The following is a 144,179-nucleotide window of genomic DNA, read 5'->3' as shown; positions in this document are numbered from 1 at the left end:
CTCATGATGCCATCTATTTTGTGAAGTGCACCAGTCCTTCCTGCAGCAAAGCACCCCCACAACATGATGCTGCCGCCCTCGTGCTTCACATTTGGGATGGTGTTCTTCAGCTTGCAAGCCTCCCCCTTTTTCCTCCAAACATAACAATGGTCATTATGGCCAAACAGTTCTTTTTTTATTTCATCATACCAGAGGACATTTCTCTAAAAAGTACAATCTTTGTCCCCATGTGCAGTTGCAAACCATAGTCTGCCTTTTTTTTGGCGGTTTTGGAGCAGTGGCTTCTTCCTTGCTGAGCGGCCTTTCAGGTTATGTTGATATAGGACTTGTTTTACTGTGGATATAGATACTTTTGTACCTTTTTCCTCCAGCATCTTCACAAGGTCCTTTGCTGTTGTTCTGGGATTGAATTGCACTTTTCGCACCAAAGTACATTCGTCTCTAGATGACAGAACTCGTCTACTTCCTGAGCGGTATGACGGCTGCGTGGTCCCATGGTGTTTATACTTGAATGATATTGTTTGTACAGATGAACGTGGTACCTTCAGGCATTTGGAAATTGCTCCCAAGGATGAACGAGACTTGTGGAGGTCTACAAAAATGTTTCTGAGGTCTTGGCTGATTTCTTTTGATTTTCCCATGATGTCAAGCAAAGAGGCACTGAGTTTGAAGGTAGGCCTTGAAATACATCCACAGGTAGGTACACCTCCAATTGACACAAATTATGTAATTTAGCCTATCAGAAGCTTCTAATGCCATGGCATCATTTTCTTGAATTTTCCAAGCTGTTTAACGGCACAGTCAACTTAGTGTATGTAACTTGTGATACAATTAATTATAAGTGAAAAAATCTGTCTGTAAATAATTGTTGGAAAAATTACTTGTGCCATGCACAAAGTAGATGTCCTAACCGACTTACGAAAACTATAGTTTGTTAACATGAAATTTGTGGTTGAAAAACTAATTTTAATGACTCCAACCTAAGTGTATGCAAACTTCCAACTTCAACTGTATGTATTTAATCCGGTTTCAGATCCTGCAAAAAATATGCACACTCAGGGATATGGAGCACTGAGGTATAAAAATAACACATTCTTATTTACAGCCTACCAAGGAACAGGGTGTTAACTACCTTGTTCAGAGAAACAGACTTTCACATTGTCAGCTCAGGGATTTGATCCAGTAATCTTGCAGTTACTGGCCCAATGCTCTAACCACTAGGCTATCTGCCAACCCTATATCACAGAATATAAAATGTTATTATCTTCGGCTGTGAGTGGTAAAAAAATATCTGCCCCAGCGATAATTATTTGCATAATTTTAATGGATGTTTTGTGTTCAGTCGATGACTAAATTGTCTTATTAGAAAAGTTCAATTCTGATTTCTCTGTGTGGCTGTGTATGGAAATTGTCTTTCTGGGCTGGGAGTCAGTTAAACTGCAGTACCGAAGCAAAACTGTTGGAGCTGTTGAAACCGTGCTTCTAGACCGGAACCCTGGACCCTCAGAAATAAAAGATCATGTCATGGATTAGGAACCACTCCCTAAAAAGTCTGCAGTATGCCACAGCCACAATGCAGTAGAGGCTTCTGATTGGCTAAGTAGGTGGGGCGGGGGGCGAGTGCAGGTGGATTTTTCCAAATTCAACAGACCTGCACTGCATTTTAACCAGCCTGATAATAGCTCATTTCCAATTTTGTACATTTCTCTCACTCTGAATAGAATAGCAATGCAGTTATAAGCCAACACAGGCTCATTATAGGCAGACTATCACATTCAACCTACAGTATACCGTAGTAGACCATATAGCCAATCTATTTAATTTTTAAAAGGACTGAAGACATTAACAGATTATTTGGTTCCATTTCAACATACTTGTTAGTGAAACCAGTGGTGTAACATATATACATTTAAATCAAATAGCCTAGTACACACACCAACACTTTTAACACTTTCAAATCATAAGTCTATTGCACAGAAAAACGTGGACAGTCGGGTGCATCGCATATTCAGAACCGCTGGACAGCAACAAACTTACTTACTCTGACTGATCATTGGGAACGAGTTCAGAATGACTGTGAAGGCTTGATCCGTAAATTAAATAAATAGCCTATAAAACTAAAACAATCCATATGTTCAAATCAAAAGGCCTTTTTTACATGACATCAATAATGCAGCAACATCCTGAGTCCTCGGTGCCACACATTCAGAAATCAAAAGGTGGTTTAGTATTTCGTTTAAAAGCTAATTTTGCACGCCCAATTTTTCAGTTTTTGATTTGTTAAAAAAGTTTGAAATATCCAATAAATGTCGTTCCACTTCATGATTGTGTCCCACTTGTTGTTGATTCTTCACAAAAGAATACAGTTTTATATCTTTATGTTTGAAGCCTGAAATGTGGCAAAAGTTTGCAAATTTCAAGGGGGTCGAATACTTTCGCAAGGCACTGTATATTCCCTCTGTTCCCCCCATGTCTTTGTGTGGAATTATTTTTGTTACGCGTTTTCTGTGATGCGCCAGGCTGGTTTTTCTCCGGGTACCATGTTCAACCCATAGTATGTTTAATTGTTAAACATTTTGCATCTTGGTGACTTTGTTGCGCTTTTGCTGGAGGTTTGTTTGATACAGTTGCGTCCGTCTGTTGTTTGCTTCTGCCAAATAAAGTATGCGCCTGATCACAACTCTCTGCTCTCCTGCACCTGACTTCTACACCAGTAGCGCACAACCTGACAATTACAGGGGAAAGTCTGCTTCTGTTTGTGGGTCAAATGACCCTGACCCCCTTTAGAGTAAAGTGAGCATTGCATTTCATGTCATTCAGGGCCAGACTCCAAGGTGCTCAGCGATAGAAACAATTCCCCACAGTTCTGTATGATCACTGGAAATCAGCTAGCCCTTTTCATATCTCAACCCTACCCTAATCTTAGTTTCATGTCCGCACCGGCTCAACCATAAACTTGGAGGTCTGCAAACTGTGATGAAATATTTAGGCTGTCATTGTAATAAGAATTTGTTCTTAACTGACTTGCCTAGTTAAATAAAGGTTACATTTAAAAAACATTTTTTTTAATGAAGCAAGGGAGTGACAGATTGAGATAACAAAATGTAAGGGACATAACAAAACACAAACACAATAAAAGAACATTCATCCTCCTCCTGTTATACAATCACTTCTGACAAAGATCTCAGTCTGAACTTAATTTTTTTTTAAATACATTTATTAGAATATAAAAAATTGGATCCCTGTTGACGGATATAAAATCCCAAACATGCACATTTTTGTGTTCTAATGAACATACATTCAGACCTGCAGCTGGAATCAGTGTCAGATCTTTATCATAATAAATACTACTTTTTTCTCCACCATTTTAGTGTTAAGGTTCTCTGAGTGAAGTATCAGTTGAAACCAACTCCAGATTTCATCCTTTTTCGCTAGATCTTGTGGAGTCCAAAGAAGTTGGCATGATGAGTGTGGCTGAGCATGGCTGGGTGGGAGACGTTCACATAGACCCAGTCCTGCTTCTCCAACTGCAATGTGGAGCCCAGGTAACTCCCAGAGGTCCAGACACGCCCATTAGAGCCCGAGCTGCAGTAGCCCTCCCTGTGCGCCTCTATCAAGGTGAGAGGCTTGGAGCTCCAGGGCCTCCTCACAAACACAGAGTGAACCAAGGCATCTGTAGGGGTGCAGTGATTGGCCTCAAACTGCACCCGGGAATAAATGTGGTAGAGCCCAGTCTCGTTGACCTGCAGACCACCATCCCGATAGACCACGCCTCCCTCAGTGAAGGCCCGCCCTGCCTTGGGCTCCCAACGCAAGGTATTCTGGGAAACATCCTTCTCGATCCGGCCTGAAGGAGATACGGAGACAGCAGGGAGAGTGGGGTTAGATATGAGACTTCACTGGATTTTACAGTCCCTACTCTACATCAGGGGTGCACAACTGATTCAGTTAATCATGGTCCTGATTAGCAGCCGATTACTAGAATCAGGTGTTTGAAAAGGGCTGGAGCAAAAGCCTGCACACCCCATTACTTACCTATGACGTGTGCTGCAGGTCTGCTGGCCTTCTTCCCTGTGTCTGGATCAGACTCTGGAAGGTCACCCACTAGCTTCTCAGGCGCACAACCTTGGCTCTCAATGTTAACCTGTGAAATAATAAGAAAAAAAGACATCAATGTCACATCACGTTAACATGCACACAGGTTATTTTAAATTACATTTTGGGGTTAAGGGTTATAGAGAAATGTTGCGCTAATGTGCGCTGAACATCAGCTCCTTTCTGAACGTGTTCTTTGATATGAGTCAAGGATATCCTGTAGCAGCGCTGGACTGGTGACCACAATTCTGAACAGATTCCGGTCTTTAAATGTCACTGCTACTTAATAGTCTGAGATGCAGAGGCACCAATAAAACCTGCACGAAAGTCAAAGACAAACCTTTTTTCATCTACCCTTTACCTGAGTCTGTTTGTACCACCTACCTCTTACCAGTCTCCCACTCAATTTCCATTGGTCACAATCATCTCTTTTTAGGTTCAGAATTTTCAACCGTTGTTGCACGTTGTATTGCATTTTAAGGGGAGGGGGGGGGACAGACTACAGAGCTCGCCAGCTTGTAGTACTAAAAGCCAGAAGTGAATAATGGAATAATGTCTGTTTCGTCCAGCTATTCCTATGGGGGAAATGAATGTTGCCCCTAAGGGGGAAATTAAAAATAGGGTTTGGGATAAATGCCAAAAATGAGATCTGAGGTTATCACAGTCTTAGGGGATATTATGCATTTTGTTCTAGATAATATCAGTCAGTTAACATGACCTTTACGAATTATGAAGCCTTTTTTGTGCTCGTTTTCAGCACATAAATGCTTAAACTCAAAAAGCGACGTTAGCTGATGAAGATGATAAAAAAAAAACATAAGATCTCCTAAGCATGTGTTTACCACAGACTATTTTCAGCGTTCATCCAAAACCCCTATTAATTTCCCCATAGGAACATTTTTGCCCAGCGAGCCATGGTGGAGTTAGTGCCTACAAAAGGTCGCCATTTCTATTGCTCTCTATATGCCCGTTTTCCTCATCAGTAAATTAATATGTTCCCAATAACAAAACAATGAAATGCAACAAGATGCTAAATATGAACTACCACAGATTCCTCCCTGCATCCATTTCATTGATATTTTTTTTGCAGAAGAGCAGTGCAGTGTCATTGCAAAGAGAGATGCTCTTATAATATCCTACAGAAAGAGCATTATGAGACAGAAGTGATGAGATACATTGATACAAATAGAAATCAGAGAGCAGACTTGCTCCAGGAGAACCCCACTCAAACACTGAGCAAAACCCCTCACCTGTTGTATCCCATCCAGTTGAGTCTGTAGCTTGTGTATCTGGTAGGCTCCCAGCCCCAGAGCCCCAAACACCAGCAGCAGCAGAAACAGCACAGCCACAACCAGGCTCCAGGAGCCAACCCCCCTGCAGCCTCTGGCCCTGCCCTGCTCCCTTACCCTCTCCTGGGCAGGAGGGAAGGACCAGCAAGGTACCAGGCCTGGAGGTTGGACTGATGGCTGTGAACCTCCACTGTAGTCCACTAGAAACATCTGGGGGTATGTATAGCCCTGGGTACCGCTCATGGTGCAGTGTGTGTGAGAGGAGTGTGTGTTGCCTCTGTGTGCAGGAGGTGTGTGGTTCTATATCTGAGCCATGGTCTTAAAAAAAATATATTCAAAAAATGTATCAAGGCGACTGGAACCCACAGCTTCCACCCCCACGCTGGGTGGGTGTGTGACAAGCTCACACCACCTCACACTCACTCTCGCCATCCTCTCCTCTGTCAAAATGAAACTTAGACAGGTGACTGGTGCTGTTGCAGGGCAGGTAGATTATGACCTCAGAGTAGAGAAACTAATTTACACTTTTCGCACAGACTTTCATACATGCATGTGTACATGCGCTCACAGACTTAGAAAATGGAAGTTAAACACGCAGTGATCATTTATTACAGTGTCATTAAACACTGAAAAAGTGTCTCTTTAATATGCTCTCCAAACCACCTCTCCTTAGTGGGGTCTTTGCACAGTGCAAAGCTACAGAGAGAGGACGTGGGGTGTTTAGCTGACCTCCGCCCTTCTAACCACTTTATTCCTCTCATCGTGGGGCCAGACAAAGAGGACAACCTAGAAAGACTTCTTGAGAAAACCCCTCACTTGTACTCACAGCCCCACAGAACTACATGTGACCTATGAGGAAAGTTTGAGCTTTTGGGTAGAGTAGGGGGACTGCTGCACCTATATAATTAAAAATGAAAGTTAGAGAGGATTGTGCATGTATATTTTTTTATTTGTAAATAGTGATGCAGCAGAAAATGATAGTTTCAGAAGCACACCCACTTCTCAGTGGGAAGTAGGAACTGCCACATGAAAAATCTTACAGCTACTCAGCCTGCTTTCATCAAGAGTCTGCTGCGCTTCGTGAGAACTGAGAACGGTGTTATAGTGTGTATGGTGTTTGTGCGGTCTAACCAGGCGAAGGAAGAACTCCCTAACGTTAACTAACCTGGGTTTACAGGAAAGTGACACTCTTGCACCTCCCCTCTGCACTCAAAGAATGGTATCCAGCAGTGTCTATTGTCCCTTAGCTCTGGACAGCCTTTTGGAGGCCCTTAGCAAGATAAGGTTGGGGGTTAGAAAGAAAATGCAATTCTACAAATGTTTTAACAACTAATGCCATGTTAATTTGATATGAGTGAGAATGACTAACAACGTTTTTAAATCAAGTTTAGATGGCTGGCTAAACTAACTACCCATCTTAAAATGGTTAACTGACATGGCTAATTGAGTGACTGTCAGTGACTGACAGAAAAACTGCTGATGCACAACCAAGTTTCGAAATGTAGCTGGTGTATTCTACTATTCTTACTCTCAATAGTAAGTTGAGTGAGTTCCTAATATACACAGTGCACAAAACATTAAGAACACCTTCCTAATATTGAGTTGCACCCTTTTGCCCTCAGAACAGGTTCAATTGTTGGGGCGTGGACTCTACAAGGTGTTGAAAGCGTTCCAGAGATGCTGGCCCATGTTGACTGCAACACTTCCCACAGTTGTGTCAAGTTGGCTGGTTGTCCTTTGTGTGATTGACCATTCTTTATATTTTGCACACACACACACACACACACACACACACACACACACACACACACACACACACACACACACACACACACACACACACACACACACACACACACACACACACACACACACACACACACACACACACACACACACACACAAAATATAAATGCAACAATGAATCCTTTAGGCAACAATCTACAGATTTTACATGACTGGGAATATAGATAGGCATCTGTTGGTCACAGATAGGGGTGTGGATCAGAAAAACACTCAGTATCCCCTTCTGTAGCTGCGGAGGTTTCAATCAAACGCTTCTGACATTTTCTGCACAAAGCAACTTTACTGAAAATCTAAAGGGGAAAAGTATTGATATAATATACCGTATGTCAACATTTCGGAACATACAGTTGAAGTCGGAAGTTTACATACACCTTTGCCAAATCCATTTAAACTCAGTTTTTCACAATTCCTGACATTTAATCAGAGTAAAAATTCCCTGTTTTAGGTCAGTTAGGATCACCACTTTATTTTAAGAATGTGAAATGTTATAATAGTAGAGAGAATGATTTATTTCAGCTTTTATTTCTTTCATCACATTCCCAGTGGGTCAGAAGTTTACATACACTCAATTAGTATTTGCTAGCTGTTAGAGCCGATTTGGACATATTTGTATAAAAGTCCGAACATATGGAGCTCCATGTATATTTGTGTAAATATATTAAATATTAATGTAAATGATGAAATATTAGGTACGTACCTTTATGATTCATATTTACCTGATTGAGATATATTCATTTGTTGTTAGTGTAACTCAGCCATTTGGCCCCCCCTCTTGCCTGTTCATTGTATTGTGGTAAGTGTGTTAGGATAAAGGCAGGAAGTTGGGCCTTCGGGAGAGGAGTCCTTGCTAGATGCGGGAGCGGTATAGTTTTTTGACCATACAGACATACAGACATACAGACAGGTCATAATATGTATTTTCCATATAAAGTATTCTATGCTTTAAGTTGATTGAAGAATCATTTATTTGTTAGATATAAGAAGAATAAACATTTTTGTTGCACCATATCCCTGGATGTCATTGAATGTTTGGCCGTTTGGAAACCTTGAGTGTGGACTGTATGCGTACCAAACAACCCCGCTTCAGGCTTGGGCAGTGGCTATGGTAAAGACGAAAGGAAGCCACTACACTAGCATTGCCCTTTAAATTGTTTCACTGGGTTGAATGTTTCAGGTAGCCTTCCACAAGCTTCGCACAATAAGTTAGGTGAATTTTGGCCAATTCTTCCTGACAGAACTGGTGTAACTGAGTCAGGTTTGTAGGTCTCCTTGCTCGCACACACTTTTTCAGTTCTGCCCACACATTTTCTATGGGATTGAGGTCAGGGCTTTGTGATGGCCACTCCAATACCTTGACTGCTGTCCTTAAGCCATTTTGCCACAACTATGGAAGTATGCTTGGGGTCATTGTCTGTTTGAAAGATCTGCGACCAAGCTTTAACTTCCTGACTGATGTCTTGAGATGCTGCTTCAATATATCCACATAATTTTCCTGCCTCATGATGCCATCTATTTTGTGAAGTGCACCAGTCCCTCCTGCAGCAAAGCACCCCCACAACATGATGCTGCCACCCCTGTGCTTCACGGTTGGGATGGTGTTCTTCGACTTGCAAGCCTCCCCCTTTTTCCTTGAAACATAATTATGGTCATTATGGCCAAACAGTTCTATTTTTGTTTCATCAGACCAGAGAACATTTCTCCAAAAAGTATGATCTTTGTCCCCATGTGCAGTTGCAAACCGTAGTCTGGCTTTTATATGGCGGTTTTGGAGCAGTGGCTTCTTCCTTGCTGAATGGCCTTTCAGGTTATGTCGATATAAGACTTGTTTTACTGTGGATATAGATACTTTAGTACCTTTTTCCTCCAGCATCTTCACAGGGTCCTTTGCTGTTGTTTTGGGATTGATTTACACTTTTTGCACCAGAGTACGTTCATCTCTATGAGACAGAACGCGTCTCCTTCCTGAGCGGTGTCGTGTCTTTACTATCATTAAATGAAGACTTTCAGTTTTTATCAAAGATTCTCTGTAATTAATATTATGTGATTAAACTGATTAATCATGTAACTGTAATTAACTAGGAAGTTGGGGCAGCAAGGAAAATATTCAGATTACAGTTAGTTATAATTTTCCTAATATAACTTTTCAGATATTTTCACATCTGATCAATAGTCTTCTGAATTAATGAATGATTTATTTTACCTCACGTTAGACTCATTCCAAACATTGTAAATTGTTGGTTATCTGCACAAACCCAGTCTTCACTATGAGCCATCCATACATCAATTCTCTTAAATAATGTATTTATTAACTTTTAATGGCTGCAGGGGCAGTTTTGAGTAGCTTGTAAATGGCCAGCTCCTCAGTCTCAGTTGCAAATATATGCATATCATTATAGTATTGGATAGAAAACACTCTCAAGTTTCTAAAACTGTTTGAATTATGTCTGTGAGTATAACAGAACTCATATTGCAGGAAATAATACTGAGAAATTCCACTTCCTGTTTGTATTTTTTCTGGGGGTGGCAGATTTTCAACAAAGCTCTCATTGAAATTACAGCGAGATATGGATGGGTTTTCACTTCCTACGGCTTCCACTAATGTCAACAGTCAATAGAACTTTTTCTGATGACACTAATGTGAAGGGGGGGGGTCGAATGAGACAGGAAATAGTCACCACTGCCACCAGTTGACCATGCTTTCAACATGCACGTTCACAGGGGATGGACCTGCGCTCCACTGGTCATCTGAAGTCATTCTAATTCTCCGGTTGGAATGTTATTCAAGATATATGTAAACAACATTCTAAAGATTGATTCAGTACATCGTTTGACATGTTTCTACTGACTGTTGCGGAACTTTTGGACATTTCGTCACTTTATAGTGGACGCGCTTTGTGACTTTGGAATTGTTTATCAAACGCGCTAACCAAAGTAGCTAATTGGACATAAATAACGGACATTTTCGACCAAATCAAGCATTTATTGTGGACCTGGGATTCCAGGACTGCATTCTGATGAAGTTCATCAAAGGTAAGGAAACATTTATCATGTATTTTCTGGTTTCTGTTGACTCCAACATGGAGGCTAATTTGGCTACTGTTCTGAGCTCCGTCTCAGATTATTGCATGGGTTGCTTTTTCCGTAAACCTTTTTTGAAATCTGACACAGCGGTTGCATTAAGGAGAGGTATATCTATAATTCCATGTGTATAACTTGTATTATTATCTACATTTATGATGAGTATTTCTGTTGAAACGATGTGGCTATGCAAAATCACTTGATGTTTTTGAAACTAGTGGATCTAATACATCAATGTAAACTCAATATTTTTTATATAAATATGAAATGTATCAAACAAAACATGCATGTATTGTGTAACATGAAGTCCTATGAGTGTCATCTGATGAAGATAATTCAAGGTTAGTGATTCATTTTCTCTATTTCTGCTTTTTGTCAATGCTACATTTCGCTGGAAAATGGCTGTGGTTTGGTGGAGACCTAACATAATCGTTTGTAGTGCTTTTGCTGAAAAGGATATTTGAAATCGGACACTTTGGTGGGATTAACAACAAGATTAACTTTAAAATGATATAAAACACATGTATGTTTTAGTAATTGTAATTATGAGATTTCTGTGAATTTGGCGCCCTCTATTTTCACTAGTAGTTGTCATATCGATCCCATTTGCAGGATTGCAGCCATAACAAGTTAACTAACTAAACAATCACAGAAGTGCACAAACAAACAAGGTAAATATGGTTACAAGAAATGATAGGGGAATGTGCCCTAGTTGGCTAAACCGGCATGGCGGCTTGTTAGACAAAAGGGAAGTGGGGGTCTCTGTTGAAAAGTTTGTTTCTGTTGGAGAGTTTGTTAGAATGCATAGTTCAGAGTGACATTCATTCATGTCGTTATGGAGCGATGTTTCTTCCCGTTCAATGATACTGAATTCCTAGCTGCAGACTAGTAATTAATATCAAAGACTTGTTCTTATTCTGTCGGTATTGTTTGTCTAAGAGTTTAACCATGTGGTATGGTTAAAAGATTCAGCCATCTACTCAAACCTTGGCCCTCTCGTTATCGAGGTAAGCTGGTCTGCAACCTTTGTCCTCTCGTAATTGAGGGAAACATGGTCTGTTGAGAAATTCTCAAAGTGGGGGTTTTATTCGGGAGTTGCAGAAAAGGGCCTGTCCCAAGATGCCCGACCCTGACTGGGCTCATGGGCGGTCCTCTGATTTAGTTAAACTCAAAAGGAAATTGGAGTTTCCTTCATTAAACAGTTCAAAATCACATTACACAATTTTACAAACATTATCATCCTCACTCATTCATCTTATACAACAATTAGACGTAAACCTCATATCTGAGGCTATTATATAAACAGCGATATGGTAATGTGGTCATCTTGTCTCCCATGAGTGTCACAAAATGGTACTAAACGGACCAGTTCGTAGCTGGATTCTTCACCGATATTTCATACCTTCTCCAGAACATATAGTGCTTTGCGAAAGTATTCGGGCCGAATACTTTCGCAAGGCACCGTAAATGTTGTTCATACCTCAAGTTCTGTGAGGTGGAAGAAATGCCTTTGATCTCTATGACAATTCACTGTCTCTATACTATGGCCATGAGGAGATAATCTCCTCCAGGAATTTACGACCTCTCTCTGACCACAGCAGCCTGGGTGTAGAAGAGAGGGAGAGGGGGATGGGGCTTGCTGTACCCAAAGAGGGCAACGTTGTGATAGCGGTATGACGGCTGCATGGTTCCATGGTGTTTATACTTGTGTACTATTGTTTGTACAGATGAACCTTCAGAAGTTTGGAAATTTCTCCCAAGGATGAACCAGACTTGTGGAGGTCTACAGTTGTTTACTGAGGTCTAGGCTGATTTCTTTTGATTTTCCCATGATGTCAAGCAAAGAGGCACTGAGTTTGAAGGTAGGCCTTGAAATACATCCACAGGTACACCTCCAACTGACTCAAATGATGTCAATTAGACTTTCAGAAGCTTCTAAAGCCATGACATCATTTTCTGGAATTTTCCAAGCTGTTTTCCAAGGCACAGTCAACTTAGTGTATGTAAACGTCTGACCCACTGGAATTGTGATACAGTGAAATAATCTGTCTGTAAACAATTGTTGGAAAAATTAGTTGTGTCATGCACAAAGTAGATGTCCTAACCGACTTGCCAAAACTATAGTTTGTTAACAAGAAATTGGTGGAGTGGTTGAAAAATGAGTTTTCATGACTCCAACCTAAGTGTATGTAAACTTCGGGCTCTGCGCAATACATTTATTTGTAAGTATTAGACATAAAAATTGATAATGGTTCTTTATGTAATAAAATCCTCCCCTCATCTCTACTCTGCGATTCCTGCCATCAAACGATTATCTGACATGTTCTGCATCAAGCAAGTTTACTGAAAATGTAAAAAAATATATATAAATTTAGCATATGAAGCTAAGTTAAGTTACTTATTCCTTTCAGTAACTTTCATTTAAATGGTCTTTCTCCAGTTCCCCTTCACGGCACATGGAATTGGTTTATAGCACACATGTTTGTGATGGTACTCAAAACAACATCCATAGTATAAATCTAGATCATTATAACTTCTGGAAAAAAACATTTCCTAATCTCTTCTCTACTGTGGTTCTGGAGGTTTTCATGAGACTGCATGTCAGTGCTCAGGGAGGGTCTGAACATCAATGTCAGATCTCAAGGAGGGCCTGATTCCAGTGAAGGAATGAGTAATAGTGGTTACACTGAAACAGTCAGGCAGTGGTTAAACTGAAAGGGCATACATACATATACATACACACACGATGCCTTCAGAAAGTATTCACACCCCTTGACTTTTTCCATATTTAGTTGTTACAGCCTGAATTGTAAATGGATTAAATTATGTTTTTTTTTTGTTGTCAAATGCCTACACACAATACCCCATAACGTAAAAGTGGAATTATTAATACAATTTAAGAAAATTTAAAAAATATTAAATTAATAAAAAATGAAAAGCTAAAATGTATTGAGTCAATAAGTAATCAACCCCTTTGTTATGGCAAGCCTAAATAAATTCAGGAGTAAAGATGTGCTCAACAAGTTGCATGGACTGTGTGCATAACAGTGTTTAACATGATTTTGAATGCCTACCTCATCTCTGTACCCAGTGACTAAGGTCACTCATTCGAACAGTAAATTTCAAACACAGGGAGATTTTCCAATGCCTCGCAAAGGGCACCTATTGGTAGATGGGTAAACATAAAAAAAAGTAGACATTGAATATCCCTTTGAGCATGGTGAAGTTATTAATTACACATAGTGTATCAGTACACCGATTCACTACAAATGTACAGGCGTCCTTAACTGTTGCCGGAGAGGAAGGAAACCACTCTGGTATTTCACCATGAGGCCAATGGTGACTTTAATAAAACAGTTCATTTAATGGCTGTGACAGGAGAAAACTGATTATGGCCCAACAACATTGTAGTTAAATGTTGGAAGCTTGTACAGAATAAATATATTCCAAAACAAAAATTGTGGCAAAGCAAGAATACAGGACAAAAGTGTTATGTTTGGGGCAAATCCAATATAACACATTTCTGAGTACTACTCACCATATTTTCTAGCATAGTAGTGGCTGCATCATGTTTTGGGTATGTTTGTAATCTTTAAGGACTGGGATGAAAAATAACTGGGATGGCGCTAAGCACAGGCAAATCCTAGAGGGAAACCTGGTTCAGTCTACTTTTGACCAGACACTGGGAGATTAATTCACCTTTCAGCAGGACAATAACCTAAAACACAGGGCCAAATCTACACTGGAGTTGCTAAACAGGAAGACCGTGACTATTCCCGAGTGGCCGAGTTACAGTTGACTTAAATCTATGGCAAGACCTGAAAATGGATGTTCAGCAATGACCGGCAACCAATTTGACAGAGGTTGGAGAATTTTGAAAATAATAATGTGTAGACATTTTGAATTCACGTTGTAACATAAAATGTGGAATAAATGTGGCACTGTAGATTAAGTAACATGGCAACATTGTATTGACTGTGATAATGTGAATGTATACACTGTGTATTGCAATACAAAGAAAATCTCAGTATAAAACAGGCAATACAGTATGTCTCATTTCTCCCAGTAACCAAACCAACGTTTTGCTCACTGACACTTACTAAACCAACAACTAGCCTGCTAATATTTTTGCAATCGCTAAGTCTAGGGGTCTTAGGTCTAGTTAACTGGTCTGTAACCTGATTTGATGTGTGAATTAATATTATAAGCAAGTGTATGTACCCATGAGATAGAAACCTTACCTTGGTCCATGGTCGGCCAGCAGAAATGGATTACTGTTGTTCAGTTGGTGGTGATGGAAATAAATATATTCAAAAAAGAAACCACACACAGGCACGCCCAAACATGGTCAGCAAACAAACCAACAGCCTCATGGCTCGCCATGCTGAACCGTAATCGACAGCACCTGATGTGCTTATCAAGGCTTCCTGGCAGAGCACAGCCTTTGACCCGGTTGGTGTTGCCACCTCAGGGACGGAGTGTGGAAGTGTATTCTGGTAGTGTTGCCTAACTACCTAACTAACTGACTACAGAAAACCTTAACTCTGAGATAGACATTCTAGAAAACCAGACAAACCATAAAATTCACTGCTCTACACAGGAAATTTCTTCCTGCCAAATAGTCTAACTTGAACAAACAAAGGAACCAGCTGTGAACCATCTGGTTCTAAATTGAGAGACCAACTTCCTTCACTAGGCCCATGGTCACAAGCAACAAGCTCCATCTGATATGTAGCCAGCGTTAAAAGACTTGGAGCAAACACCACCAGGGAAAAGTGAACATCGACCACAACTTCAGCCAACTCACACCATCCATCTTCGCAAACAGCCCTTTTCTCCAGCCCCGAGCACTCACTGGAGGGGAACTGTTTTTTCCCTCATATCCTCCTCACTCATCAGACAACCTACTGAGAGTGACAATACTGGTGGATCTGGCTTTTCCATCAAACTCAATTCTTCAAGCTCCTGATTCTCGACGCTAGACAGCCATGTCACCCTGCAAAACACAGACTGCGTCTTCCAGAAAATCCTCACAACATGACTGGAAAGTATCTCCTTTCCACAGCTCAGTAAGAAACGTGTCAGCTAAATCAATACCTGACACCCAAACAACCTCATGGTCAGCAATGATCAACAACCAATCTCCTCTACCATGGCAAAGAACGTGTCCCCAAATTGACACCTGAATCAACCTCATCCTCAACCTGCAGAGGGCACACTACATCATAACCCTGCCCAGGTCTCAGCTAGAGACACACAATTAATCACCTTCCTCACAAGGGAGAACCATTTCCTAGGAACCACTGTCTAGTTTGGCCAAGGAATGTTTCCTCCAAGTCCCCACACAAATCCTCCTCCTTCCTCATCTGGTTTGCCATCAGCACTTTTCTGAACGTGAGTAATTTCACAAACTGGGGATACCTCACCTCAAAACTCTCCTTGAGACTCCGGGCCCTGAATACACCTGACGTTTCACAAACCAGATCATTTGAGGAAACTAGCTCATCACTGATCACTGGCGGGAAACTGGTTTAGTGACAAGACTGTCTGACCGACTGGCAACACAACATCTCTGTCCTCTATGCAGTCTTTAATTATTCTGCTGTTTCAGCAGTGCCATCTCCTGTTCTAGCCACACCATTTCCAACAAGACTTCTTCCTCCTGACTGCTATACACCAGAACCGGCGGCAAGAACTCACTCCACTTCTCCCAAAACATCACTGCAACATCTACCTTGTTAAACTCCTCTGCTATTTCAACCTCCAGCATTTCTGTCACCTGACATAACGATCCCTCATTAGCTTGAGAAAAAACCCAACTATCTCTACAAAACACACTGCTGGCTCAAATGCCCCATAGTCAAAATCAGTAGGCCAAACAGAACCAATAAATCGACTGGCAAAAGTTAGTTAGCCACTAGCTCACAGCTACCTAACCAATACCTGCACATGCTCAAAGCCCAAGAGATAACTCTAAACAGGTGAAAACCAAACCAGTACACCATGCACAAATGCTATAAACCATAGCCACAGTTAGCTACTACGAATATAATTATTTCTTCAACTTCACTAATTTCTTCCACTTTTCTCACTGCCTCCGGATAGGAGACATGCTGGACATTCCTACCACCTCCGTCTCCTTCACCTTATTAGGACCATTCAGAAATTTGGGTGCTTTTGATACCATCGATCACCACATTCTTTTTGAGAGATTGGAAACCCAAATTGGTCTACAAGTTCTGGCCTGGTTTAGATCTTATCTGTCGGATAGATATCAGTTTGTCTCTGTGAATGGTTTGTCCTCTGACAAATCAACTGTAAATTTCAGTGTTCCTCAAGGTTCCGTTTTAGGACCACTATTGTTTTCACTATATATTTTAACTCTTGGGGATGTCATTCGAAAACATAATGTTAACTTTCACTGCTATGCGGATGACACACAGCTATACATTTCAATGAAACATGGTGAAGCCCCAAAGGACGAGGATGGCTGCAAACGTTCTTTTAAACACGTACTTTTAAACACGGACATAACAGAGATGCTTGTTCTAGGTACCAATAAACAAAGAGATCTTCTGTTGAATCTGACAATTAATCTTAATGGTTGTACAGTCGTCTCAAATAAAACTGTAAAGGACCATGGCGTTACTCTGGACCCTGATCTCTCTTTTGACGAACATATCAAGACTGTTTCAAGGACAGCTTTTTTCCATCTATGTAATGTTGCAAAAATCAGAAACTTTCTGTCCAAAAAAGATGCAGAAAAATGAATCAATGCTTTTGTTACTTCTAGGTTAGACTACTGCAGTGCTCTACTTTCCGGCTACCTGGATAAAGCACTAAATAAACTTCAGGTAGTGCTAAATACGGCTGCTAGAATCCTGACTAGAACCAAAAAATGTGATCATATTATTCCAGTGCTAGCCTCCATACACTGGCTTCCTGTTAAAGCAAGGGCTGATTTCAAGGTTTTACTGCTAACCTACAAAGCATTACATGGGCTTGTTCCTACCCATCTCTCTGATTTGGTCCTGCCGTACATACCTACAGGTACGCTACGGTCACAAGACGCAGGCCTCCTAACTGTCCCTAGAATTTCCAAGCAAACAGCTGGATGCAGAGCTTTTTCCTATAGAGCTCCATTTTTATTGAATGGTCTGCCTACCCATGTGAGAGACGCAGACTCGGTCTCAACCTTTAAGTCTTTACTGAAGACTCATCTCTTCAGTGGGTCATATAATTGAGTGTAGTTTGGCCCAGGAGTGTGAAGGTGAACGGAAAGGCTCTGGAGCAACGAACCACCCTTGCTGTCTCTGCCTGGCCGGTTCCCCTCTTTCCACTGGGAGTCTCTGCCTCTAACCCTATTACAGGGGCTGAGTCACTGGCTTACTGGTGCTCTTTCATAACGTCCCTAGGAGGGGTGAGTCACTTGAGTGGGTTGAGTCACTGATGTGGTCATCCTGTCTGGGTTGGCGCCCCCCCTTGGGATGAGCCGTGGCGGAGATCTTTGTGGGCTAAACTCGGCCTTGTCTCAGGATGGTAAGTTGGTGGTTGAAGATATCCCTCTAGTGGTGTGGGGGCTGTGCTTTGGCAAAGTGGGTGGGGTTATATCCTTCCTGTTTGGCCCTGTCTGGGGGTGTCCTCGGATGGGGCCACAGTGTCTCCTGACCCCTCCTGTCTCAGCCTCCAGTATTTATGCTGCAGTAGTTTATGTGTCGGGGGGCTAGGGTCAGTTTGTTATATCTGGAGTACTTCTGTCCTATTCGGTGTCCTGTGTGAATTTAAGCCCTAGGACCATGCCTCAGGACTACCTGACATGATGACTCCTTGCTGTCCCCAGTCCACCTGGCCGTGCTGCTGCTCCAGTTGCAACTGTTCTGCCTTATTATTATTCGACCATGCTGGTCATTTATGAACATTTGAACATCTTGGCCATGTTCTCTTATAAATCTCCACCTGGCACAGCCAGAAGAGGACTGGCCACCCCACACAGCCTGGTTCCTCTCTAGGTTTATTCCTACGTTTTAGCCTCTGTGCTTCTACACCTGCATTGCTTGCTGTTTGGGGTTTTAGGCTGGGTTTCTGGACAGCACTTTGAGATATCAGCTGATGTACGAAGGGCTATATAAATAAATTTGATTTGAACAATACCAATAATGTTATCAATTGAATTTTTGCTTTCAAAAGCAGCTCAAACAAAACATGTAAAAATGTACTATAGCCATTGAATTCTACAGTGCAAATATACAGTGCCCTTCAAGCCAATCAGAAAGGAGTATTCAACAATGTCATGGTAAAAATATATTTATAGAAAGAGTGGGTCTAATCCAGAACGCTGACTGGTTAAAAACACATTCTAGACGGTGTCTATTCCACAAGTTACCACTGGCTAAATCTATGAAGTTAAAATGCCTATCTGACTGTGCAATCCAGTGTCTCATCAGCCCAGCCAAGCAATTTATAAACTTGATCTCCACTATAAAAAGCATCTAGACATTATCTCACCTTTCTTTTAGACTAACATTTAGTTTTCAACAGTGGAGATTTGTATAAACCTTGCTGTCTGTCTTGGGCATTTGCAACATTATTTCAATATTTACATTCGATCTCCAGCGGTCCCATAGTAATGAACGTGTCAGGAGTCAGGAGTCAGGACAAGACAGACAGGCAGGCGGCATTTCTCAGCCAGTCTAAATCATGAATCAGCTGGCATAATTTTTATGGCGATACAATGCATTCAGAATGTATTCCGACTCCATGACCTTTTCCACATTTTGTTACATTACAGCCTTATTCTAAAATGGATTAAATATATATATTTTTTCATCAATCAACACACAATACCTCATAGTGACAAAGCAAAATCAGTTAAAAAAACATTTTTGCAAATGTATAAACAAATGTCCAGTCTAAGGTCCTGAGCGCTCTGGAGCAGGTTTTAATCAAGGATCTCTCTGTACTTTGCCCCATTCATCTTTCCCTCGATCCTGACTAGTGTCCCAGTCCCTGCCTCTGAAAAACCTCCCCACAGCATGATGCTGCCACCACGATGCTTCAACGTAGGGATGGTGCTCGGGTCTCCTCCAGACGTGATGCTTGGCATTCAGGACAATTGAAAAAAGGTCAAACGAAACGTGAAGATAGTTTGCAGTCTTTCCAGCTTTAGTTTGAAGTGATTGTGTTAGCTGTGTTGATGGATAGCTCCTCTGAACAACAGTGCCCTAATGAGTGAGCAAATGATCTATGCCAGGTGAAATTGCACCTCATTAGCTCATTGTTATGGATGTATCCAAATAAATGTAACTAGAAAAGAGCTTTAAAAAATGAAAATGCGTCTACTTTGCTGTTAATTTGGCTGCACTTTTTGACGTGACAATAAGTTAGCAAGCTAGCAAGCAACGGATAAGAACATTGCCGGTCAGTATGGCAATGGAACATATATTTGTAACTAGTTTATAATAGCAATAAGGCACCTCAGGGGTTTGTGGTATATGGCCAATATACATGTGTCCAGGCACTCCAGGCAACATGCACTAGAACAGCCCTTAGCCTGTGGTATAGTGGCCATATATCACACACCATCGTGCCTTAATGCTCAGCTCGGGTGGTTGTTGTCATTGATGATATTTTTGGCCTTCCTGTGACATCGGGTGGTGTAGGTGTCCTGGAGGGCGCACCGGGAGACCCAGGGTCTCGAGCTTGATGACGAGTTTGGAAGGTACTATGGTGTTAAATGCTGAGCTGTAATTGATGAACAGCATTCTTACGTAGGTATTCCTCTTGTCCAGATGGGTTAGGGCACTGTGCAGTGTGATTGCGTCGTCTGTGGACCTATTGGGGCGGTAAGCAAATTGGAGTGGGTCTAGGGTGTCAGGTAGGGTGGAGGTGATATGATCCTTGACTAGTCTCTCAAAGCACTTCATGATGACGGAAGTGAGTGCTACGGGCGATAGTCGTTTAGCTCAGTTACCTTAGCTTTCTTGGGAACAGGATCGATGGTGGCCCATGTGGGAACAGCAGACTGGGATAAGGATTGATTGAATATGTCTGTAAACACACCAGCCAGCTGGTATGCATGCTCTGAGGACGCGGCTAAGGATGCCGTCTGGGCCGGCAGCCTTGCGAGGGTTAACACATTTAAATGTTTTACTCACGTTGGCTGCGGTGAAGGAGAGCCCGCAGGTTTTGGTAGCAGGCCTTGTCACTGGCACAGTATTGGGGGGGGGATTTATCGGTGGTGACCGTGTTACCTAGCCTCAGTGCAGTGGGCAGCTGGGAGGAGGTGCTCTTGTTCTCCATGGACTTGACAGTGTCCCAGACCTTTTTGGAGTTAGAGCTACAGGATGCAAATTCCTGCTTGAAAAAGTTGGCCTTTGCTTTCCTGACTGACTGAGTGTATTGGTTCCTGACTTCCCTGAACAGTTGCATATCGCGGGGACTATTCGATGCTATTGCAGTCCGCCACAGAATGTTTCTGTGATGGGCGAGGGCAGTCAGGTCTGGGGTGAACCAGGGGCTATATCTGTTCTTAGTTCTGCATTTTTTGAACGGAGCATGCTTATCGAAGATGGTGAGGAAGTTACTTTTAAAGAATGACCAGGCATCCTCAACTGACGGGATGAGGTCAATATCCTTCCAGCCATCACTAACATTGAGTGGCTGCTGCCAACATATTGACTCAAATCTCTAGCCACTTTAATAATTACAAATTGGATGTAATAAATGTATCACTCGTCACTTTAAACAATGCCACTTTATATCATGTTTACATACCCTACACTACTCGTCTCATATGTATACACTGTACTCTATACCATCTACTGCATCTTCCCTATGCTGCACGGCCATCACTCATCCATATATTTATATGTACATATTCCTATTCATTCCTTTACACTTGTGTGTATACGGTAGTTGTTGTGAAATTTTTAGATTACTTGTTAGATATTACTGCACGGTTGGAACTACAAGCACAGGCATTTCGCTACACTCGCATTAACATCTGCTAACCATGTGTGACCAATAACATTTGATTTTAAATATACAATAACAGTCAAAAGTTTGTTAACACCTCCTCATTCAAGGGTTTTTCTTTCTTTCTTTTTTACTATTTTCTACATTGTAGAATAATAGTGAAGACATCAAAACTATGAAATACCACATATGGAATCATGTAGTAACCAATAAAGTGTTAAACAAATCAAAATATATTTTAGATTCTTCAAAGTAGCCACTCTTTGCCTTGATGACAGCTTTGCATAAATCATGAGCTGAAGTAAAAGATCCCAGAAATGTCTCTCAAATATTGTGCACAAATTTGTTTACACCCCATTAGAGAGCATTTCTCCTTTGCCAAGATAATCCATCCACTTGACAGGTGTGGAATATCAAGAATCTGATTAACCTCTTGCTCCTACCTGGCATGCAGGCGTCCCATCTAGAGCTCTGGAAATGCAAACGCGCTACGCTAAATGCTAATAGTATTAGTTAAAACTCAAACGTTCATTAAAATACACATGCAGGGTATTGAATTAAAGCTACACTCGTTGTGAATCCAGGCAACAAGTCAGATTTTTTAAATGCTTTTCGGCGAAAGCATGAGAAGCTATTATCTGATAGCATGTAACACCCCAAAAGACCCGCAGGGGACGTAAACAAAATGATTAGCATAGTCGTCGCTACACAAACCGCACAAATAAAATATAAAACATTCATTACCTTTTGACCATCTTCTTTGTTGGCACTCCTAGATGTCCCATAATCACTATTGGGTGTTTTTTTTCGATTAAATCGGTCCATATATAGCCTAGATATTGATCTATGAAGACTGTGTGATAAACGGGAAAAAAATAGCGTTTCATAACGTAACGTCATTTTTTAAAATTCAAAAAGTCGACGATAAACGTTCACAAAACACTTCGAAATACTTTTGTAATGCAACTTTAGGTATTAGTACACGTTAATAAGCGATAAAATTAATCAGGAGGCGATATAAATTCTATAGCTGTCCGTCTCGAAAAAATGTCTGGAGAGAGCTCGACCAAAACATCCGGTCGGAGACCGGAGGGAATCGGTTCCCTTGATTTGGTTTGACCAAGAATCAAAGCCGAATCAAATGACAAGACTCTAGACATTGTGTGGAAGCTGTAGGCACTGCAACCTCGGCCTCATGTAATTCGGTTCACTTTGAACAATTCCTGGAAGTAGCGCACGTTCTGTTATAGTCACAGCCGTGATTTAACCAGTTTTATAAACGTCTGAGTGTTTTCTATCCACACATACTAATCATATGCATTTACTATATTCCTGGCCTGAGTAGCAGGGCGCTGAAATGTTGCGCGATTTTTAACAGAATGTTCGAAAAAGTAGAGGGTCGACTGAAGAGGTTAAACAGCATGATCATTACACAGGTGCATCTTGTGCTGGGGACAATAAAAGGCCACTAAATTGTGCAGTTTTGTCACACAACACAACGCCACAGATGTCTCAAGTTGAGTGAGCGTGTACTTGGCATGCTGACTGCAGGAATGTCCACCAGAGCTGCTACCAGATAATTTAATGTTCAATTCTCTACCATAAACTGCCTCCAACGTCATCGAGAATTTGGATGTATACCCAACCAGCCTCACAACCACAGACCATGTGTAACCACGCCAGCCCAGGACCTCCACATCCGGCTTCTTCACCTGCAGGATCATCTGGGACCGGCCAAGTGGGTGGGCCTATGCCCTACCAGGCCTGTCCCCTTGCCCCGTCAAATGAAATCCATAGATTAGGGCCTAATTTGTTTATTTCAATTGACTGACTTCCCTATATGAACTGTAACTCAGTAAAATCATTGCATTTATATTTTGTTCAGTATACATTTTTGCAGTGCTTGACTTGGACTGACATTGGTTCTGGTACTCATTTTGGGTGCCGGTATGTTTATATTGAAGTGCAGGAACTCCCGAGCTAATATTCTACAGGAGGTGCAGGAACTAAAGCAGAAGAACATTTTATGAGCCGGTAATCATTTCCAGTTAGCTCCTAACGAAATCAAGTACTGTGCTTAGGTAAAATTACAAATGTCCCGTTTGGGTGGGCCTGGCTCCCCAGTGGGTGGGACTTCATCCACCCACCCAGGCCCATCTGTGCCTACGCCCCTGGCTCTGATTGTGAGATGACTCTGGTTGTACTGGACCTCTGGGTCAAGCTAGAGCCACTGCCAGACGTGTATGATTAAAGGTCAGAGGCTGGTCCTGATCCAGATTGGTGGACTGAGACTGCTAGGCTGGGATTGGTCAGCTCAACTGGAAATGAGCTGAAGGTCCCTGGTTGGTGAAGGTGTCCATAGTTCTCAGAGGCTGAGGTTGCATCGCTTCCTGTTCTTTCAACAACCCACTCTCTACTCTACCCACCGGACTGCTCAGATCACATGACTGGAGACTGCGTGTTTATTTGGATACAGACGAGAGATACAGTACACGTCATAAGTGAGAAACTCCCCTGACATAAGACTGAAACCAAGAATTGTATATTTGCCCTTTCTCTAGACCTGGGTTTCACAAAATGTTAGTCATGCCTGATATATTTGGAGTCAAGGCTAAAGACAGGAACCTGGCTGTAATATTGGTTTAGTTTTGTGGGCCACAATACATTTAGGTTGGTTATGACTATGGTCATATTATAAAACTAATTGGGAACCTCTCTTCTTAATAGAAGACAACACATATAACATATGACAGCTGATTGTTTATGTTAGAGGTAAGACACCAAAACTGGTTGGAACTAGACAACAGAGCCAAACCCTGTTAAACTGGCTGGTATTGGAGGAGACTGATTATGCAACAGAGACAGAGCTGCAACCTGAGAGTGCCAGCTAATGTTACCCTGAAATATAGACATCCTATTCTCATCATCGCCTTAGCAGGTCATCTGTTACACTTGTTTCATGTTCATCAAACTATCAGAATGGAGTGAATGTCTGTCCCACTAATTATTATTGGTTCTTATATTACTTCTAAAGTAGAATTCAGCACCACAATTTCAGAAGGGTCTGTCTGTCGGGTCACATTTGTTTTCTCAAGAAAAAGAAAAGCCCTTGAAGTATATTGTATCATTTCCCTTTTTATTGTGTATTTACATAATGTACAATAGGAAAAGAAAGAACCTGTGGTTCACAACAGCTGATTGGAGTTCAGGGCAAACTGGACAAGTACTGAAGCATGGGATGTCCATGAATGGCAGATTGAGTTCTGAGTAGTGATCAGGGATCCAGTGTTAATAACAAAGCCATGTCATGTGTCGGCTTCATCGTCTGAGGATGAGTAGCAGCCTAGTCCCAGTACATGCCCTGTGCTCTTTTCATCATTAACGGTGCTATGGGCTCCTCCTGCCCCTGTGCTGTCTCGTCTCTCTCCCCCTGTATTGTCTCTGTCCTGTGCAGCAATGGCCCTTCCCAGTGGGGAGCTGTGGAGGTTGGGTAGCCCAGAGAGCAGCACCCTGGCCAGGCTCTGAGTGTGAGACGACCCTGGTTGTAATGGGCCTCTGGACCCAGCTAGAACCACCGCCAGACGGGTGCGATCAAAGTTCAGGGGCTGGTCCTGATCTGGATTGGTGGACTCTGGGTTGGGATTAGTCAGGTCAACTGGAAATGTGCTGAGGAAAGTCCCTGATTGGTGGAAGTGTACCTTGTTCTCAGAGGCTGAGGTTGCATCACTTCCTGTTCTTTTAACGACCCAGTTACTCTGTGCTCCACCCACCGGCCTGCTCAGATCACATGACTGGAGACCGCGTGGTTTCTTGGCTACAGATGAGAGAAACCAGGAATTACCTTAAATGGGCCACAATGTATTTTACGTTGGTTATGACTATGGTCATATTAAAAAACTAATTGGGAACCTCTCTTCTTAATAGAAGACAACACATATAACATATGAAAGATGATTGTTTATGTTAGAGGTAAGACACCAAAACTGGTCAGAACTAGACAACAGAGCCAAACCCTGTTAAACTGACCGGTGTTGGGGGAGATGTGTGTGTCTGCACTCCTCTTGGTGTATGCTCTAGGTGACCAGGGCTGGTGTTTACAGGTCGGGTCCAGGGCTTGCAGTTTACAGATGAAGCGTTTATACTCTTTCTCCAGCCCCTGGATGCTCAGCTGGAACTCCACTATCTTCCTCTCAGGGTAGTGAGACAACTGGGACTGCTGAGAGAGAGGAGAAAAAAATAAAGTGTGCCATACTCACTTCCACATGAAACTTCAGTGTGGGTATCCTTTCTTCACACCCATAAACACACACAAGTCAATAAACAACAGCATTATTACTGTCTCTCATCACTTCACAAGCCTACCTGCAGATAATACTCGATTTCATTCTTGATGCTTGGGATCCACTTTTTAATGGATGAGGCTGAATTGAGTGTTGACTGTGGAAGAAAAAAACATATCAGATCGTAAGTGCAAGTCATATTTATCCCCAATAAAGCATGTGTGAATTACTGTCAATTAGATTAAATGTGTAGAACTCACCAGTTTGGGTCTAGGTTCATGAACATCTTTGATACGGCCCTCTGTTTCAGGGCACAGAGAAGGAATTACATTTAGCTACACATTACAGTAATGTTCAACACAGGCTTTTTATTCAAGCCCTGCATAACACACTGGATTCAACTGATCACCCAGATCTGAATAAGTTGAAAGGTGTTGGGTTCTAGCTTTAAATATACTTATTCATGTTACCATACTAGAACTTATCGATTACTTTACATGTATAAGGAAGGTATAGGTTGGGGTCAATGAAGGATGTATAGGAACGTGGTGTATGGAAAGTCACATTCTGTCAAACATGTTATTGCTGAAGATCAAGGCTCCTAAAAAAAGGGAGGTACAAGAAGAACTGTCTGGTTTCAGTCACTGATAAGGTAGGACAGTGGCGGATTAGGGAGGAGAGAGGAATTCGGCCCGAGGTCAGGTCAGATGAAGTGAGAAGAAACAGTCCAATTTCATACGCATACACTTCCAAAGGTTCTAGCATCAGGCAGGGCCATGACTACACCAGTGAAAATAACAAATTAAGTTTCTGCCTAACAACAGAGATGTATTGGCTGTCTAGATGTATAAGGAGTTGACCCCGAAAAGTAGGAGTTAATAAATATATGTGCTTGTGTAATCATGCTTAGTCTTTCCAGCAGTATGACCCAGTGGGGTGAACAAACTTGGTTTGAGCTTTTTCTAGTTGTCCGTGAGTTTTTACTCTGTTTGTTCAGAACCTAAGAGCTGTAACAAAAGTCTCTCCACCCAAGATCGATCTGTAGCTAGCTCTGGTCCAAGGCGTTACTTGCAGCTTAAGCCTTCTTCAACGCCCTGCTGCATCTTCACATGTAACTCTTCATATAGCTGACTAAACTCCATGGTGAAGGAAGTGTCTGATGAACTCAACCAATGGAGTTGAGCAGGGACCAGGCTTTGTGGAATTCAGTTCCGACGACATCGATTCGCTCAACGTCAAATATACACTGCTCAAAAAAATAAAGGGAACACTTAAACAACACAATGTAACTCCCAAGTCAATCACACGTCTGTGAAATCAAACTGTCCATTTAGGAAGCAACACTGATTGACAATAAATTTCACATGCTGTTGTGCAAATGGAATAGACAACAGGTGGAAATTATAGGCAATTAGCAAGACACCCCCAATAAAGGAGTGGTTCTGCAGGTGGAGACCACAGACCAATTCTCAGTTCCTACGATTCCTGGCTGATGTTTTGATCACTTTTGAATGCTGGCGGTGCTTTCACTCCAGTGGTAGCATGAGACGGAGTCTACAACCCACACAAGTGGCTCAGGTAGTGCAGTTCATCCAGGATGGCACATCAATGCGAGCGGTTTGCTGTGTCTGTCAGCGTAGTGTCCAGAGCATGGAGGCCCAACAGGAGACAGGCCAGTACATCAGGAGATGTGGAGGAGGCCGTAGGAGGGCAACAACCCAACAGCAGGACCGCTACCTCCGCCTTTGTGCAAGGAGGAGCACTGCCAGAGCCCTGCAAAATGACCTCCAGCAGGCCACAAATGTGCATGTGTCTGCTCAAACGGTCAGAAACAGACTCCATGAGGGTCGTATGAGGGCCCGACGTCCACAGGTGGGGGTTGTGCTTACAGCCCAACACCGTGCAGGACGTTTGGCATTTGCCAGAGAACACCAAGATTGGAAAATTCACCACTGGTGCCCTGTGCTCTTCACAGATAAAAGCAGGTTCACACTGAGCACATGTGACAGTCTGGAGACGCTGTGGAGAACGTTCTGCTGCCTGCAACATCCTCCAGCATGACCGGTTTGGCGGTGGGTGAGTCATGGTGTGGGTTGGCATTTCTTTGGGGGGCCGCACAGCCCTCCATGTGCTCGCCAGAGGTAGCCTGACTGCCTGTTAGGTACCGAGATGAGATCCTCAGACCCCTTGTGAGACCATATGCTGGTGCGGTTGGCCCTGGGTTCCTCCTAATGCAAGACAATGCTGGACCTCATGTGGCTGGAGTGTGTCAGTAGTTTCTGCAAGAGGAAGGCATTGATGCTATGGACCGCTCATTCCCCAGACGTGAATCCAATTGAGCACATCTGGAACATCATGTCTCGCTCCATCCACCAACGCCACGTTGCACCACAGACTGTCCAGGAGTTGGTAGATGCTCTAGTCCAGGTCTGGGAGGAGATCCCTCAGGAGACCATCTGCCACCTCATCAGGAGCATGCACAGGCGTTGTAGGGAGGTCATACAGGCACATGGAGGCCACACACACTACGGAGCCTCATTTTGACTTGTTTTAAGGACATTACATCAAAGTTGGATCAGCCTGTAGTGTGGTTTTCCACTTAAATTTTGAGTCTGACTCCAAATCCAGACCTCCATGGGTTGATAAATTTGATTTCCATTGATAATTTGTGTGATTGTGTTGTCAGCATATTCAACTATGTAAAGAAAAAAGTATTTAATAAGAATATTTCATTAATTCAGATCTAGGATGTGTTATTTTAGTATTCCCTTTATTTTTTTGAGCAGTGTATATTTTTAGATACATATTTTATTATTATTATATAATTTTCATTATTTCAGGTCAACATTGTGGACAGATTATACATAGTAGCAGTCAAAAGTTTGGACACCCCGTCATTCAAGAGTTTCTTTATTTTTACTATTTTCTAGATTGTAGAATAATAGTAAAGACATCAAAACTATGAAACAACACAAATGGAATCATGTTATAAGCAAAAAAAGTGTTATTATTCAAAGTAGCCACCCTTTGCCTTGATGACAGCTTTGTATACTCTTGGCATTCTCAACAAGCTTCATGAAGAAAGCTTTTCCAACAGTTTGGAAGGAGTTCCCACATATGCTGAGCACTTGTTGGCTGCTTTTCCTTCACTCTGCAGTCCAACTCATCCCAAACTATCTCAATTGGGTTGAGGTTGGGTGATTGTGGAGGCCAAGTCATCTTAATTTTTATTTTATTTCACCTTTATTTAACCAGGTAGGCTAGTTGAGAACAAGTTCTCATTTGCAAATGCGACCTGGCCAAGATAAAGCATAGCAGTGTGAACAGACACCACAGATGCAGCTCTCCACTCTCCTTGGTCAAATAGCCCTTACACAGCCTGGAAGTGTGTTTTGGGTCATTGTCCTGTTGAAAAACAAATGATAGTCCCACTAACGGCAAACCAGATGGGATGGTGTATCGCTGCAGAATGCTGTGGTAGCCATGCTGGTTAAGTGTGCCTTGAATTCTTAATAAATCACTGACAGGGTCACCAGAAAGCACCCCAACACCATCACATCTCCTCCTCTATGAGTCATGGTGGGAACCACACATGCAGAGATCATCCATTCACCTACTCTGCATCTCAGAAAGACATGGCGGTTGGAACCAAAAATCTCTAATTTGGACTCATCAGACCAAAGGACAGATTTCCACCAGTCTAATGTCTATTGCTCGTGTTTATTGGTCCAAGCAGGTCTCTTCTTATTGGTGTCCTTTAGTAGTGGTTTCTTTGCAGCAATTTGAACATGAAGGCCTGATTCACGCAGTCTCCTTTGAACAGTTGATGTTGAGATATGTCTGTTACTCTCTGAAGCATTTATTTGTGCTGAAATCTAAGGTGCAGTTAACTCCACTGACCTTATCTTCTGCAGCAGAGGTAACTCTGGGTCTTCCTTTCCTGTGGAGATCCTCATGAGAACCGGCTTCACCATAGCGCTTGATGGTTGTTGCGACTGCAATTGAAACTTTCAAAGTTCTTTAAATGTTCCATATTGACTGACCTTCATGTCTTAAAGTAATGATGTACTGTTGTTTCTCTTCGCTTATTTGAGCTGTTCTTGCCATAATATGGACTTGGTTCTTTACCAAATCTTTACCAACTTCTGTATACCACCCCTGCCTTGTCACAACACAACTGATTAGCTCAAAAGCATTAAGGAAAGAAATTCCACAAATGAACTTTTAACAAGGCACACCTGTTAATTGAAATGCATTCCAGGTGACTACCTCATGGAGTTGGTTGAGAGAATGCCAAGAGTGTGCAAAGCTGTCATCAAAGGGTGACTACTTTGAAGAATCTCACTTGGTTACTACATGATTCCATGTGTTATTTAATAGTTTTGATGTCTTCACCATTATTCTATAAATGTAGAAAATAGTCAAACTAAAGAGAAACCCTGGAATGAGTAGGTGTGTCCAAACTTTTGACTGTACATATATTTGAATTCCAAAATGAAACAAGGTAACATAAAACATTGCATAACCAACATACACCAAAACAAAAGCATACAAAAACAATAGAATTATACATTCCCTTTCAGTTCCCTGCTCTTAATTTTTCATTTCTCATATTAATAATTTTCCTTACATGCCTTAATTCATTTGACTGTCGCAAAATGTGAGGCTGTAGCGACAAAATAATTATTCTATACAAGAACGCGACCAGCGTCAAGTTGACACACATTCATATAATTGTTATATTGACACTTGATGTGATGGCAAAAGGGGGTCTCATATTGTATAGACATCTCATTACTTGTTCCTGAATATAGCACTCATTCTCTCCAGTGTTAACACATTAAAGACCTCACAATACCACAGGTTTATTTTTGTTGGCTGGTCTTTTACCCAGTGAAGGAGAATGCATTTGCGGGCCACAAAGTGAATTTTTCACTAAGATTGAGCTGTGCTCAATTAAAGTAAGTGACGGCCTGTTCCCGACGACACTGAGTACAAATAGCCATGGGGTCCATTCTTATAGGACATACATGGCATTTGGAAAGTAGCCAGACCCCTTGACTTTTTCCACATTTTGTTAGGTTACAGCCTCATTCTAAAATGGATTAAATTACACATTTTCCTCAATCTACACGCAATACCCCATAATGACAAAAATAAAACTTTTTGACATTTGTGCAAATATATATATATATAAAAATACTGAAATATTACATTTACATAAGTATTCAGATCCTTTACTCAGTACTTTACTGAAGCACCTTCGGCAGCGATTATAGCCTCCCGTCTTCTTGGGTATGACGCTACAATCTTGGCACACCTGTATTTGGGGAGTTTCTACCATTCTTCTCTGCAGATACTCTCAAGCTCTGCCAGGTTGAATGGGTAGCGTTGCTGCACAGCTATTTCCAGGTCTCTCCAGAGATCGGGTTAAAGTCCGTGCTCTGGCTGGGCCACTCATGGACATTCAGAGACTTGTCCCAAAGCAACTCCTGCTACTCCGCTATGGAGCAGGTTTTCATCAAGGATTTCTGTGTACTTTGCTCCGTTCATCTTTCCCTCGATCCTGACTAGTGTCCCAGTTCCTGCCGCTGAAAAACATCCCCACAGCATGATGCTGCCACCACCATGCTTCACCGTAGGGATTGTGCCAGCTTTCTTCCAGACGTAATGCTTAGCATTCAGGCCGAAGAGTTCAATCTTGCTTTCATTAGACAAGATTATTTTGTTTCTCATGGTTTGAGAGCCCTTTAGGTGCCTTTTGGCAAACTCCAAGAGTGGCTTCCGGCTGGCCACTAAACCATAAAGGCATGATTGGTTAAGTGCTGCAGAGATGGATGTCCTTCTGGAAGGTTCTCCCATGTCCATAGAGGACCTCTGGAACTCTGTCAGAGTGCATAGTGACCACCTGGTTTTGGTCACCACCCTGACAAAGGCCCTTCTCCCCCAATTACTCAGTTTGGCTGGGCGGTGGTTCCAAACTTCTTCCATTTAAGAATGATGGAGGCCACTGTGTGCTTGGGGACCTTCAATGCTGCAGAAATGATTTGGTACCCTTCCCCAGACATCGCGGAGCTCTACAATTCCTTCACCTCATGGCTTGCTTTTTGCTCTGACATGCACTGTCAACTGTGGGACCGTACATAGACAGTGTGCCTTTCAAAATCATGTCCAATCAATTGAATTTACCACAGGTGGAATCCCATCAAGTTTTTTTTTTTAAACCTTTATTTAACTAGGCAAGTCAGTTAAGAACAAATTCTTATTTTCAATGACGGCCTAGGAACAGTGTGTTAACAGATTTATACATTGTCAGCTCGGGGGTTTGAACTTGCAACCTTCCGGTTACGAGTCCAACGCTCTAACCACTAGGCTACCCTGCCACCCCAAGTTGTTAAAACATCAAGGATGATCAACGGAAACAGGATGCACCTGAGCTCAATTTCATGTCTCAAAGCAAAGCGCCTGGATACTTCTGTAAATAAGGTATGTTAAAAATAAATAAAAACTTAACACATTTGCGAGAAGAAAAAAAACTGTTTTCGCTCCGTCATTATGGTATATTGTCTGTAGATTGGTGAGTATTTAAAAAAAAAACATTTAATACTTGTTTAAATAAGTCTGTAATGTCACAAAATGTGGAAAATGGAAGGGGGCCTGAATACTTTCCAAATGCAAAGGGGCCATCTGGAGAGGATAAAAAAGTCTGGTGAAAAATATTCCTTTTAAATCAGATTCATTCTAACGGCAGGTACATCTATCTAGGTCTTCCTACCCCACCCCCCATTTTTATGATGCTGCTACTTTCTATTTTCCATGTATAGTCACTTTATCTCTACCTACATGTACATATTACCTCAATTACCTAGACTAACCGGTGACCCCGCACAATGACTCTGTACCGGTACCCCCTGTATATAGCCTCTCTACTGTCATTTTATGGTTTGCTCCTTAATTATTTGTTGTTTTTTTTATATATTTTTTTTCTTCAGTTTATTTTAGTAAATACTTTAACACTTTTTTCTTAAAACTGCATTGTTGGTTAAGGGCTTGTAAGTAAGCATTTCACTGTAAGGTGAACCTGTTGTAGTCAGCACAGATTTTGTTTTTACTGTGAAGGACGAGTAAGTGCATGCCTAGCTAGCTTCTCCCGGTTTGATGTAGTCAAGACAGGTATTAGGTAATCTTATTGGACGATACATAAGCAAGCTATGGCAGCTATTAGTCTACTATAACGCGAGTCAGCTTGGTTGGTTTCTGTCTCTCCCTCCCTCCTCCCTGTTGCCAGTGTCACTCGCTCAAACTCACAGTAGCCTACAGACACAACCCGAAAGCTGTTAGAGCGCCACTTCTGTCTACTTCACTCTTAAAAGTAGCTAAAAATTAGATTTTTCTGCTGCTTCTCTCACTCTGCGCCGACCAGGTCTATATGGAATGAGTCTGTCTAGTTGTCCTGGGGTCAGTTCGGAACAAGTCTCTATATTATTATTCATGCATATCAGGTACGGATGGGAAAGCCACAGATCCATTTCCGAACAGGTCCAACGTTTTGGTGGTAAAAATGTGTGTCATGGTGCTTTTAAAACAACTGCAAACTCTGGAAATAATGAGGTCAAATCATAACGTTGGTGATCTTCAGGTCGCAAAGTCAGAGTTCTAGAAAGATGCCTGAGTTTCTGACTTGGAATTCTGATTTGGATGACCATTTAAAATGGTGACCGACCGCCTTGATTCGGTCTTATGTATCAAATTTTGAAATTGTGTGTTTTACATTGGATAAAAGCAGAGAGACAGATCTACAAAATTGTATATTGTATACTGCATTTGAGGAACAATGGAAAAGCAATTCTGCTAACCTCACTTTTCAGAAAATGCCCTTTGAATGGTTTGGTACCTACTGGAGAGCTCCTCTTTGTCTGCACCCATTCAGCATTGTTCACACCCTCTTAAGCTTTAGCCCCACCCATCTCTTTATGGGTTGACCTGAGGGTTATGTTCTAACAACGGCATTCAAGTACCCAAGCTAACTGGCTAGCTACTTCCAAGACACATATGAGAGAACAGCTCACTGACCATTTTACTCATCCAAGCAGAGCTGGTTAGGCTGTTTTTATGTTATCCGGAGTGTTGGTGACTGCAACTCCAGAGCGTTGGAAACAATTTACGCTTTTCTGCCAATGTTTACTGACACCGGCCATATTCAACGGGTGTTGAGCATTCGTAAATTCCTCATTTGTTCTGCGCTCTGGCACAGACGAGAGTGCTCTGAAATCAGGGTAGATAGCCAGACAGAATTTACCAGCTACGTCTGGCAAGTTGTCGCAGTGACATTCTTGAAATGGATACTTACATAGTGGAGTCTTTTGTTAAGACACGTAGGTAGCTAGCTAGCTAAACAATGAACCATAATCCCAACTCATGACTTTACTACCATGCATGAATCTAGTAGCTAACCAATCAGGTTCAATGTTAGCTAGCTAACATTAGGCTATAACTAGCAAAGCAAATGGCTCTGAGATACAAATAATAAGATCATACACGTAACATTAGCTAGCGAGCCAGCTAGCTAATGTTAGCTAGCTAACAGTACACTTCAACTTGAAATTAAAACGACTTTGTCAAAATTATAAAAGTGTCATATTTGAAAATGTTGCTAGCTAGACTACTTTACCTGTATAAATCATGGATGGACCCTTCTCCCTGTCACGGATGCCCATACTCTAATTCCACTTATTTCCCTACATATGTAATTTTTAAACCGTCCCCTCGCCCAAACCCGGGCGCGAACCAGGGACCTTCTGCACACATCAACAACAGTCACCCACGAAGCATCGTTACCCATCGCTCCACAAAAGCCGCAGCCCTTGCAGAGCAAGGGGAACTACTACTTCAAGGTCTCAGAGCAAGTGATGTAACCGATTGAAACGCTATTTAGCGCACACCGCTAACTAAGCTAGCCGTTTCACATCCGTTACACATACATGTTAGAATTTTTTAACTAGATAAAACGTTTTTAGCAAAAGCAATCACTTTTGATTGGGAAAACACAGACTCCTACTAATTACCGCTCATGCTTAATTACGTCACATGGCTCATACCCGGAGTCAGTCTGGTTCTAAATCGAATGTAATCAACTTTCAGACACTAACAAGGCCAGGCAAGATAATGCCACGTTCTTGTGCTAGAACTAGGAAACTCATACATTTCCAATTTGCTCATTGTTGAACGCAGCACGTGATTACCTACAACCAATTAGCAAGTTGGAAATGTCCGAGTTTCGTAGTTCCTACTAGCAAACTCCCTCAATCTGTCAAGTTATGACGTGGGGGGGGCATTCCTGCAGTTTCCCAAAGGCAGGAATGCTCGAATTGCGGGCTGCAGTGGCACACTATTGATCAAATCGGTGGGAATATAATTTTTGGAGCGATTAATGGACAGCTGCATGGCGTTGAAAAAGACTCAAATCGAACATATCATCGTGGACCAGATATATAATGTAACTAGCTAGCTCGCTGATAGCTAAGGCAGTGGGTGTTTCTAGCTATAGGCTAGTAGCAAGCTTGCCAGAGCGAAACTAGCTAGCTAGATAATACTAGCAATGTTTGCTAGCACTGCAAAGAGCCATACTTAACGTGTAGCTAAAAATACAAACGGAATACTTAATCTACTGAAAGACAATTGATTGCCACTTGCCATCTCTTTCTTTTTGAAGCCATAATCGGTTCAATTTCCCCAGTTGTTTCTCCTCGTTTCTAGCCATTTGGGAGGGACACGCTAATTTACCAGCGACATTCTTCTTCTTTGGGTATATTGGCGAACTAACGTTACACACAAAAAAGTGTATTGTCGTCACCAATTGGGTGGGGGTTAAACAATGAACTAAAGGAAAGTAAATTACACTACAGGGAACATAAACTACTAAATAGATAAGTATATATTCCCACTCCTCTGTCATTCGAAACCTTACCAGCAAGACATCAACAAAATGTCACATAATTGTCTAGCCAAGTCATGTGACACGATGGACGGACTCGTTCCAGGTTGTCTTGTGTTCTAGCCGCACTGTGCATCTCAGATGTTAAAAATGAACAACCACGAACCAGAGTACTCCCTAGTGGGAGCGGCCATTCTTATTGACTTTGTATTTTATTGTATTGTCGTTTAAATAAAACAAATGTAACTATATATATATATATGTTTATATATTAGTAAAAAAATCGGGGAGGCAGCAGTAATAGTAAACTTCATATTCATATTCAACGTCGTTGCACGTTAAGGAATACAGTACTGTAAACGTTAGATGAATCATAGGCTATGAAACCCACCTTGTTATTGAACAATCCACATTTGTCTCTCATAGTGTCTGTGAAATTGAAAAACAAAATATATGGCTGCTATGCATACTTATAGACGACACTATGCTACAGTTTGTGACCATCCTGATAACTGTTATAAGCTTCATAAGCATCAGAAATTTCATCCTTTTTAAACAACCTTTTGTGGCCAATTAATAAAACTCATCTTTGCAAGGGTTAAATTAGAAGTTTAATAAATGATTGGCCTATTCTTAAATGACTAACTTTTATCAATTTAATTCTGCTTAACATTGTATAATTTCACCATGTATTTGGCTCCCGAGTGGCACAGCGGTCTAAGGCACTGCATCTCAGTGCTAGAGGCGTCCAGGCTGTATCACAACCGGCCGTGATTGGGAGTCGCACAATTGGCCTAGCATCGTCTGGGTTAGGGTTTGGCCGGTGTAGGCCGTCATTGTTAATGAGAATTTGTTCTTAACTGGCTTGCTTGGTTAAATAAAGGTTATGTTTTTAGTTATTTGCCTTTGAACAAACAAACAACCTGCTTGGAAGACAACGTGCAGTGAACGCTCATTCAAGTGCAACCCAGGATGCTTTGGTCTGTCCCGCGCCATGATTAGAGAGTGATCTCCACTTCCAGTGAAACACACATACTTCCTATGAAGATGGGATGAAACTGGTTCTCCAATAGAAATACCCGATAACGCCTATAGGCGATGTCATGGCGACTTGACATGGCTATCTAAACTAATGCTCAGAAACACGTCATCGGGTCTAACGTTCGTCTTGCGCCAAACTGCGCATGTGCCTGTCGTTCAAATCAAAGCCACTCCATCAATATAACTTTTTTTTTACAAGAATGAAAACGTGTCAGTTTGTCACTTTCACGAGGTTGGAGTAATATCATGTTCAACTACTTAAGACATTGGCTCGGATATTGGTTGTGTCTTTCGATTTCGAGAAAATTAACAACTAAGGAAGAATTGTTCAATTCTCTCACTGACATCTCAACCCCGGCCTGGTCTGCTTTTGTCTGTTTCGCAAGCTTTCCCAGAACTGGCACGATGTTGCGCATCTGGGTTTAGAAACTCTTGGGTTTAACATTTTTCGACTTGCTAACTAGATGAACGCAGCACGTGTATATCTACAACAATTTAGCAAATCTGAAATGTACGAGTTTCCTAGTTCTGACTAGGACTTGAACGCGGCATGTGTGCTTATCTGACGGGGTGACGTAGGTCTTCCGACCGTACTCTGTCATATCATACGGGGTGCGTTCGTAAATTCCCTCTGGCTATCTAATCCGATTTAAGAGCACTCGTCTGAGTTTGCCAGAGCATAGAATAACTGATTAATTTATGAACAGGCAACACCCGTTGAATGTGAGCACATCGGCAAAAAAACGTAATTCAGTTGTTGCCAACAGCACAGTGACAAGCACCATCGCGCTAGATAACATTAAAAGAGCCAAACCAACTCTGCTATGGGAGTAAAATGGTCCGAATGAGATGTAAACTAAAGCTAGCCAACTTTAGCCAGTTAGCTAGGGTGCTTGACTGCTGTTGTGAGGTCAGAACGCTCAGATCAACCCTACTCCCATGCCAGAGCGTCCAGTGTGCTCTGAGAGCTACAATTTGAAAATGCTCTGAAATTACGAAAGCCCATAGTGCAGTCTGGCACTCCAGGGTGAATTTACAAACACACCCATGGTCAGGTAAGTTCCCCATGTGTTCCAATATGACGTCATATTTTGCCAAGTCAGGGTAATCAAATTGGAGCAGACTGATAAAAATCAGTTTGAGTCTCTGACCCACTCGAATATTGTGTCAAATATTATGTCTGTTTATCTGATTTAAAATACAGGCTCAATGTTCTTCCATAAGACTGTTATTAGTTGTACTTTCTCAATTAGGTCTTATAAGTAGCCTACAGAATAAAACCTGAACAGTAATAATAATTTCTGTATCGCTTTTCATAACAATCTCAAAGCGCTTCAAAAGCAAATAATAAACAAGCAATACTCATCATCATGAGTAGCCTAGCTATAGTTAGATCAACCAATAGAGGCCAAGTCTTTGAGTGCATGCATTTTCCTAAGATGGAGAGGTACAGTTCATGGCTTTATCATAGGAAGGTGGTCAGGGAGATGGTTGATGAAGAGTCTGGTGACGATCATGTAGTGGCCTGAGTCGTGCACCTACTGGACCTCCTTAACAATATGACACCCACTTGAGTGATGCCTCAGCAGCTTTGGGCGCCATAAAGGACACCACACACAGTCCAGACTAGTAGTCAGTCATCCTCTCTATGAGCCCTCTCTCTTAGTACTGCATCTCCCATAGAGCCCCACAGTGGAGGTGTCATAATACCCATAAACCTAGCGGTCAAACAGGGACATGGTTCCAATCGTTTTTCCACCATTTATTTTTCCCATAGGGAATTTTAGAAACACTTAAAATAAGAGCTGTGTTTCTTGTGTGTTTATCCTGGCGTGATGTTTTGATAACAATGTAAATATCTCTTGGACAAAGTTACTTTTATCAATATATTTGGCTCTACTTTCTCTCTGATTCGAAAATGCTAATTTCCATCAAACTAGACATCATGCAAAACTACAAATCCTTGCAAGCTCCTGCACGTCATCTCTAGCTGACACCTTTGCTAACAGATATTGTGTCAATATGATATGATTTCAAAAGATCAGGAGCTAGCAGCCAGGTGAAACAAAAAAGCTGGTATAGTATCCAGATCCATCATTTGAACAAAAACAATTAGCCAGCTACATAGACAAAAGAGTTGATCTGCCAGTCCATCTGCAAATCTGTGGGTGAAAACCACCAGAAATATGCAATAAACTCAATGTCATCAAAAACAAAACAGCTGATAAAAAAACTAAATTACAAACACTTACACATTTTTGTACATTTACATGTTACATATTTAAAGGAGCCCTCTGGTTAGGCTGCCTATGTATTTTTTTTCATGAGATTTTAAATCTTAGTTTGACCTACTTTGTAGTTTGTATATTTGTAGTACATTGTGTAGATATTACATCTTCTAGATACTTCTAGATATTCTTGTTTTTAATTATAGGGAACATTTATTTGTGTAGTGAACAACTACTTGTTTCTTGAACATCAGAATATTTTCCTCTATGAGTACTGTTGTAATATAAACATGATTTTCTTTGTTCTGTATTGTCCTAAACATGGTCTTCATCAGTAAACCTACAGCCTTGGCACTGGAGAAAATACCCAGATTTTTAAAACTGTGCTCATCTCATCGGCAATGTCGCCCTCTTGTGAATATTTCAGAGTCCTACAGGAAATCACAGACTTTCTGCTCATACAGTATATATGTATGTTTTCTTTACTGTTTCTGTATTAGCAGGTGCTCATCTGCCATCTAGCTGGATAGTTATTATTAAAACGTTATGATTATGCTCTTATTTATTACAATTGTATGACTTTGCCCAGTGCCCACCCTTCAATATAACATGTCTAGATACAATGTAACCATAGGCCTATACTCAAATGTTTTGTTTGTAAATATGTTTGTTTACATTAGTTACCACCATGTTTCTTCCTGTCGCTTATCCCTCTGGTGTTATTGTTGTTTACAGTGATCCTGCTTGAGATGCTGCGTGAGCAACCCTATAGTTAAGAATTTGTTCTTATCTGACTTGCCTAGTAAAATAAAGGTAAAATAAATAGTCATGTTGACCAGGGCAACAGGAAGTTATGTTTAGGATACAATATAGGGACAGAACATGTCACCACTAGACACAATTCAGCTGTGCTATGAATTTACTAAACACTTTGGCTGCAATGCATTAAAAATAACTTTAGAAATGATTGAAAACGTATTATGATTGAGTAATTGAAGTTATAATCATGATTTATTTTATAGGTCCCTCAACCATAGTAGTGTGTCAGAAGCATTTGCCCTGGAGGCCTGTGAATGTAGACCACTTCACAACATACAGAGTATCTGTGTTCCTTAAACCTTGTTAGATGGTGAGACTCAAGTGGAGCTGAGGTGTTAGGTGGTCCACTCATGTTGCACTCGAATCTACACTAGAGATAGAAGGGTCATTGACTGAAACTCAATCACTAACCTCAGGATCAATAAGGCATTCCTGGCCTACATCCCTGCTGTAGAGGTTGAACCTATAACCACAGGTCTAGGACCAGATTACTCAGTCCCACAGCAATGTCTAACTAGTGTGCTGTAGAGAGATAAAAGGGTCATTGACTGTGAAACATCACTAACCTCAGGATCAATAAGGCATTCATGGTACAGATAACTTGCTGCTCTCATAACATGTTGCAACATGTTTCAGTGTTCACACCCTTTCACAACACACACAGAGGCATTGTATTCAGTTCACATATGTTTTATTACATTTCTTAAATATTGATTTGTTTCTGAAGTGCTCAGAAAATGAACATACAAAATTATATTGTTTCTTATTACAAATTGTACTCCAAGTCGATCTTATATACAACTAATAACAATGAGTGGAACCCCATTAAACAACTTCAGAAAAAAACAAGTAACTAAGCTTTTTTCTAACTTAATTCAATACAATTAAGAATAAACAATACATTGTAACTCAAAAGTTAGGCAGCTTTTGTTAAACGATTTCATCTGTTTAGACTAGGCTACAGGCCTCCTTAAAGCGCAGGAAGTTTTCAAATCTACTGTCTTTGTTTTTTATAATACTGAATCATCACGAAGGTCCATTCATAAAAGCACAGCTTGGTCAACGCCAACAAATGGCCAGTCAATAAAAACAACACGAAACAAAACATCCGTTTGTCCTGTTTGTTGCTGTTTCTTTTCCTTCACACGCTCTGCTCTGTCCGGAGCCCCAACTCCTGTGCGCAACGGTGGCGCGCAAAGCACCCGGTTAGAGGCAGCCAGCCAGTCACGGTTCCCTCCCACCATTCTCGTGCTGTTACTTCGCATTCTACCTGTCACAATGCCACGGAGCCACAGAACAGCCATCCAGTCACTTATAAACGATCTGTCCTTTTCGTTCAAACTCTTTCTCTATTCTTCCCCAAGTGTCCTGTCCTCTTCAGAAGGTCTGGAGCTGCTGCGTCAGCATGAGTTGACAGCCGCTGTTAACATGGTTCATCACCTTCAGTTTGAGCTGGGCTACCTGTTCCCTCAGCATGTTGGCTGTGGAAGCCAGGTCGGAGTTCTGAGTCTTCAGGTTCTTCACCTTGTCCTCCAACCGGGAGATGCGCTCTAGCTTCCGCTTCCTGCACTTGGAAGCGGCGACGCGGTTCCTCATGCGCTTCCTCTCGGCTTTGATTCTCTCCTGATTCTCCATGTCGATGGGAGAGAGTGGAGGGGTCTCCCCGAGCATCTCAGGTACCGTCTGGGGCTCCTCTTTCAGGGCTGTGAGCCTGGGGTGGGGATGAGACTGCTGCCCATAGATGGGGAGCTGAGGCGGGGCAGAGGGGAAGCTCATAGCCGGCACTGAGGTGGTGTAACTGGGGGCTGAGTTGGTGGTGACAGCCGGGGTGAAAGTGTTCAAGTTTTCGTAGACAGGTGACTCAGAGTGCATGGCTACGTTGTTATAAACAGTGCTCCCAGCCACGGAGCAAACAGGTGGGAGTGTGGTCGAGTTGTTGATTCTTGTCTGCCCGGTGGAGGTGACTGGGACCCCAGGTGCGTTGGGTAAGACGTGTTGATGATGGAGCTCCGCCAGAGCTCTAACGAACCCCTCGGCAAAGCCCTCCTGCTCATCAGTCACGTTCCTCGGACAGAGGAACTGCGTCGGGGTAGGTGTGGTGGTGATCAGGCCGTTGCTGGACTGAATGATGAGCCGCTCCAACTCTGGGGAGGCAAGTTTGAGGAGCTGCACATCCGGAGAGGTGAGAATATCGCTGGCTTTAGCCTGTAGGTGAGGTTTGAGTGTGATGGTTGGGTCAGCCAGGTTCAGTGTCATGCTGTGTTTCAGAGCTTTGGGGTTGTATCCGTAGCCCGCGTTCTGATGCTGGGAGAAAGCGTTATGCGAGTCGTCGTAGAAAGTAGTTTCCATCTTGGTAGACATAGAATATAAACCAAACACTCAGTTTGAAATGTCTCTAGTAGGCTACTCAGACAGAAGATATGTGTGTTTCGGTTACCTCTCTCTCGTTCTTTCCGTTGTAAAACTCGGAGAAAAGTGTCATACTGTGTCAGACAATGCTTTCAACCTCCGAAGCCGAGCCAAGAGTCTGGAATAAAATCGTGTCCCGTACACACAATTCTAACTTGTAAGCGCACTCCTTGTCCCGAGAAAAAGTATTCTGTTCAGCTTCACTGATAGTCTGACTCAGAACGCTGTATAAATTATTCAAACTCGTTCTTTCGCGTCTGTCAGTTCTTTGACAGTCTTCGAATGAGACGCGGTAAGTGCTATAAGTTCTTATAGTTCAACAGCATTCCTGCTCAAAGCAAGCCTTTCTAGCTCTCTGTGTGTATACTGACTCTTCCAGCGTGGAGGCAAAGCTTATCTGCAGCCACTGCCTCTCTAACAATATGCATGATGTCACCTCTGGAGTCTTCCATTGGCTGCAGGCGTTTGCGGGGCGTTCCTTGTTGCCAGATAAGGCGCGTTGCCTAGACGACCACCCAGAAGATTCTCGGTCTCCCGTTGGCTGATGGGATGAGGTAATGCAAGTGAAGGGGCGCGGTGCATTGTGGAATGACGTGTGGTTTTTGAATATCTGGTTACCCGCGGCTTAGCGCTCACAGAGAGTAGTAGCGGGATAGACAGTGTGTATTTGGAAAATTCCCTTGATATGTACAGTTCATAGATGTATGTTATCCAATATATAGGTCTATGCTGCATTATGTATTATTCCACAGAAAATATACTCCCCATACGTTTTTATAGAGATTCAAATTATTTTCTGCCAGACAGACTTCCTCTGCCTCCAGAAACTTTGCATGATAAGCCTTGAGGTAATGTGTTACTGTTTTATTATCCATGATGCAAATAATAATGTGTTTGAATAATTGTCTTGATGAATGTCGTTGTTTGATTGAATGAATAATAGACTAATATTTGCTTATGAAGTTATACAGGACATCAGTTATTAGACGTTGTATCTGTATCTGTGTGTCTGTTTGAGGACATTGAGAGAAATTATATCCATTCACTACTGTGTTTATGTATTGGCCCAAGGCAGGTCTTTATTTAACCAGGATAGTCCATTCAGCAATAAGCACCACTGTTTTTTAGGAGTCCTGGGATCCATGAAAACATTAACTTGCAGATGACATGATACGGTCGAAGTTGGAAGTTTACATACACTTAGGTTGGAGTCATTAAAACTTGTCTTTCAACCACTCCACAAATGTAATGTTAACAAGCTATAGTTTTGGCAAGTCGGTTAGGACATCTACTTTGTGCATGACACAAGTCATTTTTCCAACAGTTGTTTACAGACAGAGTATTTCACTTATAATTCACTGTATCACAATTCCAGTGTGTCAGAAGTTTACATACACTAAGTTGACTGTGTCTTTAAACAGCTTGAAAATTATGTCATGGCTTTAGAAGCTTCTGGTAGGCTAATTGGAGGTGTACCTGTGGATGTATTTCAAGGCCTACCTTCAAACTCAGTGCCTCTTTGCTTGATATCATGGGGAGGGGGGAATGGTAGACCTCCACAAGTCTGGTTCATCCTTGGGAGCAATTTACAAATGCCTGAAGGTACCATGTTCATTTGTAAAAACAATAGTATGCAAGTATAAACACCATGGGACCACGCAGCCGTCGTACCGCTCAGGAAGGAGACACGTTCTGTCTCCTAGAGAGTAACTTAATTTGGTGCGAAAAGTGCAAATCAATCCCAGAACAACAGCGAAGGACCTTGTGAAGATACTGGAGGAAACAGGTACAAAAGTATCTACAGTGAGGGAAAAATATTTTGGGGAAAAAGTATTTGATCCCCTGCTGATTTTGTATGTTTGCCCACTGACAAAGAAATGATCAGTCTATAATTTTAATGGTAGGTTTATTTGAACAGTGAGAGACAGAATAACAACAAATAAATCCAGAAAAACGCATGTTAAAAAAGTTATAAATCGATTTGCATTTTAATGAGCGAAATATGTATTTGACCCCTCTGCAAAACATGACTTAGTACTTGGTGGCAAAACCCTTGTTGGCAATCACAGAGGTCAGACGTTTCTTGTAGTTGGACACAAACACAGACTTTTATTCACCTGGACACCCAGTAAAACACTGATTATATTAGCCTGTGGTTCCCAAACAATTTAACTATACCGTATGGCCCACCTAAAGATTTAGGAGTTTTCTCAGGACCCACCAAGTGGCGACGACCAGGGTCTTTAGCCTGACTAAAGTAGGCAGCCCAAAATAATTAGTCACGACCCACCTGCCATAGATGCCCATGGTAGAAGAGCTCAAACACTACATCTGGGTGGTCTTCTCTTCAATGGTGCCGCACACAGAGGACAGTGTTGTGGTCTTACTGTGTATCTGGGGCACTGGGACACTTGGCTATGTCTATATTTACATTAAACTGATGAATGATGAACAGCTTTGATTTCTTATTCCTGATTTGGGTTCAAATGTTTACATATTCACAATAAACAGCACCACCCTTTCAGACCAAATAGTTAGTGTATTTTAAAATAACTGTCTGTAACCCATCCCACTCAACTATACTGCAACAATAAAACTAGAGTCTATCTATTCTCATAAAATCCTTTTGTATGCCCAGTGTCATTGCATTAAACATGACATAGAATGTATTTTATCCCTATAACTATACCATCTTGTACTGCTATCTCTCATAAAGTCCCAATGTACCTCTAGCTCTGTATGTCAGTGTGTGTGTGTGTGTGTCAGTGTGTGTGTGTGTGTGTGTGTCAGTGTGTGTGTGTGTGTGTGTGTGTGTGTGTGTTTGTGTGCATGTAAGTAATTAGTGGAGTTTAGACCACATCTTCCCCTAACCTCTGGACAGAAATCACTGCTGCTTTAATGACGTAGCTCCTTGATGACCAATCACACACACACACACACACACACACACACACACACACACACACACACACACACACACACACACACACACACACACACACACACACACACACACACACACACACACACACACACACACACACACACACACACACACACACACACACACACACATACACACACACACACACTTCTCTCACTGCCTGGGTCACTATCTACCCCACCATCTTTACTACCTACTGTCTCCAGCGTGCCAAGCCTAAATCAGTCCCTGGCGCCAAAAGTAAATCAGTCCCCCGGTGCAACATTTAAATCAGTCCCCCAGCATTAGACCTGAGAAGGATGACCTGGGACATAAAAAAGAAAGACTGACTCTTTACAACTCCTGATGTTGTCTGTATGTACTGAGTGTGTCTGATATACTGTCTGCTGAAATAACATCACCCTGCAGGGATCAATAAAGTATCATCTTATACTATCTTTGTCTTCCTTTATGGAGAGAAAGGGGAAGAGAGGAACTATTGTTGATGGAGTTTGTTTGATTCATGTCCCAACACCTTCCTTCCAAGGCATGTGGTCCTCCTGGCAAGGGTTTAGGTTAGTGAGGTCTCAACTAGTTTAATGCTCCATAAAAGCTCTGTTTCAGTGATTTGTGTTGTCATTTTATTTCTCTGTGGCGTCTGTTGGGGATGGTAATGATAATGGTCTGTCTGATCAGTGTGATTAAACTGTTTGATGTCATCAGTAGTTGACTGGAGGTCAGTGCAATGCTTTCACCTGGTCTCAGTGTCTTTTTGACCACGATGATGATGTTGAACCATGGACAAAGTCTTTGAGATGCATGAGAAGGCGGGCTCGGCTGGTCTCTCTTTCTTTCCCTCTCTGTCTTTCTCCCATTCATTTTCTGATCGGTCATACTGTAACTCTTGCTCCAGGAAAAGACCAGAGACAAACCCAATGTTGTTTAGAGGCTTGTGTTTGAAATACTTAAATACTTCACTGAAGTTCTCTGAAAAATGTATCTTGTTTCCTTCATTCATCTGTTCATGGCTTCTTTTCTTCTGATTTAAAACACATTAATTAATGATAAGGTGGTTCTTAAGGAGGTCCAATTGCCAAACTACTGTCTACCTTCCCATTAATTTAATATGTAACAAGGCATCCTCAATAATCCATGTGTACTGTGTCCTTAAAACACATCCATTCCATTCATAATTGTGCTGTTTTTGAATTAAATCACATTAAATAATCATACCGTTGTCCAAATGGGCACACTACAGTACACATCCTCATTCATAAACAACAAGGCATCCTCAGTCACTCCCTTGTCCTCGTAACAGAGACTGGGGACAACTTTACGCAATAAAGTATGGCTTGAGAGAGAGAGCAGTGGCTATGTGTGAAAAACTGTGATGTTGGGTTCTATCCCCAATCCACCATTCTCCTGTAGGTTTCCAGTCCCCACTCTCAGACTGTGACGTTATAGAGTCTAGTCCCCGTTCTCCCTATACAGCCTGTCTTGGACCTCATACTGTAGCAGTAACTGATGATGTTTAGAAAAGGGGAGTCTGTTTAGAAAATACACAAATTTACAACCTCATGGTCAGACATGTGGTAGCCAGCGGGTGAGAAGCATGTGTGTGTGTAAAGAGGATACCTAGTCAGTAGCACAACTGAATGCATTCAACTGGAATGTGTCTTCCGGACCTCATTTAACCAAACCCCTCTGAATCAGGGAGGTGCAGGGGGTTGCCTTGACATCATCAGCACCCAGGAAACAGTTGTTGTGTCTTGCTCAATGGCAGAACGGCAGATTTTTCCACTTTGCTGGCTTGGGGATTCGAATACTGGCTCTTTCGGTTACTGGCCCAACGCTCTTAACCGCTAGGCTAACTGCCACCCCGTGTGTGTGTGTGTGTGTGTGGTGGGTGTATTTATTAACCTTCTTCATCAGAGACTAAGTCAACACCACAGTACCACGATTCACGGACACCCACAGCTGAGCTGGCATCAGCCAAATCAGCAGCCAAACCTAGCACCACCTCTGGCCCAATAAACTCCCTGGCCACAGACAGACAGTCACAGGGCATTCAGTTTATGATTCAGCATTCTGAAGTATTGTATTTAGCCATGCTATCTTTGTAGAGGAGCTAGTGTGTGTGTCTGTCTGCACGTTAATCTGTCTGGTTTTATTATACAATTGTCTTTGATCCCATGAAAGCAGTTTTGCTTTGAGTGAAAATATCATCTTCAAGTAATGTTTGGTGTTTCAGAATGCTCAGGGCTCGTGGTTGTCCCACATCTATAGACTGGGGGCACTGGGTTATAAACTTCATAAGTCTTTCTTTATTTCTAGACTCATGTTTGAACAAAACCCCTCTTTCTAAGGACTATTTCCCCAATGAAGTGCATTTTAGATGTTTGTATTCAGTGTTGCTCAATGTCAGCTTTTTCCTGACTGAAGGTATTGGAAATTCTGCTCCTTCTCTCTTCACTTACCCTTCCTCTATCCTCCACTCAAAAATAAGTTCCAAGCTGTAACCAGTGCCTGCAATTGGGTTCAGATCATCTGTCAACATACCAGGGTATTTACAAACAGAACAGGAACTAACTCATCCATGTGTATTCATCACAGCTTTACTAATGTTGCAGAAATCTGCTCTAAAGCAGTACCCACACCCATCGGATGCAGTGATCCTAATATAATAGCCATATCTCGAAAAAACGATGTTTCAAAGACTGGACCCATACAAGATGTTTTGCAATGATTCCTAGAGTACAGTTGAAGTCGGACGTTTACATAAACTAGTTTTAATTACTTAAGTGTATTAACCTAAGTGTATCAACCACTCCACAAATTTCTTGTTATCAAACTATAGTTTTGGCAAGTCAGTTAGGACATATACTTTGTGCATGACACAAGTCATTTTTCCAACAATTGTTTACATACAGATTATTTCACTTATAATTCACTGTATCACAATTCCACTGGGTCAGAAGTTTACATACACTAAGTTGACTGTGCCTTTAAACAGTTTGGAAAATTTCCTAAATGTATGTCATGGCTTTAGAAGCTTCTGATAGGCTAATTGACATCCTTTGAGTCAATTGGAGGTGTACCTGTGGATGTATTTCAAGGCCTACCTTCAAACTCTGTGCCTCTTTGCTTGACATCATGGGAAAATCTAAAGAAATCCTGACTTCAACCCTATAGAACATTTGTAGACAGAACTGTAAAATTGTGTGCGAACAAGGAGGCCTAAAACTCAGTTACACCAGCTCTGTCAGGAGGAATGGGCCAAAATTCATCCAACTTATTGTGGGTAGCTTGTGGAAGGCTATCCAAAACATTTGACCCAAGTTAAACAATTTAAAGGCAATGCTACCAAATACTAATTGAATGTATGTAAACTTCTGACCCACAGGGAATGTGATGAAATAAATAAAAGCTGAAATAAATACATCTCTCTACTATTATTCTGACATTTCACATTCTTAAAATAAAGTGGTGATCCTAACTGACCTAAAACAGGGAATTTTGATTAGGATTAAATGTCAGGAATTGTGAAAAACTGAGTTTAAATGTATTTGGCTAAGGTGTATGTAAACATCTGACTTCAACTGTATGTCCGCATAGCATATTTGTGTGTCTGATGTGAGTAATGAGAAACATCCAGATGCTGCATTAATGAAACTGCTTCTTCCAGACACTGATAGGCATGCCCCAATCAAGAAACGGACGGTTAAAACTGCCAAATCCCCATGGATAGATGATGAATTGAAAAACTGTATGGCTGAGAGGGATGAGGCAAAGAGAAATGCAAATAGGTCTGACAACACAGCGAACAAGCAAACATACAGTAAATTGGGAAATAACATAACTAAACTAAACAAAAAGAAGAAGAAACTATATTATGGAACAAAGATAAATGACATGAAGAACAATTGTAAAAATCTCTGGGATACATTCAATGAAATTCTAGGCAAAAAGTGAACTCAACTCCATCCTTCATTGAGGCAGTTGTCTTGTTAATAACAAAACTCTTTGATATTACCAACAATTTTAATATTTTTTTGTTGACAAGATTAGCTAATTTAGGTATGACATGCAAACAACAAATGATGTCTTCCTATTCATGCATAATGGACCAAATAATGAAATAAAATCACTGTAGTTTGAGTTCCACACCTACTTTGTGGAAGAGGTCATTATTTTTTGCTATCAATAAATAAGGACAAACCACCTGGTAACGACAACCTGGATTGTAAAATGCTGAGGTTGGTTGCGGAATACTTTGACACCTGTTTGCCACATCTTCAATTTAAGCCTCGAAGACAGGTGTGACCTCAAACATGACGGGAGGCAAAGGTCATTCCACTACCCAAGAAAAGCAGAGCACCCTTTAATGGTTCAAACAGCCGACCAATTAGCCTGTTACAAGTGCTTAGCAAACTTTTGGAAAAAGTGGTGTTTGATCAAATACAAAGTTATTGTACGGAAAACAAATTAACAACAGACGTTCAACATGCTTAGCACTGATACAAATGACAGATGATTGGCTGAAATAAATTGATAGTAAGAAGATTGTGAAAGCTGTTTTGTTAGACTTCAGTGGAGCTTTTGATGTCATTGATCAAAATTGCTGAAAAAATAGGTGTTATGGATTTGCATCCTTTGCCTTATTATGGCTTCAGAGTTACCTATCTAATAGAACACAGAGGGTTTTCGTTAATGGAAGCCTCTCTCATGCAAATTCAGTTGGGTGGTGAACCACAGGGCAGTCGACTAGGGCCATTATTGTTTTCTGTTTTTACAAATGACCCTTCACTGACCTTGAATAAAGTCTGTGTGTCTATGTACGAGGACAACTGAACAGTATACATGTCGGCTGCAACAGTAAAATCGATACCTTAACATAGAGCTCCAGTCAGTTTTAGAATGGGTAACTAGCGATAGGCTGGTGCTAAATATAAAAAAATTAATACAAGTATAATTTTTGGGGCAAATCACTTGCCTAGCGCTAAACTTCACTTAGCTCTATTTTTTAATAATGTGGCTATTGAGCAAGTTGATGAGACTAAACTTATGGGTGTAACCCTAGATAGCAAGCTGTCATGGTCAAACATATAGACTCAATGGTTGCTAAAATGGGAAGAGGTCTGTCCATGATAGGGCTTTGCTTAGCCTTCTTGGGTCCTACAGACCCCTAGTTTTGTCTCACCTGGACTACTGCACAGCTGTGTGAGGCAAAGAAGGATATAGGTAAATTGCAGTTGGTCCAGAACAAAGCAGCGCGTATCGCACTTAGATGTACACGGAGGGAAATTACCCGTAACATGCATGTCAGTCTCTCCTGGCTCAAAGTGAGAAGAAATTGACTGCATCATTAATGGTCTTTGTGCGAGGTATTGATGTGTTGAAGATACCGAACTGTCTGTTCAAACAGTTGTCCCACTGTTCGGACACTCATTGGCACAACACAAAACATGCTATTGTGTGTATGTACTAATATGTAGGCTGTGTGTGACATTTGACATTTATCTATTTAAGTCCTTGACTAATAATGTTCTGTACTATGTATTATGTCATGTTTCATGCGGACCCCAGAAGGAGTAGCTTTTTCAGCAGCTAATGAGGATCATAATAAATACCAAATAAGTACAAAACAACAAATCTCTCTTACCCCTAGCATTTCTCCCTCCCTCCAGCTCTCCCTCCCCCTCTTCCTTCATCTGTCTCTCATTGCATCCACCTTTCCATCTCCCATTCCACCTCTTTGTTCCCCCACACCAAACGCGATCACGACACGCAGGTTGAAATACAGTGGGCTCCAAAATTACTGTCACCCCTGACTGGCAATGCACAAAAAATACTTTAAAAAATATAAACAATATCATTATGGAGATAAACTCAAAATACTAACATGTGAGAAATACTGTACTTTATTAATGTTTCAATGGAACCCACCAAAATAATAAAATTATTTAATACAACATACATTTCACCAAAATCAAGGTTTCATAATTATTGGTACTCCTCATTTAGTACTTTGTGCCACCACCTCTGGCAAGGCTAACAGCATGGAGTCTTTTCCTGTAATGTTTGACAAGGTTAAGGAACACATTTGGAGGGATTTTGGACCATTCCTCTATGCAGATCCTTTCAAGATCCTTCACATTCTTGGGTTTGCGCTTATCAACTGCCCTCTTCCACTCAGCCCACAGGTTTTCCATTGGATTGAGGACCGGCGACTGATATGGCCATGGCAGAACATTGATGTTTGTTGTCTCAGAACCATTTCTGTGTGGATCTTGAGGTATGTTTTGGGTCATTGTCTTGTTGGAAAGTCCACATACGGCCAAGTCCCAGCCTTCTGGCAGAGGCAACCAGATTGTCAGCCAAAATTGCCTGATACTTGGTGGAATTCATTACGCCATCAATCTTAACCAGTGCCCCTGGACCTCTGGAATTAAAACAGTCCCAAAACATCACTGACCCCCCTCCATATTTCACCGTGGGCATGAGGTGCCTCTCCTTGTATGCATCTCTGTTTCGACGCCAAACATGCCGATGCTGTATCTGACCAAAACTTTCAATTCTGCTCTCATCTGAACAGAGCACCTTCTTCCAGTCATAATTTAAATGACGTTTTGAAAACTCGATGTGCTTGTCTTAGGGTCAGAAAGGGCTTTCTTCCTGGAAATCCTTCCAAAGAGCCTGTGGTTGTGGAGGTGGTGTCTGATGGTGCTTTTTTAAACCTGGTGACCCCATGACACCACTAAGGCCTACAATTATTTCACAGTGATTCTTGGGGATTTTGTTGCTTCTCTCACGATCCTCCTCTGTACCTTGGGGGGCAAAATGCATTTGCGTCCTCCTACCTGTGAGGTTTTCGACTGTTCCGTATTTTTAGATTTTTAAAATAATTGCCCTGACAGTGCTCAGTGGCATATTCAATCGTTCTTGTAGCCATTACCAGATTTATAAAGTTCTACAACCATCTGTTCCTTTTGAACTGCCAGTTCTTTTCTTTTCTTCATGGTGTTAGATGACAAAGGGACATTGCATTCGTGTTACCTCATTTTTATAATCTAGTGACAAAGGAAGTGATGTAATGGCTCAATATAGTTCTTTAACACTTAGATAAACTTAAATAAGTGGAATTTAATTCATTGTTTAATTTTGGTCGATGTTATTTACAATAACATTTAAGGGTGCCAATAATTGTGAAACCTTGATTTGGAGGACATTGAATTATTTTGGTGGGTTCCATTGAAACATTAATAAAGAACAGTATTTTTCACATGTTGGTATTTTGAGTTTATCTCTCTAATTATATTGTTTATATTTTTTAAGTATTGTTTGTGCATTGCCAGTCAGAGGTGCCAGTAATTGTGGATTCCACTGTATAAAAACAAACTCTGAACCAATAATATTAGGACGGGGACAGGTTGAAAAGCATTAAACATTTATGTCAATTTAGCTAGCTAGCTTGCAGTTGCTAGCTAATATGTCCTATTTAGCTAGCTTGCTGTTGCTAGTTAATTTGTCCTGGGATATAAACTTTGAGGTCCTCTTCTCCGACAATTAATCCACACAAATGTTCAACCGAATCGTTTCTAGTCGTCTCTCCTCCTTCCAGACTTTTTCTTCTTTGGACTTTATATAGCGATTGGCATCTAACTTTCATAATGAGGTGTATTATCACAACTGACTGACTGACCTCAGTTTATCTTTCAATCAACCACGTGGGTATAACCAATGAGGAGATGGCACGTAGGTATATGCTTCTATAAACCAATGAGAAGATGGGAGAGGCAGGACTTGCAGCACATTGACCCTCACAAAAAGAACTGACTTATATTTTAGTACTTGGCAATCCAGATGCTAGTTGGTGCACGAGCAGTGTGGGTGCAATGATTGAATAACATATATGTGTACATTTATTTTGCAACACTCGCGCATGTGACGCAAGCGGTGTGGTAAAGCATGTCACGCTCCTTCCCTTTCTCTGTTTCTTTGTCTCTCTATCTTCTCTTTGTCTCTCTTTCTTCCTATCAGTGCCGCTGCAGGCAGGATTTCCTCTGCAACGGAAACTCTATTGTGTTGGTAATTCTGTTCCACACACTCACACGTGAGCTAAGTAGTTCTCTTCCTGTGCTCAAAGGCTGCATGGGGCAGAGAGCACACACACAATGAGGAACAGAAATAAATATACATAAACCTGTGAACGCTCATACTGTACATTCACACACTTTCTCAGTTGCACATTATACATACTATAACATATGAAGCAGGATGTGATTAAGAGGTAACTATCCTACAGAATATGAGAACGGCCCTGCTCACATGTGATGTGTGTGAACGTATTCAAGGGAAAACCTGTGTTGAAAGGCTGGTCATGGCCCATATCAACACCATTATCCCAGAAACCCTAGACCCACCTAATTTGCATACAGATCCACAGATGATGCAATCTCTATTGCACACTGCCCTTTCCCACCTGGACATAAGGAACACCTATGTGAGAACGCCATCCATTGACTACAGCTCATCGTTCAACACCATAGTGCCCTCAAAGCTCATCACTAAGCTAAGGATCCTGGGACTTAACACTTCCCTCTGCTACTGGATCCTGGACTTCCTGACTGGCCGCCCCCAGGTGGTAAGGGTAGGTATAACAACACATCTGCCACGCTGATCCTGAACACGGGGGCCCTTCAGGGGTGTGTGGTCAGTACCCTCCTCTACTCCCTGTTCACCCATGACTGCATTGCCAGGCACAACCCCAACACCATTATTACGACACAACAGTGGTAGGCCTGATCAACGACAACGATGAGACAGTATATAGGGAAGAGGTCAGAGACCTGGCCATGTGGTGCCAGGATAACAACCTCTCCCTCAACGTGACCAAGACAAAGGAGATGATTGTGGACTACAGGAAAAGGAGGACCGAGCACACCCCCATTCTCAACAACAGGGCTATAGTGGAGCAGGTTGAGAGCTTCAAGTTCCGTAGTGTTCACATCACCAACAAACAATCATGGTCCAAACACACCGAGGCAGTCGTGATGAAGGCACAACAAAGCTTATTCTCCCTCAGGCAACTGAAAAGATTTGGCATGGGTTTTCAGATCCTCAAAAAGGTCTACAGCTGCACCATCGAGAGCATCCTGACTGGTTGCATCACTGCCTGGTATGCCAACTGCTCGGGCCTCCGACCGCAAGGCATTACAGAGGGTAATGCGTACGGCCCAGTACATTCCTGCCATTGGAGACCTCTATACCGGGCAGTGTCAGAGGAAGGCCCTATAAATTGTCAAAGACTCCAGCCACCCCAGTCATAGACTGTTTTCTCTGCTCCTCGCACGGCAAGCAGAACTTGAGCGTCAAGTCTAGGTCCAAAAGGCTTCTTAACAGCTTCTACCTCCAAGCCATAAGACTCCTGAAAAGCTAATCAAATGGTTACCGAGACTATTTGTATTGTACCCCCCCCCCCTCTTTTACTCTACTGCTACTCTCTGGTTTTTACCTATGCATAGTCACTTTAACTTTACCTACATGTACATATTACCTCAATTACTTTGACTAACCTGTGCCCCCACACATTGACTCTGTAACGGTACTCCCTGTATATAGCCTCGCTACTGTTATTTCTACTTAAAACTGCATTGTTGGTTAAGGGCTTGTAAGTAAGCATTTCACTGTAAGGTCTACCTACACCTGTTGCATTCAACGCATGTGACATAACATTTGATTTATTCTCTCTTTGTTAGGGAAGTTGCAAACCCTTTATATTGGGTATGCTTAAGAATCACTGAGGTTGTTGAGCTGAAAGCAGAACTACTACTTTACCCTCACCTTTATCTTAAGTATGAGAGAGTGAGAGAGAGAGGGCGCTTACTCTGTGTTTTGAGATCGTCTTTCTGACATACTGAACAATCTATTTTCTTTGGCTGAGAGTCAAAATGATGACCAATTACACACACACACACACACACACACACACACACACACACACACACACACACACACACACACACACACACACACACACACACACACACACACACACACACACACACACACACACACACACACACACACACACACACACACACACACACACACACACACACACACACACACACACACACACACACACACACACTGTGACAGCAGTTGTTGTTTCAGCTGTTAGAGAGAAAAAAACTCCTGTAGATTGAGTCGCACATTCAAAAAACACATTTATCTATTTATTTTTTTAAATTATTTGTAATTTTAATTTAATTTATTACAAAAAACACAAGGGGTGACATTAAAGTATTAGAACATGAAGGACGAACAATACAGCTTCAAGCCACTATCAAACGTGTATCAATCTTTCCGCAACAGAGCCATCCTTAAAAATATGTCATAGTTTCCTTTTTCATGATCACAATCTTGTGAAACCCGAACCCTCAAAGATTCCTCCACAGTTCCCCAATAGCTGTCTCTCAACCATTCGAGACCCCTTCCAAAGTCCCCCCCACCACGGAAGAAAATAAATTTAAAATAAAATGAATTTCATAACTACTTCTATAGGAGTAGTTAAAACAATCTAAAAATGGAGCTTTTAGTATAAAAAATACTTGATATACCTCTACCGGTATGCCATCAAGCCCTGGGGTTTTTCCAGAATGAAAGGATTTAACAGCCTCAAAAAGTTCCTCTGTAATTTGGCCTTCACACCGATCTTTCTGTACATTTGTTCATTTTCCATTTTTTATATTATTTGGAAAGAATTCCTTTCCGTAATCTTCATTCAGTGGGAGAGGATGAGATGGAAAAGAGAACATCTGCCTAAAATAATTAGCTTCCTCTTTTAAAATATCATTTGGAGAATCATAGATGCCTCCGTCTTCAGTACCGAGTTTCTGCAAATTATTTTTGTTAGTGTTCCTGTATCGGAGATTCAGGAAGGATTTTGTGCATTTTTCTCCATCCAGTTTGCTTTATTTTCTTAATAGATTACATTAGATCGTTCTTGAATAAGTTCCTCCATTTCTTTTTGTTTTTCCTCTAACTTATTTTGTATCTCTGTAGTATCGTTTTTATTGCTATCTACCTGTACGATTAGTTCATGGATTTGCCTTGTTAGTCTTGTCTCTTTAGCCAGAAACTGCTTTTTTATTATTGATGAATATTGAATTGAATGACCTCTGAAGGTACATTTAAAGGTATCCCAAACAATAATGTGATTTGTTGAACCTATATTATACTGGAAAAATTCAGTTATAAATGATTTTGTCTTAGTGAAAAAATAAGTTGCCCTCCAGTAAACTTTGATTTAATTTCCAATATCCCCGTCCACGTGGAAAATCTATAAGAGTTATATGAATGCCAATTAGACGATGATCCGATCTCATTCTGTCTCCTATTAAAACTTGTTTAACCTTTGATGCAAGAGAGAAAGAGACAAGAACGTAGTCAAGATGACTAGCTTGATTAAGTCTCCTCCATGTATATCTCACTAGGTCAGGGTTTTTTAGTTTCCAAATATCCACTATTTCCAATGTGTCCATAATATATGATGATAGTTGGTAGAGTGATTACCTTTACAGTCCATTGAGGTACTTAATACTGTGTTATAGTCTCCTACCATAATGATTAGATCATTTGTTGCCTGTAAGTTCAATAAATTGGTATAAATGTTTTCGAAGAAGTGTGGATCATCCTGATTTGGAGTTGGTCCCCCCTTTGCTGCTTTAACAGCCTCCTCTCTCCCGGGAAGGCTTCCCTCTAGATGTTGAGACAATGTTGCGGGACTTGTTTCCATTCAGCCACAAGAGCATTAGTGAGGTTGGGCACTGATGTTGGGCGATTAGGCCTGGCTTGCAGTCGGCGTTCCAATGAATCTCAAAGGTGTTAAGTGGGGTTGAGGTCAAGGCTCTATGCAGTCCAGTCAAGTTCTTCCACACTGATCTCGACAAACCATTTCTGTATGGAACTTGCTTTGTGCACGGGAGAATTGTCATGCTGAAACAAGAAAGGGCCTTCCCCAAACTGTTGCCACAATCGTCTAGAATGTCATTGTATGCTGTAATGTTAAGATTTCCTTTCACTGGAACTAAGGGGCCTAGCCTGAACTATGAAAAACAGCCCCAGACCATTATACCTCCTCCACCAAACTTTACAGTTTGCACTATGCATTTGGGAAGGTAGTGTTCTCCTGGCATCCGCCAAACCCAGATTTGTCTGTTGGACTGCCAGATGGTGAAGCGTGATTCATCACTTCAGAAAATACGTTTCCACTGCTCCAATGGTGGCGAGCTTTACACAACTCCAGCTGACAGCTCTAGCAGGGCAGATATTTGACAAACTGATTTGTTGGAAAGGTGGCATCCTATGACGGTGCCACGCTGAAAGTCACTATGCTCTTCAGTAAGACCATTTTACAGACAATATTTGTCTTGGAGATTGCATGTGTGCTCGATTTTATACACCTGTCAGCAATGGGTGTGGCTGAAATAGCAGAATCCACTCATTTGAAGGGGTGTCCACACACTTTTGTATATATAGTGTACACTACCGGTCAAAAGGTTTAGAACACCTACACATTTAAGGTTTTTTCATTATTTTTACTACATTGTAGAATAATAGTGAAGACATCAAAACTATGAAATAACATATGAGATCATGTAGTAATCAAAAAAGTGTTAAAATCATAATATATTTGAGATTCTTCAAATAGCCACCCTTTTCCTTGATGACACCTTTGCACACTCTTGGCATTCTCTCAACCAGCTTCATGAGGTAGTCACCTGGAATGCATTTCAGTTAACAGGTGTGACTTCTTAAAAGTTAATTTGTGGAATTTCTTTCCTTCTTAATGCATTTGAGCCAATCAGTTGTGTTGTGAGAAGGTAGAGGGGTATACAGAAGATAGCCCATATTATGGCAAGAACAGCTCAAATAAGCAAAGAGAAACGACAGTCCATCATTACTTAAAGACATGAAGGTCAGTTAATACGGAACATTTCAAGAACTTTTGTAGTCACAAACCCATCAAGCGCTAAGATGAAACTGAATCTAATGATGTCCAACACACAGGAATAGAAGACCCAGAGTTACCTCTGCTGCTGAGGATAAGTTCATTCGAGTTATCAGCCTCAGACATTTCAGCCCAAATAAATGCTTCACAGAGTTCAAGTAACAGACCCATCCCAACATCAATTGTTCAGAGGAGACTGTGAATCAGGCCTTCATGGTCAAATTGCTGCAAAGAAACCACTAGTAAGGGACACCAATTGTCAGAAGGTGAGTGTAGGAGAGCAAAATGAGCGCAGTCAAGTGAAGCGCAGGAGAGCAAAACGTACTTTACTCTAAAAATAAAGGCACAAGTTAACAAATACACTTGACCAAAATCCCAACTGTAAATATAATGCACGGGTGAACACAGCACCCATCAATAAAGAGGGTTAAATACATTAACATGTAATTGGATAATGAAAACCAGGTGTGTAGAAAGTAAAGACAAAACCAATGGAAAATCAAAGATGGATCAGCGATGGCTAGAAGACCGGTGACGTTGACCGCCGAACGCCACCCGTACAAGGAGAGGGACTTCCTGAGCGGAAGTCGTGACACCAATAATAAGAAGAGACTTTCTTGGGCCAAGAAATACGAGCAATGGACATTAGACCAGTGGAAATTTGTCTTTTGGTCTGGAGTCCAAATTTGAAATGTTTTGTTTCAACCGCTATGTCTTTGTGAGACGTTAACGGAGGAGGGGTTAATTGTAATGGAATGGAATAAATGGAACGGAGTCAAACGTGGTTTCAATATTTTTGATGTGTTTAATACTGTTCCATTTATTCCATTCCAGCCATTACAATGAGCCTGTCCTCCTATAACCTCCTATATCCTCCTATGTCCTCCCACCAGCTCCGATATGTTTGATGTGTTTAATACTGTTCCATTTATTCCATTCCAGCCATTACAATGAGCCTGTCCTCCTATAACCTCCTATATCCTCCTATGTCCTCCCACCAGCTTCCTCTGACACACTCACGGTCATACAGCAGGTGAACAGGCGGCCTGCCTGAGGTGTGAAAGGCCTCCTTGATGCTCTGTAGTAGGTATGGAAAGCCTCAGCACACTGCCTGACATGTAACAAGTAACAAGCCGGCGTGTGTATGTTTGTGTGTGTTTGTGTTGCTGGGCATAATGATCTATAGCTATTAAACCGCTGGTTCCTGAACCCAGATGGAGCTCTGTGTTTATACAGGTGGGAAACAAGATGGCCGACGCTCTAAGCTGATCCACCCCATTTACCTCTGGTGTCGGATAGGGGGAGAGGGAGTTGTCAAGGGTTGTCAAGGGTTGTCAAGGGTTGGGGTTGTCTGCTAGTGTTTATATTCTGTGGTTATGCTAGACTGACTTTTCAGAGGTAATAAAACACGAGGGATAGGGGGGGGGTTAAAAGAGGAGGCCGAGGGGAGAAGAGGAGGGGTGGTGGAGGGAGGGAAATAGAGTGTGACAGCAGGACTTGGCTCTTGTTTTAAGCTGACCAGTTGTTTTCTGTCATCTGTGAGGAGAGAGGGAGTGTGTATAGAGAGATGGGGGGAGGGAGAAAAGAGGGGAGAGAAGGAGAGCTGAGGCTGTTTTATCTGGATTGGAGGTAGAGGGTGTGTGTGGAGCATCACAGGGATTCTATATGACATCCTACCACAGCCGTAAGGGACTACAAAGGCTCTGTGATTTGGGAGAGAGTAAAACAGTACAATACAATCTTAGAGGAATCATACTTTGTGATCAGGCCTCTCTTTGAGCACTCAGATGTACCTCCCTGTATTAGTTATTGAGTGATCAGAACTAGTCTAAGTTGTTAGCCCTCAGAGGAGAGAAAGGGGCTTCTATTGATTTTGTCAATTATTCATGAAGCTATTTGCGTGAGCTAGCATTGGTTTGGCTGGTACCTAGAGCCTTGTGTTGGTGTGTGCAATAAAGACTGTGTAGCTCCGTCTGTGTAGCTAGATCAAGATTTAACACTCCTCCCCTCCATCCCCCCTCAGCATGGCAGCAATGAAACCCGACCACAGATCAATGCTTAGAGGTTTTAGGGGGGAGTAGGGTTGGTTAGGGGGTTTAATACTTGGCCTGTGTGTGTGTGTGTGTGTGTGTGTGTGTGTGTGTGTGTGTGTGTGTGTGTGTGTGTGTGTGTGTGTGTGTGTGTGTGTGTGTGTGTGTGTGTGTGTGTGTGTGTGCGTGCGTGCGTGCGTGCGTGCGTGCGTGCGTGCGTGTGCGTGCGTGTGTGTGTGTGTACCCAGAGAGATCAGCCAAAGCAGCCTGATCACTCCACTCACACACAGTATGCCAGTACTACACCAGATATTACAGCCTGTTATTTGTGCACATGCTGTGCTTATGTGTGTGTGTGTGCATGTGTTGGTTGTGTGTGTGTGTGTGTGGAGAGGCGAGGCAGAGGAAGAGGAATCAGCATAGTTGAGTGACAGTAGTTTGATCTCTAAGCTATGTCTGCCTGAGAAGAGCTGTCGCTGTGTATGGAAGACTGTGTTTCACAATGCAACGAAACTCCACATCAAATCAAATCAAATTTTGGTGGTCTCATACACATGTTTAGCAGAAGTTATTGTGGGTGTAGTGAAATACTTGTGTTCCTTGCTCCAACAGTGCAGTAATATCTAACAATACTCAAAAATACACATAAATCTAAAAGTAAAATAATATATACAGTATATACAGTGCCTTCGGTAAGTATTCAGACCCCTTGACTCAGAAATCTACACACAATACCCCAAATGACATGGTGAAAACAGGTTTTTGTAAATGTTTGCTTTGCTATGAGACTCGAAATGGAGCTCAGGTGCATCCTGTTTCCATTGATCATCCCTGAGATGCTTGTACAACTTGATTGGAGTCCACATTACATTTACATTACATTTAAGTCATTTAGCAGACGCTCTTATCCAGAGCGACTTACAAATTGGTGCATTCACCTTATGACATCCAGTGGAACAGCCACTTTACAATAGTGCATCTACATATTTTAAGGGGGGTGAGAAGGATTACTTTATCCTATCCTAGGTATTCCTTAAAGAGGTGGGGTTTCAGGTGTCTCCGGAAGGTGGTGATTGACTCCGCTGTCCTGGCGTCGTGAGGGAGTTTGTTCCACCATTGGGGAGCCAGAGCAGCGAACAGTTTTGACTGGGCTGAGCGGGAACTGTACTTCCTCAGTGGTAGGGAGGCGAGCAGGCCAGAGGTGGATGAACGCAGTGCCCTTATTTGGGTGTAGGGCCTGATCAGAGCCTGGAGGTACTGAGGTGCCGTTCCCCTCACAGCTCCGTAGGCAAGCACCATGGTCTTGTAGCGGATGCGAGCTTCAACTGGAAGCCAGTGGAGAGAGCGGAGGAGCGGGGTGACGTGAGAGAACTTGGGAAGGTTGAACACTAGACGGGCTGCGGCGTTCTGGATGAGTTGTAGGGGTTTAATGGCACAGGCAGGGAGCCCAGCCAACAGCGAGTTGCAGTAATCCAGACGGGAGATGACAAGTGCCTGGATTAGGACCTGCGCCGCTTCCTGTGTGAGGCAGGGTCGTACTTTGCGGATGTTGTAGAGCATGAACCTACAGGAACGGGCCACCGCCTTGATGTTAGTTGAGAACGACAGGGTGTTGTCCAGGATCACGCCAAGGTTCTTAGCGCTCTGGGAGGAGGACACAATGGAGTTGTCAACCGTGATGGCGAGATCATGGAACGGGCAGTCCTTCCCCGGGAGGAAGAGCAGCTCCGTCTTGCCACCTGTGGTAAATTCAATTGATTGGACATGATTTGCACCTGACTATATAAGGTCCCACAGTTGACAGTGGATGTCAGAGCAAAAACCAAGCCATGAGGTCAAAATAATTGTCCGTAGAGCTCTGAGACAGGATGGTGTCGAGGAACAGATCTGGGGAAGGATGCCAAAACATTTCCACAGTATTGAAGGTCCCCAAGAATACAGTGGCCTCCATCATACTTAATTTTTTACCCCCTTTTTCTCCCTAATTTAGATATTTTCTCATCGCTGCAACTCTCAAATGTGTCGAGGGAACACAGTTCATCAGACGACCGAGGTCAGCCTGCAGGAGCCTGGCCCACCACAAGGAGACACTAAAGCGTGATGAGCCAAGTAAAGCCCCCTAACCCAGTTGATGCTGGGCCAATTGTGTGCCGCCTTATGAGACTCCCGGTCACGGCCAGTTGAGATACAGCCCAGGATCAAACCCGGGTCTGTAGTGACGCCTCTAGCATTGCGATGCAGTGCCTTAGACCACTGCACCACTCAGGAAGCCATGGCCTCCATCATTCTTAAATGAAAGAAATTTGGAACCACCAAGACTTCCTAAAGCTGGCCGCCCTGTCAAACTGAGCAATCGGGGGAGAAGGGTCTTGGTCAGGGAGGTGACCAAGAAACCAATGGTCATTCTGACAGAGCTCTAGAGTTCCTCTGTGGAGATAGGATAACCTCCCAGAAGGTCAACCATCTCTGCAGCACTCCACCAATTATTCCTTTATGGTAGAGTGGCCAGATGGGAGCCACTCCTCAGTAAAAAGCACATGACAGCCTGCTATGAGGCAGCTAAATACTCTCAGACCATGAAAAACAAGATTCTCTGTTCGGATGAAACCAAGATTGAACTTTTTGGCCTGAATGCCAAGCGTCACGTCTGGAGGAAACCTGGCACCATCCCTAAGGTGAAGCATGGCGGTGGCAGCATCATGCTGTGGGGAGGTTTTTTCAGCGACAGGTACTGGGAGACTAGTCAGGATCGAGGCAAAGATGAACAGAATAAAGTACAAAGAGATCCTTGATGAAATCCTGCTCCAGAGCACTCAGGACCTCAGACTGGGGTGAAGGTTCACCTCACAACAGGACAACGACCCTAAGCACACATCCAAGACGACGCAGGAGAGGCTTCAAGTCAAGTCTCTGAATGTCCTTGAGTGGCCCCGCCAGGGCACGGACTTGAACCTGATCGAACATCTCTGGAAAGACCTGAAAATAGCTGTGCTAGTGACAGGGACAAAGTTCAGGACAGGGTACTGGGTGGAGGCCGGCTAGCGATGGCTATTTATAGTCTGATGGCCGTGAGATAGCATCTGTTTTTCAGGCTTTGATGCACCTGTACAGACCTCGACTTCTGGATGATAGCGGGGTGAACAGGCTCCCGGTGATGCGTTAGGCTGACCGCAACACCCGGTTGGCCTGCAGTTGCGGATGGTGCAGTTGCCGCAAACGCTTCCCTCTCTCAAAACTGAGCTTGGAACCACGTTAAGTAGCAATAATATCCTTCGTCACGGTCGTTTTACGACAGATGTCTCGAACCAGTCATGACTTTTCAACAAAACAATGAAACAATACATAATTTTCAAGTTTCTTTCCAGAGAATTTCTTAGTTACATAATTGTATAACTAGAAAAGGAGTTTGGAAGTTGAGGGTGCCGTATTTATGAAGTTTGGCAATGAGAATGAAAACTTGCATAGGTCAGCTACCCAGCTAGTTTAGCCAGGGAAAACCGTGGAAAACGAGGTCGGGCCTAGTGCGCCAGCGGCGAAAAGCTTGATTTAACAATCCAGAGATTGAAATGAATGAATCAGATTACTTATATTTAAGGAGAGCAAATGGATGCACAATCCCGAAATCAACTGTAACTGTCAATAGTAAAACAAACCTTAAAACAATGTTTGAGTGAACCCTGTGTACAGAAAATGAATGGTGAATTTGCTTCCGGACACGGTAGAATCCTCCTCAGCACTCTATTAAACCCCTTGGCTGCTCCATTGCCTTGACGATGGAAACAACAAATATTTGAAGCTATGTGGCACCTTCCACCAACATTCCAGAACCAAATGTTTTGGAAAGTTATTCTGTCACTCCTCTCCCTCTCTATCATTTTCTATCTCCTCATCCCTCTCTCCCTCCCTTTCACTCTTCTCTCTCCCTTTCTCTAAATCAATGGTCTCTTTGTATTCCGGTGAAATGAATTTGAAAACCTAGTTGAGGGCAGCAATGCGTTCTTAAAACACACACACACACACACACACACACACACACACACACACACACACACACACACACACACACACACACACACACACACACACACACACACACACACACACACACACACACACACACACACACACACACACACACACACACACACACACACACATATATGGGTGTGTTAGAACAAGGCTGGAGCAAAAGCCTGCACCCAGTAGTTCTCAATGGGGAGCATTGTCTACTTCTACCCTACTGCATTATGTATAATTATAATTATACAGATATGGTATCTTAATTGGATCAGGAAACATATAGTGTATTCAAGGCTTAAATAGGCTTTTAAAGTTAGTAATTTCAATTTAAAAATGTCAGACTTGACCTGCATCAACCCCTAGGAAAATGTCCATGAATTATAATCCACACAATAATTCACATTTCCTTTTGCTGAAGGATTATTTTCCTGCTGTGAGAAACTGGCCAAATTAAGATACTACACCTGTAGGTACTGGATATACAGATACTGCTCGTGAGAATATAGTTGGACATCAGTCACCAGCTTCATTAATGTGCATCGATGATGTCATCCCCACAGTGACCGTACAACTTGCAAACTATCATGGATTACAAAGTGGAAACCCAGCTGAAAGCTGCCCAGTGATGAGAGACTAACAGATGATCTAAATGCCTTCTATGGTAACTTCGAGGCAATCAACACTGAACCATGCATGAGAGCATCGACAGTTCTAGATGACTGTGTGATCACGCTCTCTGTAGCCGATGTGAATAGCCTTTCTTATGTCATTCTCGCTGGCACCAAAATAAAAAATAAAAAAGTGTTGATAAGGGATAGAATGTGGTCGGACCATCAACTAATTGGCATATACATTACTCTTACAGAATTTCCATGTGGGCGAGGATATTGGAAATCTAATCCAAGCCAACTTGTTTTTAATTTTTTTTAGCTAGGACAGAAGAATTTAAACCTACTTTTTCTGAAATAACATACAGTTGAAGTCGGAAGTTTACATACACCTTAGCGAAATACATTTAAACTCAGTTTTTCACAATTCTTGACAATTAATCCTAGTAAAATTTCTTAGGTCAGTTAGGATCCCCACTTTATTTTAAGAATGTGAAATAGTAGTAGTAGAGAGAATTAGTAGAGAGAATTATTTCTTTCATCACATTCCCAGTGGGTCAGAAGTTTACATATACTCAATTAGTATTTGGTAGCATTGCCTTTAAATTGTTTAACTTGGGTCAAACGTTTCGGGTAGCCTTCCACAAGCTTCCCACAATAAGTTGGGTGAATTTTGGCCCATTCCTCCTGACAGAGCTGGTGTAACTGAGTCAGGCTTTGTGATGGCCACTCCAATACCTTGGGGTGTGTGTGCGTGTGTGTGTGTGTGTGTGTGTGTGTGTGTGTGTGTGTGTGTGTGTGTGTGTGTGTGTGTGTGTGTGTGTGTGTGTGTGTGTGTGTGTGTGTGTGTGTGTGTGTGTGTGTGTGTGTGTGTGTGTGTGTGTGTGTGTGTGTGTGTGTGTGGAGTGGTGGATAAACGAGTTTTAATGACTCCAACCTAAGTGAATGTAAACCCGACGAGCCGGCTGAGGCTTGGGAGCCCGATGTGCCAGCTGAGGCTTGGGAGTCCTTCGAGCCGGCTTAGGCGTGGGAGCCCGATGAGCCGGCTGAGGCGTGGGAGCCCGACGAGCCGGCTGAGGCGTGGGAGCCCGACGAGCCGGCTGAGGCGTGGGAGCCCCACGAGCCGGCTGAGGTGTGGGAGCCCGACGAGCCGGCTGAGGCGTGGGAGCCCGATGCGCCGGCTGAGGCATGACGTGGGGTGGGAGCCTGCCGAGCAAACCGAAGCAAGGAAACCTCTCGAGCCAGCTAAGGCGTGGAAGCCTTACGAGCCAGCTGAGGCTCCCCGGTTCCTTCGGCAGTGGCACCCAAGCACGATGTCACCAACTAAAACTATTTGTTTATGGCCTTGCCTACACCTCGTGACTTGTTTTTTAAATTATATAAGCAAAAACGATTCCATTTAATTTGGAACAGCAAGCCAGGCAAAATTAAATGGGCCTAGTTATAGGGCACACCTCCCATTCTTCTCTGCAGATTCTCTCCAGCTCTGTCAGGTTGGATGGGGATGGATCGTTGCTGAAAAATTATTTTCATGTCTCTCCAAAGATGTTTGATCAGGTTCAAGTTCGGGCTCTGGGTGGGCCACTCAAGGACATTCAGAGACTAGTCCCGAAGCCATTCCGGCGTTGTCTTGGTTGTGTGCTTAGTGTCGTTTTCCTATTGGAAGTTGAATCTTCACCCCAGTTGGAGGTCCTGAGTGCTCTGGAGCAGGTTTTCATCAAGGATTTCTCTGTACTTTCTTCCATTCATATTTTCCTCGTTCCCGACTAGTCCCCCAGTCCCTGCCAGTGAAAAATAACCCCAGAGCAGGATGCTAACACCACACTGCTTCACCGTAGGAATGGTGCCAGGTTTCCTCCAGATGTGACACTTGGCATTCAGGCCAAAGAGTTCAATCTTGATTTCATCGGACCAGAGAATCTTGTTTCTCATGAGACTCTCCTGAGAGTCTTTAGGTGCCTTTTGGAAAACTCCAAGAGGGCTGTCATGTGCCTTTTACTGAGGAGTGGCTTTTGTCTGGTCATTCTACCATAAATGCCTGATTGGTGGAGTGCTGCAGAGATGGTTGTCCTTCTGGAAGGTTCTCCCATCTCCACAGAGGAACTCTAGAGCGAGGCCCTTCTCCCCCGATTGCTCAGTTTGGTCGGGCAGCCAGCTCTAGGAAGAGTCTTGGTGGTTACTAACTTCTTCCATTTAAGAATGATGGAGGCCATTGTCTTCTTGGGGACCTTCAATGCATTTTTGGTACCCTTCCCCAGATCTGTTCCTTGACACAATCCTGTCTAGGAGCTCTACGAACAATTCCTTCGACCTCATGCCTTGGTTTTTGCTCTGACACGCACTGTCAACTGTGGGACCTTATATAGACAGGCGTTTGCCTTTCCAAATCATGTCCAATCAATTGAATATACCAGAGGTCGACTCCAATCAAGTTGTAGAAACATCTCAAGGATGATCAATTGAAACAGGATGCACCTGAGCTCAATTTCGAGTCTCATAGCAAGGGTCTGAATACTTACATAAATAAGGTATTTATGTTATTTATTTTGAATACATTTGCAAAAATTTCTAAAAATCTGATTTCACTTTGTCATTATGGGTTATTGTGTGTAAATTGCTAAGGATTTTTATTTATTTAATCAATTTTAAATAAGGCTGTAACATAAATAATTGTGGAAAAAGTCAAGGGGTCTTACTTTCCGAAGGCACTGTGTGTATACAGTACTAGTCAAAAGTTTGGACACACTTACTTATTCAAAGGTTTTTCTTTATTTAAAAAAAACTATTTTCTACATTGTAGAATAATAGTGAAGACATCAAAACTATGAAATAACACATATGGAATCATGTAGTAACCAAAAAAGTGTTAAAAAAATTAAAATATATTTAATATTTTAGACTCCTCAAAGTAGCCACCCTTTTCCTTGATGCCAGCTTTGCACACCCTTGGCATTCTCTCAACCAGCTTCATGAGGAATGCTTTTCCAACATTCTTGAAGGAGTTCCCACATATGCTACGCACTTGTTTTCTGCTTTTCCTTCACTCTGCGGTCCAACTCATCCCAAACCATCTCAATTGGATTGAGGTCAGGTGATTGTGGAGGCCAGGTCATCTGATGCAGCAGTCCATCAATCTCCTTCTTGGTCAAATAGCTCTTACACAGCCTGAAGGTGTGTTTTTCATCAATGTCCTTGTCAAAAACAAATGATAGTCCCACTACGTGCAAACCTGATGGGGTGGCGTATCGCTGCAGAATGCTGTGGTAGTGATGCTGGTTTAGTGTGCCTTGAATTATAAATCACCCCCACACCATCACACCTCCTCCTCCATGCTTCACGGTGGGAACCACACATGCGGAGATCATCTGTTCACCTACTCTGCGTCTCACAAAGACATGCTGGTTGGAACCAATAATCGCACATCTGTACTCCAGACGAAAGGACAGATTTCCACTGGTCTAATGCCAATTGCTTGTGTTTCTTGGCCCAAGCAAGTCTCGTATTATTATTTGTGTCCTTAAGTAGTGGTTTCTTTGCAGCAATTCGACAATGAAGGCCTGATTCACGCAGTCTCTGAACAATTGATGTTGAATTACTTGAACTCTGTGAAGCATTTATTTGGGATGCAATCTGAAGTGCAGTTAACTCTAATGAACCTATCCTCTGCAGCAGAGGAAGCTCTGGATCTTCCTTTCCTGTGGCGGTCCTCATGAGAGCCAGTTTCATCATTTTGCTTGATGGTTTTTGCGACTGCACTCAAAGAAACGTTTAAAGTTCTTGAAATTTTCAGGATTGACCGAGTTTCATTTCTTAAAGTAATGATGGACTGTCGCTTCTATTTGCTTATTTGAGATGTTATTGCTATAATATGGACTTGGTCTTTTACCAAATATTCTGTAAACCACTCCTACCTTGTCACAACACAACTGATTGGCTCAAATGCACTAAGAAATAAAGAAATTCCACAAAGGCACACCTATTATTTGAAATGCATTCCAGGTGAATACCAGCTATAAATACTAGGCTTGGTTTCCCATGTTTTTCAAAGTGTTCTAATGTTACCAATTTTGTTTTTTAATCAATTAGTACATTTGAGTTCAGCCATAATATTTGTGGTATTATTTGTCCTGTCTTCTCTGGTGGATTAAATTGAAATTGCCAACCAACTTTCTATGGCTTGTTTTAAATGTTAAAATATTATGGAGATCATTTCAATTTCAAATAACTGAAAGTGAGAGGATGTAATCTGAATAAAGGGGAAAAGGCCATTGTTGAACAAAGGATGAGACATTCTTAATCTGCTAGAGAACTAGTTTGGATTTAAGTATCACTTTTGTATGACTGAAGTCTTTAGTGAGAGGTCTAATGCTTTAATATTGAATCATTTCTGCCCTCCGAATTCATATTCATGCTATATGTAGCGTCATACCCAAGAAGACTTGAGGCTGTGATCTCTGCCAAAGGTACTTCAACAAAGTACTGAGTAAAGGGTCTGAATACTTATGTAAATGTCAAATTTCAGTAAATAAAATATAATAATACATTCGCAAACATTTGTTACAACCTATTTTTGCTTTGTCATCATGGGGTATTGTGTGTAGATTGATGATTTAATCAATTTCAGAATAAGTCTTTAACTGTGCAAAATGTGGAAAGAGGTCAAGGGGTCTGAATATGTTCCGAAGGCACTGTATTTTATATTTGAATATACAGTGGGGTAAAAAATTATTTAGTCAGCCACCAATTGTGCAAGTTCTCCCACTTCAAAAGATGAGAGAGGTCTGTAATTTTCATCATAGGTACTCTTCAACTATGACAGACAAAAAGAGAAAAGAAATCCAGAAAATCACATTGTAGGATTTTAATGAATTTATTGCACATTTTTGTGGAAAATACTATACTTTGGTATATACCCTTCATTGGCAATGACAGAAGTCAAACGTTTTCTGTAAGTCTTCACAAGGTTTTCACACACTGTTGCTGGTATTTTGGCCCATTCCTCCATGCAGATCTCCTCTAGAGCAGTGATGTTTTTGGGCTGTTGCTGGGCAACACGGACTTTCAACTCCCTCCAAAGATTTTCTATGGGGTTGAGATCTGGAGACTGGCTAGGCCACTCCAGGACCTTGAAATTCTTCTTACGAAGCCACTCCTTCATTGCCCGGGCGGTGTATTTGGGATCATTGTCATGCTGAAAGACCCAGCCACGTTTCATCTTCAATGCCCTTGCTGATGGAAGGAGGTTTTCACTCAAAATCTCCCGATATATGGCCCCATTCATTCTTTCCTTTACACGGATCAGTTGTCCTGGTCCCTTTGCAGAAAAATAGCCCCAAAGCATGATGTTTCCACCCCCATGCTTCACAGTAGGCATGGTGTTCTTTGGATGCAACTCAGCATTCTTTGTCCTCCAAACACGACGAGTTGAATTTTTACCAAAAAGTTATATTTTGGTTTCATCTGACCATATGACATTCTCCCAATATTCTTCTGGATCATCCAAATGCTCTCTAGCAAACTTTAGACGGGCCTGGACATGTACTGGCTTAAGCAGGGGGACACATCTGGCACTGCAGGATTTGAGTCCCTGGTGGGGTAGTGTGTTACTGATGGTTGGCTTTGTTACTTTGGTCCCAGCTCTCTGCAGGTCATTCACTAGGTCCCCCTGTGTGGTTCTAGGATTTTTGCTCACCGTTCTTGTGCTCATTTAAACCCCACGGGGTGAGATCTTGCGTGGAGCCCCAGATCGAGGGAGATTATCAGTGGTCTTGTATGTCTTCCATTTACTAATAATTGCTCCCACATTTGATTTCTTCAAACCAAGCTGCTTACCTATTGCAGATTCAGTCTTCCCAGCCTGGTGCAGGTCTACAATTTTGTTTCTGGTGTCCTTTGACAGCTCTTTGGTCTTGGCCATAGTGGAGTTTGGAGTGTGCCTGTTTGAGGTTGTGGACAGGTGTCTTTTATACTGATAACAAGTTCAAACAGGTGCCATTTAATACAGGTAACGAGTGGAGGACAGAGGAGCCTCTTAAAAAAGAAGAAGTTACAGGTCTGTGAGAGCCAGAAATCTTGCTTGTTTGTAGGTGACCAAATGCTTATTTTCCACCATAATTTGCAAATAAATTCATTAAAAATCCTACAATGTGATTTTCTAGTTGAAGTGTACCTATGATGAAGATTTACAGGCCTTTTTAAGTAGGAGAACTTGCACAATTGGTGGCTGACTAAAGACTTTTTTGGCCCACTGTATGTATAATTACACATTGTTTTTGATTGTGGCTTCCATCAATGTTATTGTCTGCATAATTTCCAATCCCCATATATCTGCAAAATTAAAGATAGTGATGATGCCTCTCACACACACACACACACACACACACACACACACACACACACACACACACACACACACACACACACACACACACACACACACACACACACACACACACACACACACACACACACACACACACACACACACACACACACACACACACACACACACACACACACACACACACACACACACACACACACACACACACACCCATGCACACAGACACCCACACACATGATGGGTCTCTGTTGTTGACTAAAAGTTCCTACTGTCAAAAATAACAGACCATCCATACTGGTCACGCTCCCACATTTGTTAGTCTCACATTACTGGACAGTCTGTAGATCTGTGTTTGTGTGTGTGTGTGTACGTGCATACTTTGGCAGTGAAGCACGTCACCTCTCTAAATGTTTACTGTCTGAACACAGAGAGGAGAGAGGGAGGTAATGAGTGTGTTAGAAGTTTGTTGGGAAAGAGGAAGAGAGGGATCCCTCTTCTTCACTGATCAAAGAGCTGGAAAACATCTGGAAAGAGAGACTAAATCTATTGTCTGAGGAGAGAGGGAGAGAGGGTAAAATAGATAGGTGCAATTGATACGTGTTTCCCAAATTCTTGGTCACAGCTCTGAACTGGACTGAGGCTAGAAACATGATTTTGTTCATATCTAGGGTCCCAATTCAATGAACTATGTTACAGTAAAGAACAGCCTGGAACGTAGAGTGGGTGAAATGGACACACACACACACACACACCAGGGAGAGCCCAGAGTTCAGTGACCTAAGGGCGCAGGGTTGGGCTGTCCAGAAGAGGAAAAACAAAACCAACGAGCTGCAGATGTTCTACTGGACACACACACACACACACACACACACACACACACACACACACACACACACACACACACACACACACACACACACACACACACACACACACACACACACACACACACACACACACACACACACACACACACACACACACGCAAAGCTCACTCACTCACTCACTCACTCACACTCACTCACTCACTCACTCACTCACTCACTCACTCACTCACTCACTCACTCACTCACTCACTCACTCACCCACTCATCCAAAAGGTCATCCTGTCTCAAGTGAAGTTGGGGAGGCCAAAAAAGAGAGAAGAAGCAGAGACTTATCCTCCTATCCTTTCCGAAAAGAGCAACAGAACAAGGATAGTATTTTCTCTCTCTCTGCACAGTCAATGTCAAATTCAGATTTGAGAGACAGAGACAGTGGATTCCAGTTTGGATTCACTTACCAGTATTACTTACTAACAATAAACTTGAAATGAACCCTGAATTTGAACAGTTTATCTGTGTACTTGGGTTAGTATAACAACATGTGTAAAATGACTTGATACTTGATATGTTACTTGATATGTAACCACTGGCCTATACGTATGTGTGCAGTGGTGAACTGGAATATAGGAAAGTCTGTCATGTTACAATTTAAAAGCCACAGACAAGGACATAACCTAGGTTCTGTAATGGCCAGAGGAGACCCTTTGCTCTGTCATAAACCTAGATGCCATCTGCCAGAGTCTCATGTTTGATATGTTTCTAAATAGGATTTGGTACTAGAGAGTAGGCCTATGCGTGACACTGACAGAAGTATTTAGGCTGAAACAGACAAATGAGAAAGGCTGTGACGTTTCTGAGGCCACACTATAGTTTCACTTCTCTGCAGACCAAATCCACAACAGACAGAGGAAGATAGAAAGAACGTGATGGGCGAGAGCGGTTGGCTGTCTTAGTGTGTAATGGAGAGAGAGATGGCGGGAGGGAGACCTTTCATCTGTTGGCTCCTACATTGACGGACTGTGACGACTATCCTCTCCATCCCTCCATCCAACACTGAGAAACAAAGCGGGAAAAACGAGAAAGAGAGGGGGAGCAAGATGGAAAGCGAGACTGATAGTCGAAGATAGAGAGTGAGAAAGACAATGCACAAGAGACATAGATGACTGAGAAAGGGTGTCACAAGGAGAGAGAGGCAAAAGCCAGTATGAGAGGTTAACCCCTTACCCCCATTCTCTGTAAAACCAGGTCACCAGCCATGTAAATAGTTGGTAACGGTTGTCACAATGATTTTGTGTAACCTTTTTGTCTCCCTGTCTCACGCACAAACACAGATCAACCCACCTCAGCTTCATAGTGAATGTGTGTGTGAGTGTTCGTTACATAACAGTTCGCTGTTGTTTTTGTTAGAAGTGATTTAAATCCTTTAATCACTGAAAGTAAATGAACCCTAATAGTTTGATTAGTTGATTGATTGATTGATTGATTGACTGAGACTTTAATGACTAAATGGTTTGTGGTAGTGTCAAACATTTAACCATCTAAATGACAGACCTGGGGGTCTGAGGGAAGTCATAATGGTGTAATAGCTATGAAAACAATGTATATATGTGACTGTGTGTGTGCACGCATGCATTTGTGTGTGTGTATGACAGGTCATTGACTCTTAAGATAATACAGCTGTGTGTGTGTGTGTCCAGAGTCTGGGAGTGATTAGTGGAATTGCACTGAATCTCTCTCTTTTTTCTCTCTCTCTCTTTACTTCTTTTACTCTCTTTTAACCTTAGTCTGCTTGGTGGTTAGAGAGTAGGGTGTAGACAAACAGACCAGTAGCCGCAGGGTTGCTGGTTAAAATCCCAGGCCAGAAAAATGTAAAGTGAGAAGACCAGCAAAGCAAACACGAAGAGTAGGAGACTTCTCAACTGTGCCTCATGCTCACACACACACACACACACACACACACACACACACACACACACACACACACACACACACACACACACACACACACACACACACACACACACACACACACACACACACACACACACACACACACACACACACACACACACACACACACACACACACACACACACACACACACACACACACACACACACACACACAATCCAGACAGACAGAGGAGAGAGAGATGAGTGATAAGAGCTATGAACTCGAACCTCAGAAGATAACAGCAGATCTACAGACCTACCACTCACTCAATCACCACGCATTCCTTTGTGAGAGAGAGTGAAACAGAGAGAGAGAGAGCAAGAGAAAGAATGGACTGGTTTGTCAGAAAGGGTGGAAAGAACATGAAGTCGAAACTGACCCAAGTGTGCGAAATGTGAGAAACCAGCCAATCAAATGACATACACTGAGTGTACAAAACATTATAAACACTTGTTCTTTCAATGATAGACTGACCAGGTGAAATCAATGATCCCTTATTAATGTCACTTGTTAAATCCACTTCAATCAGTGTCGATCATTGTTATCAGTGTTATCATTGAAAAAAGGAAGTCTTTAGCCACGGCTTTTAGACTCATCCAGCCGTTCATTTTCAAGTGTTACAGTTATTCTAGAGCTAGCCTGCATGTTGTTGTTTTTTACCTTTGCATTCCTTTATGCTGAAATTGAACACAGAAGGCTGTTGTATAAAACAACAGTCTCCGGAATACATCTTCAAACTAAGGGCAACCATGGCATCCATGACGGAGAGGGAGAAGGGTTCATCCATGTATGTGAGTAAGAGTCTAGCTGAAAGTTGTTTTCATTGCAAGTTAAAGCCTACTGTTAGCTAGCTAGCTAATGCTAGCTGGCTGTTTCGCTAGCTAACATTACATGTATGATCTGTGTAGTAATAGTGTTATTTGTTTCTTAGAAATCCATTTTTATTGCTATTTATAGTCTAATATTATCTAGCTAGCTAACATTGAACCTAGTTGGTTAGCTGTAGCTACCTGTAGATTAATGCACGGTGCATGGTAATATTGCCGCTATCAAAACAACTGGGAACTCTGAAAAATATGAGGTTAAATCTTGATTGGAAAGTCGGAGCTCTAGAAATTGCTTTTGATATAGTGTGTGTTTACCAGAGACAGTAATGTGAAGAACAACATGACCTGCACCAAAGTCAGATTAGGATATAGGCCAAGGACTAAATAACGTGTATTTTTACTAATAGATTTTGCTACTACTTTCCCCACTTTTAGTCTTGAAATATTTGGTGTTTACTAAACTACCTTATTCACTGTGTTTAGCACATGTGAATCCTTAAAGAGATGGGTGACGTTAAGGCTTAAGAGGGTGTGAACGATGCAGAAAGGGTGAAGATGAAGAAGAGCTCTCCAGTTAGTGTAACAAAAACATTCACATGCCATTTTCTCAAAAGTGGGGTAACAAATGTATCACCTTCCAAGCAGAATTACTTTCCCATTGTTCCTCAACTGCAGTGTATGATATACCATTTTCTAGCTGTGAGTCTCTACTTTTATTGAATGTAAAAAACAGACTTTCAAATTTTGCTACATAGGTGGTGGGTCACATTTTTAAGGTGGTGGGTCACATTTACGTATGTAATTAAAAGTTTGGCTACATTTTCTGCTGCCTCCCTCAGGTCAGCATCGGTGTGAACATATGACGTAGGTTACACTTTGACATGTAGGCTAATTATTTGTGTACAGGTAATTGCCAAAAATAATGGAAACCAACATAAAGTGTCTTAAAAGCGCATTGGCCAACAACAAGCCTCCCAGAACAGCCTCAATTCACCTTGGCATAGATTCGCCAAGTGTCTAGAACAAATTCCATAATTTGTTGTTTTGTTGATGAGGGTCCAAAACGCTGTCTCAGGCACTGCTCTAGAATTTCCCATAAGTATTCAAATGGGTTGAGATCTGGTGACTGAGACACAGACACACACAGATCATGATGAGATGTTAACTGCTTAATTAACTCCAGAACCACACCTGTGTGGAAGTACCTGCTTTCAATATGCTGTGCATCCCACATTTACTCAAGTGTTTCCTTAACATTTAACATTTATGCAAAATCTATTTATAGATTTTTTTAGAGGGACATGCTTGAATGTGAATGTAACTGTCGTCGGTGGAAGAAGGTGAGGACCAAAGCGCAGCGTGGTTCATGTTATTTATTTAAACTGAACAACATCTAAGAAACAAAAAGCACAACCGAAACAGCTCCGTCAGGTGCAACACACACTAAACAGAAAGTATAATCACCCACAACTCAAGGGTGAAAACAGGCTGCCTAAGTATGGTTCTCAATCAGGGACAACGTTCTCTGATTGAGAACCATACCAGGCCAAACACAGAAATACCAAATCATAGAAAAAAGAACATAGACTTCCCACCCAACTCATGCCCTGACCATACTAAAACAAAGACATCACAAAGGAACTAAGGTCAGAATGTGACAGTACCCCCCCTCCCCTCCCCCAAAGGTGCAGACTACGGCCGCAAAACCTGAACCTATAGGGGAGGGTCTGGGTCGGCGTCTGTCCGCGGTGGCGGCTCTGGCGCGGGACGTGGACCCCACTCCACCATAGTCTTTCTCCGCCTCTAAACCCGCCTCCATGGCGCCGGACTGTGGACCCTAGCAACGGGTCCCGAATGGACAAGAGATTCTGGCAGCAACGGACAAGCGGGAGACTCCGGCAGCTCCGGAGTGAAGTGCGATTCCGGCAGCGCCAGAGTGGCGTGCGATTTCGGCAGCTCCGGAGTGAATGGCGATTCCAGGAGCACCGGAGTAATGGACGGCTCTGGCAGCGGCAGCTTTGACCGACGGCTCTGGCAGCTCAGGACAGACGGGAGACTCAGACCGGGGACCCTTTTCCCCCGGCCCGAGGAGACGCACTGGAGACCAGATGCGCTGAGCCGGCTTCATGGCAACTGGCTCGATGCCCACTCTAGCCGGCCGATACGAGGCGCTGCGACGTAGCGCACCGGAGACACTGTGCGCCTCACGGCATAACACGGTACCTGCCCAGTCCACCTCTCTCCACGGTGGCTCAGGTCTCCTACCTGACTTAGCCACACTCCCCGTGTGCCTCCCCCAAGAAATGTTTGGGGCTGCCTCTCATCCCAGCCGCACTGCCGTGCTGCCTCCTCATTCCACCGCCGCTCATCTTTCGCTGTCTCCAGCTCTGTCTTGGGGCGGAGATATTCTCCAGCCTGTGCCCAGGGTCCTTCTCCGTTCAAAATCTCCTCCCATGTCCAGGTGTCTTGAGATTTCTGCCGCTGCCCGTTACCACGCTGCTTGGTCCTTGGTTGGTGGGTGATTCTGTAACGGTCGTCGGTGGAAGAAGGTGAGGACTAAAGTGCAGCGTGGTACGTTTTCATGTTATTTATTTAAACTGAACAACATTTAACAAAGAAACAAAAAGCACAACCGAAACAGCTCCGTCAGGTGCAACACACACTAAACAGAAAGTATAGTCACCCACAACTCAAAGGTGAAAACAGGCTGCCTAAGTATGGTTCTCAATCAGGGACAACGATTGACAGCTGCCTCTGATTGAGAACCATACCAGGCCAAACACAGAAATACCAAATCATATAAAAAAGAACATAGACTGCCCACCCAACTCACGCCCTGACCATAATAAAACAAAGACATCACAAAGGAACTAAGGTCAGAACGTGACAGTGAATTTCTGGCTCAGTTGACAGACCCATTTATCTATTTCAGTAGCACTCTTATTAGCCTTTTCAATCACTGTGAATGACCTAGGTTCTAGAGTAGACACGTTGCCATATCAAAACATAAAAACAAACTAAGTATTTTGATACAGGATGGTTCATCTTCAGTTTGGGACAGATTCTGGGACGATGATGGAAAAAGTGCTCCAAAGTTTAAATGTTTGGAAGTTTAAAACAAGTAAAACTTCACGAACATTTCATAAATGTATACCTATGTTGTTTTTGTGTAACTAGCAAACTATTGGTGAGGAGAAAATATTGAGTAAAGTGAGTGATGCAATGCTAGGTTGGCTAATTTAGCTAGGCCAACATTACAGTGCCTTCATACCCCTTGACTTTTTCCAAAAATGTTTGTGTTACACTCTGAATTTAAAATGGATTTAATTGAAATTGTATGTCACTGGCCTAGACACAATACCCCATAATTTCAAAGTGGAATAATGTTTTTGACATTTTTACAAATTAATTAAAAATGAATAGCTGAAAGTTATTGAGCCAATAAGTATTTAACCCATTTGTTGTGGCAAGCCTAATTAAGTTCACGAGTAAAAATGTGCTTAATAAGTCACATAATAAGTTGCATGGACTCACTCTGTGTGCAATAATAGTATTTAACATGATTTTGGAATTTTTACCTCATCTGTATTCCCACACATACAATTATCTGTAAGGTATCTCAGTCAAGCAGTGCATTTCAAACACAGATTAAATGCCTCACAAAGAAGGGCATCTATTGGTAGATGGGTAAAAAAAACAAATCTGCCAATGAATATTCCTTTTATTATGGTAATTATACTTTGGATGATGCATCGATACACCCAGTCACTACAAAGATACAGGCGCCCTTCCTAACTCAGTTGCCGGAGAGGAAGGAAACAGCTCACGGATTACATCATGAGGCCAATGGTGACTTTAAAACAGTTACAGAGTTTAATGGCCGTGATAAGAGACAATTTAGGATGGATCAACAACATAGTAGTTACTCCACAATACCAACTTAATTGACAGAGTGAAAAGTAAGGAGCCTATATAGACTAAGAATACTCAAAATCATGCATCCTGTTTGCAAAAAAGGCACTAAAGTAATACTACAAACAATTTTGCAAAACAATTAACCTTTTATCCTGAATACAAAGTGTTATGTTGGGGGCAAGTCCAATACAACACATTACTGATTACCAATCTCCATATTTTCAAGCATAGTGGTGGCTGCATCATGTTATGGTATGTTTGTAATCATTAAGGTCTGGGGAGTTTTTCAGGATAAAAAACAAACATTATGGAGCTAAGTGCAGGCAAAACCTAGAGAAAAAACTGGTTCAGTCTGCTTTCCACCTGACACTGAGAGATGAATTGACCTTTCAGCAGATGCCAAATCTACACTGGAGTTGATTACCATGAAGACAGTGAATGTTACTGAGTGGTCGAGTTTCAGTTTAGACTTAAATCTACTTGAAAATCTATGACAAGCCCTGAAAATGATTGTCTAGCGATGATCAACAACCAAATTGACAGAGCTTGAATCATTTTGACAAAAATAATGGGCAAATGTTGCACAATCCAGGTGTGGAAAACTCTTAGAGAATTAACCAGAAAGACTCAAACCTTTAATCGCTGCCAAAGGTGCTTGACTCAGGGATGTGAATACTTGTGTAAATGAGATATTTCTCTATTTTATTTTCAAGAAGTTTGCAAATATTTCTAAAAACATTTTTTCACTTTGTCATTATGGGGTTTTGTGCATAGATGGGTGAGGAAAGAAATCTATTTAATCCGTTTTGAATTCAGGCTGTAACAAAACAAAATGTGAAAAAAAAAATCATTCACCATCAAGTAAATAACATACACATTCAATAACCTTATACAATGGTGGGCATTTAGTGGTACAGAGAGGGATCAGATGTTCAGCTTCAATTAACTTAAATGCACCAAATACATGTTTAACAAAATTAGGGCATATTCTTTTCCTATCTATGGCATCCAGCTTCTCCTGGTGGAAATGACAGACAACATGGTTCAATCTGCTTTGTGTTATTTTTGAGCCATGCTTTACCAGATTACCTTATAACTCAAATTCCAAATGCTCACTTGGTGAACTGTTTGTCCTCTCCCTGTGGCTCAACATGGGCGGTGCTCTCCCACTCTCTACTGACTGCCTCTGACACCTGTAATGACAACCAAATGAAATCAGAATGCAGGCAACAACTGCTTTGTTATAGCATTGGGCTACAGTCAGCAAAGATGTGGAGTTGAACTGATAGTGCCTTCCTTATAACACAAGTTCTCACCTGATAACCTGTTTATCCTCTCCCTCCTCAACATGGGCGGTGCTCTCTCTATTGCCTGTCTTTGAATCCTGACATAATCATGTGACATAATAATCATGTCACCAAATACCATTATCATTATCAAATAAATTCATAAAAAATCCTACAATGTGATTTTCTGCATGTTTTTTTCTCATTTTGTCTGTCATAGTTGAAGTGTACCTATGATGACAATTACAGGCCTCTCTCATCTTTTTAAGTGGGAGAACTTGCACAATTGGTGGCTGACGAAATACTTTTTTGCCCCACTGTATATATATACAGTACTGTATATACAGTGCCTTGTGAAAGTATTTGGCCCCCTTGAACTTTGCGACCTTTTGCCACATTTCAGGCTTCAAACATAAAGATATAAAACTGTATTTTTTTGTGAAGAATCAACAACAAGTGGGACACAATCATGAGGTGGAACGACATTTATTGGATATTTCAAACTTTTTTAACAAATCAAAAACTGAAAAATTGGGCGTGCAAAATTATTCAGCCCCTGTCACGCCTTGGTCTTAGTATTTTGTGTTTTCTGTATTTATTTGGTCAGGCCAGGGTGTGACATGGGTTATTGTGGTGTGTTTTTTGTCTTGGGGTTTTGTGGGGTGTCTAATTAGTCTATAGATGGCTGAGGCGGTTCTCAATCAGAGTTAGGTGATTATAGTTGTCTCTGATTGGGAGCGATATTTAGGCAGCCATATTCTTTGAGTGTTTTCATGGGTGATTGTTCCCGTCTTTGTGTTTGCACCAGATAGGGCTGTTTCAGTTTTCACTTTTCATTATTTTGTAGTTTCCGCTTGTATTGTTTTTTCCTTCATTAAAATATCATGAATCATCATCACGCTGCATTTTGGTCCGATCCTTGTTCTACCTCTTCATCAGAGGAGGAGATAGAAGAACGTCGTTACAGCCCCCTTAAGTTAATACTTTGTAGCGCCACCTTTTGCTGCGATTACAGCTGTAAGTCGCTTGGGGTATGTCTCTATCAGTTTTGCACATCGAGAGACTGAAAGTATTTGATACACTGCCGATTTTGCAGGTTTTCCTACATAGGTACACTTCAACTGTGAGAGACGGAATCTAAAACAAAGATCCAGAAAATCACATTGTATGATTTTTAAGTAAATATTTTGCTTTCCACCTTTTCTACTACTGGATAGGGGGGTTCTCTCACGATCAGTCCACAATCATCTCATTTTGTTGACGTTGTGTGAGATTTTTTTCCTGGCACCGCACTCCCAGAGCCCTCACGTCCTCCCTGTAGGCTGTCTCGTCATTGTTGGTAATCAAGCCTGCTACTGCTGTGTCGTCTGAAAACTTTATGATTGTGTTGGAGATGTGCATGGCCACACAGTCATGGGTGAACAGGGAGTACAGGAGGGGGCTGAGCATGCATCCTTGTGGGGCCTCAGTGTTGAGGATCAGCAGGGTGAAAATGTTGTTACCTACCTTGACCACCTGGGGGCGGCCCATCAGGAAGTCCAGGACCCAGTTGCACAGGGCGAGGTTCAGACCCAGTGCCTCGAGCTTAATGATGCACTGGTCATGCGTCTGGTCTGGCAGCCTTGTGAAGGTTAACGCGCTTAAATGTTGTTCTCACGTCAGCCACGGAGAAGGAGAGCCCAGTTTAAAGAACACAGTTTAAAGTAATACAGAACAATAATTATGTTTCAGTTGTGATGGTGTATATGGACCAAATTATCAGGGCATTTTTGTAAGTATTTTCCCTTCAAAATTCACCTGAAACAACCATTTCACAGCTATTTAAAACAAAGAATATCACAGGGGATATGCCCCCAAACCCCCCTAGAGGGGGGACACCAGAACCCATTGACTCTGACCTCCCCCCAATATCCAACACAAAGTTACGCCCTTCCACACACATGACCCGCACACACACACACACACACACACACACACACACACACACACACACACACACACACACACACACACACACACACACACACACACACACACACACACACACACACACACACACACACACACACACACACACACACACACACACACACACACACACACACAGGGTGTTAGGGGTTTGGAGTTATGGATAAGGTTAAGGTTAGGTTAGGGTTAGGGAAAATGTGATTTTGAATGGGATTCAATTGTTTGGTCCCCACAAGCCTATTATGCCACGCTCATATGATTTATTAGTGTCTTTATGACAAAATAATAAGAACACAATGATTCATAAGTTTAATCTGATCTATCAGTCAGAGAACAAGGACACACACACACACCCGAACACACACACACAATCAGGGAACATACAGTACTTGAGCCATTGCCCAAATAACACTTTAGTGCTCAGGGACTCGCTTTGGGTTTCACTAGGTGCAGCTCACCTCACACACATCAGAGAGAGAGAGATGGAGGAAGAGAGAGGGTGTGTTTGCGTTTGTTTGTGTGTGTGTGTGAGAGAGAGAGAGAGAGAGAGAGAGAGAGAGAGAGAGAGAGAGAGAGAGAGAGAGAGAGAGAGAGAGAGAATGAGAGAGACCTCTGATTCTGGGAGTTCTAGATTAATGAATCCTCTTCATTATTGATGGTCTGAAACTGAAACAAGAGCTGGTTTGGTGAAACTGACACTACAGCATTATCTGAGTCCATCTGGACCTCTCTATTCACCCAGTACACTCTGGTCACTGCTCTTTCTGCCTCTAGCTGGCTGCTGTAGTTTGGTGATTGTGAGGAGAGATCAAGATTTCCATTTCAAATAAGTTATATTCTGAAGCTGTGATTGCCAGAGGTAGGCTTTACCTTGGAGGGCTAGCAAAGTCTTGTGGTTTAAACCTAGTTGCTCACAACAGCTTCCTGTGATCCATCCAGCCCAGTCCTGTTACCCACCCTACCCCAGCCTGAGTGGACCGGTTCAACCCACAAACCCACAGCACAACTCATCCGGAACCAAAAACAAATGCCCACAGGGAAAACAAACTAACATGCGCATATGGAAGCTGTGCTACATCATTTCACGCTGTGTGTATTTTTCTGTCTCCCTCTACAAAGAGCAAGCGCTGGGCTCTGGGAAGGACCATAAAGTCAGTCAGCAGCCTGACTAGTTATGGTTACACACTGTTTGTTTAGTAAGAGTCACCAAACGCTGAGGACTTTGAATGTTCCTCACCAAGTTCTGGGGTTCTACATGTGTTGATTATGAATTCTAGGAATGGATGACAATGATGGAGAGCTGCGAACTAAAGAAAACTGAACTGTTCACGATTCCCACAGAATGGAAGCATATAGTTCCATAGCAACAGTTTGTATTTGTCAAAGGTGACTATAATTTCCAAAAGCTCCATTTTCCCTATTTACCCCTGGTGATGTTATGTTAACTATGAATGTGTTAGGCTATACTATGAAAATAACTAAACACTAATCACTGAATATGATGAATATGCTTGTTGAGACCTTTTGTCACGAATACCACCGAAGGTGGCTCCCCTTCCTGCTCGGGTGGCGCTCGTCGCCGGCCTACTTGCTGCCACCGATCCCTTTTTCCTTTTCGTTTGTTTTTGTCTAATTGTTTTCACCTGTTCCTTGTTGGGGTTTTGGGATGGGTGTTATTTAAGTTCGTTTTGCCCGCTGGTGTTTGTGTGGGCTTGTTGTGTTTGTTACGTTTGTGCTGTATCGTCGGTTTTGGGTTTTCGCTGTCCGAGTTTGTGTAACTAGGTTTTTGGGTTTGTTTTGCACCTGTGTTTTAGGGCATGGACCTGTTACTTAGTTAAGGACATTAAAGCGTTTTTCCCCGTTTACTTTGCTCTCTGCGTTTGACTCCTCACCCATCACTCACCCACAGTTACACCTTTCCCCTACTTTGGCTTGCAAGTCTTAGAAAAAAATGTGTCAAATTCGTCATCTCAAATTGAATCCAATCTAGTCTAATGTTTTTAACATACAGGTAACTGCCTAAATAAAGGAAACACCACCATAAAATGTCTCAATAGGGCATTAGCCACCACGAACCAGAACAGCTTCAATGCACCTTGGCATGGATTCTACAAGAATTTATACATGACCCCAAGCATTATTTACATTTACATTACATTTAAGTCATTTAGCAGACGCTCTTATCCAGAGCGACTTACAAATTGGTGCATTCACCTTATGACATCCAGTGGAACAGCCACTTTACAATAGTGCATCTAAATCTTAAAGGGGGGTGAGAAGGATTACTTATCCTATCCTAGGTATTCCTTAAAGAGGTGGGGTTTCAGGTGTCTCCGGAAGGTGGTGATTGACTCCGCTGTCCTGGTGTCGTGAGGGAGTTTGTTCCACCATTGGGGGGCCAGAGCAGCGAACAGTTTTGACTGGGCTGAGCGGGAACTGTACTTCCTCAGTGGTAGGGAGGCGAGCAGGCCAGAGGTGGATGAACGCAGTGCCCTTGTTTGGGTGTAGGGCCTGATCAGAGCCTGGAGGTACTGAGGTGCCGTTCCCCTCACAGCTCCGTAGGCAAGCACCCTCTATAACGGTTCAACCCTCGATAACAGTTCAACCCTCTAACGGTTCAACCCTCTATAGCGGTTCAACCCTCTATAACACTCCAACCCTCTATAACGGTTCAACCCTCTATAACAGTTCAACCCTCTATAACAGTTCAACCCTCTATAACGGTTCAACCCTCGATAACAGTTCAACCCTCTATAACGGTTCAACCCTCTATAACAGTTCAACCCTCTATAACAGTTCAACCCTCTATAATGGTTCAACCCTCTAACGGTTCAACCCTCTATAACGGTTCAACCCTCTATAACAGTTCAACCCTCTATAACGGTTCAACCCTCGATAACAGTTCAACCCTCTATAACAGTTCAACCCTCTATAATGGTTCAACCCTCTAACGGTTCAACCCTCGATAATGGTTCAACCCTCTAACGGTTCAACCATCTATAACAGTTCAACCCTCTAAAGGTTCAACCCTCTAACGGTTCAACCCTCGATAATGGTTCAATCCTCGATAATGGTTCAACCCTCTAACGGTTCAACCCTCTAACGGTTCAACCCTCGATAATGGTTCAACTCTCTAACGGTTCAACCATCTATAACAGTTCAACCCTCTAAAGGTTCAACCATCTAACGGTTCAACCCTCGATAATGGTTCAATCCTCGATAATGGTTCAACCCTCTAACGGTTCAACCCTCTAACGGTTCAACCCTCGATAATGGTTCAACTCTCTAACGGTTCAACCATCTATAACAGTTCAACCCTCTAACGGTTCAACCCTCGATAATGGTTCAACCCTCGATAATGGTTCAACCCTCTAACGGTTCAACCCTCTAACGGTTCAACCCTCGATAATGGTTCAACTCTCTAACGGTTCAACCATCTATAACAGTTCAACCCTCTAACGGTTCAACCCTCGATAATGGTTCAACCCTTGATAACGGTTCAACCCTCTAACGGTTCAACTCTCGATAATGGTTCAACCCTCTAACGATTCAACCCTCGATAATGGTTCAACCCTCTAACGGTTCAACCCTCTAACGGTTCAACTCTCGATAATGGTTCAACCCTCTAACGGTTCAACCATCTATAATGGTTCAACCCCCGATAACAGTTCAACCATCTATAACAGTTCAACCATCTATAACAGTTAAACCCTTATTAACAGTTCAACCATCTATAACAGTTCAACCCTCTATAACGGTCCAACCATCTATAACGGTCCAACCATCTATAACAGTTCAACCCTCTAACGGTTCAACCCTCTATAACGGTTCAACCCTCTAACGGTTCAACCCTCTATAACGGTTCAACCCTCTATAACAGTTCAACCCTCTATAACAGTTCAACCCTCGATAACGGTTCAACCCTCTAACGGTTCAACCCTCTATAACGGTTCAACCCTCTATAGCGGTTCAACACTCTATAACGGTTCAACCCTCTATAACAGTCCAACCCTCTATAACAGTTCAACCCTCTATAACAGTTCAACCCTCTATAATGGTTCAACCCTCTATAATGGTTCAACCCTCTATAACGGTTCAACCCTCTATAACAGTTCAACCCTCTATAACGGTCCAACCTTCTATAACGGTTCAACCCTCTAACGGTTCAACCCTCTATAATGGTTCAACCCTCTAACGGTTCAACCCTCGATAATGGTTCAACCCTCTAACGGTTCAACCCTCGATAATGGTTCAACCCTCTAACGGTTCAACCATCTATAACAGTTCAACCTCCTATAACGGTTCAACCCTCTATAACGGTTCAACCCTCTATAACGATTCAAGCCTCTAACGGTTCAACCCTCGATAATGGTTCAACCCTCTAACGGTTCAACCATCTATAACAGTTCAACCCTCTAAAGGTTCAACCCTCTAACGGTTCAACCCTCGATAATGGTTCAACCCTCGATAATGGTTCAACCCTCTAACGGTTCAACCCTCTAACGGTTCAACCCTCGATAATGGTTCAACCCTCGATAATGGTTCAACCCTCGATAATGGTTCAACCCTCTAACGGTTCAACCCTCTATAACAGTTAAACCCTCTAACGGTTCAACGCTCTAACGGTTCAACCCTCGATAATGGTTCAACCCTCTAACGGTTCAACCCTCTAACGGTTCAACCCTCGGTAATGGTTCAACCCTCGATAATGGTTCAACCCTCTAACGGTTCAACCCTATATAACAGTTCAACCCTCTAACGGTTCAACCCTCGATAACAGTTCAACCCTCTATAACAGTTCAACCCTCTATAACGGTTCAACCCTCTATAACGGTTCAACCCTCTAACGGTTCAACCCTATATAACAGTTCAACCCTCTAACGGTTCAACCCTCGATAACAGTTCAACCCTCTATAACAGTTCAACCCTCTATAACGGTTCAACCCTCTATAACGATTCAACCCTCTAACGGTTCAACCCTCGATAATGGTTCAACCCTCTAACGGTTCAACCATCTATAACAGTTCAACCCTCTAAAGGTTCAACCCTCTAACGGTTCAACCCTCGATAATGGTTCAACCCTCGATAATGGTTCAACCCTCTAACGGTTCAACTCTCGATAATGGTTCAACCCTCTAACGGTTCAACCCTCTAACGGTTCAACTCTCGATAATGGTTCAACAATCTATAACGGTTCAACCATCTATAATGGTTCAACCCTCGATAACAGTTCAACCATCTATAACAGTTCAACCCTCTATAACAGTTCAACCCTCTATAACAGTTCAACCCTCTATAACGGTCCAACCATCTATAACAGTTCAACCCTCTATAACAGTCCAACCCTCTATAACGGTTCAATCCTCTATAACGGTTCAACCCTCTATAACGGTCCAACCATCTATGACGTTTCAACCATCTACTACGTTTCAATCGTCTACAACAGTTCAGCCATCAGGAAGTTACTGTAATGGTGGGAACATGTGAGTCTGAGCAAGGGTGATGTCATTAATGTTTGTAAAAATGTATCTATGCAAATGTTAAGTTGTTTATTGTTTTTGTCTATGTATGTTGTTTGTTGTCCCCAAAAAATGCATTAAAAAAAGATTAAGGACATTTCTGTAATCAACTGTAAATCAAACCATAGAGTTCGGTAACCCTAAACCGGCTGGGTCACTCTGACAACACAAACAACACTACCCCCATGCTCCTGTCCTCTATCCTTTATTTATAAGCAGTGTTAATTCAAACAGGAGTCTAGTAGGGAAACTTGCAAGACAGGGACTTTCCTGCCACTGCCCCTACAGACGGGAAGGGAGAAGAGTGTATGCCCCCTTCCTTGTAGATGGGTGGGGGGAGAGTGAGGGGGGGTTTGACTGGCATCTATGGATGGGAATTTACCCTTCACCTCTTTCTAACCCCCACCACCAAATAATGATTGATATTACAGTGTTCCAAACAAGAATAGGGAAATAGAGAAAGTAGTACTGTACAGTGGCACAGGTCAGAGAGAGAGCAGTAGCCCACAGAGGGTTAACGACCCAGGAGTTAATAAACAGAGCTATGGGAGCCTTACTTGAGCACTGTGCCAATCACACACACCACATAGACAGACAGGGACAGCTGCACTGCCCTCACATACACACACACACACACACACACCCTGTCTGCTGTGTAATTTCTGGGAAGCGGTGTCTGTGACAGCAGGGAGCCGTTCCAGTCAGTCAGGTGACAGGGATCTCCCCATGGTCACATGACACGCTGTTCCCTGATTTATTGCCATGCCAACCGCTCTCCCTCCCCCCAACGCCAGCTCCTCTCCTCATCCTCCTCTTCGGGGAATTAGCCTGCTGCCTGTCCTGTTGGCTAAATAATTCAAAGCTGCTTTTTGCAACTGACAGCATAGTCTGTGTGTGCATGTGTATGTGTGTGAGACAGAGGGAGGGAGAGAGAGAGAGAGAGAGAGAGAGAGAGAGAGAGAGAGAGAGAGAGAGAGAGAGAGAGAGAGAGAGAGAGAGAGAGAGAGAGAGAGAGAGAGAGAGAGAGAGAGAGAGAGGGGAAACAGGTAAGTCAGGTATTCAAAACAGGGGACTTCTCCAGCTAGTGTACTATAGTTTCTCAGAACAGCAGGGGAACTGAACTGGCCCAGAGTTTCCCAATTACGCCTGACTGGGTCCTGATTGGCTCTTTCAGTGACCCACGCCGACAGGAACCCTGCAGCTACAGTACTAAATCTCCAACAGAATGTGTTTACTGTAACAACTCAATTCCCACAATCAAATGTTATTTACCTTTCTCTCTCTCTTACTCACTCAAATCAAATGAAAGTTTATTGGTTGCATACACAGATTTGCAAATGTTATCGCAGGTGCAGTGAAATGCTTGCGTTTAATAGCTACGACAGTGCAATAACATAGTTAAAAAATAAAGAAATTAAGAAATTTCAGAACGACCAATGTCAGAGTCTGGAATATACAGTATACAATACTGAACAAAAATATAAATGCAACATGCAACAATTTAAAAGATTTTACTGAGTTAAAATTCCTACAAGGAAATCAGTCAATTCAAATGAATTCATTAAGCCCTAATGATCACAGATACATAAAAAAAAGGTAGGTGCGTGGATCAGAAAACCAGATCCACCCATGTAATAATAATAAATAAATAACTGACTTTAAAATAATAATAATAAAGTGCTGCCTGTTATTTTGGCATTAAGACGTGTCACATATCAGTTTGCAAACAATGTATTAAAAAATGGAGTTAATATAGATATACAAACATGGTCTGTTTTTTTGCTTTCTAGAGTAAGGCAGCTCCACAATGTAGGTGTTTCAGCCTACCGTAGCTCGGTGCTTTCTGTGGTGGTGGGGCAGCCAGCGGAAAATACAGACCGTAGGGGTTAGTAAGGTTCTCTAGTTGCACTATGATTGGCTCAGTGTTCTGTCACTCATGAGAACACTACGTCACTGCAAACTCTACGGAGAGAGCTCGAGAATTCGAGCCCCTTGGGTGCTGCCATAGATTTACATTAGAAGTGTCCATCCAAGAAGGCTCAAGGTCATTGGCCACAGATACAATTACATCAAATCACGTTCTATCTAATGTCGCTTTGATTGGACTGATCATGTCAACATCATACTTTCAGAATCTTAGCTAGCAAGCAGTCATCATATTGAGTGAAGTCGACAATCTATTGGCAAATCTTTTTCAATCCTTGTCACATGAAGATAAATTATAGATAAAACGTATTGGTGCTCATTGGCCATTGAACAATTTGGAAATGGCAAATTCAAATTTGGTTTGGAAGGAATCAGTGGCTAACTGCAGAACGTTACAAAGCAATCACTAACCTGCTATTCAGTGGAGTGGGTGTGTGGTCCGAGTGGGTGTGTGGTCTGGGTTTAAGGGTTTCTTTTCCAAGCTTAAAATACATTCACATGCAACACTATGGGCCATAAAAAGGTTGAATACATTGGCCATTCGGTCAATCCAGCATGACTTCAGTGAGTTCAAGACAACTGGGAACTCTCCAGCAGGGAAAATATGTTTGAATGGTCATCCAACTCAGAATTCCAAGTCGGGAATGTGAGTCCAAAAATGTATTGTATGCTGCTGCATATAGGATTTAATATTCCAGGGAGATATGCATACTGTACCTATGAAAGTAATACTAAGTGTATGTTGTGTAGTAAGATGCTAGTAGCCCATGTGTCTGACACTAATCATTTGGTCCCTTTCCTCTTCATACAGTGCATTCAGGAAGTATTCAGACCTCTTGACTTTTTTCAAATTTTGTTGCGTTACAGCCTTATTCTAAAATGTATTAAAATGTTGTTTTTGTCTCCATAAATCTACACACAATAACCCATAATGACAAAGCAAAAACGTTTTTTTTTTAGAAATGCTCAGGCTAAAATCGCAACTGTATATATATATATCAGTGGCGGTCAGTGTCGTTTAAGATGAGGGAGGACAAATATTTTTTCATGAGAATGGCCTTATGTCTATTACAGCATATTGGATGTCTGTCATTCATATTCCATTCACCCAGTTCCATGTAATAGGTTTACGCTATTACATGATACTAAAATGCTATAGGTTGCTATATCCTAGCCTATGATTGTTTACAGCGTAGGTGAACACAGGTTGAGAGAAAAATTTGATGTGACAGACAGTGACGTTCTATACCGCCTTTCACACTCTTGCCTGCATCTAGCTGATATAGTCCAAGAGTTTCAAATGAGAGTTTCTATTGGACAAATTCAGGTATGTTCATCCCTGTTTTGTTCCTTTTGCTTCCATTTAAGAAGCGTTTTTCACTTTCATAGAAGCCACGTTGTATTCCTTCTCGCATCTACGCGCTCTCCTCCTCTCACCTTGTCCCTTCACTTGCGGACTTCAATGCACAACACATCAGCTGTATGTGACCAGTTGAATAAATCTTTCCAATCCGAACCATATCATAACCCTACATTGTTGTCACCATATTAGATGAAGAATCGTCATAGTCAACATAGCTAATAGAACTAACGCGTTAGTAAACCCGCTACAATCATGCAGTAAAGTTACAGTGTGCAGTCAGTAAGCGGTTTAGCACTTTCACTGGCGGGCCCCGGTGGCAATAAATGAGTCAAACTTAAAGCTTACCTTGACTTGGTAGTTCCAGTGTTCCACTGTTGTGTTGGATGGTCATAGCCAGCTAGCTAACATAGCATCCCTCTGCTTGAGTAGGCTAAACTAGCTAGCTGCATTTGCTAACTAAGTAAGTGAAACTTAAAAATATGAAATCTCTCTCTATCGCTCCCTAGCTTCTCCTTCACTTGGGAAGAAATTAAGTTGTTCAAAACTGTTCAACTATTGTCTTTCTCTCTCTTTGAGTCAACTACTCACCACATTGTATGCACTGCAGCTGTAGCTTATGCTTTCAGTATTCAATTAGTTCTCTGATCCTTTGATTGGATGGACAACTCCAATCAAAGTTGTCATAATTACTGTGTAAGTCAATGTAAGGTGGTAAGAACCATGAGCCTCCTAGTTTTTTATTGAAGTCAATGTACCTAGAGGAGGATGGAAGCTAGCGGTCCTCCGGCTACACCTTGGTGCTACCCTACAGAGTGCTGTTGAGGCTGCTGTAGACATTACTTGCAAAATAGTGTGTTTTAATCAATTATTTGGTGACATGATTATATTTAGTAGAGTTTTCTCTAAAAAGGACACGTTTTAAAAGTTTACTGAGGAATATGGTCCTCCCCTTCCTCCTCTGAGGAGCCTCCACTGATATATATATACAATGGTATGGACAGTATAAGAATAGAAAGGGTGTGTACAGCAGCAGTTATATAGGATGAGCCATGACTAGAATAAAGTATACATATATACATATAAAGTGGGTAAAACAGTATGTAAAAAATATTTAGGTGACACCCTCATACTCAGGGCCAAAGCTCTGGGGTTTGGCTCGGGAGAAATGTCACAGAGAGAGAGAGAGAGAGAGAGAGAGAGAGAGAGAGAGAGAGAGAGAGAGAGAGAGAGAGAGAGAGAGAGAGAGAGAGAGACTCTCTCTCTCTCTCTCTCTCTCAATTCAATTAATTTCAATGATGCCATATGGGCATAAAATATGCGTGGATGACTTAGAGACCCCAACTCTCTCCCTCTCTCCTTTTCCACAGTGAAAGCAGCAGGTGTGTGTAACTAGATGTGACCTGGAACTTCCTTCCCACAGCCAGAAGATTGACAGTAGGGCTATAGGTAGATTCAAAGGGGAAAGTTCCCAACAGATAAGTAGTAAGGTCAACATAGAGACCCCTGTGTCTCTGGGAGGGAAACCCCTCATTATGTACAGCATGCAAATGCTTCAAGAGAAAACCCCACTCGTGGCTATGTAGCGCCTCAGTGAACACACTCACTCTCACACTCACAAACACAAATCTGTATGGCATCTCAGTGATCACAGAGAAGAACAGAGACACTAGCTCCCTTCAGGAGAACAGGGTGGCCTGACTAGAAAGAGAGGAACTTTGACCTATTCATTCATCCAACTTTCACTTTCAGTATGAGAGATGAAGGGTATTGAACTGCCAAACTGTGTGTGTGTGTGTCTGCTCTTGTTGGGGATGCTGAGTAAAGCTGGCTGGGGGGTTGTGCTGGGAATTCTTCCCAGGTCAGTCAGTCACAAGGTGAGGGCAGAGGGCCAGGAGAGGGCATGCTGCTACTATGGGTCCCCCAGTGTTTTCCACAAGTACATAGATTAGCCAGCTAATTTTAAAAAGTAGCCATCCAGGTGCCCCAAGCACGCCCCCCGAGTTTCGAAATATATTGCAGAAGAACCTCTATTTTGGTGGCCCCTGGTACATTCTAATGGCTTGATTCCTTCAAAAAATACACATGTTGTCTTCGTCTAGGCCTATATGTAAGAGAACATGAAACCTTTTTTAACATTTAGAAATGAACGTCTTATTTACAGTTTTACTGCAAGTTAAGAATTGCCACAATTATGTTTGTTCTTTAAATAATGTACAGTAAAACAGAAAAATGTAGTAAGTAGCCTACAATAGCTTAACATTAGCTTCCCAGACCACTTTTGACGTCTGGGAAAAATCAGAGAAATTTAGATTTTTGGAAGTAGTTACCCTTTAATTCAAGTGCACACCTAGCAAGAGCTGTTTAGCAGTGTTTTTGTAGGACATGTGACGATAGAGTTTGCTAAATAAATACCCACTGGATTGATGGAAATATATGATATCATTCTGCCAAGGTAAGCAAAGGCTACTTACTTTGTAGCTAGTAAACATTTAATTGAGAAAGGTTTTTGGGAAGACTGTTTTCATGAGTATCATCGCGAACAGACACGTGCGCAGCACACACACAGATTGCCCCTTCATAAAGTTCTAGGAAATATGAATCACTGATGCATTCTGTTCATGTCTTATGTTACAATAAACTTAATACATTTTCAAATAATTTAGTTGATTCCTTACTAAGGTCAATGCTTTTTTGAATATTGCTGAAATCTGTTTTAATGCCTGGATTCTGTGAGGGCCCTAATTATCATATTTGGACCAGAATGAGGCTCTGCGCTGGATACTGCCCCTTGCAGTTATGATTCACTATCTTCATTGAATGTTTTCATAATTCACATGCAGATAATCACAAAAAGCCTAGCCTAGGCCTACCAGTAGCCAATTCAAATTAGGGAGCCAAATGAAAAGCTCTCTCAGCGATGTGATTTGGTAGGCTACACTGACTGAAGAGAAGAGAGCCCCTCACTGTAGCGTCACTGTCTGGCAAGCTCCAACATCCTAGGAAAGGAAATGCTTTGGTTGACTTGTCCTGATGCGATACCATGGACATGTAACCACGTTGTATGATTAATTATTATTGAGTCAGTTTGACACCTTTTATAAACTAGTCAACACATGCTTTTTAGTTGTCAATCAACGCACAGTATTTCACCTAAATAGACTCCGCATGGCTAAATTAATGTGTCAGAAATCAATAATTAGGCTAAATTGTGGATTTCGACTCATTGTTACCACTTACAAATTCACGAGCATCATGCCCTCTCCCTCGTCTTTGTAAAGAAATTTGACTGTATAGGCCACGTCTGACAGAGATTAGACAGACTTCTACAGACCTTCAGGGCTCTGCTCTGTCTCTGTCTCTGTCTCTGTCTCTGTCTCTGTCTCTGTCTCTGTCTCTGTCTCTGTCTCTGTCTCTGTCTCTGTCTCTGTCTCTGTCTCTGTCTCTGTCTCTGTCTCTGTCTCTGTCTCTTTGTCTCTCACACACACACACACGCACACGCACACGCACACGCACACGCACACGCACACGCACACGCACACGCACGCACACACACACACACACACACACACACACACACACACACACACACACACACACACACACACACACACACACACACACACACACACACACACACACACACACACACACACACAGGCATAACAGTGCTATGCGCCGCATTAAGACCCTTGGGGCCAGGAGAATGACTCTGAATTTAGCCTTCTTCTAAAGGGGGTATCAGGTTCAGTCCATTGTGGAATGAGATGGAGGTGTATCAAGTTCGGCCTTCACTGTTGATTCACTGACCCCCTACACGCCTAATCCAAGGGAGTAGGATGAAATTGCCCCTCGACACTGATCTAAGGTCAGTATTTGACAGACAGACAGACAGACAGACAGACAGACAGACAGACAGACAGACAGACAGACAGACAGACAGACAGACAGACAGACAGACAGACAGACAGACAGACAGACAGACAGACAGACAGACAGACAGACAGACAGACAGACAGACAGACAGACAGACAGACAGACAGACAGAGAGAGATAGACACATACACAGACACAACCAGGGAGCTTGTCTCGACTGTTCAAAGGGCTCTCAAACAGAAGAGGAACAGTTCTATGAGTATTTAGATGACAATTTCTTTACACTGCCAGACTGGTGACAGGAAATCTCATGTAACAAGTCAGGAATTGTAAACGGTTTGAGATTTCGAAGGAGACAATGTGCCAGATTCCAACGCCCACACACACACACACACACACACACACACACACACACACACACACACACACACACACACACACACACACACACACACACACACACACACACACACACACACACACACACACACACACACACACACACACACACACACACCTATTTTTTTTACTATTCTGTATTTTTACTATTTTTGACTTTGTAGAGTAATAGTGAAGACATCAAAACTATGAAATAACACATATGGAATCATGTAGTAACCAAACAAATGGTAACAAATCAAAATATATTTTATATTTTATATTCTTCAAAGTAGCCACCCTTTGCCTTGATGACAGCTTTGCACAGTCTTGGCATTCCCTCAACCAGCTTCATGAGGTAGTCACCTGGAATGCATTTCAATTAACAGGTGTGCCTTGTTAAAAGTTCATTTGCAGAATTTCTTTCTTTCTTAATTCCTTTGAGCCAATCACTTGTGTTGTGACAAGATTGGGGTGGTATATCGGGGTCCGCTCACCAGCCAATAATTCACAAAATGGGACAAACATCAAATTGAGACTGCATGCAGAATTCCGCAAAAACATTTTCTCCATTTAATTCAACCACATAAAAGGAAGCAATTCTCAAACCTTCCATAACAAAGCCATCACCTACAGAGAGATGAACCTAGAGAAGAGTCCCCTAAGCAAGCTGGTCCTGGGGCTCTGTTCACAAACACAAACAGACCCCACAGAGCCCAAAGACAGCAACATAATTAGACCTAACCAAATCATGAGAAAATAAAAAGATAATTACTTGACACACTGGAAAGAATTAATAAAAAAAGAGAGCAAACTGGAATTTTATTTGGCCCTAAACAGAGAGTGCATAGTGGCAGAATACCTGACCACTGTGACTGACCCAATATTAAGGAAAACTTTGACTATGTACAGACTCAGTGATCATAGCCTTGCTATTGAGAGAGGCCGCCGTTGGCAGACCTTGCTCTTGAGAGAAGATTAGGTTATGTGCACACTGACCACAAAATTAGGTTGAAACTGAGCTGCACTTCCTAACCTCCTGCCATATGTATGACCATATTAGAGACACATATTTTCCTCTGAAATGACAAGATTTGTGACCTATTGTCAAAAGAAAAAGGCAACCATTGAAGCCCAAATACCATTGTAAATACAACTCAAATGTATGTTTATTTATTTTTCATTTTGTACTTTACAACACTGTACTTAGCCATAATTTAACATCTGAAATGTGTCTATTATTTTGAAACCTTTGTAATGTTTACTGTTTATTTCATATTTTTCACTTGCCTTGGCAATGTAAACCTACTGTATGTTTCCCAATGTAAACCTACTGTATGTTTCCCAATGTAAACCTACTGTATGTTTCCCAATGTAAACCTACTGTATGTTTCCCAATGTAAACATACTGTATGTTTCCCAATGTAAACATACTGTATGTTTCCCAATGTAAACATACTGTATGTTTCCCAATGTAAACATACTGTATGTTTCCCAATGTAAACATACTGTATGTTTCCCAATGTAAACATACTGTATATTTCCCAATGTAAACATACTGTATGTTTCCCAATGTAAACATACTGTATGTTTCCCAATGTAAACCTACTGTATGTTTCCCAATGTAAACCTACTGTATGTTTCCCATGCCAATAAAGTAATTTGAGCCTTGGGTGTTCCTGTAACACAAGCTCTCCACGTTACTCAATAACCACAATGGAATCTCACACCGGAACCTAGCTTCCTAATCTGAGTTCGTAGTTTGCCATCGGAATGTCTTCCTCCTCCTTTCCCTGAGTCCTAAGAAGGAATGTCTCTGATTGACAGGGGGATAAAACACCCTTGCTCCCTCTTTCCCCTCTTTCCTCTCTCCTCACAACATATCCTTTCCTCATGGTAGGTTTAATATGTTTGTGCATGGTGCATTAGACATATATGGAGGGCATAACACCATACGCTATGGACACAGCACATAAACACACACGCATATATTACTACTTTACGAGCGCTAAGTTATGACCCATTATAAAACTAACAACCCCCCTGCCCTCTAAAACTGCAGTGAACACACACACATGCACGCACGCTCAGAGGAACACACTCATTCACCTGGTTCGTGCTCTACCACTCAGATTAAAATTGAAAAAGTTTTCTCAGAGTTAATGTTTCCCTGACCTGCTCCTACAAGCACGCCTAAACCCAGAAAACAAGGTCATATATTCTAATCTTATCTTTAAAACCTGGCTACAGACATCTTCAGTAAACCACACACACACAAACATACACAGACATGAAAGTACAGTTGTGCACAAATGCACAAGTTAAGTAAACATTGATGTCTGCTGAAAAAGCCAAAACTTCTCCCAGTTAAATATTTTTCCCAGAAATTGTGTGTGTATATGTGTCTGTCTGGTCGTCTGTCCGTCTGTTCGTCTGTCCGTCTGTCCGTCTGTTCGTCTGTCTGTCTGTTCGTCTGTTCGTCTGTTTGTCTGTGTGTATGTGTCTGTCTGTCTGTTTGTCTGCCCGTCTGTTCGTCTGTCTGTCTGTTCGTCTGTTTGTCTGTGTGTGTGTATGTCTGTCTGTCCGTCTGTTCGTCTGTCTGTCTGTCTGTTCGTCTGTTTTTCTGTGTGTGTGTGTGTCTGTCCGTCTGTTCATCTGTCTGTCTGTCTGTTCGTCTGTTTGTCTGTGTGTGTGTGTATGTGTCTGTCTGTTCGTTCGTTCGTTCGTTTGTCTATCTGTGTGTGTGTGTGTCTGTGGGTTCACAGACATCAACAGGATTCCTGAAAACCATCACCTGTTCCTGAGAGGAGTAGTAGCATTCCTCAGTGTATGTGCTGTGCCATGATAACAGAGGTTAGAGGTCAGGGGTTTGGGGAGCCACTCAGAGACAAAATAGTGTCTACCTGTTGCACCCATTGTTATGGTGGTTTCGTAACCGACTCATGATCTGAGCCAAGTCAAACACACATGCTCTCACTTTTACATGAACTGTTTCTCCCACGGAATTCAAAGCGTTAAACCATATCATTTAGAAAACAAATGTAGAGATAAGGGTAAAATAAACATGATGAGCTTCGAAGAGAGGGAAAATTAAAAGGGCTACAAAGTTTTAGTAGGACTACAGTATGTTTCCCCTGATCTTAGAATACATTGTTTCACTAGCTTTCTGAAACAGGCTCTTTCATTCTCAGGCCTTGGCCTGTGTTTTGTTTTTGTGGTAACCTAGCAACAGGCTGTTTCTGCTTATTTCCCTCTCCGCCCCACAACCCAAAAACGCAGCAGGCTGTCTCTCCACACTGTGTGTATGTGTGTGTGTGTGTATTTTTCTCTCACACATCTGCTTTGGATTGTTGAGGGATTCAGTTCTGACTGCACCCTAATCCCCCTGATAATGTTATACAGAGAGAGGGAGGGGTGGTAGTGTGTGAGAGAGAGGGAGGAGTGGGGGGAGTAAGAGAGAGAGAGAGATGGGAGTAGGAAAGAAGAAAGGTTTAAGTGAATAATGAGAGAGACGCTTGAAAGTCAGAACCACAACACAACAGAGAGCATCTGTCTGCACACGAGGTAGAAATGTTACTTTAAAACATAGCAATAGAGGGAGGAAAATAGAAAACATTTCAATTTTATGGCATTACATAAGTATGCTGTATTTCATTATAATAGCAAAGGTCCCGTCCCTGCCTCCTGCCATGGAATTGGGTTTGGCTGTGGGAGAGTGAAAGAGAATGGGGGGGAGAGGGGGTGATCAGGAGAAGGATAGAGACAGAGAAAGAGTATGGGAGAGAGAGAGGGGAGAGAGAGGGAGAAAAAGGGAGAGGGTTCAGTGGGTTTATTGCACTGTTCTGCAGCTGCTGACCGAGGCACCACAATTTTAATGGACCTCTCTCTTTCCATGCACTGACCTTCTCTCCTCTCCTTCCTCCCTCCTCCTCCCTCCCCCTCCCCCATCTCCTCCCTTTCCTCCCACCTCTTCTTCTCCCCTCTCTCCTACTTTCTCTTCCTCTCCTCCTGTCCTCTGTACTGCTGTCCTCCTGCCATTGATCTGTTTGTCTTGATATATTTTGTAATTTTGTAAATTGTATATTGTACTGTATGTATTTGATGTATTTATGCATGGCTCATCCTGTAAAAAGAGACACTAGTCTCAGTATGACTTCCCTGTCAAAATAAAAGGAGAGGAGAAGGGTAGAGTGGGGTAAGGGAGAGAGAGCCCTATATTCCTCTAAACTCAATGAGTCACGAGTAGTACCGTTCACTTCTCCCCTCCACACACCCCAGTCACTTACTCTGACATTTACTCTCTAAACCCCTAACTGAGATAAAAGGAATACTGACAAGAGAGCATTATGTTTGAATAAAACACAGAAACACAACACAACAGTTGCTATACCTAATAGGTGTGTAAGGGGTGAAGTGAACGGGAAGTGAACGGGAAGTGAACGGGGGGGAGTGTGTTCAATCCGACTAAAGTGGAGGAAAGTTAGACGGGAGAGCACTCACTCTAACACTTTGATGAAAACTGATGAGGGTAACCAATAATTAGTGAATCCTTCCCAGCCTGCATCTGAAGGTCATACACACACTCGAACACACTCGAACACACTCGAACACACTCGAACACACACACACGCACACACACACACACACACACACACTACCCACACTACCCACCAGAGCCATATATTTAGAGAGTTAGGGCAACTTTTTTTCTAATTCTATTACATAGTATTGTTTAAATATTCACCATGTAATGTTAATGGGGAGCAAACATGGCTGCCATAGAATGTTGAAATGTCATGTAAATGCATCATAATGCAGAAACTGCATTGGCCCAACTCTCTAAATACATGGTTCTGCCGCACACTATTCTTAGTAATGTAATGTATTAGTTTAATATTGTAATGTAATAATGGACCAATGTAAATGTGTATAGTGCACAATGTTTTGTACGATGTAATGTTTGATCTCTGTTTGGACCCCAGGAAGAGTAGCTGTTTGGGGGATCCTATTAAAATACTAATAATACTAAGTGTGTGTACTGTATACAAGTGTGTATGTGCGTGAGTGAATTTATGTGACTCAGTGTTACGTACGCCTCTTGGAGGAGGGAACGCAACACCCTTCTACATCTCACCTCAAAGTGAAAAAGTATGTGATCGTTGGTGCGGGGAAGGTTGACAGAGGCAGAGAACATACCATTTTCAGGGAATTTATTATTCCTAAACATGTAAAGTGGGGAAAAGGTGTCTGGACGGAACCAAAGCAATGCAAGTAAAAGTTAAAGAGTCCCCTCTCCTACCTTACCTGCCTTCCCACTTTTACCTCACCTTTAGCACCACCTGGCGCGCTAACCAACATACAGGGGGTGGTCCGCCCAGGTCTTACCTAGTGTGCATAGACAGATGAAATACTACGGGTTATGTATGCCCCCAGGCCTCTTGCCTAAACACTCCCAAGGTGCATTCCCCTTCCTCCCCTCTGAAGGAGTGGCTACGAAATAATATAAACAAAACTTTCACAACAACAAACACAGGACATAAAAAGAAGCTCTCCTCCTTGACGAAGGAACACTGGCTTTTATCAAGCTGGAGAAGGAGTTGGTAATGGAAGAGACAGCTGTTTCCCCTGACGAGAGGGAGGGGTCAGAGCTCCAATCAGTGATGGGCCTGACCAATCAGCTGCTTTAGGATTCCAGGAAGCCATTTCCTGAAATATACACACATACAAACCCACAACAACACAGAAACCAGGGAACGTAACACTCAACCTCTGTAGACTGATGAATACACACAGACAGACAGACACACACACACACCCTGCTTACACGTGTCAGAGTGTCATGTTTTGTCTTATATTGTCTTGTCATTTTGCTTTCCCTTCTGTTCGTTTTCCCCCTGCTGGTCTTTTTAGGTTCGTTCCCTTTTTTCTCTCTCCCTCCCTCTCTCTCTTCTCTCTATCGTTCCGTTCCTGCTCCCAGCTGTTCCTATTCCCCTAATCAATCATCTAATCTTTTCACACCTGTTCCGTATCTTGCCCTCTGATTAGAGTCCCTATTTCTCCCCTTGTCTTCCGTTTCTGTCCTGTCGGATCCTTGTATATTGTTCATCGTGCTGTGTCTTTGTCTCGCCCTGTCGTGTCGTGTTTCCCTCAGATGCTGCGTGTGAGCAGGTGTCTGAGTCTGCTACGGTCGGTGCCTTCCCGAGGCAACCTACAGTTTATGGTCGAGTCTCCAGTCTGTCCTCGTCACTACGAGTGGAATTAGTTCTTATGCTTTGTTTACCGCTCCGATTTGTCTAGGAGTATTGCATATTTCCTTTACTGGAATAAAGACTCTGTTTTCGCCAAGTCGCTTTTGGGTCCTCATTCACCTGCATAACACAGAGAGCTGCCAAGGCCGAAGCTGTTTACAATCGCCCATCTTCCTCTTCCCTTGAACCAAACCTTTCTTTACTCTTCCATGCTTTCTCTTTATCCCGCATCTCCGCCTCCTAGCTCTACCTCTCCTTCTCTCCTATACACTAACTCCTCCACCTCTTTCTTACCATCTCCACTTTCTCACCCCTTCCACCTAATCTACACTTCTCTCCCCCCTCTCTCTCATACAGTATGTTTTGCTTAGCTTCGGCTCATCACAGACATTACTGGAGAGTCTGTCTGCATAACCCTCGCTTAACCTCTACAACAGCTGTGTGTGTGTGTGTGTGTGTGTGTGTGTGTGTGTGTGTGTGTGTGTGTGTGTGTGTGTGTGTGTGTGTGTGTGTGTGTGTGTGTGTGTGTGTGTGTGTGTGTGTGTGTGTGTGTGTGTGTGTGTGTGTGTGTGTGTGTGTGTGTGTGTGTGTGTGTGTGTGTGTGTGTAGGGCGGAGTCGGTCAATACCTGGTAGTTATAACCTTGTTCCCTATTGACCTCTAGAGCCACCAAAAACACACGCGTACACAGATCCGGCATTCTCAGCCAAGAAGCCAGTTGGTGTTCTCCTAGCTCTCGGTGGCCCAGTGTTGCATTACCAAAGCAACAACCAGTATACCATTACCATGACAACAACCAGTATACCATGACAACCCCCCCCCCCCCCAAACACACTGAGGCAGTGGCATGGGTTAAATTGAGTCTCAAACTCTCCAGCATGACAGGATAAGTTGGGGGGAGAGAGAGATTCTTCATCAATACAGCACATTAAGCGTGTATACAACCATCTTTTCATTAGATATCTGTAAAAATGAGACTCCCTATGGGACCACCCTTCCCTCTACTTCATCCATCTCACCTATCCCTCCCTTCATTCCATTCCCCAGGGAGCGTCAGAAGAGGAGAGGAGAGGAGATAAGATAGGAGTGAAGAGAGGAGGAGAGGACAGGAGCTTTCAATCAATAAACTAAATGGACAATATCCCTTTTATAAGACACAGACAATTAGCGTTAAATCTCAAATCTCATTTTTATTTTAGTACTGGTCATCTCAGGAGGACACACGCACACCCCTGGGTCTTTATAAGAGCTGTAAAGTCCAGTAATATACAAGCATCGCTCTGAGGAAAAATGTATTCATTAGAGCTGCAGCAGCAACGGTACTAAACTGCCATGTGCTTTACAGGAAACCTCTGTTCCTTCATCACTCTGGTCTGCTGGGAGAAACAACCAGGCCTGGGGGGAGAGGAGAGAGGAAGAGAGTAAAAGAGAGAGAGAGAGAGAGAAAGAGAGAGACAGGGAGAGAGGGAGAGGAAAGGGAAAAGTGATTTAATTGTGAACGGTACTACTCGTGACTCATTGAGTTTAGAGGAATATAGGGCTCTCTCAGAATCTCCCAGCTGAGTGTTACTGGATGTTGAGTTGTGACTGAAAACACTGTTTGGAACATATTTCTTGAAATACATTTTCAGGGAAGTTAGGAACCAATATCCACAAGCAGTTAGGAAAGCAAAGGCTAGCTTTTTCAGACATAAATTTGCATTCTGTAGCACAAACTCCACAAGTTCTGTGACACTGTAAAGTCCATGGAGAATAAGAGCACCTCCTCCCAACTGCCCACTGCACTGAGGCTAGGAAACACTGTCACCACCGATAAATTGAGAATTTCAATAAGCATTTTTCAACAGCTAGCAATGCTTTCCACCTGGCTACCCCTACCCCGGTCAACAGCTCTGCACCCCCCACAGCAACTTGCCCAAGCCTCCCCCATTTCTCCTTCACCCAAATCCAGATAGCTGATGTTCTGAAAGAGCGACAAAATTTGGATCGCTACAAATCACCTGGGCTAGATAATCTGGACCCTCTCTTTCTAAAATTATCCGCCACAATTGTTGCAACCCCTATTACTAGCCTGTTCAACCTCTCTTTTGTATTGTCTGTGATCGCCCAAAGACTGGAAAGCTGCCGCGATCATCCCCCTCTTCAAAGGGGGAGACACTCTAGACCCAAACTGTTACATACCTATATCTATCCTACCCTGCCTTTCCAAGGTCTTCGAAAGCCAAGTTAACAAACAGATCACCAACCATTTCGAATCCCACCTGAACTTCTCTGCTATGCAATCTGATTTCAGAGCTGGTCATGGGTGCACCTCAGCCACACTCAAGGTCCTAAACAATATCATAAGTGCTATCGATAAAAGACAATAATGTGCAGCCATATTCATCGACCTGGCCAAGGCTTTCGACTCTGTCAATCACCACATTCTTATCGGCAGCCTTGGTTTCTCAAATGACTGCCTCGCCTGGTTCACCAACTACTTCTCAGACAGAGTTCAGTATGTGTCAAATCGGAGGGCCTGTTATCCGAATCTCGGGCAGTCTCTATGGGGGTTCCACAGAGTTAAATTCACAGGCCGAATATTTTCTCTGTATACATCAATGATGTCGCTCTTGCTGCTGGTGATTCTCTGATCCACCTCTACGCAGACAACACCATTCTGTATACTTCTGGCCCTTCTTTGGACACTGTGTTAACAAACCTCCAGACGAGCTTCAATGCCATACAACTCTCCTTCCGTGGCCCCCAACTGCTCTTTAATGCAAGTAAAACTAAATGCATGCTCTTCAACCAATTGCTGCCCGCACCTGCCCGCCCATCTAGCATCACTACTCTGGACGGTACTAACTTAGAATATCTGGACAACTACAAATACCTAGGTGTCTGGTAAGACTGTAAACTCTCCTTCCAGACTCACATTTAACATCTCCAATCCAAAATCAAGTCTGCTTCCTATTTCGCAACAAAGCATTCTTCACTCATGCTGCCAAACATACCCTTGTAAAACTGACTATCCTACCGATCCTTGACTTCGACGATGTAATTTACAAAATAGCCTCCAACACTCTACTCAGCTAATTGGATGCAGTCTATCACAGTGCCATCCGTTTTGTCACCAAAGCCCCTTATACAACCTACCCCTGCAACCTTTATGCTCTCGTTGGCTGGCCCTCACTTCATATTCGTAGCCAAACCCACTGGCTCCAGGTCATCTATAAGTCTTTGCAAGGTAAAGCCCCACCTTATCTCAGCTCACTGGTCAACATAGCAGCACCCAACCGTAGCACGCGCTCCAGCAGGTATATTTCACTGGTCATCCACAAAGGCTGCCTTTCCTTCCAGTTCTCTGCTGCCAATGACAGGAACAAATTGCAAAAATCACTGAAGCTGGAGACTCAAATCTCCCTCACTGACTTTAAGCATCAGCTGTCAGAGCAGCTTACAGATCATTGTACCTGTACATAGCCTATCTGTATATAGCCCACCCAACTACCTCATCCCCATGTTGTTATATATATGTTTTGCTCCTTTGCACCCCAGTATCTCTACTTGCACATTTGTCTTCTGCACATCTATCACTCCAGTGTTTAATTGCTAAATTGTAATTATTTTGCCACTATTACCAATGTATTGCCTTACCTCCCTAATCTTACTTAATTTGCACACACTCTATATAGACTTTTTTATTGTGTTTTTGACTGTACGTTTGTTTATTCCATGTGTAACTCTGCGCTGTTTGTGTCGCACTGCTTTGCTTTATCTTGGCCAGGTTGCAGTTGTAAATGAGAACTTGTTCTCAACTGGCCTACCTGGTTAAATAAAGGTTAAATAAAAATGTAAGACTAAATAAATAAATATACTGTACATTATGCACTCTGCATATTTTATTGCCCTGACACACTCAGCTTTTTTAGCCTCCCTCACACACTCTCCTGCCTCCTCACCCTCTCCCCTCCCTCCTCCCCCTTCCTCCCCCCATTCTTCCCCCCTTCTCACCCTATCTCCCCCCTCTGCACTCTCATCTGGTCTATCATGAGAGATATGGAGGCAAGGGGGAGTTTTAGGCTTTGATAATTGATGATACTGATTATAGGAGGGGTGTCACCAGCTAGCGTAGCAAGATAGAGGGCAGAGGTGGGAGACTGACTGTCACTGAGGCCACATCTCCTTTCACGGCTGGAGTCTGTCCATAACACGTCCTAATGTTTGGTAACAGTGGAGGGTGGAAAGACGGGTGTAGGAGGGAAGAGGAGGGGTTAGGGTAGAGAGAGAGGTGGGAGAGGAGGTTAGGGAAAACCCCTCATTGACAGGGGTGTGTAAGCAACACGCTCTCCAAGTCTCACATCAGAATTAGACATTCATCCATGCTTCTCAATCCTCAAATTTCAAAGTTATTCCAAACATCACATTTCATAGTGTTCAAGCTTAAGTTTAGGAATTAACTCCATTTTTTAAAGTTTAGGGTTAAGTGTAGGTACTAACTCTGAATTGTTAAGATTATGGTTAAGTGTAGGTATTAACTCAGAATGGTTAAGGTTATGGTTAAGTGTAGGTATTAACTCAGAATGGTTAAGGTAAGTGTTAAGTGTAGGTATTAACACAGAATTGTTAAGGTTAGGGTTAAGTGTAGGTATTAACTCAGAATTGTTAAGGTTAGGGTTAAGTGTAGGTATTAACTCGGAATGGTTATTGTTAGGGTTAAGTGTAGGTATTAACTCGGAATAGTTAAGGTAAGGGTTAAGGTTTGGTATAGGCGAAAAACATAAATAAATAATACATTCTAGTGCTGGATTTGAACAAGCATCCTTTAGGCAGCAGAGGCAGATGCTTACGCCGACCCACCATCCCTGTCGACAACTCCCTAGCAAAGTCGAAACCTACTTGAAGGTAACAGCGCTCACTGTTACCCCTAGTGGCCGGTTTCCAAGTCATCTCCTGACGTCCTTAGACATGGATGGACGTTGAATACTACTAGTATCATGGGTGACCTGGCTGGTGTAAGCGCATCAGCCTGAACTTCACAGCACATTGCTAGAATATGGCACTGCAGCCAGGTTCAACACAGTTCAACACCACACATCTCTCACATACACACACTCATAGTGAAAGTCTACACACCCCTTGCACCATCTTCACATGAATTAAACTAGATCTACACAACCTACTCCACAAATTATAGAACACTTTCCCAATTTATAAAATGTGTCTAAATAAAGATGTGTTGACTATCTATGTCTTCACAGCCCAGAGTTAAAGGAAAAATGCACTCAAAACCACTAATTCCTATAATTTACAGTGTTAAATAATAATTGTACTTTTTACAGTGTTAAATCTTTTTTGTGAACAAATCTTATATTTTGTCGTTATACTAATAAGGTTGGTAGAAACGTGAAAATCTTTGTGGAAGTCAACAACAAAACACACATTGCAATGCTCTCTCTATGGGCTGGCTAGCTAGCTACTTAAACTGAACCAAAATATAAGCGCAACATGCAGCAATTTCAATGATTTTACTGAGTTGCAGTTCATATAAGGAAATCAGTCAATTGAAAAACATTTATTAGTCCCTAATTTATGGATTTCACATGACTGGGCAGGGGTGCAGCCATGGGTGGGCCTGGGAGGGCATAAGCCCCCCACTTTGGCTCAGCCAGGCCCAGCCAACGAGAACGAGTTTTTCCTCACAAAAGGACTTTACTACAGACAGAAATAGTCCTCAGTTTCATCAGCTGTCTGGGTGGCTGGTCTCAGATGTGGAGGTCCTGGGCTGGTGTGGTTACACATGGTCTGCGGTTGTGAGGACGGTTGAACGTACTGCCAAATGATCTAAAATGATGTTGGAGGCGGTTAATGGTAGACCAAGGATTATTAAATTATCTGGCAACAGCTCTGGTGGACATTCTTGCAGTCAGCATGCCAATTGAACGCTCCCTCAAAACTTTGTATTGTATTGTGTGACAAAACTGCAATTATTAACTCTGGAGTGTGAAGACATCTGCAATCAATACGTCTTCACTTCTAATTTTGTATTATTTTTGGAAAGTTTTTATAATTTTTATTTCACTTACAAAATGTGGAGTAGGTTGTGTATATCTGCAGGGAAAAAGATCCATTTGAATCCATTTTTAGATTTCATTTTAAGGAAGCAAAATGTGAAGACTGTGGTGTGTAAACTTTCATTAGTGACTGTATCTCTATGGATGAATATCATGCACAAGTTTATACATTTTTCTCATGGGTTCATCCATCTTTTGTCTATTTCCCTCATGGGTTCATCCATCTTTTGTCTATTTCCCTCATGGGTTCATCCATCTTTTGTCTATTTCCCTCATGGGTTCATCCATCTTTTGTCTATTTCCCTCATGGGTTCATCCATCTTTTGTCTATTTCCCTCATGGGTTCATCCATCTTTTGTCTATTTCCCTCATGGGTTCATCCATCTTTTGTCTATTTCCCTCATGGGTTCATCCATCTTTTGTCTATTTCCCTCATGGGTTCATCCATCTTTGTCTATTTCCCTCATGGGTTCATCCATCTTTTGTCTATTTCCCTCATGGGTTCATCCATCTTTTGTCTATTTCCCTCATGGGTTCATCCATCTTTTGTCTATTTCCCTCATGGGTTCATCCAAATGTTTGTCTATTTCCCTCATGGGTTCATCCATCTTTTGTCTATTTCCCTCATGGGTTCATCCATCTTTTGTCTATTTCCCTCATGGGTTCATCCATCTTTTGTCTATTTCCCTCATGGGTTCATCCATCTTTTGTCTATTTCCCTCATGGGTTCATCCATCTTTTGTCTATTTCCCTCATGGGTTCATCCATCTTTTGTCTATTTCCCTCATGGGTTCATCCATCTTTTGTCTATTTCCCTCATGGGTTCATCCATCTTTTGTCTATTTCCCTCATGGGTTCATCCATCTTTTGTCTATTTCCCTCATGGGTTCATCCAAATGTTTGTCTATTTCCCTCATGGGTTCATCCATCTTTTGTCTATTTCCCTCATGGGTTCATCCATCTTTTGTCTATTTCCCTCATGGGTTCATCCATCTTTTCCCTCATGTTCTCCATTTTTGTCTATTTCCCTCATGGGTTCATCCATCTTTTTCCCTCATGTCTATTTCCCTCATGGGTTCATCCATCTTTTGTCTATTTCCCTCATGGGTTCATCCATCTTTTGTCTATTTCCCTCATGGGTTCATCCATCTTTTGTCTATTTCCCTCATGGGTTCATCCAAATGTTTGTCTATTTCCCTCATGGGTTCATCCATCTTTTGTCTATTTCCCTCATGGGTTCATCCATATTTTGTCTATTTCCCTCATGGGTTCATCCATCTTTTGTCTATTTCCCTCATGGGTTCATCCATCTTTTGTCTATTTCCCTCATGGGTTCATCCATCTTTTGTCTATTTCCCTCATGGGTTCATCCATCTTTTGTCTATTTCCCTCATGGGTTCATCCAAATGTTTGTCTATTTCCCTCATGGGTTCATCCATCTTTTGTATATTTCCCTCATGGGTTCATCCATCTTTTGTCTATTTCCCTCATGGGTTCATCCATCTTTTGTCTATTTCCCTCATGCGTTCATCCAAATGTTTGTCTATCTATCACAAGTCTTCCATCTGGTAAGGATTAGAAAGGTCCATAATGCTCTTTTCTTGCATTCAGAGCAGGCCAGATACAACAGAAAGCATCCATTGAGTTGTCACTGTGTTATTTTTGTTATCACAAGCATTGACCCATGAAAAAACTGCATCTGTTTATTCTGCTGCTATGGTAATCTTATTAGCAGTTGGATGTAGAACTCTGCTGATATTTGCAAGAAGCCATTATGCAGTTATTAATAGACATTATTTCCTATCTCGAGGCAGTGAGAAAGAGTTGAGAGGGAAATAAATGCAATCTCTCATAGAAGTGCCGAACTGAAATCTATACATATTCATGATTCTAGGAAGGTGATTAATTTTCAGCATAAAGGAATGCAAAGGTAAAAAACAACAACATGCAGGCTAGCTCTAGAAAAACTGTAACACTTGAAAATGAACGGCTGAATAAGTCTAAAAGCCGTGGCTAAAGACTTCCTTTTTTCAATGATAACATCTGAGCTCTTAAAGATAGTGATGATGCCTCTTACACACACACTTACACACGCGCATGCTCTGAGGACGCGGTTAAGGATGCCGTCTGGCCGCGCTTAAATGTTGTTCTCACGTCAGCCACGGAGAAGGAGAGCCCAGTTTAAAGAACACAGTTTAAAGTAATACAGAACAATAATTATGTTTCAGTTGTGATGGTGTATATGGACCAAATTATCAGGACATTTTTAGATGTATTTTCCCTTCAAAATTCACCTGAAACAACCATTTCACAGCTATTTAAAACAAAGAATATCACAGGGGATATGCCCCCAAACCCCCCTAGAGGGGGGACACCGGAACCCATTGACTCTGACCTCCCCCCAATATCCAACACAAAGTTACGCCCTTCCACACACATGACCCGCACGCACATACACACACATACGCACACGCACGCACGCACGCACACACACGCACACACACACACACACACACACACACACACACACACACACACACACACACACACACACACACACACACACACACACACACACACACACACACACACACACACACACACACGCACACACACACAAGATGGCTGGGATAGAAAGGTCTCTTCGTTGCTGACTCAAAGTCCACACTGTCAAAAATAACAGACCATCCATACTGGTCACGCTCCCACATTTGTTTGTCTCACATTACTGGAGAGTCTGTAGATCTGCATTCCCCTGGCTTAACCTCTACAACAGTGTGTGTGTGTGTGTGTGTGTGTGTGTGTGTGTGTGTGTGTGTGTGTGTGTGTGTGTGTGTGTGTGTGTGTGTGTGTGTGTGTGTGTGTGTGTGTGTGTGTGTGTGTGTGTGTGTGTGTGTGTGTGTCAGTCACCAGATCTCAACCCATTTGAATACTTATGGGAAATTCTAGAGCAGTGCCTGAGACAGCGTTTTGGACCATCATCAACAAAACAACAAATTATGGAATTTGTCATGGAAGAATGGTGTTGCAGCCCTCCAATAGAGTTCCAGACACTTGTCGAATCTATGCCAAAGTTAATTGAAGCTGTTCTTAAGGCCCTTTTAACACGCTGACTAGACCGGGCATACGCGTGTGCTAATGCGAGAATGTTGATTTTGTCCATCCACACCTGACGCGATCAGGACACGCAGGTTGAAATATCAAAATGAACTCTGAACCAACTATATTCATTTGGGGACAGTTCGAAACGCATTAAACATTCATGGCCATTTAGCTTGCTTGCTGTTGCTAGCTAATTTGTCCTGGGATATAAACATTGGGTTGTTATTTTAGGTCCTCTACTCTGACAATTAATCCACAGAGAAAATGGGAAACCTAGTTAGTTTCTAGTAATCTGTGAAATAAAGAATAAAAAGGAACAGTAAACATTACACTCACAGAAGTTCCAAAATAATATATTATGTATATATACAGTGTTCTAACGATGTGCAAATGGTTAAAGTACAAAAGGGAAAATAAATAAACAGAAATATGGCATTTACACTGGTGTTTGTTCATCACTGATGATCCTTTTCTTGTGGCAATAGGTCTCAAATATTGCTGCTGTGATGGCACACTGTGGTATTTCACCCATTAGATATGGGAGTTTATCAAAATGAGGGTTGGTTTTCGAATTCTTTGTGAATCTGTGTAATCTGAGCGAAATATGTGTCTCTAATATGGTCATATATTTGGCAGGAGGTTAGGAAGTGCAGCTCAGTTTCCACCCCATTTTGTGGGCAGTGGGCACATAGCCTGTCTTCTCTTGAGAGCCAGGTCTGCCTACGGCGGCCTTTCTCAATAGCAAGGCTATGCTCACTGAATCTGTACGTAGTCAAAACATTCCTTAAGTTTGGGTCTGTCACAGTGGTCAGAATATTGTATTCTGCCACTGTGTACTCTCTGTTTAGTTTGCCACTGTGTACCACTGTGTACTCTCCAGCCTAGTTTGCTCTGTTTTTTTGTGAAATCTTTCCAATGTGTCAAGTAATTATGTTTTTGTTTTCTCATTATTTGGTTGGGTCTAATTGTGTTTCTGTCCTGGGGCTCTGTGGGGTCCGATTGTGTTTGTGAACAGAGCCCCAGGACCAGCTTGCTTGGGGGACTCTTCTCTCTGTAAGTGATTGCTTTGTTAGGGAAAGTTTGGGAATCGCTTCCTTTTAGGTGGTTGTAGAATTTAATGACTCTCTTCTGGATTATGGTAATTAGCGGGGATGCGGCTCTGCATGCATTATTTGTTGTTTTACGTTGTACACTGAAGATATTTTTTGCAGATTTCTACATGCAGAGTCTCAATTTGGTGTTTGTCCCATTTTGTGAATTCTTGGTTGGTGAGCAGACCCCAGACCTCACAACCATAAAGGGCAATGGATTCTATAACTGATTCAAGTATTTTTAGCCAGATCCTAATTAGTATGTCGAATTTTATGTTCCTTTTGATGTCATAGAAGGCCGTCTTACCTTGTCTCTCAGATCGTTCACAGCTTTGTGGAAGTTACCAGTGGCGCTGATATTTAGGCCAAGGTATGTATCATTTTTTGTGTGCTCTGGGGCAACGGTGCCTAGTTGGAATTTGCATTTGTGGTCCTGGCCACTGGACCTTTTTTGGAACACCATTATTTTTGTCTTACTGAGATTTACTGTCAGGGCCCAGGTCTGGCAGAATCTGTGCAGAAGATCTAGGTGCTGCTGTAGGTCCTCCTTGGTTGGTGACAGAAGCACAAGATCATCAGCAAACAGTAGACATTTGACTTCAGATTTTAGTAGGGTGAGGCCGGGTGCTGCAGACTGTTCTAGTGCCCTTGCCAATTAGTTGATATATATGTTGAAGAGGGTGGGGTTTAAGCTGCATCCCTGTCTCACCCCACGGCCCTGTGGGAAGACATATGTGTGTTTTTTGCTAATTTAACAGCAGACTTGTTGTTTGTATACATGGATTTTATAATGATGTATGTTTTTCCCCCAACCATATGAGAGAGAGAGAGAGAGAGAGAGAGAGAGAGAGAGAGAGAGAGAGAGAGAGAGAGAGAGAGAGAGAGAGAGAGAGAGAGAGAGAGAGAGAGAGAGAGAGAGAGAGAGAGAGACTCTCTATGTGACATTTCTCCCGAGCCAAACACCAGAGCTTTGGCCCTGGAGCCTGTCTCACACTCAACCTTTCACCTGTCACCCTGTCACCACCCTGTCCCACCCCCTGTATGCTCTCTAGGGGTCTCTAAGCCACTAAGACCTCTCTGTCAGGCTTACAGTATAGGTCAGTGCTTCCACACCTCAGCACTACTGGCCAAGACACCCTGTCTGCTCTCTAAGGCTGTGTATCATTCTCAACCTTTTCACCTAACATTCTGCCTGCTGTGCCACCTAAAGCTCTCTAGAAACATCCAAGCCAAAACTCTAATCCTCACTCTACTCACAAGTTTACGCTTTTCTCGACACTTTACAGGTTCATCAACAATGAGTAAAAATCCACTCTGAATAAACCTTGGCATTGATAAATCAATATGTTATGTAACAATTTCTACATATGTATTAATTGTTTTCTGTGGTCAAATTGCAAGTTCTGGCAGGGTACGTGTGTGTAGATGTCATGCTCTCTGGCAACAGTCCGGTCAGTAGCATGAGGACGGTGGGATGATGAGGGTGCTGGGTAACGGAGAGAGGGAGTGAAGGGAATTCCTGTAGATTCCTGTGGGGCAACTGCAGAAGCAGCACACAGCTCAGAGGGATCGTCTAAGAATAGAAGCAGGGTGATTCAGCAGGGATTTCCTCCTTGCTGACTCCCTCCCCAACCTTACCCCTGCCTCCACCTCCCTCACCCCGTCCCCATCGCCTGATCCCTCTCCTCCCTCACCCCTGCCTGCCTATCACTCACCTCTGCCTCCCCCTCCCTCACTCCTGTCTCTCTCCCTCACCCCTGCCTCCCCCTCTTTCCCCCATGTCCCTTTTTGTCCTTCATACCTCATCTGTCTTCTTTCCATCTCCTCCCTCCCTCCCCTTCTCTCTCCGTCTTATTTATGGAGGGATTAGAAATGTGGCTCCACCTCATGTTGATGACATCACAGACGTGTTCCACTGAGGAATTTTCACACTAAATCCTGTCACTGTGGCCATGCACGCTCTCTCTCTCTCTCTCTCTCTCTCTCTCTCTCTCTCTCTCTCTCTCTCTCTCTCTCTCTCTCTCTCTCTCTCTCTCTCTCTCTCTCTCTCTCTCTCTCCCTCCATGTTCAAACTCTAACCCAATCTGCTGATACTGATGCTAAGTACTCCCCTTATCACCTCTACCATCCCCCTTACCTCATTCCCCTCATCACCTCTTTCAGCTTTTTCTCTCTGCATTAAAAACGGGGCACTATCATACTCTCTCTCCTACTTCCCTTCCTCCTCCTTCTCTCCATGTCCATCTGAGAGTACAGAGAGAGAAAGAGAACCATGCTGTGTTAATTAGGTAAGTGGGCTACAGGCTCTGATGGCAGACGGGTCACTCTCTGGGTTCGACAGCTCTGGTCTGCAGCTGATTTATCGTAGTGTTCATTTAATTCATTAACTAAGTCATTTTTTTCAGTTTGTTACCAGTCTCATAAAATACAAGCATTAACCAATGTTTTCCTTTTCCAATGAATGCTGCTTGGAACTAGTCTATTGATTTCACTGACTGAATTGTGTTAGTTTCATCAGTTTTGGCCAGGGAGCAGTAAGCACGGAAGGGGCAGGCAGACAGGCAGACACAGACAGGTAGGCAGACAGGTGGGCACCTTAAGAAAGAGAGACCTACAGAGCTAGATAAAGACACTTGCTTCTAAAGAGAACAGTCCTTTGAGATTCACATTCCAAGACCAGGGCATCCCCACCCACCACACATGCCAACGTGGGCTGAACCAACCACTAACCACCATCCTGCCCAGCCCAGGCAGAGCTCTCTCACACTGTGAGGTCTGTCTGGGAAAGGCTGTCAGCGAGGTGCCCTACCCATCCCTGAGCTCTAAGGTTACCAGGGCAGATCCCACAGGCACCACAACACTGTGTGTGTGTGTGTGTGTGTGTGTGTGTGTGTGTGTGTGTGTGTGTGTGTGTGTGTGTGTGTGTGTGTGTGTGTGTGTGTGTGTGTGTGTGTGTGTGTGTGTGTGTGTGTGTGTGTGTGTGTGTGTGTGTGTGTGTGTGTGTGTGTGTGTGTGTGTGTGGCAACACCACATGTTCAAACAGCAAGGTATTATCTGCTGTAATTATAGAAAGTAATTATGTCATAATTATATATTGTATATATCTATTGTGTCTGCCTTTGCTGGCTTTCTAATGCCAATATTTTCAGACTGTGCCCTGTCAGTGCTGTGCTAACATGAGAAGCATAGTTCTCCAGCATGACTCAGAGTGGGTAGAGGTGTGCCAGGCAGGGCACTGGGAAACTTCCAAGGCTGAAGCATTGTTTGTCAATGGTAATGGTACATCTGGGAGCAGTAATACTGTGTCCACCATCATTACTATTCTCAAGTGTGGCAGAGCAGCCATATGTCTGTAAGGATCTCTTTTGTAATGGAGATTTAATTTAATTTAAGCTAATCTTGGGTAAAATAAAAAGATACAATTAGCATGACTCATTTGTGCCCATTAAAATGTCCTGGAGCTGAAAGTTGCAGTACGACTGCTGTCATGGACCCTTCTGTTTTGACCTCTGAATCTGTACTGTTAACATGGCCAGTAATGTATATCACTGTGTGTTTATGTTTGGAAGTGGAACACAGAGGGGACTTTTGTCTACTGGAGGTGTTGAGGGCTGTGTGTGTGTGTGTGTGTGTGTGTGTGTGTGTGTGTGTGTGTGTGTGTGTGTGTGTGTGTGTGCGTGCGTGCGTGCGTGCGTGCGTGCGTGCGTGCGTGCGTGCGTGTGTGTGTGTGTGAGTACGCAGGCTATACTAGGACTCTAGAGGCCCCACGGCCTGGTTTTTAGAGAAAGACCAGAAGCAATTTTAACTTCCTGCATTGTTTTTTTTAGGAACAGAACTTCAAATGCTGTAAGAAGCCAGCTGCCAAGTACAGCTAAATACACACACACACACACACACACACACACACACACACACACACACACACACACACACACACACACACACACACACACACACACACACACACACACACACACACACACACACACACACACACACACACACACACACACACACGTCAGTACATTTCCATGTAAATGTTGTGGCTCCAAAGGCTCTGAGGGTTTAGTCCTCCGCCCTTCCCAGAGTTCCCTGTTCCCACTAGCTCCATTCCAGTGTATGGTCATCTGGTGAATATCTCTCCTCCTGCCTCTATAATCAGGCATTGTGTGGACCATGGAGGGCTCAGAGAAGACCCTGAGTGACGCAGGCCTTTAAGGGTTTTCCTCCCTAGCTGCCAAGCTGCTCCCAGCAATGCCACAGAGAGAAAGGACTGCCTATTCCAACATTGATATCACACTCCACAATTATAATACAGCTCTGCCAAACAGAGTTATGCACACACACACACACACACACACACACACACACACACACACACACACACACACACACACACACACACACACACACACACACACACACACACACACACACACATACACAATCTCCCAAACATCCCACCACAGAACTATATTTAAACCAAATAAAATAGTTTGTTTTACACACATGCTAGCGCAACTACCCCCCAGTCTCTCTGCAGAATTAGATATTATCCACGTTTTGCCAAATGTCAAATTTAGAAGTTTCTCCAAACATAAAATTTCAAAGTGTTTTGGACACCCTGGGTTGCTCCTCCTGCTCGGCATTGTTCCATTTCTCCAAAACATAAAATGTCGAAGTTGCTCCATATGTCAAATTTAGAAGTTAAGAGTTATGGTTTTGGATAGGGTTCAAACATAAAGTTTAGGCATTCATTCCAAATGGTTAAGTTAACGGTTATGGTTTGGGATAGGGTTTAATAAAAAGAAAGTGTGTCCACCACATGGGATTATGCTAAAACGCCACCCCCATCCACAACACCCAAGCAAAACCGAAGCCAACTTGATGGTAATAGCACTCACTGTTGCCCCTAGTGGCCGATTTTGAATTAATTTACAGATGTCCACAGGACATGGATAGACATCCAATTTGGAAGTCACTCTTGAGCAATCTGCCTGGCCAAGTCATGTCTTCTGTCCTAAGGAAATGAAAGTTAGGAAAATTCTGCCAGTCCAGCAGAAAGAGAGGCCACTTTGGTCACGGGTAAGCATGTGTGGTGGTTTCACATTTTTATTGTGGTGTATTGGTGTGTCTGTGTGTGTGTGAAACGTTTGTGTGCGTGTGTGTGAATGCTTGCGTGTGTGCATAGGGCAGACCCAGGCTCTAAACCATAAAGTGGTCACTCAGGCCCAGTTTGACTCTTTCCTGACTGGCTTTTATGATTCCTGCAGTATGTTTTTCTTCGGGATGCATTGTTCCTCTGTTCTCAGTCTAGCTCAGTTCTACCAGGTGTGTTTCTGTGTGTGTGTGTGTGTGTGTGTGTGTGTGTGTGTGTGTGTGTGTGTGTGTGTGTGTGTGTGTGTGTGTGTGTGTGTGTGTGTGTGTGTGTGTGTGTGTGTGTGTGTGTGTGTGTGTGTGTGTGTGTGTGTGTGTGTGTGTGTGTGTGTGTGTGTGTGTGTGTGTGTGTGTGTGTGTGTGTGTGTGTGTGTGTGTGTGTGTGTGTGTGTGTGTGTGTGTGTGTGCGTGTGTGTGTGTGTGTTCAACAGGTTCAGAACACAATGTTCTTTTCATTCAACAAGATTTGTGTGTGTGTTCAACAGGTTCAGAACACCATGTTCTTTTCATTCAATAAGATGTGTGTGTGTGTGTCCAGAACATCATGTTCTTTTCATTCAACAAGATCCGCTCCCTTTTTATATTTTTACACATTGAACCACTTTGTGTCCTGTGGGTTTCAGATGAGCCCTGTAGGTTGTTGAACTCTGTTGAACAGGACCTCTCCCCTACTGAGTACATGTTGGGCCAACACTCAAATTTGAACCCCAGTACCCACTGGATAGATTGCAATGTGACAATAGATCACACACAAATATAAATATATATAGTACCCGTCAAAAGTTTGGACACACCTGCTCATTCAAAGGTTTATCTTTATATTTAAAATGTTCTACATTGTAGAATAATTGTGAAGACATCAAAACTATAAAATAACATATATGGAATCATGTAGTAACCAAAAAAGCGTTAAAAACAAATAAAAATATATTATATTTGAGAATCTTCAAAGTTGCCACTCTTCGCCTTGATGACTGTTTTGCATACTGTTGGATGGGCCATTTTGGATGAGATGGGCCATTTTGGATGGGATGGGCCATTTTGGATGGGATGGGCCATTTTGCATTATATATATATATATATATATGCCATTTATATATGCCATTTAGCAGACGCTTTTATCCAAAGCGACTTACATTTACATTCTACGTATGGGTGGTCCTGGGAATTGAACCCACTACCCTGGCGTTACAAGCACCATGCTCTACCAACTGAGCTACAGAAGGACCACATTAAATGTTGACCCTTTAAAATGTGTTTGCCAATTACATTTTAAGAATGTATTCTGTGCTAATAGGTAATGAAGTGTTAAGAAACATTAATGCATCTGGTATTTCTGATGTATGAGAACAAAGTCAAGTTTTTTTCCTTCTGCTAATTTGGGTCCTTCTGTTCTCACCTACACTAGGCTAATAGAACACAAAATTGGCCCTCAATAATCCTTAACGAGCAGATAATCTCAGTAAGGATGAACAAAATGCTTTGAAGGAACTGAAATGTAAGGACCGACGCTGGAGAGGAGAAGCAAGTATGGGGAGTAGAACATTTAATATGGAAAATACATCAAACAGCGTGAAACAGCCACCTGGCTTCCCACCTGGGCGAGCCTGACGGGCCAGCCGAGGCCTGGGCGCTGGACCAGCCGGCAGGGGCGTGACATCTCCTCGAACCGGCAGGGGCATGCGAGCCTGACGGGCCAGCCGAGGCCTGGGCGCTGGACCAGCCGGCAGGGGCGTGACATCTCCACGAACCGGCAGGGGCATGCGAGCCTGACGAGCCAGCCGAGGCCTGGGCGCTGGACCAGCCGGCAGGGGCGTGACATCTCCACGAACCGGCAGGGGCATGCGAGCCTGACGGGCCGGCCGAGGCCTGGGCGCTGGACCAGCCGGCAGGGGAGTGACATCTCCACGAACCGGCAGGGGCATGCGAGCCTGATGGGCCGGCCGAGGCCTGGGCGCTGGACCAGCCGGCAGGGGCGTGACATCTCCACGAACCGGCAGGGGCATGCGAGCCTGACGGGCCGGCCGAGGAATGGGCGCTGGACCAACCGGCAGGGGCGGGACATCTCCACGAACCGGCAGGGGCATGCGAGCCTGACGTGCCAGCCGAGGCCTGGGCGCTGGACCAGCCGGCAGGGGCGTGACATCTCCACGAACCGGCAGGGGCATGGGAGCCTGGCAAACCGGCTGAGGCATGGGAGCCTGACGACCCGGTTGAGGCGTGACAGCCTGATGATCCCGCTGGAATGTGGGAGCCTGATGAGCTGACTGAAGCGTAGTTGCTTGGCGAGCTGGCTGAGGCGTAAAACCCTGGCGAGACGGCTGAGGCCTGACATGGGATGGGCGTCTGCCGAGCCAACCAGGACAACAAAACCTCCCGAGCCAGCTAGGACGTGGAAGCCCGACTAGCTTCCACTTACAGGCCACCCCAGGTGGTGAGGGTAGGCAACAGCATCTCCACCCCGCTGATCCTCAACACTGGGGGCCCACAAGGGTGTGTTCTCAGCCCTCTCCTGTACTCCCTGTTCCTCCATGACTGCATGGCCATGCACGCCTCCAACTCAATCATCAAGTTTGCAGACGACACTACAATGGTAGGCTTGATTACCAACAATGACGAGACAACCTACAGGGAGGAGGTGAGGGCCCTCGGAGTGTGGTGTCAGGAAAATAACCTCACACTCAACGTCAACAAAACAAAGGAGATGATCGTGGACTTCAGGAGACAGCAGATGGAGCACCCCCCTATCCACATCGTCAGGACAGTAGTGGAGAAGGTGGAACGTTTTCAGTTCCTCGGCGTACACATCACGGACAAACTGAAATGGTCCACCCATACAGACAGCATGGTGAAGAAGGTGCAACAGCGCCTCTTCAACCTCAGGAGGCTGAAGAAATTTGGCTTGTCACCAAAAACACTCACAAACTTTTATCACCGGCTGGTACGGCAAACTGCTCCACCCACAACCGCAAGGCTCTCCAGAGGATAGTGAGGTCTGGACAACGCATCACCGGGAGCAAACTACCTGCCCTCCAGGACACCTACACCACCCAATGTCACAGGAAGGCCAAAAAGATCATCAAGGACAACAACCACCCGAGCCACTGCCTGTTCACCCAGCTATCATCCAGAAGGCGAGGTCAGTACAGGTGCGTCAAAGCAGGGACCGAAAAGCTGTTTTTCAGTCTCTATCTCAAGGACATCAGACTGTTAAACAGCCATCACTAACATTGAGTGGCTGCTGCTAACATACTGACTCGACTTCTTGGCACTAACGGAAACATGGATCACCACAGACAACACTGCTACTCCTACTGCTCTCTCTTCGTCCGCCCACGTGTTCTCGCACACCCCGAGAGCTTCTGGTCAGCGGGGTGGTGGCACCGGGATCCTCATCTCTCCCAAGTGGTCATTCTCTCTTTCTCCCCTACCCATCTGTCTATCGCCTCCTTTGAATTCCATGCTGTCACAGTTACCAGCCCTTTCAAGCTTAACATCCTTATCATTTATCGCCCTCCAGGTTCCCTCGGAGAGTTCATCAATGAGCTTGATGCCTTGATAAGCTCCTTTCCTGAGGACGGCTCACCTCTCACAGTTCTGGGCGACTTTAACCTCCCCACGTCTACCTTTGACTCATTCCTCTCTGCCTCCTTCTTTCCACTCCTCTCCTCTTTTGACCTCACCCTCTCACCTTCCCCCCCTACTCACAAGGCAGGCAATACGCTCGACCTCATCTTTACTAGATGCCGTTCTTCCACTAACCTCATTGCAACTCCCCTTCAAGTCTCCGACCACTACCTTGTATCCTTTTCCCTCTCGCTCTCATCCACCACCTCCCACACTGCCCCTACTCAGATGGTATCGCGCCGTCCCAACCTTCGCTCTCTCTCCCCCGCTACTCTCTCCTCTTCCATCCTATCATCTCTTCCCTCCGCTCAAACCTTCTCCAACCTATCTCCTGATTCTGCCTCCTCAACCCTCCTCTCCTCCCTCTCTGCATCCTTTGACTCTCTATGTCCCTTATCCTCCAGGCCGGCTCGGTCCTCCCCTCCCGCTCCGTGGCTCGATGACTCATTGCGAGCTCACAGAACAGGCCTCCGGGCAGCCGAGCGGAAATGGAGGAAAACTCTCCTCCCTGCGGACCTGGCATCCTTTCACTCCCTCCTCTCTACATTTTCCTCCTCTGTCTCTGCTGCTAAAGCCACTTTCTACCACGCTAAATTCCAAGCATCTGCCTCTAACCCTAGGAAGCTCTTTGCCACCTTCTCCTCCCTCCTGAATCCTCCCCCCCCCCCTCCTCCCTCTCTGCAGACGACTTCGTCAACCATTTTGAAAAGAAGGTCGACGACATCCGATCCTCGTTTGCTAAGTCAAACGACACCGCTGGTTCTGCTCACACTGCCCTACCCTGTGCTCTAACCTCTTTCTCCCCTCTCTCTCCAGATGAAATCTCGTGTCTTGTGACGGCCGGCCGCCCAACAACCTGCCCGCTTGACCCTATCCCCTCCCCTCTTCTCCAGACCATTTCCGGAGACCTTCTCCCTTACCTCACCTCGCTCACCAACTCATCACTGACCGCTGGCTACGTCCCTTCCGTCTTCAAGAGAGCGAGAGTTGCACCCCTTCTGAAAAAACCTACACTCGATCCCTCCGATGTCAACAATTACAGACCAGTATCCCTTCTTTCTTTTCTCTCCAAAACTCTTGAACGTGCCGTCCTTGGCCAGCTCTCCCGCTATCTCTCTCTGAATGACCTTATTGATCCAAATCAGTCAGGTTTCAAGACTAGTCATTCAACTGAGACTGCTCTCCTCTGTATCACGGAGGCGCTCCGCACTGCTAAAGCTAACTCTCTCTCCTCTGCTCTCATCCTTCTAGATCTATCGGCTGCCTTCGATACTGTAAACCATCAGATCCTCCTCTCCACCCTCTCCGAGTTGGGCATCTCCGGCGCGGCCCACGCTTGGATTGCGTCCTACCTGACAGGTCGCTCCTACCAGGTGGCGTGGCGAGAATCTGTCTCCTCACCACGCGCTCTCACCACTGGTGTCCCCCAGGGCTCTGTGCTAGGCCCTCTCCTATTCTCGCTATACACCAAGTCACTTGGCTCTGTCATAACCTCACATGGTCTCTCCTATCATTGCTATGCAGACGACACACAACTAATCTTCTCCTTTCCCCCTTCTGATGACCAGGTGGCGAATCGCATCTCTGCATGTCTGGCAGACATATCAGTGTGGATGACGGATCACCACCTCAAGCTGAACCTCGGCAAGACGGAGCTGCTCTTCCTCCCGGGGAAGGACTGCCCGTTCCATGATCTCGCCATCACGGTTGACAACTCCATTGTGTCCTCCTCCCAGAGCGCTAAGAACCTTGGTGTGATCCTGGACAACACCCTGTCATTCTCAACCAACATCAAGGCGGTGGCCCGTTCCTGTAGGTTCATGCTCTACAACATCCGCAGAGTACGACCCTGCCTCACACAGGAAGCGGCGCAGGTCCTAATCCAGGCACTTGTCATCTCCCGTCTGGATTACTGCAACTTGCTGTTGGCTGGGCTCCCTGCCTGTGCCATTAAACCCCTTCAACTCATCCAGAACGCCGCAGCCCGTCTGGTGTTCAACCTTCCCAAGTTCTCCACGTCACCCCGCTCCTCCGTTCTCTCCACTGGCTTCCAGTTGAAGCTCGCATCCGCTACAAGACCATGGTGCTTGCCTACGGAGCTGTGAGGGGAACGGCACCTCAGTACCTCCAGGCTCTGATCAGGCCCTACACCCAAACAAGGGCACTGCGTTCATCCACCTCTGGCCTGCTCGCCTCCCTACCACTGAGGAAGTACAGCTCCCGCTCAGCCCAGTCAAAACTGTTCGCTGCTCTGGCCCCCCAATGGTGGAACAAACTCCCTCACGACGCCAGGACAGCGGAGTCAATCACCACCTTCCGGAGACACCTGAAACCCCACCTCTTTAAGGAATACCTAGGATAGGATAAGTATTCCCTCCCCCGCCCCTTTAAGATTTAGATGCACTATTGTAAAGTGACTGTTCCACTGGATGTCATAAGGTGAATGCACCAATTTGTAAGTCGCTCTGGATAAGAGCGTCTGCTAAATGACTTAAATGTAAATGTAAAATCTCTAGCCATACACAACCATGTGAATGTGACCAATAAAATTTGATTTGAGCTGGCTTAGCCACCCCCGGTTCCATCGGCGGCGGCCGCTGGACCCAACGACACCACCAACCGGAAAGCCAGCACTCCCCGATGCTTCGTATGATGGCTTCAGGATTCTGTAAGGACCGACACTGCATAGGAGAAGCAGGTACGAGGAGTAGAACATTTCATATGGAACAGACATCAAACAGGACAGTGCAAAGACAAAGGGACATTAATCCTGAAACAGGGAATAGAGCTTGGGAACAGACAGTTATAGGGGGGGTAATGACTCAGGTGATTGAGTCCAGGTGAGTCCAATAATCGCTGATATGCGTGACGAGGGAGGGCAGGTGTGCATACTGATGGTGGTGGGAGTGCGTAATGCTGGGGAGACTGGCACCTTCGAGGCCAGGGAGGGGAAGAGGGAGCAGGTGTGACAGAAAGACAATACAGATATTTAGATTTTTTAAAATGATATTGTGGTAGTAAGCAGGGAACAATACGATAGTGAGGTCTCTGACAGAAGTTCTATGTTCCTCTACGTTCCAACACCATGGACAGAATAAAAAATATTATAGATAACATTGATAACGTTCTTTCAGAGGGTTGGATAACGGAAACGAAGAAGGACTTTCAATAATTGATCATAGCTTTCACCTGGATTCACCTGATCAGTCTATGTCATTGTGTAAGGTACTGGGTGTCGTGAGGGTGAATTCAGGTGCAGGAAAGCAGAGAGTTCAATATAGTGATCCTTTAATGCATAAACCACGGCCACCCCACTTTTGGGTGCTCAAACAAAATGTCCCAGACACAGGGAACGAAAACAGTCCAGCACTAAATACACGAACACATTCGTCTGTAGCAAACACCAGGGTTACAATGATCAATCCTGCACAAAGAAACGGGCGGGCCGGCTGACAAATAAAGCCCAACTAATACAACCAACTCAAAACAGGTGTAATCAATAAACACATAAGGAGGGGGAGAAAAGAATCAGTGGCAGCTAGTAGGCCGGCGACGACGTCCGCCGAGCGCCACCCGAACGGGAAGGGTCGTGACACATTGAAAGAGCAGGTGTCCTTAATGTTTTGTATATTCAGTAAAACATTTGGCCACACCTACTCAATCCAGGGTTTTTCTTTATTTTGACTATTTTCCACTTTGTAGAGTAATAGTGAAGACATCAAAACTATGAAATAACACATATGGATCATGTAGTAACCAAAAAATACTTTTTTTTTCATACTTTTTGGAGAAATGTCCTCTGGTCTGATGAAACAAAAATAGAACTGTTTGGCCATAATGACCATCGTTATGTTTGGAGGAAAAAGGGGGAGTTTTGCAAGCTGGAGAACACCATCTCAAGGTGGCAGCATCATGTTATGGGGGTGCTTTGCTGCAGGAGGGACTAGTGCACTTCACAAAATAGATGGCATCATGAGGAGAGAAAATTATGTGGATATATGGAAGCAACATCTCAAGACATCAATCAGGAAGTTAAAGCTTGGTCACAAATTGGTCTTCCAAGTGGACAATGACCCCAAGCATACATTCAAAGTAGTGGCAAAATGATACAACAAGTACAACAAATTCAATGTATTGGAGTGGCCATCACAAAGCCTTGACCTCAATCCTATAGAACATTTGTGGGCAGAACTGAAAAAACGTGTGCGAGCAAAGAGGCCTTCAAACCTGACTCAGTTACACCAGCTCTGTCAGGAGGAATGGGCCAATTTATTGTGGGAAGCTTGAGGAAGGCTACCCGAAAAGTTTGACCCAAGTTAAATAATGTAAAGGCTATGCTACTAAATACTAATTAGAGTGTATGTAAACTTCTGACCCACTGGCAATGTGATGGAAAAAATAAAAGCTTAAATAAATCATTCTCTCTTCTATTATTCTGACATTTCACATTCTTAAAATAAAGCGATGATCCTAACTGACCTTAAACAGGGAATTTTTACTAGGATTAAATGTCAGGAATGGTGGAAAACTGAGTTTAAATGTATTTGGCTAAGGTGTGTAAACTTCCGACTTCAACTGTAAATGAGATTCTTCAAAGTAGCCACCCTGTCACACCCTGATCTTTTTCACCTGTCTTTGTGCTTGTCTCCACCCCCCTCCAGGTGTCATCTATCTTCCCCAATTTCCCCGGTGCATTCATACCTGTGTTCTCTGTTTGTCTGTTGCCAGTTCATCTTGTCTCGTCAAGCCATACAGCCTTCACCTTGCCCCCTACACCCTACATGTTGCACCCTACACCCTGCACCTTTCCCTCTGCACCCTACACCCTGTCTGTCAGTCTGATCAGAGGATAATTAGGGAAAATCAAGCAACATGTTTTTTGTTGTTGTAATGGAAGCAGAGCTGTGCTAATACTAACACACACTGTTTGAGTTTGGCGCAAAGCAGGGTCCTACTCCCCTGTCAAAATACCTTGACACACACACAAGGCAGAATAACACACACACACCGTAGAATAACACGCACGAATGGCAGAATAACACACACACCACAGAATAACACACAAACACACAAACCCCAAAAGGTCAACACTCCACCTGTGTAGTGCAGCGTTCTGCCCTCGCTGAAGTCGGCTGGAGTTTCCATATGATGTGATTAGAAAGCAATTAGCTGTCTGACGGCTCTGACCCAAGACAAACCGCGGCTTTATTAAAACATAACAAATTACCTCATTTAGACATCAGGTGGAAAAAAACACAGCCCAATGGTTTAGAAACACAAATATATTAAGATGGGTGGACTATTATACAATGAAACTGGGTTTTGGAAGCATAACAGAGCATAACATAGTATAACAGAGCATAACAGAGCATAGCAGAGCATAACAGAGCATAACATAGTATAACATAGTATAACAGAGCATAACAGAGCATAACATAGTATAACAGAGCATAACAGAGCATAGCAGAGCATAACAGAGCATAACATAGTATAACAGAGCAAAACAGAGCATAACAGAGCATAACATAGTATAACAGAGCATAACAGAGCATAGCAGAGCATAACAGAGCATAACATAGTATAACAGAGCAAAACAGAGCATAACAGAGCAAAACAGAGCATAACAGAGCATAACATAGTATAACAGAGCATAACAGAGCATAACAGAGTATAACAGAGCATAACAGAGCATAGCATAGTATAACAGAGCATAACAGAGCATAACAGAGCATAACAGCAGGGAATTTGATCCTAATATTGATGTACGGCAGTGCTTTACCAAAACTCTAAATCGCTATTTTAGTTTAGTGACCATATTCACAGCTATTTTAGTTTGGAGTTAAAGGATCAGGCTAACAGTTAAAGGATCAGGCTAACAGAGATGGATGTGTGTGTCTGGCTTATCAGAGTATAAATATGAATGGTAATCCACTTTAGAGCCATTCTATCATTACTCACAGTATTACTCAGTGTCCTGCATGGTGTGAGAAATGCAGTCTAGCTGGCTAATAACACTGAATACTACTAAGGCTTTGAAGTGTTTGGGTGTGAGTGGGCTGTAGGCCTACAGTATGATGCGGGACTGTATGTGTATACAGAGGTATGCCTGCATTATATGCTGGCGACCAGAGAGAGCATGGTTTGTGAAGATATTGTATTGTAGTGTCACCCAAATAAAGCTCTGTTGGTTTTGGTCTTACTCAAGGCTGCAATATCTTAGCTAGAGCAAAAATGAAAGCATTTGATAATGAGGCAAGTAATACCGCTTGAGTGACTGTAAACAATAGGCACAACAAATATGTTACAAAGGAATTAGCATTATAGTTTGGACTGTAAATGACATCTTTTAAAAAAGTGCTATGGGCTTAGCCTAGCTAAGTTCTGTGACACACTTCATTGTGAAGGTGATTTTCCATCCACACACAGCCTCAAGCCCCTGGGAAATGGAAATCACCTTCCCTACACTTGGCAACCCAGCTAGTGTAGCTTACCATAATTTTAGCGAGAGGCAAGCCAGCACTAGGTTAGGGGTGTTAAGGAGAGAGAGCTAAACGCTAAAAGCTAATCGCTAAGCTTTTGGGATGTCCTCTCAGCTTTGTGTTTTTTTTAGCATGAGTTTTGACGCTGCTGTGAAGTATTTTCAGATAGTTGGAATAGCTTCAAACATAGTTAAATATATATATTTTTTCCCACTCCATGCATATATATGTAAGCCTCTTGTTGTGATATTAACCTCTTAATTTCAATTGCATTTACACTTGTGGTTCTGCTGAACTGTAAGCAGGAAAGCCCCATTTAAATCTTTACTGGCATTGAAATCTTTACACGCCAGAGACCTACTGTATCTATACCCCTCAGTGATAAACATAACAGTGTAGGCCTGTCTGCTAATCTGCATTGGGCAGAAACTACCATTAAACTCATGCAGAATGCATAGTTTATATGGACTATTCCTGGTTAACTCTGGACTACCCCCACTTCCCCTAATCCTCTCCTCTTCTCTTCCCTTCATTATTTCTGCATTTGTCTATCGACGTGAATTGCAAAAACAGTTTCTCTCTCTGTGCACGGTTCACTGGATATTTACTTTCTTTCTCTCTTCTTTCCTCCCCAGACCTCCCTCTCTCTACATGGTTCACTGGATATTTTGCGTTCTCTCTTTCACCAAGGCTGCAGGTGTTGTGTTGAATAACAACAATAATAAGTTGTTAATGACATCACTCTCTCTCCCTGTCCCTCATTGAATGTTGTGGCTGATGATCTTTCCCGGGTTTCAGAGGGTATCTCTGGGTTTACTGTATGCACACACATACGTAAACAGATGCAAACACACAGACACACAAACACACAGACACACAAACACACAGACACACAAACACACAGACACACAAACACACAGTCTTAACACAATCATTAATCAGTCACTGTGCGTGAGGCCAAGGCCGAGAGCTGAGCAGAGAAGCAAGAGGACTTTGCCAAAAGCAGCAGTAGCTACCCATAAAAACATCTGCCAAAAATGTTCTGCAGTTGGCAAGTATTGTCCCTGTATCATTCCAGTATTGTCACATATTTTTCCTTGATGTTTTCCTACTTATAGCAGTGACTCATTTAGGGCCTGGGGGAGAATAGAGTGAGTAACATGTTAGTGTTTATGTAATGAGTGTATTATAACTGTGTGTGTGTGTGTGTGTGCGTGCGTGTGTGTGTGTGTGTGTGTGTGTGTGTGTGTGTGTGTGTGTGTGTGTGTGTGTGTGTGTGTGTGTGTGTGTGTGTGTGTGTGTGTGTGTGTGTGTGTGTGTGTGTGTGTGTGTGTGTGTGTGTGTGTGTGTGTGTGTGTGTGTGTGTGTGTGTGTGTGTGTGTGTGTGTGTGTGTGTGTGTGTGTGTGTGTGTGTGTGTGTGTGTGCCATTTGTGTGGCAAGTGTTTTATATCAGCCAAGCTTGGCAATGTTTAATAAACAAATTGTAATAGAGATCCTCCATGATGCAGAGGATTTGGATTGGACAGCTCGGGATCAGTAGAAGCTGATGGCTCGGAGATGGCTTTTTCTTTGTCCGTGCATGTGTGTGCTTGTCTGTGTGTCTGTGTGTCTGTGTGTCTGTGTGTCTGTGTGTTGAATTTCTGAGGGTCAGTGTTTTGACATGATTATGTACAGTCAGGTCCAGAATTATTGGCACCCTTGATAAAGATGAGCAAAAAAGACTGTTGAAAATATTTTATACAAATAGTGATCTATATTGTATGCTTAATAAAATGGTACAATTATATTATTTTATACTAATACAATTGCTCAGATAAAGAGATTTAGTTTAATTAACAAGTCAAGTTTTTTTCTCTCAAAAAGGGTCAGAATTATTGTCAGCCCTGTTTTCCTTTCAATACCTCACCTTGTGAGGATAACGGCACTGAGCCTTTTTCTCAAATGTTTTATGAGATTGGAGAACACATTGGGATGGATCTTAGACCATTCCTCCATACAGAATCTTTCCAGATCCTTGATATTCTTCGTCTGCTCTTATGGACTGCCCTCTTCAATTCAAACCACAGGGTTTCAATGGGTTTTAACTCCGGAGACCGTGATGGCCATTGCAAAATGTAGATTTTGTGGTCAATCAACCATTTCTTTGGGGATTTTGCTGTGTGCTTGGGGTTATTGTCTTGCTGGAAAATCCTGGAAAAGGTAATAATGTCAAGATCCACCACCATATTTGACAGTAGGCATGGGGTTATTTTCTGCTCACACATCCCTATCTCGACATCAAACCCACCACTGTTATGCATGGCCCTTGAGCTACATTTTCATGTCATCTGGCCATAGCACCGGTTCCAATCCAATACCAATGCTGTTTCGCAAACTCAGGTGCTTGAATTTGACATGAAAATTGAGCTCTTTGACAACACACACCAGTAGTGGGTTTGGTGTCGAACCAGGGATCCTCTGAACAAATCAAGTCACCCACGAAGCATCGTTACCTATCGCTCCACAAAAGCCGCAGCACTTGCAGAGCTAAGGAAACAACTACTTCAATGTCTCAAAGCGAGTGACTTCACCGATTGAAACACTACTAGTGCGCACCGCTAACTAGCTAGCCATTTCACACCTGTTACACAGAAGCAGAAAATAACCCCATACCTACAGTACTTTTGGCCTCCTGTTAAGGTCAACAGCATCATTCATGCACCAGTACCAGGACATTTTAAACAAAAACCTGGTTGCCCCTGCCAGGAGGCTGAAACGTGCCCATAAATATAGAAGTTAAATAAGCGGAGAGGATATTTGTCTGGCAGTTCCCATAGCAGACTGACACTATTGCCCTTATAAGTCCTTCAAACGCCTGTTTCAGACTACAACCCCAGGTTGCTTTTCTAATATCTATTGGCTCCTAACTGACATCTAGATTCTTCAAAGGGTGCATGCGAGCGACAGTGCCAATAATTACGTCCACAAGTGTCTGTGTGTGTGTTCTAGGTTAACATTTACATTTAAGTCATTTAGCAGACGCTCTTATCCAGAGCGACTTACAAATTGGTGCATTCACCTTATGACATCCAGTGGAACAACCACTTTACAATAGTGCATCTAAATATTTTAAGGGGGGAGGGGGTGAGAAGGATTACTTTATCCTATCCTAGGTATTCCTTAAAGAGGTGGGGTTTCAGGTGTCTCCGGAAGGTGGTGATTGACTCCGCTGTCCTGGCGTCGTGAGGGAGTTTGTTCCACCATTGGGGAGCCAGAGCAGCGAACAGTTTTGACTGAGCTGAGCGGGAACTGTACTTCCTCAGTGGTAGGGAGGCGAGCAGGCCAGAGGTGGATGAACGCAGTGCCCTTATTTGGGTGTAGGGCCTGATCAGAGCCTGGAGGTACTGAGGTGCCGTTCCCCTCACAGCTCCGTAGGCAAGCACCATGGTCTTGTAGCGGATGCGAGCTTCAACTGGAAGCCAGTGGAGAGAGCGGAGGAGCGGGGTGACGTGAGAGAACTTGGGAAGGTTGAACACTAGACGGGCTGCGGCGTTCTGGATGAGTTGTAGGGGTTTAATGGCACAGGCAGGGAGCCCAGCCAACAGCGAGTTGCAGTAATCCAGACGGGAGATGACAAGTGCCTGGATTAGGACCTGCGCCGCTTCCTGTGTGAGGCAGGGTCGTACTCTGCGGATGTTGTAGAGCATGAACCTACAGGAACGGGCCACCGCCTTGATGTTAGTTGAGAACGACAGTTTGTTGTCCAGGATCACGCCAAGGTTCTTAGCGCTCTGGGAGGAGGACACAATGGAGTTGTCAACCGTGATGGCGAGATCATGGAACGGGCAGTCCTTCCCCGGGAGGAAGAGCAGCTCCGTCTTGCCGAAGTTCAGCTTGAGGTGGTGATCCGTCATCCACACTGATATGTCTGCCAGACATGCAGAAATGCGATTCGCCACCTGGTCATCAGAAGGGGGAAAGGAGAAGATTAATTGTGTGTCGTCTGCATAGCAATGATAGGAGAGACCATGTGAGGTTATGACAGAGCCAAGTGACTTGGTGTATAGCGAGAATAGGAGAGGGCCTAGAACAGAGCCCTGGGGGACACCAGTGGTGAGAGCGCGTGGTGAGGAGACAGATTCTCGCCACGCCACCTGGTAGGAGCGACCTGTCAGGTAGGACGCAATCCAAGCGTGGGCCGCGCCGGAGATGCCCAACTCGGAGAGGGTGGAGAGGAGGATCTGATGGTTCACAGTATCGAAGGCAGCCGATAGGTCTAGAAGGATGAGAGCAGAGGAGAGAGAGTTAGCTTTAGCGGTGCGGAGCGCCTCCGTGATACAGAGAACAGCAGTCTCATTTGAATGACTAGTCTTGAAACCTGACTGATTTGGATCAAGAAGGTCATTCTGAGAGAGATAGCGGGAGAGCTGACCAAGGACGGCACGTTCAAGAGTTTTGGAGAGAAAAGAAAGAAGGGATACTGGTCTGTAGTTGTTGACATCGGAGGGATCGAGTGTAGGTTTTTTCAGAAGGGGTGCAACTCTCGCTCTCTTGAAGACGGAAGGGACGTAGCCAGCGGTCAGGGATAAGTTGATGAGCGAGGTGAGGTAAGGGAGAAGGTCTCCGGAAATGGTCTGGAGAAGAGAGGAGGGGATAGGGTCGAGCGGGCAGGTTGTTGGGCGGCCGGCCGTCACAAGACGTGAGATTTCATCTGGAGAGAGAGGGGAGAAAGAGGTCAGAGCACAGGGTAGGGCAGTGTGAGCAGAACCAGCGGTGTTGTTTGACTTAGCAAACGAGGATCGGATGTCGTCGATCTTCTTTTCAAAATGGTTGACGAAGTCATCTGTAGAGAGGGAGGAGGGGGGGGGGAGGAGGATTCAGGAGGGAGGAGAATGTGGCAAAGAGCTTCCTAGAGTTAGAGGCAGATGCTTGGAATTTAGAGTGGTAGAAAGTGGCTTTAGCAGCAGAGACAGAGGAGGAAAATGTAGAGAGGAGGGAGTGAAAGGATGCCAGGTCCGCAGGGAGGCGAGTTTTCCTCCATTTCCGCTCGGCCTTCCGGAGCCCTGTTCTGTGAGCTCGCATTGAGTCGTCAAGCCACGGAGCGGGAGGGGAGGACCGAGCCGGCCTGGAAGATAGGGGACATAGAGAGTCAAAGGATGCAGAAAGGGAGGAGAGGAGGGTTGAGGAGGCAGAATCAGGAGATAGGTTGGAGAAGGTTTGAGCAGAGGGAAGAGATGATAGGATGGAAGAGGAGAGAGTAGCGGGGGAGAGAGAGCGAAGGTTGGGACGGCGCGATACCATCCGAGTAGGGGCAGTGTGGGAAGTGTTGGATGAGAGCGAGAGGGAAAAGGATACAAGGTAGTGGTCGGAGACTTGGAGGGGAGTTGCAATGAGGTTAGTGGAGGGCATATCTCTGAAAGACAAAATAGCTGCTTCACATTTACCAAGTAAATGGTGCTTTTTCAAGCCTTTGGCTAAAATACTGCACCAAACATCTTAGTTAGATGTAAAATTCTGCGACTAAGATTTCTTTGGCAAAAATGTCAATATTAATGATACATTTTCTTGAGTTATCTTAGATTAATTCAAACTATTTTGAGAAAGTGTACACTGGCTACGGTGTCTCAAAACAGAACTATTGCTGCTTTTTTCTTGTTTTCAAGCCAAAGGCTTAAAAAAGGTTTAAGGCTTAAGGGAGTATGTGACCACACTCGTTCGCTTCGCCTAGCCAATTTCAGCTAGCCACCAGCTGAACTGAAACATGCTTACGCCTTTAACCTTCCCATATAAAGATGGGAGCAGGATCAGCTTGGTTGCTCAAGATCCAACGTGAAATTTGATGTCCTTTGAGGTCCCCAGGACATCAGAAGCCTGCTTAAAAACCAAACACTAGGGGCAACGGTGAGCTCTATTACCATCAAGTAGGCTTGTGGAAAGAGATGGATGATGGGCGTAAGCCGCAAGCTCCGGCTCTGAGGCTCGCGTATTCAATTCCAGTGCTAGTCAATTATTTTTCATTCCTTAACCCGGAATTATTGCACAAACTTAATTTGACGTTTATGGACAAACGTCACATTCTGAAGTAAGACTGTGAGAGGTTGTTGAGCAAGATATACTGTACTGTCCTCACACTGAAATTCCATATTAAGCTAACAGCAACCGGTGGATGGCTGGAACTGTGTGTGTGCGTGCTTGCCTGCATGTGTGTTTGGGGTCACTTAGAAATGTCCTGGTTTCTGAAAGAAAAAGCAAATTTCTTATCCATTAAAATAACATCAAATTGATCAGAAATACAGTGTAGACATTGTTTATGTTGTAAATTACTATTGTAGCTGGAAACAGCATATTTTTATGGAATATCTACATAGGCGTACAGATGCCCATTATCAGCAACCATCACTCCTGTGTTCCAATGGCACGTTTTGTTAGCTAATCCAAGTTTATCATTTTAAAAGGCTAATTGATCAGGGTTTTCTAATGATCAATTAGCCTTTTAAAATGATCATTAGAAAACTCTTTTGCAATTAAATTAGCACAGCTGAAAAGTGTTGTACTGATTAAAGAAGCAATAAAACTGGCCTTCTTTAGACTAGTTGAGTATCTGGAGCATCAGCATTTGTGGGTTCAATTACAGGCTCAAAATGGCCAGAAACAAAGACTTTCTTCTGAAACTTGTCAGTCTATTCTTGTTCGGCTATTCCATGAGAGAATTTGCCAAGAAACTGAAGATCTTGTACAACGCTGTGTACTACTCCCTTCACAGAACAGCGCAAATTGGCTCTAACCAGAATAGAAACCGGGAGGCCCCGGTGCACAACTGAGCAGGAGGACAAGTACATTAGAGTGCCTAGTTTGAGAAACAGATGCCTCACAAGTCCTCAACTGGCAGCTTCATTAAATAGTACCCGCAAAACACCAGTCTCAACGTCAACAGTGAAGAGGTGACTCCGGGACACTGGCCTTCTAGGCAGAGTCTCTCTGTCCAGTGTCTGTGTTCTTTTAACCATCTTAATCTGTTTCGCTCTACGACCCTCACAAGTGTCTTGGCACTTGTCTGAAGCCGACCTGCCAACTTCTGTCTGTAGCGTCCAAACATTTTGGGCTACACACTAACGTGACCCCTCCATGGAAAGGTGAGATTCTCACGTACATGTTGGTTGTTGTCACAAGACTCGTGTGAAGGTCAGTTGAAAAAAATAATGGAAGTACAGTGCTGTATATATGGACACTTCAGAACAAACTTCCTTTAGATTTTTGTGTGGGGACTATCTGTTGTTCCATTTAGTGAATTTGTTGTTCAATGTGCTTGTATGGGCTGAAAGACGTAAGGCCAAATAACAATTGTTTATAAAATAATGGTTTTAATATTTTGGGGAGATTCTTCAAAGGGTCTTAAAATTCTAAATCAAATAACAAAATGATCCTTGGTATGACCTTCTTAAAACAATTCCATGTAGTGTAGTAGAACCCCCAACCCGTCATGCCCTCTCTCCCCTCCCTTTCTCCCCTCTCTCTCTCCTAACCTCCCTCCTCCTCTCTACCCTCTCTCTCCTCCCTCCTCCTCTTTTGCCTCCCTTGTTGAAGGTCATGGTTCAGGTGGGCAGCATGTAGGAGTTTCACTCCGTCACCTCAGAACAGCTGACTTAGCCTGACCCCACAGGCATGGGGTACACACACACACACACACACACACACACACACACACACACAGGGACACACACACACCCTACTTTCGCTTTCCTTCCGCTCCACTGTGCCGTCTCAGACTCAGAGGTAGGCAGTAGCATCCAGAGCCCAAGAGTAGAGGCATACTGTGGAGAGCTAAATAAACAGGACAACTTTGTTATGTCTGTCTGAAGGCCATTGTTGTGTGAACCAGCCCCTGTGCAGTGTGTCTCATACACTTCCACTGTCCTGAGGGAGCACAATGGCTGACTATCGTCAGTGCTGGCTCTCCTTGAATAATGGCTGGAAGCATTGATTTGTTTATTTGGTGGGGCAGAAAACAATTTAAAAGACAGTAGTTATGTTACAATGTTACATTAGGTATGTTACAATATTATTTTTGGGACACACAAGCTAGGAGGAATCTGTACAGAGAAAGAGGAAGAATGAACCAGAGGAAGAGGTGTAAGGAGGTGTGTGTATGTATGTGTGCGTGAGTGAGTGAGTGAGTGAGTGAGTGAGTGAGTGAGTGAGTGAGTGAGTGCGTGTGTGGGACAGCAGGACTTTCACAATATGTAGGTCTGGCAGTGTGCCTGCAGGGCTCTCTGGGAGGGGTACGATGTCATGGCCAGCCAATTTAAAGAGAAGTTACAGTGCCTTTAGAAAGTATTCACACCCATTGACTTTTTCCAAATTTGGTTTTTAGTTATGGCCTGAATTTAAAATGGATTAAATGGAGATTTTGTGTCACTGGCCTCCACACAATATCCCATAAGTGGAATTATGTTCAAAACATTTTTACAAATGTATAGAAAAAGAAAATCTGAAATGTCTTGAGTCAATAAGTCAATAATTCAACCCCTTTGTTATGGCAAGCCTACATAAGTTAAGGAGTAAAAATATGCTTAACAAGTCACATGATAAGTTGCATAGACTCACTCTGTGTGCAACAATAGTGTTTAACATTATTTTTTAATGACTACCTCATCTCTGTACCCCACACATACAAATGATTGTAAAGTCCAACAGTTGAGCAGTGAATTGCAAACACAGATTCAACCATAAAGATCAGGGAGATTTTCCAATGCTTTGCTAAGAAGGGCACCTTTGGTAGGTGGGTCTAAACAAAATGGACATTGAATATCCCTTTGAGCATGGTGAAGTTATGAATTACTCTTCGGATGGTGTATCAATACACCGAGTCACTACAAAGATACAGGCATCCTTCCTAACTCAGTTGTCGGAGAGGAACGATTTCATCATGAGGCCAATGGTGACTTTAAAACAGTTACAGAGATGAATGGCTGAGAAAGGAGAGAACCGAGGTTGGATCAACAACATTGTAGTTACTTCAGAATATGAACCTAATTAATAGAATGAAAAGAATGAAGCCTGCATAGAATAAGAATATTCCAAAACGTGCATCCTGTTTGCAAAAAAAAATGTCAAAGCAATAAACTTTTTGTACTAAAGAAAAATTGTTGTGTTTGGGGCAAATCCAATACAACACATTATTGAGTACCACTCTCCATATTTTCAAGCATAGTGGTTGCTGCATCATGTTATGGGTATGCTTGTAGTCGTTAAGGACTGAGGAGTTTTTCAGGATAACAATTTTACGGAATAGAGGTAATCACAGGCAAAATCCTAGAGGAAAACCTGGTTCAGTCTGCTTTCCACCAGACACTGGGAGATGAATTCACCTTTTAGCAGAACAATAACCTAAATCACAAGGCAAAATATACACATGAGTTTCTTGAAAATCTATTGCAAAAGCTAAAAATTGTTGTCGAGCAATGATCAACAATCAATTTGACAGAGCTCGAAGAATTTAGAAAATAATAATGGGTAAATGTTGCACAATCCAGGTGTGGAAAGCTCTTAGAGAATTACCCAGAAAGACTCACAGCTGTAATCGCTGCCAAAGGTGGTTCTATAAAGTATTGACTCAGGGGTGTGAATATTATGTACTGTAAATTAGATATTTCTGTATTTCATTTTCAATAAATTTGCAAAAATGTCTAAAAACACATTTTCACTTCATCATTATGTGGTATTGTGTGTAGATGGGTAATATAAAAAAAATCTATTTAGAATTATGGCTGTAACACAACAAAATATGGATTAAGTCAAGGGGTATGAATCCATTCTGAAGGCACCATAGGCGTTTCTTGATATCAAGTTACACCCAGTGAAGCTCACCTTTGGTTCGGGGACTTTCATTTTGTGTCAGCGACAACAGTTGTTGACAACTGTAGCATTATAGCTAAGCCTAACCCTAACCCTTTTCCTAACCTTAACCTCACTATTTTACCTAACCTGTCTCCTAACCAGCATTTTAGTTATCCTAACCAGCTATGTAAACAAATCACTGAAATTACACCATAATCAATAGGCTTAGGTTTTGCTAGGGTGTTGTGGAGAGGGTTGGTGGATATGTGTAATACGTGAGCTCCAGCTCTGAGGGTTGTGTGTTCAATCCCAGTGATAGGCACTCATTTTTTACACTTTTGACATTTGTTTGTGTCTGGGTCTCCCTCTCTCCCCCTCAGACCCACAACAACCTACTCTCCTAAAGGGGGATTATCAACAGTAGTTCTATGTACTGTATGAGTGAGTCTGAGAAGGTGAGAAACTAAGTGCGCGTCTATGGTGTTATTAAACTGTTGGCCCATTTGAACACCTCCATTCCACTCCACCCTCTCCCTCCCTCCCGCCCTCCATCCCACTCTCTCTCAGTCAACACTCTCCCTTCTCCACTCCTTCCTACTCCCCCTTCACTCCATCCTACCCTCTCTATACACCTGCCAACCCTGTCTCTCCCTTTCTTTGACCCCCCCCCAGAGTTTGTGTTTGTCTTCTAGTCTGTTCTCTCTCTACCATCAGGTAGAGTTACTATGTTGTTGTAGTTAGATAACCTTTAGGGTCTCTGTGATGGGAATATATGTTTGAGAAAACCCTCATATGTACGCCTTGCTTGGAACTGCACACACTGCTATGAGCATCAATGACCTCTATACCAGGCAGTGTCAGAGGAAGGCCCTAAAAATTGCCAAAGACTCAAGCCACCCAAGTCATAGACTGTTCTCTCTTCTACCGCACGGCAAGCGGTCCCAATGCCGTCTGGAACCAATAGGACCCTGAACAGCTTCTACCCTCTAGTCATAAGACTGCTAAATAGTTTGTTCAATAATTAACCAAATAGCTACCCAGCCTTTTTGTATTGATCCTTTTTGACTCATCACATACGCTGCTCCTACTGTTTAGTATCTGTCACTTTATTCCTAGTTATATGTACATACAGTATCTATCTCAATGTCCTCATATTGTACCCCTAAACATCAACTCGGTACTGGTACCCTGGGTATATAGCCAAAATATAGCTACTGTGTATTTAGTATTCATTTTATTATTACATGTTTTACTTTTCTATTATTTCTCTATTTTCTTTCGCTCTACATTATTCCAGGTACTTTTTGTGACAGTTTCCGTGTGTTTATTGTATCAGTGGGACTTCTGTATATTTTCTGTACATTTTGGCCTTTGTTGTGCAACAGTTACGAAAGTGCCATTTTGGAAAGGCCTCAACCTATAGCTGGGTGAATGTCCAAATGTCATTGTGTAACATTTAAATATGTATTGACTCATTATAAGGGGAAGAGGTGTAAGATGTGTGGGCGTCATGAGATAGGGAAACCCGGGGTAGAAGAGACATGGGCCAGTAGAGACATGGGCCAGTAGAGACATGAGCCAGTGAAGCATCTCAGACATGCAGTGTGACGATTTTCTCTCTCGCCCCTCGGCTGTGGTGTGGCTGTGACACGGCTGGGTGACAGGGACACCCTCATTTCACTGTGTGTGTGTGTTTGAGAGTATGTGTGTTTCGAGTGTTTGTGGTGATTGTAGTCACCGGCATAGAAGAGGGATCGGGGAGTAAAGGGCTGGTGGTCGCAGTCCGTGTCACTCTGACACACTGCTCTTTCACAGAGCCTGACATTTACACACCACACTCCTCTTTCCTGCTCTCTTTCCTTTCTGCTCACTCATTCTTTCTGTCCTCCTCGCTCTCAGGGGTAAAAGAGAATAGGGGTAAGTCTGTTTCACACGTCTTGTGCTGCAGACCACAACACACACCCACTAGGGGGTTTCTACATGCTGTGCTCCATATCACATCTATACACACAATCAACACTACTTCTTTTTATGTTCTGCTTTTAACTAGAATCTCCCCAACAGTGGGTCCCCTCTGCTCCTCCCAGGAATATCTGGCTTATGTTATGTATGGCAAACAGATCAGTCTTATTTCTGGACTTTGTTGTAACAGCATGCTCTGGTTTAGTTCAAACAGTCACAACAGTCCCATACTGTTATGCTTACAATATTAAGAGTTGACTGGATAGAAAAGCACCCAGTTCTGAAGTTGACCAAAATCTTTACACTGTAGATGACTTCTCTCCACAGATTGTGATGCTGTGGTTAGAAGGCCAGAGTTAGGGTTTGCATTTATTAGGTCAGTACAATCCCCCTGGAGAGAGAAAGGACCCTGTTAAAACCCCACAGTTAAACACGAGCCTGATGAAAAGAAAACACTCAAGACAAGTTCCACATGTCCAGGGAAGTGTGAAAATGTTTTTCTGATTTACTTTCTCCCCCTCCATTGTTTGATTCTCAGCTGGAAAGAAATAACCTCTCTTATAATACTCCTCGCTCTCTCTCACACAAAAACACCTTGACATTTAGCAACTATCTTTTGTTTTTTATCTTATGTTTGTTGTGTAGAAAATATTTAAGCTTTTATTTTTTGTTTTTTTCCTGTGAAGCACATTGCGTTGCATTCCATGTCTGATGTGCTGTATAGATAAAGATGTGGTGTGATCATAACAACATACAGGAACTCAAGTCCTTTTGTTCACCTGTCACACCCTAACCATAGCTTGCTTTGTATGTTTCTATGTTTTGTTTGGTCAGGGTGTGATTGATCTGAGTGGGCATTCTATGTTACATGTCTAGTTTGTCTATTTCTATGTTTGGCCTGATATGGTTCTCAATCAGAGGCAGGTGTTAGTCATTGTCTCTGATTGGGAACCATATTTAGGTAGCCTGTTTGGTGTTGGGTTTTGTGGGTGATTGTTCCTGTCTCTGTGTTTGCACCAGATAGGGCTGTTTTGGGTTTTCACGTTTCTTGTTTTGTTAGTTTGTTAATGTGTAGTTTCTTTATTAAAGAACCATGAATAGAAACCATGCTGCATTTTGGTCCGCCTCTCCTTCAACTCAAGAAAACCGTTACATCACCTGACTTAGAATTCCTCACAATCAAATGCCGACCGTATTATCTACCAAGAGAATTCTCTTCGATCATAATCACAGTCGTGTATATTCCCTCCCAAGCAGACACATCGACGGCCCTGAAAGAACTTCATTCGACTCTATGTAAACTGGAAACCACATATCCGGAGGCTGCATTTATTGTAGCTGGTGATTTTAACAAAGCTTATCTGAAAACAAGGCTCCCTAAATTCTATCAGCATATCGATTGCACAACCCGGGCTGGCAAAACCCTGGATCATTGTTATTCTAACTTCTGCGATGCATATAAGGCCCTCCCCCACCCTCCTTTCGGAAAAGCTGACCATGCTTCCAATTTGTTGCTCCCAGCCTATAAACAGAAACTAAAACAGGAAGCACCCACGCTCAGGTCTAACCAATCGGATTCCACTTTTCAAGATTGCTTCGATCACATGGACTGGGATATGTTCCGCATAACGTCGAACAACAACATTGATGAATAAGCTGATTCGGTGAGCGAGTTTATTAGCCAGTGCATCGGTGATGTTGTACCCACAGCGTCTATTAAAACATTCCCCAACCAGAAACCATGGATTGATGGCAGCATTCGCGCAAAACTGAAAGCGCGAACCACTGCTTTTAATCAGTACCGGAAACATGGTGATCGGGAACATGACTAAATACAAACAGTGTAGCTATTCCCTCCGCAAGGAAATCAAACAAGCTAAGTGTCAGTATAGAGACAAAGTGGAGTCTCAATTCAACGGTTCAGACACGAGAGGTATGTGATAGGGTCTACAATCAATCACGGACTACAAAAGAAAAACCAGCCCCATCGCGGACCACGATGTCTGACTCCCAGACAGACTAAACAACTTCTTTGCTCACTTTGAGGACAATACAGTGCCACTGACACGGCCCGCTACCAAAACCTGTGGGCTCTCCTTCACTGCAGCCAACGTGAGTAAAACATTTAAACTTGCTAACCCTTGCAAGGCTGCAGGCCCAGAAGGCATCTCCGGCCGTGTCCTCAGAGCATGCGAAGACCAGCTGGCTGATGTGTTTATGGACATATTCAATCAATCCTTATCCCAGTCTGCTGTTCCCACATGCTTCAAGAGGGCCACCATTGTTCCTGTTCCCAAGAAAGCTAAGGTAACTGAGCTAAATGACTACCGCCTTGTAGCAATCACTTCTGTCATCATGAAGTGCGTTGAGAGACTAGTCAAGGATCATATCACCTCCACCCTACCTGACACCCTAGACCCACTCCAATTTGCTTACCCCCCCAATAGGTCTACTGACGACGCAATCGCCATCATACTGCACATTGCCCTAGCCCATCTGGATAAGAGGTATACCTATGTAAGAATGCTGTTCATTGATTACTGCTCAGCATTTAACACCATAATACCCTCCAAACTCGTCATTAAGCTCGAGACCCTGGGTCTCGACCCCACCCTGTGCAATTGAGTCCTGGACTTCCTGACGGGTTGCCCCCAGGTGGTGAGGGTAGGTAACAACATCTCCAACCCGCTGATCCTCAACACTGGTTCCCCACAAGGGTGCGTTCTGAGCCCTCTCCTGTACTCCCTGTTCACGCAAAACAGCGTGACCATGCACACCTCCAACTCAATCATCAAGTTTGCGGACGACACTACAGTGGTAGGCTTGATTACCAACAACGATGAGACGGCCTACATGGAGGAGGTGATGGCCCTCGGAGTGTGGTGTCAGGAAAATAACCTCACACTCGATGTCAACAAAACAAATGAGATGATTGTGGACTTCAGGAAACAGCAGAGGGAGGAGCCCTCTATCTACATTGACGGGACAGTAGTGGAGAGGGTGGAAAGTTTTAAGAGTTTTAAGTTCCTCGGCGTACACATCACGGTCAAACTGAAATGGTCCACCCACACAGACAGCGTAGTGAAGAAGGCGCATCAGCTCCTCTTCAACCTCAGGAGGCTGAAGAAATACGGCTTGTCGCCAAAAACACTCACAAATGTTTACAGATGCACAATCGAGAGCACCCTGTCAGGCTGTATCACCACCTGGTATGGCAGCTGCTCCGCCCATAGCCGCAAGGCTCTCCAGAGGGTAGTGAGGTCTGGACAACTCATCACCGGGTGCTAACTACCTGCCCTCCAGGACACCTAACCACCTGATGTCACAGGAAGACCAAAAAGATCATCAAGGACATCAACCACCCGAGCCACTCGCTGTTCACCCCGCTATCATCCAGAAGGCGAGGTTAGTACTGGTGCATCAAAGCGGGGGCCGAGAGATTGAAAAACATCTTCTATCTCAAGGCCATCACTAACATTGAGTGGCTGCTGCCAACATACTGACTCGACTCTAGCCACTTTAATAATGGCAAAATTGATGTAATAAATGTATCACTAGCCACTTTAAGCAATGCCACTTTATATAATGTTTACATACCCTACATTACTCATCTCATATGTATATACTGTAAACTATACCATCTACTGCATCTTGCCATCTTGATGTAATTAAATGTATCACTAGCCACTTTAACTTCTTTGGGGTACCCCCCCTTCCTCTCAATTTCCGACCCTAAAGACATATCCTAATCTAACTGCCTGTAGCTCAGGCCCAGAGGCAAGGATATGCATATTCTTGGTGTCATTTGAAAGGAAACACTCAGAATTTTGTGGAAATGCGAACTGAATGTAGGAGAATATAACACAATAGATCTGGTAGAATACAATACAAGGAAATAAACATACATTTTCTGTTTTTTATTGTTGCTGCATCTTCTTTCAAATGGCCAAGAACAGCCAAACATACAGATAGGATGTTGTGGATGATTTGAATGAAGAAGATAAGATGGCACCAATAGCTGAGCAAAGCTTTAGACAGATAACTTAAAAAATGAGCGAGCTACATGACATTGAGCAAGAAGTCACCCAGGTGTCCCACACAAATGTACCCAAATGTACCCAAGTGGCCGAATTGGTACAGTGATACATTGTGAAGGAAATAACTATATACAAAATACATAAATGATATTCTAACACACCCCAAAATAATTGATATATACAGTGCCTTGCAAAAGTATTCGGCCCCCTTGAACTTTGCGACCTTTTGCCACATTTCAGGCTTCAAACATAAAGATATAAAACTGTATTTTTTTGTGAAGAATCAACAACAAGTGGGACACAATCATGAAGTGGAACTACATTTATTGGATATTTCAAACTTTTTTAACAAATCAAAAACTGAAAAATTGAGCGTGCAAAATTATTCAGCCCCCTTAATAATACTTAAGTTAATACTGTTCACAAATTGTTATGCAGGTGAATGAGGACCCAAAAGCGACTTGGCGAAAACAGAGTCTTTAATCCAGTAAAGTAAAAATACAATCATAAAGCACAATTCCACTCGTAATGACAAGAACAGACTGGAGACTCGATCTTGAACTGCAGGTTGCCTCGGGAAGGCACTTGAACGTAGCAGACTCAGACACCTGCTCACCACGCAGCATCTGAGGGAAACACGACACGATAGGGCGATACACAGACACAGCACGGTGAACAATAGACAAGGATCCGACAGGGCAGGAACGGAAAACAAGGGGAGAAATAGGGACTCTAATCAGGGAAAAAGATATGGAACAGGTGTGGGAAGACTAAATGATTGATTAGGGGAATAGGAACAGCTGGGAGCAGGAACGGAGCGATAGAGAGAAGAGAGAGAGGGAGGAAGAGAGAAAGAGGGGAACGAACCTAAAAAGACCAGCAGGGGGAAAACGAACAGAGGGAAAAGCAAATTGACAAGACAAAATAAGACAAAACATGACAGTACCCCCCCACTCACCGAGCGCCTCCTGGCGCTCTCGAGGAGGAACACTGGCGGCAACGGAGGAAATCATAGATCACAAACGGTCCAGCACGTCCCGAGAAAGAACCCAACTCCTCTCCTCAGGACCGTAACGAAAAACGATAAAAAGGGAAACTAGGGTACTACTCTAAAAAAAAAAAAAATGAGACACGGGTAGAGAACTGAAAGCTTTAGAGCAAACAGGACCAAACAGGCCAGGAGAGTAACAACTAGGGACAGATTGAGACACAGCAAGGGCAGGAACAAGAACAGGAGAGATGCGATGGCAGGGAACAGACTGAGACCCAGCAAGACCAGGAGCAGAAGCAGAAAAAAATTACCAGACTTCTTCTGCGCGCAGTCTGAACACGCAGCCACGAAACGGCGCGTGTCACGCTCCTGAGTAGGCCACCAAAACCGCTGGCGAATAGAAGCAAGCGTACCCCGAACGCCGGGATGGCCAGCTAACTTGGCAGAGTGAGCCCACTGAAGAACAGCCAGACGAGTAGAAACAGGAACGAAAAGAAGGTTACTAGGGCAAGCGCGCGGCGACGCAGTGTGCGTGAGTGCTTGCTTAACCTGTCTCTCAATTCCCCAGACAGTCAACCCGACAACACGCCCAACAGGAAGGATCCCCTCGGGATCGGTAGAAGCCACAGAAGAACTAAAGAGACGGGATAAAGCATGAGGCTTGGTGTTCTTAGTACCCGGGCAATAAGAAATAACGAATTCGAAACGAGCGAAAAACAACGCCCAACGAGCATGACGCGCATTCAGTCGTTTGGCAGAACGGATGTACTCAAGGTTCTTTTGGTCAGTCCAAACGACAAAAGGAACGGTCGCCCCCTCCAACCACTGTCGCCATTTGCCTAGGGCTAAACGGATGGCGAGCAGTTCGCGGTTAGCCACATCATAGTTA

The 144,179-nt window shown here is 43.2% G+C and overlaps 4 protein-coding genes across 5 annotated transcripts; all 4 read right to left on the bottom strand.

Annotated features, from left to right (window-relative positions):
- Nucleotides 1–3,178: 3,178 nt before the first annotated feature.
- Nucleotides 3,179–5,826, bottom strand: faslg (Fas ligand (TNF superfamily, member 6)). Its single transcript, XM_046302858.1, has 3 exons — nt 5,346–5,826; nt 4,036–4,144; nt 3,179–3,847 (listed from the first exon to the last, which is right to left on the bottom strand). The coding sequence occupies exons 1-3, from the start codon at nt 5,625–5,627 to the stop codon at nt 3,432–3,434; spliced, it is 807 nt and encodes a 268-aa protein (XP_046158814.1). The 5' UTR covers nt 5,628–5,826; the 3' UTR covers nt 3,179–3,431.
- An 18,531-nt stretch (nt 5,827–24,357) lies between these two features.
- Nucleotides 24,358–35,487, bottom strand: si:dkey-86e18.1 (uncharacterized protein LOC557342 homolog). 2 transcript variants are annotated; one of them, XM_046302513.1, is made up of 5 exons: nt 35,216–35,487; nt 25,783–25,823; nt 25,605–25,679; nt 25,269–25,458; nt 24,358–25,056 (listed from the first exon to the last, which is right to left on the bottom strand). In XM_046302513.1, the coding sequence occupies exons 1-5, from the start codon at nt 35,475–35,477 to the stop codon at nt 24,548–24,550; spliced, it is 1,077 nt and encodes a 358-aa protein (XP_046158469.1). In that variant the 5' UTR covers nt 35,478–35,487; the 3' UTR covers nt 24,358–24,547. The 2 variants fall into 2 exon arrangements, with proteins under 2 accessions (XP_046158469.1, XP_046158470.1); XM_046302514.1 differs by having other exon boundaries at nt 25,269–25,455; nt 35,216–35,483.
- Nucleotides 35,488–40,218: 4,731 nt separating this feature from the next.
- Nucleotides 40,219–42,340, bottom strand: LOC123996484 (transcription factor AP-1-like). The gene has a single exon (XM_046299851.1). The coding sequence runs from the start codon at nt 41,903–41,905 to the stop codon at nt 40,922–40,924; it is 984 nt and encodes a 327-aa protein (XP_046155807.1). The 5' UTR covers nt 41,906–42,340; the 3' UTR covers nt 40,219–40,921.
- A 33,993-nt stretch (nt 42,341–76,333) lies between these two features.
- LOC123997228 (vegetative cell wall protein gp1-like) lies at nt 76,334–118,572 on the bottom strand. The gene is made up of 2 exons (XM_046301390.1): nt 117,975–118,572; nt 76,334–76,593 (listed from the first exon to the last, which is right to left on the bottom strand). The coding sequence occupies exons 1-2, from the start codon at nt 118,570–118,572 to the stop codon at nt 76,334–76,336; spliced, it is 858 nt and encodes a 285-aa protein (XP_046157346.1).
- Between the last annotated feature and the right edge of the window lie 25,607 nt (nt 118,573–144,179).

This window comes from Oncorhynchus gorbuscha, linkage group LG15 (assembly GCF_021184085.1).
Source record: "Oncorhynchus gorbuscha isolate QuinsamMale2020 ecotype Even-year linkage group LG15, OgorEven_v1.0, whole genome shotgun sequence".
NCBI lineage: Eukaryota > Metazoa > Chordata > Actinopteri > Salmoniformes > Salmonidae > Oncorhynchus > Oncorhynchus gorbuscha.
Note: the sequence above shows the minus strand (reverse complement) of the source record. Positions and strands in the feature narration are given on the sequence as shown.

What these genes read in the sequence shown, in the direction of transcription:
- faslg (XM_046302858.1), bottom strand. Translation starts at nt 5,627, where the DNA reads ATGAGCGGTACCCAGGGCTATACATACCCCCAGATGTTTCTAGTGGAC. An exon ending in AACTGGATGGGATACAACAG is followed by an intron (nt 4,145 to 5,345) that starts GTGAGGGGTTTT and finishes ATTATTTCACAG; the next exon opens with GTTAACATTGAGAGCCAAGG. An exon ending in ACCTGCAGCACACGTCATAG is followed by an intron (nt 3,848 to 4,035) that starts GTAAGTAATGGG and finishes TATCTCCTTCAG; the next exon opens with GCCGGATCGAGAAGGATGTT.
- si:dkey-86e18.1 (XM_046302513.1), bottom strand. Translation starts at nt 35,477, where the DNA reads ATGACAGAGGAGTGGGAATATATACTTATCTATTTAGTAGTTTATGTT. An exon ending in GCTTCAAAAAGAAAGAGATG is followed by an intron (nt 25,824 to 35,215) that starts GCAAGTGGCAAT and finishes GCCCTGAAACAG; the next exon opens with AGGGCCGTATCAAAGATGTT. An exon ending in AAATCGAGTATTATCTGCAG is followed by an intron (nt 25,459 to 25,604) that starts GTAGGCTTGTGA and finishes CCTCTCTCTCAG; the next exon opens with CAGTCCCAGTTGTCTCACTA.
- LOC123996484 (XM_046299851.1), bottom strand. Translation starts at nt 41,905, where the DNA reads ATGTCTACCAAGATGGAAACTACTTTCTACGACGACTCGCATAACGCT.
- LOC123997228 (XM_046301390.1), bottom strand. Translation starts at nt 118,572, where the DNA reads ATGCCTCAGCCGGTTTGCCAGGCTCCCATGCCCCTGCCGGTTCGTGGA. An exon ending in GGCCCGTCAGGCTCGCCCAG is followed by an intron (nt 76,594 to 117,974) that starts GTGGGAAGCCAG and finishes TCTGGTCTCCAG; the next exon opens with TGCGTCTCCTCGGGCCGGGG.